Raw genomic sequence first — 102,235 nt, forward strand, 5'->3', positions numbered from 1 at the left:
TACATACACACATAGCTCTGCTACATACACACATAGCTCTGCTACATACATACACACATAGCTCTGCTATATACATGCACACATAGCTCTGCTATATACATACACACATAGCTCTGCTATAAACATGCACACATAGCTCTGCTATATACATACACACATAGCTCTGCTATATACATACACACATAGCTCTGCTATATACATGCACACATAGCTCTGCTATATACATACACACATAGCTCTGCTATATACATACACACATAGCTCTGCTATATACATACACACATAGCTCTGCTATATACATACACACCTAGCTCTGCTATATACATACACACCTAGCTCTGCTATATACATACACACATAGCTCTGCTATATACATACACACATAGCTCTGCTACATACATACACACATAGCTCTGCTATATACATACACACATAGCTCTGCTATATACATACACACATAGCTCTGCTACATACATACACACCTAGCTCTGCTATATACATACACACATAGCTCTGCTACATACATACACACATAGCTCTGCTATATACATACACACATAGCTCTGCTATATACATACACACATAGCTCTGCTATATACATACACACATAGCTCTGCTATATACATGCACACATAGCTCTGCTATATACATACACACATAGCTCTGCTATATACATGCACACATAGCTCTGCTATATACATACACACATAGCTCTGCTATATACATACACACATAGCTCTGCTATGTACATACACACATAGCTCTGCTATATACATACACACATAGCTCTGCTATATACATACACACATAGCTCTGCTATATACATACACACATAGCTCTGCTATATACATACACACCTAGCTCTGCTATATACATACACACCTAGCTCTGCTATATACATACACACATAGCTCTGCTATATACATACACACATAGCTCTGCTATATACATACACACATAGCTCTGCTATATACATACACACCTAGCTCTGCTATATACATGCACACCTAGCTCTGCTATATACATACACACATAGCTCTGCTATATACATACACACATAGCTCTGCTATATACATACACACCTAGCTCTGCTACATACAGACAGAGACAGACACGCGCGGCTCCGGGGGGGGCATAAATCGGGGTTGGGGAGGGCACATACCGCTCAGGTCACGGTGGAGAGGGGGCCCACACAGCGCCGGAGGGACACGCTGTGCTGGGGGTCGCTGGCTGGCACTGCAACTCTCATCTGTGGGACTGAGCAGGATGCCGGTCTGTAGCTCCGCCCACAGATGAAGTTCAAACCAGGAAGTCTGCGCGCCTTAAAGAGACGGCGCCGCAGATTCCTGCCGAGGACTGCGGTCCCCGGAACTCGGCCCGGGGACCGCAGAACTAAGGAGAGTGGGCCCCGGCCAAGGTGCACCAGAGCTGACGAGGCCGAGTGGGCCCCCCGGCTCTCCAGGGCCCCGGCATTTGCCCGGGTATGCCGGGTGCTGACGCCGGCCCTGCCTAGCAGGCACACATCTCAGCTGTGAAAATTAGCTGAGATGTGCGCCGATCGAAGCATGCTGCCGCCGGCAGACCGCGGGCAGTAACGTTATGACCGCTAGGACGTAATTTTACGGCCCGCGGTCGTTAAGGGGTTAAGTGGTTACACAAATGTGAAGCCACAGACAAAAGACCGCACCATGGGCTAGCCTAATATAGGGTAGAAGTGCGATTGGGGTGTGATTGTACTATACATGTGTTATAGTGGTGTCGTGTTCCTGACTCTGAAGACACCAATCGCATTGTTTATAATATGTTAAGTGAACTATGATCATAGTATCATAGTTTCATAGTTTTTAAGGTTGAAGGGAGACTCTAAGTCCATCTAGTTCAACCCGTAGCCTAACATGTTGATCCAGAGGAAGGCAAAAAACCCCAATGTGGCAAACAAGTTCCAATGGGGAAAAAATGTCCTTCCTGACTCCACATTCGGCAATCAGACTAGTTCCCTGGATCAATACCCTGTCATAAAATCTAATATACATAACTGGTAATATTAAATTATGATAATGAGTGATGATAATGTGTGGATTATAATGTGTTCTTGTGTAATGTATAGTGAAACCTGTGATATATAGCATTGATGATAATGTGTAATGTGAAGTATGTCTATTACTTGTGTAGGAAATTACCAGACTATAGGGTAAGCAACAGTTAAGTGTTGGGACTAGCCCACAGTGGGAAGGGTTAGTTGTCAGGGTAAGAGACTGTTCATTTGAGAAGAGTTAGTTGAGTTTAAGAAGTGAACATCTAGTGAGCGACAGTTACAGATGGATAGTCTGTAGGTCATGAGTAGCTTGTGACAGCAAGGGTAAGAAAGGAGACTGGAAATGAGAGAGCGCAAACCTGGAGAGTTGACTGAGACACAGAGTGAGAACAGCGTTGAAACTAGAGACCGATCCATGAACAAAACGGTCTCAGACAGTAGGAGTCGGAAAAGAAGACTCATTAGATCATCATTATCAAAAGAAGGCCCATTAGCCATCAAGTTAATGGGTTTATTCTAACTGGCATGTAATTGCGTCGGCTTATCAAAGCAGATTCTCCTCTAGCATCTGAGAGTCCAAGGCTCTACTCTGGCCATGGTGATGAGACCACTGATTCTCACTCTTGTAACTTGTAAGAAGACTACACGTGGAGCCGCTGCAAGGGAAAGTGACTGTCATGAGTTGTACTGAAACGCTGAGCTCGGTTGTGCTGGAACTAAGAGGACCACTAAGATCTGAAGCAACCCAGTAGGAACTAGGGCTGTGTCAGAATATGCCTTGTAGAACTATAATGCGCTAGAAGATATGTGCTTGCTATCTGAAGTGTAAAGTTGTTGCAGAGAACGAACCATTGAGTAGACTTGTTGTTTGAAACAACCTGTTTGTCTCCTTGTTAGTACAAGTTGTCATTGGGTCCTGGCCAGCCGATGTCGGCAGTAGTATGCAGCCTCCACAGGTTCACAGCCCACACGACACAAGTCCACACACCCAGCAAGAAACGTGCATTCCATGTAGTCTGCCGTGGCATCTGGATTCCATGCTTCGTCCATGACTACTGCCCCATGACACCTTACACATGCCCAGTTATGTACCTATATAGTGTATGATGGCCAGTGTTCTGGAGCTAAGCTGCACATAACTATGAATGCAGTTTGTGAACCCTTTGGGTGGAATTGAGTTGTAATGGCAACGCCCCAGGCTTCAGTTGTAATGGCAACCCCCCAGGCCTGCCATCTTAATAATGCAGTATTCTCGCCTGTCAATGTCAGGCCAACGTATAGAGGTATTTCAATACAATATTTCATATTACTTATTCAATATTGACTATTAATTTTGAGCACAATCATATATCCATTGTGAATTTTGGAGGTGGCATAGAAATTGTAGGTTCGTCTAATATTTCCTCTAAGTTGCCTATCATTCATCTGCTTGCTTCTTGTGTCACTCGGGTGTGGTATCAAGTAAGAACACACAGGAAGTATATGAGCTAAAGCGTGAAAAGAAAAAAACGTTCTCAGAGCAGACAGAGACAAGCAAGAGGAAGCCTACCCTTCACACTCGCAGTAAGTGACTTCCATCATCTTCTGCATCTGCTGTAGGCTCTCTTATTACCTCCATCTTTCATTGGTTTTATTGTCCTTTCCTTGACCAGCTTCTTCTCACTTTGGTGCTTAGCAATAGCTCTTCATGTCTTCAGATGATCGTACGTGAGGATGCTAATATTGCACTTTACAGCAGTTGCCAATAAGCTAAAATAACATGTGCTCCGATAATATACGACGGCACACTGAGGGTCTTCATACGATTGTCAAGACCATAGACTCCATATAACATAACTTTCATGTTTCCTCAACTGAAGAGTGCAATATTTCTGGGACCATCAAGGGGCTACAGTGCTTGCCTCCCGACAGAGTCCAGTCATTACTGGATCAAGAGGCTCACAGTAACTTTTTGGCTTTACCGCCATGTGTACCACCATCACTTCATGTAACTTTTCCGATATATTTGATGTATTGAGGCATCAGTTAGTCAAACTCTTGTAAAGTTATTTATAGGTCGATGTAAGGCATTAAAACTGTTTCACTTCACATTCAGAAAAGCGGTTTTCTGCCAGATATGGCAGGGTGCAGGCTTTTTTGTATAGCACCAATTCCTGGCAAGATAAAAATCAGAAGGGGCTACTTTGCCAGCACGGTGACTTTTTTATGCAGAGTGTTACAGGAGAACTAAATTTCAGACCACCGACAATCATTTAGATGGCTTATTACTGGTAATCCTGCATACAAACCTGCGTAGTGAGTCATTATCTATACAGGTCGTCAGGCCGTTAATGATATCCACTGCCCAGTACCAAGAGACAAGAGCAGCAACCAAAAGATGCTTCTGCACCCCCCAAGTGGCAGGGAGCATTTAGTTGTGACTTTGGGGTTGGGGTGTGCATCTTAAGACCTTGTGCGCACAGTGCAGTTTTTAATGTGTTTTGGTGCAGTTATGGGTGCAGTTTATTGACCTAAACTGCATGGATTTCCTCCCCCAGCAAAGTCTATGAGCGTTCAGAAAGGCTGTGCGCCACGTTGCTTCTTTTTTCTTTTGTTGCAGAAAAAAGAAGCAGCATGTCAATTCTTTGGGCGTTTTTGACCTGTGTTTGCCATTGAAAACTGTAAAAAAAGAAGGCCTAGGCAGCAATGCATCCAAATACGCACTGAAACGCGTCAAAAATGCATCAAAACGAGTAAAAACGCATGCGTTTTTAATGTGTTATTTCTCTTTAGGTGCGTGCGCACATAGCATTAATAGCTGTCTTTTCTATTACTTTACGTGATGGGATATAATTATAGGAACAGGAACAGTTTACAGAAAATCCAAGCACAGAATATCTGTAAATCTGCACTACATATGAAATCATGAAAATACGCAGCCTACAGCCCCAATTCATCAGTGCCGTTTCTCCAGTTTTCTGGATTAATTAGCTCCTTTTTATTGGCTTTAGTATTTGACAACCATACACCATTAGTCCACAGAAATGGCGCTTAAAATCTAATTTATTGAATAAAAACATATTGTGACATAGCAACAGCATAGAAATGAGGTGCAGACCCTACGCATTTCAAGCTGCTTTCCCGCTCTTAATCATGGCATGCAATGTTCAGCTCAAAAACAACCTCAAATCTCCACAAATATATATACATGTCCACTGAAGAGGAGATAAATTGAAAATTAACATACCTGAGTTCTCATTTGAGATTTAACCCTTTACATGGTGTGGGACATATTGCATCCTGTCTAGAATGAGAAAAAAAATAAAATAAATAAAATTAAAAAATAGGGGCATTATCAATAATGAAACATCTTGATTCATACCTTTAAGAGTTTGGGTTTCCAAATTAAAAGTCCAGAATGCTTCTCTTCTCAGTAATAGGCATTGCCAGTCACCTTCTTGAGGAGGTCAATTCATTATTTTAATAGCGAAATCATGAAAACCGTTTGTGCGTGCTTCATGTTACGCAAAAGCATTGATGTTACTTCACCACAATATATTTTTATTCAATATTCAATAAGAAGATTTTATGCTCTATATCTGTGGCTGGACCAAAGATGTATTTTTGGATTTTCGTTGGAATGCTACACAAGAGCATGGTCAGCACCCATAAATAAAGCTCCAAAATCCTATCCCAATATGTAGTAGGTGTAATAATATTAGATAATACATCCAATTAGAAATGTAGTAAAGTTCTCCAGATTAGTTATGTCTCTTACCTCATGTGCAGGGCATTGCAGTAGCTTTGGTATCCATGTTTATGACCACGAGCAACTAACTGTCACCATATGAGTGGATATAACTAAGCTGCAATGCCCTGCACATGAGGTAGGAGACATTGCTATTCAGGAAACCTATACTATATTTCCAATTGAAGATAATTTCTAATATTATTATTATTATTATTACACCTACGACATTTTGCAACAAGATCTTTGAGATGGGAATACCCCTTTAAGCCGATCTATACTTGGTGAGATGGTTAGATTTTTTTTCTGTTTTTTAAACTTTAGTATTTGCACTTTATCCTCTGTAGATTTTGCACCACTTTTCAAATTGTCTTTCTTTTTTAACTATTTTTTTACTTTTCCTCATCATCTTTGCTCATCCAGATGTTTTAGACAGATTCACAGAATGACGCTTTTACCAAATGTTCAATTTTTGGGGCGCATCTCACTCTATAGTAAGGTTTCTAGAGGAGTTTTCAGTTTGTCTAATATTTTCAACTTTTTAATAGATTTGCCAATTTTGGTGCTGAAAAGTAAGAATAAACGGATAAATACAGAAAAAAAGAGTATTTTTATTATTTTGCACAAAATTTCTGATCACATGTGCCATTTTGAAGAATCCGGTGTAAAAAAACACATCAGTAAATATCATGAGTCAAAAAAGGAAAAGTGACTTTAATAAATCGAAAATAGTGAATCAGGCCCCATTGTACACTGGAGATCAATGTTGCGGTCATTGTGTCGTCCTATGTGATTATATCCTAACATGAGTAAACTTGCAGTATTTTAAGCTTATTTCATAAATTGAATTTATTGTAAAGCACATACTAAAAAGGTAAATGAGATAGATGAAAAAGAACCCTGATCAAAATTAGAGAACACTTTCAGATATCTGCAAGCTATTGCTGTTAATCCGGCACCTGCTGCTAATTTCCTTAATTATCTGACAAATCCTACGGTATGTAAATGGCAGCCCAACCTTCCATTTTGCAAAAATGGTGTGCCGTTCTATAGTGACTGAAATCCTCCGGCAACAGGTTGTCTAGATAAAGACCGTATCAGCCATAGCAAGAGAAGTTGGTCGTTCCAAGTTGTATCTTTACAACATCACAAACTCTTTCAAGTTCCCCGAGAAGGTTGGTCACCCTCAAAAGACAAATGCAAGAGAGGACAGCATAATGCAGAGAATCTCCATGGGTAATTGTTTCAACACTGCAGCTGGAATTGCTCGCCAGTTCAGCACTGAACAGGGTAAGGATCTGTATGGTCATACAGTGTCACGACGTTTAAGAGCATTTGGACTGAAAGCCCACTCTGCCGTGACCAAACCTCTCATTAGTAGAAAATATCAAAAGCCTAGACTCACCTTTGGTGAGGAGCATGTTGTGTGGAGAGAGGAGAAGTGGTCCACAGTTCATTTTAGTGATGAAAACAAGTTTAATTGATTTGGGTTTGATGGGAAACATTATGTTCGACAACAAACTGGGAGAAACTGAGCCCAGAGTGTGTTAAGAAGTGAAAGATAGTGAAGGAAGTGTCTTGGTTTGGGGATTGTTTTCTGCAGCAGTAGTTTTACCTCTCATACAGCTACATGGCAGAGTGAATCTAAGTATGTATCAGAATCTTCTTCAACAAGATGTGGTTTCTTACTTGTGTTCATCACTCAATAAGCCAGCAATTTTTCATGCAGATTAATGCCATGCAGGATAATGCCCCCTGTCATGCAGCAAAACGGTTAAAGCAGTTCCTTGAAACAGAAAGCATTGAAACAATGAAATGACTGGCCCAGAGTCCTGATCTAAACCCAGTAGAAAACCTCTGGAAAATCCTTGGTGACAAAGTTATGGCCAAGAAACCCACAACAGTCAAAGAACTGTGGAAGAGACTGGAAGAACAGGGGACCAAAATCTCACCAGAGCAGTGTGAGAGACTAGTGTTGTCCTGTGGCTGCAGATGTACTGAAGTCATTCACAGCAAAGGCCTGTACACTTCCTACTGATTGGTGGCTGTTACCTTCAGTAATGTAGTTATAATCTTTCTCTTTGCTACAGTCATTGTTGTTCTCTAATTATGATCATCACATTTTGGGCGAAATAAAGGTTTCATGTTGATAAACTTTGATCTTTTGTAAAACCCTGTTTTAGTGGCATGGTGTACCCGTTACAGAAAACCTTCAAATGCTGATCAATGTAGATTACATTATTTCTGAAAAGAGCAAGTGATTATACATTGCTCTATAAATTTGATCTCCAGTGTGTGTGTGTGTCCCCGCTAAAGGAATCTGCACCGTCGCATTTACAATCACAAAATTTTGCACAGCCACCTCATTTGACTCAGGGAATGTCATAGACTATGTTTTGAGGGGAAATTTTAACCCTGTGCTTTACAGTTATTCACCAAAAAACCCTACTTACTTACTGTTTGGATGTGTGAGGTAATATATTGGCTGTTTTGATAGTTAGCCTGGATATTTATCAGGTGACATATAGCAACCAATTACTGATTCATTTCTATTTTGCTACAGGTTATTAATAGGAGCTCTGATGGGTTGCTATAGGCAACAAACAACATTCTTAGTATAAGACAGCTTATGTGTCAGTTAATATGATTTCGGTGGTGAAAGGGGGAAGGAGAGAGAGGGAGTGAGAGAAGAAGGGAGGGAGAGAGGAAGAGTGGGAGAAATGGAGAGAGGGGGAGTGGGAGAGAGGGAGAGTGGGCGAAAGAGAGGAAGAATGGGAGAGAGAGTGGGAGAGTTGGAGAGAGGTAGGGTGAGAGAGTGGGATAGAGAGTGGGCTAGAGGGAGAAAGGGGAGAGTAGGAGTGAGGAAGAGTGGGATAGAGGGAGAGTGGGATAGGCCGGCTTCTCACTTGCAAGTTTCTCGCAGTAGTGCAATGCGAGAAATTCTCGCATTGCACTCGGACACATGTTATTGAATGATTCAGATCTCATCTGTGATTTTTTTCTCAGTCCAAATCGGACTGAGAAAAAAAATCGCAGTATGCGGCGTTTTGGCGAGTTTCTCCTGCGAGTCTCTCCAATGCAAGTCTATGGGAGCGTGTAAATAATCGGATGTCACTGGACAAGCACTCACACCATCCTAGTGACATCCGATTTTCTAAATACATTTCTCGCATGTTTCCTAAAACACTGGAAACGAGTGAGGTCTCACAATGTCTGTCAATCACTATTCTCTGTCAGTCAGTCTCTCCCTCTTGGTCTCTATTCTCTCTCTGTCGATCGGTCTGTCTGTCGGTCGGTCACTATCTTTGTCCCTCTCTCTCTGTCCATGTCGGTCTATCCCTCTCCCCCCCTCTCTCAGACTCACCGATCCCTGATCACCAGCGCGGCGCTGCACGGCGTTCACACTGATCCGGCGGCTTCTCCTCTTTTGAAAAAGCCGACCGCTCATTATTCAATCTTGTATTCCCTGCTTTCCCCGCCCACCGGCGCCTATGATTGGTTGCAGTTACACACGCCCCCACGCTGAGTGACAGCTGTCTCACTGCAACTAATCACAGCAGCTGGTGGGCGTGTCTATGCTGTGCAGTAAAATAAATAAATAATTTAAAAAAACGGCGTGCGGTCCCCCCCCCGATTTTAATACCAGCCAGATAAAGCCATACGGCTGAAGGCTGGTATTCTCAGGATGGGGAGCTGCACATTATGGGGAGCCCCCCGGCCTAACAATATCAGCCAGCAGCCGCCCAGAATGGCCGCATCTATTAGATGCGACTGTTCTGGGACTGTACCTGGCTCTTCCCAAGTTGCCCTGGTGCGTTGGCAATCGGGGTAATAAGGAGTTAATGGCAGCCCATAGCTGCCACTAAATCCTAGATTAATCATAGCAGGCGTCTATGAGACACCCCCAATGATTAACCTGTAATTAAAGTTAATAAACATACAGAGTGAAGAAATCCTTTATTTGAAATAATAAACAATAACAAATACCCTCATTCACCACTTTATTAAACCCCAAATACCCATCCATGTCCGACGTAATCCACGGAGGTCCCGCGTCGCTTCCAGCTCAGCTACATGAAGGTGAGAGGAGCTGCAGAAGACACCGCCGCTCCCTGAGGTGAGCCGCGCGATTACTCGCGGCCACCGCTGGATCCTCCAACTATGACAGCAAGTCGCCCGAGTGACAGCGATGAAGTCACAGGTGAGTTGCGGTCTCGGGGGGAGGATTCAGCTGGCCGCAGGTAACCTGAGTGACAGCAACACTAATCGCGCTGCTCAATTCAGTCACTCAGATTAGCGGTCACCGGTGAGTCCTTCACGGGTGACCGCTAATCAGTACGCGACACAGACAGAGCCGCGGTATGACAATGAAGTCGGTGAAGTTCACCCAAGTTCATGCTGATCGTGCGGCTCTGTCTGTGTCTGCTGTCATCTGCCATTCAGCTCTGCTACATGGCTGTTTGTGTCTGCTGTCAGCGGCCATGTAGCAGAGCTGAATGGCAGATGACATAGTAAAAACGGATCCCATATGCATCAAACACGCATTACACACGCTCTGCTATCCTTGAAATAATTAAAAAAAAGGAACGCACTTGCATTGCACACTAACCTAACGTGAACTAAAATCAGCCGAGTTTTTTTCAGCCAACTCGGTCCGATTTTACTCGCATAGATGTGTTTCCAGCCATAGAGGGAGAGTGGGATAGAGGGAGAGTGGGAACAAGTGAGAGTGAGAGGGGGAGAGAGCGAAAATGAGACTGGGAGAGAGGGAGAGACTTAGCTGCTATCCCGGGCAATGCTGGGTACTACCGCTAGTACTATATACTTGCAAAAGCTGTGGACTGTTTAGTTATTCTATACAACATCATGAACCAACCATATTACAAAAAGCAAGATGGTAACCTGCGTTTATTGGCAAAATGAGGGTCGAATAAGTGCAAGAATGGAAAAATATTTCAAATGTATGGTAAATAGAGGATTACAGCTTTGTAACTTATTTTATAATGGAGATGAATGCTCTGTTTCCCTGGAATTGCTTACATGCACTAACAGTGGCTACAGTTGATCTTGGTGCTGTCTATGTGCACAATGGACCACACATGCCCCAGACATACTGTAGCCACTACCTCCCCACCGAACAGCATTGCCCCATTTGTTACTTATTGTCAGAGGATGTGGTTTCCAAATTAATCGTCAAGAAGGAAATGTATGTCAGCTTTGCATCTTGAAAAGAAAGGTACACAGAAATATTATCCATACACATGGTTCACTAAAGCCACGTGCACACGTTGAGTATTTGATGAGTGTTTTACCTCAGTATTTTATAAGCCAAAACCAGGAGTGGGTGAGAAATACAGAAGAGGTGCTTGTGTCTCTATTATACTTTCCTCTGATTGTTCCTCTCTTGGCTTTGGCTTCTAAATGCTGAGGTAAAAACCTGACCAAATACTCAACATGTGCATGCGGCCTTACAAATCCGGAGGTAAAAAAACCTCACCAAATACTCAATGTGTGCACATGGCCTAATAGACTTCAGTGAGTAACCCCAGATTAGGGACTTTCGCTTTTTTCGCAGTGTACACATTATGGTTCTGAGTTTTGCCACACAAATAAGAAGGGCCTGGGGTTTATTTCCCTCTCTGTCCTCTCAGTTGCACATGTCCTCGTTCTGCTGGACAGGGGGATTCGCACCCGTATGGCCTGCATCCATGGTACATACACCCTTGGAATCAGTTTAAAGGGTTAAAGTTACTTCAGATTGGGAGTCTTCAAACCTTGCTAAATTAAAAAGACAGTGCCAATATTTGTAAGATTTAGTTGAGAATATCACAAGAGCTGCCAGATTCTTTTCTAAAATTATAATTATTATTTTTTATACACCCCCATCCCTTTTATGGCTCCCCATTGGATAAAAATGGGATTGTTGGTAGGTATAATTTCAACCTAGTAACTGGTCGGGGTCTAATCTCTCCCTCAAGCCAACATTTTTGATACTTCTTATGCTTATTGGGAGATAATATATAGTTTTTCCAAGACTTAGGGGTTCTTTACACGCTGCGACATCGCTAGCAATTGCTAGCGATGTCGAGCGTGATAGCTCCCGCCCCCGTCGCTCATGCGACATTTGGTGCTCGCTGCCGTAGCGAACATTATCGCTATGGCAGCGTGACACACACATACCTGGTTAGCGTCGTCGCTGTGACCGCCAAACAATCCCTCCCTCAAGGGGGAGGTGCGTTCGACGTCATAGCGACGTCACTGCGGCATCACTAAGCGGACGGCCAATAGAAGCGGAGGGGCGGAGATGAGTGGAACGTAACATCCCGCCCACCTGCTTTCTTCCGCATTGCCGGTGGACACAGGTAAGGAGATGTTAGTCTCTCCCGCGGTGTCACAGATAGCGATGTGTACTGCCGCAGGAACGACGAACTACATCATACCGGTGGGAGCAGCGATATTAAGGAAATGAACGACGTGTCAATGATCACCGTTTTGGAACGATTTTGCGATCGTTGATCGTCGCTCATTAGTGTTACACGCTGCGATGTCGCTACCGGATGTGCGTCACTAAAGACGTGACCCCGACGATATATCGGTAGCAATGTCGCAGCGTGTAAAGTACCCCTTAATCTTGAACTAGAATGGACTGAGTGTTGGTGTAGCACCCCTGAACCTACCAGGGCACTACAAGGTACTGTATCCTGTCAAAGATGCATGGCTTACCCTCAGGGACCTGGAAGACCAGTGCCGGTAACAGCAAAACACATTAAAATCCCAGTTTTCCCCCATTCACAGACTGGTGACAGACTAGAGTTGGACCGAATGGATAGCCATCCAGGGGTTGAGCCGATCGAGTCCACTAGACGACGACCAGGTGGGAGGGGACGGACAGTTAGACAGTTAGTAAGTGGAAGTGAGAGACAACGGACGTAACTGCACTGACACAGGAGTGTGACGGTGACCTGAGGGCCCAGGCATGTGTTGGCCGGTGGAGTACGGTGGAGTGCTCCCGGAACCATAGCACCGATGGGGTACAGAGCACTAGGTCAGGCAAACACTCCAGGCAGACCTTTTAAAATCTAAACAGTGAGGGGACCATCCAGGACCTCACTGACCTTAGAAGTCCAGGGGCACCAGCAGTAGCGGGAGAACCAGGGACCGGAACGGAATACTGACCCTAAAGGGTTCACACTTGCTCCCTGTATGGACCAGAGACTGAGAGACTAACAGGAGGGGACCCCAGACACTCCAAGCCACGGGGACCCACCAACTTGAGAAAGGTGCAGGGGAAAGAAGCCACCACGTCACCAACCCGGCACTGGGACTAGGGGAACCAGAGGTGAACACCAGCCTTCCTCCGGGTACCGGTTACCAACCCCTGTGAGTAAAGAGAACCAGTTACACAGCAACCCCTTGTGTGGCCTACCTTCTTTCCGCGCCTAACTCCATCACCTACTCCCCTGGGGCCCCGGCCCTACTTGCGGAGGGCCCAACATCCAGGCTGCAGTCAACATCAGCCCCAGCGGAGAGACTCTCTCTTTAACCACAACCCGCAAGTGGCGTCACAACATAAACTTTATTAAACATTCATCTGTACATAACCCCTTTCAAGCGACCCCCAGGGTCACGGAACCGGGCAACGGCCACCCAATGACACATCCCATTAGTACACTGCCCGGGACAGAGTACCCCATAGCCCTGGGGCGAGTCATTGGATATACTGTATACTGTCTGTATTCATACTCTCCAGATAGACAAGGGCTCCACTTATCAGAATTTTATGGCCTGTCTTTGCTGGGGACCACTCTAAATAATACCTAGTGGTGGTTAGTGTGGGGGCGCAAGGCTCGGATCAATATATGAATAACGTGATTATTAGTACATGTATAATGTATTGCATATATCTCAGCCTCACAGGCCACCTTGCGGATACTTGATAGACAAACAGGTCTACATTGTAAGCTGCATTCGCCTTCCTGTTTTTGTGGTGTATATCAGTGTTTTCCACCCACAAACCTCAAAGCCTTCACCTCATGTATTTCACGTTTGAAGGAAATGTGCAGCAGTTCTGAGATCTCAATCTGTAATATTTGCAAGACTCCATTTAAAATGTATACAACTTACTGAAAATGTAATCTCCAGGTCTTACGCAGCTATAGGGTTTAATAATATTTTACCAGGTCTTCGGGTTTGGTTGATAATATAAAAGATACATCCTTTAATAGTGTCCCCCTGACCAGATGATTTTTAGTGAATTTCTTCCAGTGCCTGTGAACACCTGTATGATTTTACATTTTAGTTTTTACCATTAGTGTAATAAGGACGAGCAATAATATGGGACATGGCCCATGGACAAATAAAAAGTTCCCTTCTGACCGCTTTAAAGTTACATAGGTACTTGTGCACTAATGTGAAAGTAGCGCTACTCAGAATCAAATAATTAAATCCCATCAGCCAGGTACATGGAGCAAAGAAAGGTGTTATCACTGTCATTTGTGTGTTTGGTTTGCTACACATTACAATAATGCCAGTTTTATATTTTTAGGATAAGACGAATCACAGAAGGTGAACTGGCAATGGAAAACAGAATCAGAGCTTTGGTAAGAATCCTCCTCCAGTAGCCGAGATGGACATAGAAAATTATAGGACCCCATTGCACCGATATTTAGTACACTTTTATAATTACCGTACTAGATTTTTGTTATACAGTGTGTACCTAATGTCTGGATACATATTTTCAAGAAATGAAGTTTATTAGCAATATTGTATTCAATTGGAATATTAAATAATGTCTTCAATATGATTTCCATAATTTGCACTGCAAAGGTTGATGCGCTTTGCAAAATTCACTCGATGTAACAAATCCACATTGCTGTCAATTTAGCACATTCACTCTTTATGCGGTCAATCAAGTGTGTTACAGCTGGGATTTCCATTGAGCTCAGCCTATCCTTTAGCATACCCCAGAAAAAGAAGTCAAGGGGGCTAAGGACTGGTGAACGAGGAGACCACTCCACATGACTATGTTTTCAAGTCCAGTTATGGAAATTGCCACTCAGCCAATCTCTTCCCGCTGTGGTGAAATGGGGCAGGGCGCCATCCTGATGGAACTATTCAGGAACACCACCTAAACTTTCAAGTTGGGGCATTAACTGATCTCTCAGCATGGCGAGAAATCTCACCACTTGCGTTGTGCAGCATCCGTTGCAATCCACCGCCTTGAGGAATTACGGTAATACATGTTCATTGAACAAGAATGGTTCCAATACATGAGCTTTCCACAAACCACACCACACCATCATGTTTTGGAGCTTCTTGCTGTTTTGCATAATCAACAAAATGTGGATTGCTTTGTTATCAGTATCAAACATTCTGTGTGTTAGAGCGCTCTCACGTATCCGGGTTTTCGCCTGTTTGCCGGTTCCGGCGCACACCAGTACAGTGTATACAGTACCGTGGCAGCGCGCCAAGCTCCAGTCACATGCTGTCATGTGACCGGAGCATGTGACCCGGAAGTTACAGCGCTGCCACTGTACTGTATACACTGTACTAGCATGCGCCGGAACCGGCAAACCGGCGAAAAGCCGGATGTGTGAGAGCGCCCTAACCCTGACCATTCACATAAAACAAAGCTTCAATACTACACAGCACAGAGTCTTCGGTGAAACAAAGGTTTTCATCCAATTTATTGAAAAAAACATTCACACATCTCAAGTTGTCTATCAAATTATTGTTAATGAGATTTCCTATGTGTCCAAACTTAGGGACACCCTGTATAAATTAAATAATTCTGAATGCACGGAGCTACCTCTAGGCCGAAGACCCCCAACTTTTCTAACTTTGGAGAACCACAATCAGCTTCGAAAGTTAGTCACTAGCCACATTCTATGCAGAGTCCCCCGTCTGCCTCTTTGAATATTATAATTTCTCAAGTACCCTCTTATAAAATAATAATGCTGTCAATGCCCCATACTAATTAATAATAATGACACAAGTACCCACTTGTAAATTAGTAATGACACAAGCTCCCCTTATAAAGTCCATATGCTATCACTGCCTCATTATAAAATAATACTTCGAGTGTCCCCTTATAAAGTAATAATCACCCAAGTGATCCGTTATAAAATACCAATACCCCAAGTAGCCCCTTAAAGGTAATAACTGCGCAACCCAAAATAACTTTTCGTCTGCTACTGCGCAAAAACCTTTCATCCTATACTAAATCGAGTGTGTATATTCCAAATCCAAAGTGAAAATTGTAAAACGTCAGGAAATTTTGTTATGCTTAACCCCTTCAACCCCGGGCAAATTTCCGTTTTTGTTTTTTGCTCCCCTTCTTTCGAGAGCTATAACTTTTTTATTATACCATCAATCTTGCCATATCAGGGCTTACTTTTTACGGGATGAGGTATACTTTTAAATGAAACCATGAGTTTTACCATATAGTGTACTGAAAAACGGCAAGAAATTCCAAGTACTGAAATATTACAAAAATAAAAATAAAAAAAAAAAAAATAAATCGCACAATTGTTTTTGTGGTATTTTATTCACCGTGTTCAGCATATGGTAAAACTGATGTGTGTGATGCCTCAGGTCGGTACGAGTTCATAGACACCAAACATGTATAGGTTTACTGTTATTAATTCGGTTTCTAGGAACCTTCCACGACAGCATACGAGGTTGTCTCTCCACGCCCTAATAGGGACAGGAAGCACAAGAGAGGTTAAACGGACCCTCCCACCTCGCATTAGCCAGTGTCTTACAAAGAACCGATAGCACATGAGAAGTATAAAACACGTTCCAGGAATACGAGGAATAGGGAGGGAATTAAATGCTGTCGTGGAAAGTTCCTAGAAACTGAATTAACGGTAAGAATAATTCTTATTTCTCTAGTCCCTTCCACGACAGCATAGGAGGGATACCAACAAATTGATACCTGGGGGGGTGGACTACAGCCTGCAGGACTTTCCTGCCAAAAGCCAAATCCTTCGTGAAAGTATGCAGCGAAGTCCAGGTAGCTGCCTTGCAGATCTGCTCAGGAGAAACCCCTGCCCGCTCAGCCCAGGATACAGACGTAGACCTGGTGGAATGTGCAGTAAATCTAGTTGGCGGAGACAGATGTTGGTTGAGGTAGGCTTCTTTAATAACTCGCACGATCCAGTTGGCTATAGTGCTTTTAGCCACTTTCTTGCCTTTATTCTGATCGAAAAGTTGGATGAATAGATTGTGATCAATCAGCCAGGACGCCGTCAGGTCCAGGTAGTGTAATACTGTCCTGCGAACATCCAGAGAATGGAATACTTCCTCCCCCGGAGTCTGAGGATGGTGACAGAAGGCAGGAAGGACAATGGATTGGGAGCAATGGAAATCTGAGACCACCTTGGGAAGGAAGGAAGGGTCCAACCAAAAGACAATGCTATCATCCCTGATGGTCAAGTATGGTTCCCGGATGGATAATGCTTGAAGCTCCCCGACTTTCCGAGCAGAAGTAATTGCCACCAGGAATGCAGCCTTGTGAGAGAGAGAGAGCGCATGCTACAGGATGAGAGAGGTTCATAAGGTGACAGAGAATGTCCAGTTAAGACCACAATAAGGTCCCAGGATGGTGTGAGGACCCTCTGCTGTGGACAAATCCTACTAGCGGACACCATAAATCGGCAGATCCAGCAATGACCTGCCAGATCCGTATCAAAGACGGAACGGAGAGCCGAAACCTGCACCATCAGTGTACTGGGCTTGAGGCCCAAGTCCAAACCATTTTGGAGGAAGTCTAGTATGTCTATGTTAGGCCGGAGTGGATCTGGAGGATGGGAACCACACCACACTCATACTGATTTTGTTGTAAATACTATTAGTAACTGGTTTACGGTTTTCTTGCAGGGTAGCCACAACTTTGTCAGAATGGCCCTGGGCCTTTAACACCTGGGCTTCAGAAGCCAGGCAGCTAACGTGAGCCTTTGAGGATCTGGGTGAAATAGCGGACCTTGAGATAGTAGGCTGGGGTCCGGACTCAGAAGTATAGGGCCATCGAGTTTGAGAGCCATGGTCAGGCCGTACCAACTCCTCTTTGGCCACAGAGGAGCTATTAGTATAGTTGGGACTCCCTCCTCCCTGATCTTTCGCAGGGTCCTTGCCAGTAGAGGGATAGGCGGGAAGGCGTAGGTGAGATGGAAGGACCAAGGGTGGCAGAAGGTATCCACCCCAATCGCTTTGTCCCGTGGGTTCAGGGAGAAAAATGTTGCGACTTTTCGATTTCCTTCTGACGCAAAAAGGTCGATCTCCGGAGTATCCCACCTTGCTACCAGGGTGCAGAACACTTCTTGGTCCAGGCTCCATTCCCCTGGATGAAGACCCTGACGGCTGAGAAAGTCTGCTTGGAGGTTCAGGAACCCCTTTAAGTGGACCGCAGAGAGGGACAGCAGGAACTTTTCTGCCCAGAGGAAAATCCGAGAGGACACAGACCACAGGGCGCCGGACCTCGTACTGCCCTGATGGCGAAGATGCGCCACTGTGGTGATATTGTCAGAATAAACGAGAACGTGAGAGTTCTTGACAATATCCTGGGCTGCCAGAAGGGCCTCCTTGACCGTTCTCAGTTCCCGGTAGTTGGAGGACTTGGAGCTGACCTAATGACTCCAGCCACCTTGAAATGGGGTATTGGCAACCATGGCCCCCCACCCCCTTCTGGCTGGCATCTGTAGTCAGGGTAACCAGAGGCGTCAGGGTCCATGCAACCCCTACTAGGAGGTTGTTGTGATTCAACCACCACAGAAGAGACAAAGAGACACTCCTTGACAGGCGAAATCTTTTGTTCAGAGACGAAGGGAGTCTGTCCCAATGAGACAAGATATGATCCAGAAGATGACACAAGTGGGCCTGGGCCCACATGACAGAGGGAATGCAGGACGTCATTTAACCCAGAGCCGACATAGCCGCTCGAAGGATGGGAGATGTTTGCCGATGAAGAGCCAATATTTTGGCTAGAAGGGTCAACCTGTGGTTTTCTGGGAGGAAGGACGCCTGACTGTCGGAGTCTAATAGTACCCCTAGAAACCATTGTGTTGAGGAGGGTTCCAGCTGAGACTTCATTAGATTGGGAATCCAGCCCAAGGATTGAAGAATGTCCAGAGACATCTTCACATGGCTGTTGAGGATCTGAGCGGAGGGAGCAATGAGAAGGAAGTCATCTAGATATGGCACCAGGCAGACGCCTTGAACCCTTAGGAAGGCAACTACTTCTGCCATTATTTTTGAGAAAATCCTTGGAGCAGAGGAGATCCCGAAGAGAAGTACATTGAACTGAAAACGAAGAACTTCCCCCTTGTGTAGAATTGCAAATTTGAGGTACTTCCTGCACCGAGCATGAATGGCACTTGGAAGTAGGCGTCCTTCAGGTCGATTGTGGCCATCTGATGGTGCAGCCTTATCAATGGAATCGCTGATTTCACCGACTCTATTTTGATCTGCCGGTACCGAACCTGTTGGTTGAGACACCTCAAACTGATTATCACCTGGACGTCTCCAGACGGCTTTCTGACCAGGAAGAGTCGGTAGTAGTGGCCTACCCCCACTTCCTGACTTGGAACCGGGGAAATGACCCTTGAATTAATTAACTCCTGTAACTTTGAGTACAGGAGATCCTGGGAACCTTGTAAGGACAGGGCAGTGACCCAGAGACCTGGTGAAGGACAGGGGAGAGGAATTCTATTAAGAGACCTTCTGAGAAAACCCTTAGAACCCACTGGCAGTTGGTGATGGTCCGCCACTGGGGAAGAAAGTCGGAGAGTCGCCCCCCCACCAGAACAGAGTCACTGTTTGTCATGCTGCTGATCTTGCTGTTGGGAAGGGATGAAAATATTTCTTCTTCTACCCTTTGGATAGCTCCACTGTCTTGATTTCCCTTTTCCTTGGGGTGGAAGGTCTGAGGCACCGAGGGACGAAAGGGCAGTTTGCTGGGGTTTTTTGTTCCGGAAGGCTCTTTCGATTAGTAGCCTTATCAAGAATTTCATCCAGAGCTGGCCCAAATACTAAGTCATGTCATTTTTCTCTAGAGGAATCCCATTCCTGAGAAATAATATTCAAGCTGTTGGCATGGACCGCAAATCCGACTTGTTTAGCCGATTTCAGGGCAGCAAACATTTAGTCCTGGACTGAAGGAAGGACTTGTTCCTCTGCCAAGACCATAGTACTTCGAACAGCCCCAATAAGGTCTCCCAAATCATCAGAGGAGAATAGAAAAGAATGCTCTGACTTCCCGGAGGACAAGGCCTCATCAGGTCCATCAGAAGCTGAGTCTAGTGCCTCCTCAATCTGATGGGGCTGATTTAGGCTTCCTTTTCTTAGGGAAGGAAGGACCAGCAGCAGGGAAGGAGGCTAGTGAGGCTTGTATTTCTTGCTTCACCATGGAAGGCAGCTCGTCCACTAGAGAAGGCTGTTCAGCCCTAATAATCTGAGCCGTACATTGCTGGCAGAGCTTTTTATCCCAAATTGTAAGAATTTTCCTAGCACAGACTGGGCATTTTTTTAATTTTCTCATTTTTTTCAGACTTTTTATGCTGAGGCTGCTGTTGGGAGGCAGGTTTGTCCTCCTAGGAGAGAACATAGCACAAGGAAGCCGTCAGTAACAGCCTGTATAACAGGCAGAAGGGACCCACCCCCCTACCTAGACTTACTGCGGCAGGGGGAGCACTGGGCTCTGCAGATGCAGGTGAAAACATGGCAGCACAGATTTCTTACCGTGATTCTGATGCCTTTAGGGCAGCCTTTTATGTGCTCCCCGCCTCCTGTACCAGGTCCAGGATAGGCCACTGTTAACGGTGCCGTGTACCGCACGCTGTCCTCGCCGACGGACACCCCCCCCGGGAAGCGTGTGACCCTGAAGTCCCGCCCTCGGCACTACTTCCGGGTTCGCGCAGGACAACGCTCGTACAGGAGGCGGCCAGGGAGCCCACAGCCCGCATTGCCCGAGAGGGGGTCCAGAGGGCTGAAGCGAGGGTCCCTCATCAGGGTGAGGGAAACAGCAGGAGGAGGAGCAGAGCCCGACCAACGCTGAGCGGCTGTAAGTTAGAAAGATGTATGCTGCAGCTTGCCAGCCACCACAGCATAGGAGAAAAAGAAAAACCTCTCCATGCTCCATGGGGACAGGAAAGACACTGGCTATTGGGAGGTTCCTTTTAACCTCTCTTGTGCTTCCTGTCCCTATTAAGGTGTGGAGAGACAACCTCCTATGCTGTCGTGGAAGGGACTAGAGAATAAGTGGCACACTTTTTGTGCCATTTTCCGAAAGCTGTAGAGTTCTTATTTTTCAGGATCTGGGCTCCGTGAGGCTTTTTTTTTTGCATCTCAAGCTGACATTTCTAATGGTACCATTTTTGCGCAGGTGCTACGTTTTAAATAAATAAACAAATCTTTATTTTTATATAGCGCTAATATATTCCGCAGCACTTTACATACATCAGGAACACTGTCCCCATTGGGGCTCACAATCTATATTCCCTATCTGTATGTCTTTGGAGTGTAGGAGGAAACTGGAGTACCTGGAGGAAACCCACACAAGCATGGGAAGAACAAACAAACTCCTTGCAGATGGTGGGATTCGAACCGAGGACCCCAGCGCTGCAAGACTGCAGTGCTAACCAGTGAGCCACCGTGCCGACACGTTTTGATCACCTGTTATTGCATTTTGCGCAAAATTTATGGCATTTGGAAATTTTTTTTGCCACTATGTCGTTTACCGATCAGATTAATTAATTTCTGAAAGCAGCGATAACAAATGTGTGTATATTTTTTATTTTTTTTAACCCTTTAATTTTCAATGTGGCAAATGGGGGGTGATTTGAACTTTTAGGTTTTATTTTTTGCAACTATCGGCTCCATGTGATTATATCACTTCCGATAGTGCCGGGTAAGTGAATGCTTACCGTGGCTGGGATGTACACCGTGCTGTGACACTTTGACAGCGCAGTGTAAGGGGTTAACAGGCACGAGTGGAATGCAGATCCACTCCTGCCTGATAGATGCACGTCTGCTGTTCAAATCAGCTGACATGTGCGTGACTCACCAACATAAGGCAGGACGTATCCAGTACGTTCAATGTCGGTAAGAGGTTAAGTTTGCACAAATGTATGAAGTAAGTTGAAAGCATTGAATATATTCGTACAGAACGAGTTACAATAACCTGATCTACATCAAAGTTTTCGTAGTAAATAGTTTATGAAAATGTCATGGAATAACAAAATTACAAGAAGTTACGTAATCCTGTCTTAGGCTACTTTCACACTAGCGTTGAACGGTATCCGTTGCATTGCGTTGTGTGATGGATGCAATGGCTGCGTTGCATATAGTGGCACAACGGATGCAACGGATCGTACAAAATAACGCAGTCCGTCATAGTTTTTTTTTTTCATGACTTTACACATCTGGGCATGCGCAGTTGTGTAAAGACGGTTGCATTAACGGAATCCGTCAAATGACGGATTCTAACGGAATCCGCCACCATAGGCGTCCATTATAAAAACAACGGATGCCGACTGAATCCTGCAGGTTGCGTTTTTTTGACACTCTACCAAGCGCAGAAAAACGCTGCATGCAGCGTTCCATCCGCCAGGCGTCGGCTGACGGATGCAACGCAAGGCCATCCGTTGCTATCCCAAAAAGGATGAGTCAAGACAACACATACACACCGGAGTACTTTTTCATAAAAAACGGTATGTAGATGGAGTTTTTTCGGAAATTTATCCTAACATAATGGAATTATAAGGATCCTGATGATTGCATTATGTTTTTTCAATTGTCTTCCCTTTGGTCTTTGATCGTTTTTGTATCATCCGTTGCTATCCGTAGCTAATAGAAGTCTATGAGGAATAAAACGGTTTCCTGCAGCGGTTACCGTAATTCCTCAAGGCGGCGGATAGCAACGGATGCCGTTCAACGCAAGTGTGAAAGCAGCCTTAAAATCTTACTTGAGCAAGGCCCACAGTACTGTCAGAAGTGCTTCAGGCATCTGCTTTTGCGATTGTGAGCGGTGCTATTACTCCGCTGCAAAAACCAGCAGTAGTCCCCCGTTAGCCCAGTGTAACACAGTGCAACAAATATGAGGTTCCCAGCTTTTATCTTGATCTCCAATTTGACAGTCAAAGTAATACTTGTAGGCAAGACACACTCGCTTTGTGAGATTCTTGCGCTGTTCATGAGTAGAGTATTTGCCACATATGTAGCAGACATTGTTTGGATCATTAACACATTTGCGTCTATCCATAAGATTATAAACTGCTATAACTATAACAGATCCGATCTCTCTAACAAACTCTGTTCAACGAAAGCAAAGATTGTTTGTGGCGAGAAGGGGTTAATGCATTCCATGATTTCATTTGTCTTGATAGCAGCTGCCCGACACTGGTCACTAAACTTGAATTTGCTGTCCACCCATACACCAAAGTCTTTTTCATTGACAGTTCGAACCATATTTTTACTGGTTACTTTATAGTTGTACATTTTGCTTAATTGAACCAAGTGCATAACCTTATATTTAACTACATTAAACTTTGCCAGTTTTCAGCACAAGCCTCCAGCTTACATAAATTCCTTTTTAGTATTAAAATATCCTTCTCTGTGTTATCACAGGGCCTTTTATGCTCTGCAAATACTGAAATTCTACTTTATATGTCCTCTACAAGATTTTAAATACATTAATAAAAAGAGGACCCAATACTGACCCCTGTGGTACCTCACTGTTTAGTTGTGACCCAATCAGTGTGTTCCATTAACTCCTTAATGCTCCATTATGTACAATTACAATATGGAGCATGCCATGGACTTTGGAACAGGGTCATAAACAGAGCACACTATAGAGAAAACAGATGCAGGCTATATTATATAGCTAATCTCTAAGGCTATGTGCCCACGGGACTCTGTATCCGCAGATTTTTCTGCAGCTAAATCCGCAGCATTCCAACGGAAACCGCACCTTTGCATAGGTGCGGATTTGGTGCGGATTTTGCTTTTTTTTTTTTACATTCACTTGCATGGGCAAAATCCGCAGGAATAATTGACATGCTGCTGATTTTTCCGCAGGGAAATCCGCATTATTTCCGCTGCAGAAAAAAATGCAACGTGGGCACAGCAGTTCCCAAATGACATAGAAATGGCTGGGGAGTAACTGTGCTGCAGATTGTTGAAAAATCCGCGAAATTTCCGCAACAAATTCTGCGCATTTTCCGCAGTGTGGGCACATAGCCTTAGGCCCAGTGCCCACACTATGTAGCTTTGATGTGTATATTCAGATATCTGCAGAAAAATCTATGAGAATTCAGAAGTGCTGTGCCCACGTTGCTTATTTTTCCCTTGCGTATTTGGTGCAGATTTGGTGCAGAAAAAAAAGAAATCTGCACCAAACACGCAAGGGAAAAATCCTCAACGTGGACACAGCACTTCTGAATTCTCATAGTCTTTGCTGACTTCACAATGGACATGCAGATTTTGCTGCAGATTTCTGAAAATCTGTGTCAAAATCCGCAGCGTGGGCACAGGGCCTAATAGCAGCGATCGTCGCACCTACTGCTGTCTACTGTTAACCTCTTAAATGCTGTTGTCAATCACTGACAGGGGCATTTAATCACCTATATCCTTCCTGGACATCAGTTTGGTTGTTCATTGGCCTACTTGCAGCACCAATGTAGGGTATTTGAGATGTTGCAAAGCTTGGTGCGGCTGAACACCCCCATGCCTGTCATGCGATGGGTTCTGTGACATCCAGCTTATGGCTAGGTATCATAGAAGAATGATTTTTACTATATACAGCAATACTGCGGTATCGCTGTTTAGGGTGCAGGCACTTAGACAATCCAGGTTCAAGCCCCCTACAGTTATAATAAAAAAAAAAAATTGAAAATTGAAGATCGTATTTTTCGCTTTATAAGACGCACTTTTTTCCCCCCAAAATTGTGGGGGAAATAGGGGTGCGTCTTACAAAGAGAATGTAACTTACCGAGCAGTAATGCGGCGGTGGAGTGAGTCACAGGAGGCTGGTGCAGCCGCCATGGATCCCCCGGCAATCGGCTGCGGAGGTGGCCGCCATGGATCCCGCGGCAATCGTTTGCGGTGGCGGCCGCCATGGATCCCCCGGCAATCGGCTGCGGTGGCGGCCGCCATGGATCCCCCGGCAATCGGCTGCGGTGGTGGCCGCCATGGATCCCCCGGCAATCGGCTGCGATGGCGGTCACCATAGCCGAAATCTTTATCTGCGCCTGCGCTGCCTCCAACGCGACTTCCGGAATATGGCTGCGGAGGTGACGCAGGCGCAGATGGAGATCTCGGAGAAGCGAGATCTCCATCTGCGCATGCGCTGCCTTCCGTAGCCGTTTTCCTGAAGTCCATCACGCAGATAGAGATCGCGGCTCTCGAAGATCGCGATCTGCGCACGCGTGGGCTCCATGTTAGATCTCCGCAGCAGACGGAGACTATCATAAGAAAGAGGAGAGATAGAAGAACGATTCTCCCTCTCCTCGCTAGGGCTGGATGCTGATTGGTGGAGACAACTTCTGCAGAGCTGCCTCCACCAATCAGTGATCTGAGCCTGATAAATGTTATCAGTTGAACGAAGGGTCCTAATAGGTGAGCAAAAAACACTGAAGGGGAACACAACCCTCATCATCAGCCTTCAGAATATACTGTATGAATCGGTGTATTCTGAAGGATGATGGGGGCTGTAGTCCTTTAGTGTAAACACTCCAGGGAGGGACTAATGTAGTGGCCAAAGTGTAAATGTGACTACCACCCCCCTCATCTTTCAGAATACAGCCATTTATGGTATACAGTACATGGGTGTATTCCTAAGGATGAGGGGGGTGGTAGTCCCAGATCCCCATAAAAGTGCATCATGCAGGTCCCCCATAGCCGTGTCATCCACGGATCCCACATAACAGTGCATCATCCACAGGTCCCCATAATAGTGCGTCATCCACAGGTCCCCCATAATAGTGCGTCATCCACAGGTCCCCATAATAGTGCGTCATCCACAGGTCCCCCATAGCAATGCGTCATCCACATTTCCCCCATAATAGTGCGTCATCTACAGGTCCCCCATAGCAATGCGTTATCCACATTTCCCCCATAATAGTGCGTTATCCACAGGTCCCCCATAGCAGTGCGTCATCCACAGGTCCCCCATAGCAGTGCGTTATTCACAGATCCCCCACAGCAGTGTCATCCACAGGTCCCCAATAATAGTGCGCCATCCACAGGTCCCCCATAGCAGTGTCATCCACAGGTCCCCCATAGCAGTGTCATCCACAGGTCCCCCATAGCAGTGCGTTATCCACAGGTCCCCCACAGCAGTGCATCATCCACAGATCCCCCCATAACAGACCCTCCTGTTAAGTCTAAATTGTTAAAATAATGTTTTTTTTTATTTTATTAAAATGTTTTAGCACACTATTTGGCTCAATTTTTTTTTTTAATTTTCCTCCTCTAAAACCTAGGTGCGTCTTATAATCAGGTGCGTCTTATAAAGCGAAAAATACGGTAAATAGTGTTTTGTTTTGTTTTTTTTTAAACAAAATTCAGAATTTTATTTAAGCCAATAAAATAAAAAAAGGTAAACTATACTAAAATAGAGAATCATGTTTCCTGTTCATTTAACTGTACAATGAATGTAATAAAAATAAAACCCAAAAACCAATGTCAGAATTCTATATTTTTCACCATTTCATCGCACTTGGATATTTGTTTTGCCATTTTCCCTTACTCTATATGATAAAATGAATGGTGATGAATGGTGTAACTAAAAACTACATATTTCCCCACATCAAAATAAGCCCTCGTAGGGCTCTACAAAAATAAAGAAGCTATTGCTATTTAAAAAGTAGAGGACAAAAATGAAAATACAAAACAAAAATTGGCTGTGGGAAGATGTTAACCACCCTCTGTTTCTGATCCCCAGCTGTTAAATTACTGTACACATCTCTACTAATAGCTCTTATGCTGTGTAGCAAGCTATACATTTATTTTTTTACCTTTATAGCGCTATTATATTGCACAGCGCTTTACAATTACATCCTTTAGGCAATGTGCACACAGGGCATTTTTCGGGTGCGTTTTTGGCCTCAAAACTGCATGACTTTGCTTCCCGGGCAAAGTCTATGAGTTTTCATTTTTGCTGTCCGCACACAACTTTTTTTTTAAGCTGCGTTTTTGAGCTTAAAAAAAAAAATGGACATGTCAATTCTTTCCTGCGTTGTTCTGCGTTTTCCACCCATGCAATGCATTGGAAAAACGCAGAAAAACGCAGAGATCAAAAACACAGCAAAACGCAGCCAAAAACGCACCAAATCGCGGTAAAAGCGCATGCGTTTTTTGTCGTGGGTGTGTTAGCGGCCAAAAGGCACAAAAATGCAGCGTCAAAAACAAACAAACCGCAGAGTGTGCACATAGCCTTAAAGTCACCCTGTGCAGCCAATCAGCCGACAGGTCATGGGGTTAAATGGTTGTGATTAGTAAATTATAGTCTGTCGAAGTGCGTTAAATACATTTCCATTATTTTTCTCTTCCAGGCCACTCTATTAGTAGGATCATGGCTCAGTTTGCTGCCAGTTACACAAGCGTCGCCGTCTGATGATTCCAGTGGCAGCACGATGACTGTTGTCTTACTGATAATACTGCTCATCGTCCTCTGTGTTGCCCTCGTCCTGGCATGGAAAAAGCTGATTCATACTGAAGGGGGTGAAGACTACCATCCACAAGAGCTGTGGGGAAGAGCACAGGAGTTTATGCAAAATACTAAGACTAGATGGACGCAAGGAGAGCAAGAAGAAGAGGACAGCACAGTAGAAGACAACCAGGATGAAGATGTAGAACTAAAGGATGAAGAGCCAGATATCACAGCTTTATAATACCTCTACTTGTTATACAGTGTAAATGTGAGGGTTCAATTATCAGATTGGTCAAAAAAAATTTTGTAATGGTTCCCAAAAATACACGTTCTGAATGTACCCTACCGATTTATACTCCTCAACATCAAACAGGAAAAGTCATGGAATTACAGGATGAAAAAATGGAAACAAAAAGTTTCCAAACATTTTGATGTATTCAGCATCGAGTATGAGTACACACACAAACACTTACACACTTTGGCTAATATCAATGCGATTGTTAATGATTGTCTGAGCAATGTTCTTCAATGCTGAATGCACTTGGGTAACTAGTCATCAAGATCTGCTGCTTACAGCTGCCTTTGCAATTGTCTAGTCATGTGTGCAATCACTGACAAGTCCAGAGATGCGGTAGCAAGATTCGACCACACCGACTGCTCACCATACAAACATCATGTGGCCTGGCTCGCTGTATTGCGAAACGGATCCCGGGACACTCTGGAGAAATTCCAGGACTTCTCCTTGGTGTTGCAATTTAAACATGAGGGATGTATGTAGTATATTGTAATTATTTTTTTTACCATATTGGGCCAAGTAAAGGAGTTTTCCCCTTTTAGAAAATCTTGGTCCTATTGGGTATGGAAAAAAATACAACAACCGTGCTTTACTCACCCTCCTCTGGTTTGGTGCTGACTAACACTGCTCCCGATGTCTGCTATTGGCTGTGGCACTGAGATTACGTCAGCGAGTCCAGAGACGCTGAGGGGTGTGCTCCATCTACAGAGCCACTGAGCTCACCGTTTGGTTGCCATCTTATCAACAGGACATCAGCACCACAGCCAATACCAGACACCAGGACTCTGGAAATGGAGAGGGAATAAAGCCCTTAACTGTACCTGGCAGCAACATTTTCTGAAAGAGGACAACTCCATTTACTGTTGGGGAGCTATAACAATTACTCTCACCATGCAATTATTGGTTATAGGGGACTAGGTAATGTTTAACCCCCAAGCCTGATGTCCTGGAGGAATCCAAACCCTTCTTTCAGGAAGGTCCTCTTGCTGTAGTTTTTGGGGCATATGTTACGGTTTCCTATGCAACATACAGTGCTTATAGTAATACACACCCTATGAGACATTCCAAGGGCAAAAATCTCTCAGATTTAGTTAATGAGAGCATCCAAAAATCAGACAGGAACCTGTGGAGCCCTTACTGGTCTTGCACTGATCACTAATGAGAATACTCCAAACACCCAATGCCCATTACTCCCATAGTCTATTGGGGTGGTGTACTTATTTTTTTTTTTCCCAATTAACAATACTGGACTGACACATCCTTTTCTCTTTTGCTCTATTAATGTAGTGCTTGTTGTATAATGTGTATAAATGCTGCAAGTAGGCCCAATATTTACAGTTACAGGCTTGTATTATATGTACTAGAAATAAAAATCATCATTGAGAAATTTGGAATCTGTGTCTTCTTCAGAAACTGTTAAATAGTAAAGACGTTACGAAAATGTACATAGAAACGATCGATTTGTAGTACAACTGCAGAGCAAATGGGGGCGGCTTTTCTATTGTGCCCTCTTTTCCTCCAAAGCATGAAAGGTAGGATGTGCCATCAGTCTTTTTCTTAGATTACAGGGTTATACTCCTGCTCTTCAGCCCCATTTTGCATACAATACGTCTGATCAGCATATCCAGGTATATAAACTGTGTTCTCTAGCGGTTAAGTGCAATTGTTCACAAAAAGGTCCCAAGGCGACCATATCCGTTGATATTTTTCCAGCTGGTTGTTAATACATGCGGTGAGGTACTCAAATCGCTTTGTCTCTTGAATTCTCAGCTCCAGGTCTTGAATAGTAGGGGGGAAAAGTCTTCTTCCAGAATGAGAATATGAGACATTTCGCCGAAGTCCAAATATGTAGGAGCAGTCTGGCCGAGTCCCTTGAGATACCCCTAGGTGGAACATTGAGAAGATAGTTGAATGGATCTAAAGCGACCTCATACCCCAGAACTCTATGAATCAAATTCCCCACCTCTCTCCAAAACGTAGCAAGGACTTCACAGTCCCAAAAAAATGTAGGCAAGAGACCTCTTGTCCCTCGCACACCTCCAGCATTGGTCCGGTGTGTTGGGGAAGAGCCTATTCAGGAATTCTGGGGTGTGGTACCAATGCATCAGTATTTTGTATTGGTTCTCCTTTTGTGTAGTGCATATGGAGGTTTTTGCTGCCCGTTCCCAGATGGTCTGCCACATTTGTCTCGGAATCACTTTTCCTAAATACGTCTCCCATTTCGTCATGTACAAGTGCTGTACTTCTACATGTGAAGAGAGCATGTCATAGAGTCGTGAGATTAATCCCTTAGTTGATGAGCCCTGCCTGCAGAGGCCCTCAAATGGAGTAAGTTTGGGGAATGTAGTAGATTTGATCATTGATATGGCTAAGTGACGTATCTGAGCATAGGTGTAGAAAGCTTCTTTAGGAAGTCTAAATTTTTCTCGTAGGACCGCAAAAGGGGAGTATTGTGTTAGCGCAGGGATCAATTATATCCACAAAGCGAAAGAGCCGTGCCTGAACCCATGGGGTCGTCACATGACTATCTGCACTATTCTGCAAGGCTGGTGTGTATACAAATGGTGTCAGTGGAGATTCAATTGGTGCTAGTGAAAAGACCTTCCTGGCCATTCGCCAAATTCGTCTCGTGAGTGCCATGGGCCCCAAAAGACTCGCATCTGTGGCATCTGAAAAGTCTTCGTGCAGTAAGGCATCTGGGTGGACAGGGACTAGCCAGTCTTGTTCCACCTCTCTCCATCTATCCACTGAGGTCAAATTGGTCCAGGCGGGGATGCGTCTCAGGTGTGTAGCAGTGTAGTGTTTCCATATATCAGGGAAAGCTAGGCCACCCAGTTTTCTGGGAGACATCAACACCTTCTGAGCAAGTCGGTGGCGTTTGTGAGCCCAGACAATTATTTAACAATTTCTGGATTCGTCGGATCACCAGTCTCGGGATCGGTACGGGTAGTGTCTCTAGCAAATATAGTAATCTTGTAAGTATCGTCATTTTAACGGAGGCCATTCTCCCGAAAAACGATAGGTGGAGCTTATCCCATTTGGCTAGAGTTTTTTTTAAGATCTTCCAAAAAAGAGGGGAAATTATGTGAGTAAAGCGCTTTGTATGTGTCTGTTAAGTGAATCCCTAAGTATTTTAAATGGTCTTTTTTCCAGGTGTATGCAAATGCCGATTGTAGTGTTGCGATGGTCAATGGTTTCAGGTTAAGTGGTAGAGCCTCCGTTTTTGTATCATTAATTTTGTATCCCGACAGGTTACCATATTCAGTTAGAATTGAATGTAGGTTGGGCAGGGAGATCAGGGGATTTCGTACTGTTAAAAGGACGTCGTCTGCAAAGAGCGACAATTTATACTCGCGTCTTCCCACCTGAATTCCTTGAATGTCTGGACTCTCCCTAATCTGCGTAGCTAGGGGTTCTATACATAGTACGAATAATAAGGGGGATAAGGGACACCCCTGTCTGGAGCTGTTATAAATGGGGAAAGCAGGTGACAACGCGTGGGGAAGCTTCACCGAGGCATCGGGGTTCGCATATAAGCCCCGGACAGCCTGCAGAAAAGGTCCCTCGATGCCAAATCTTTTAAGCGTGGCAAATAGGAAAGGCCAACCTAGCTTATTGAAGGCCTTTTCCGCATCGAGACTGAGAAGCAGGCCCTCTCCCTTTTGGCGGTTTAATGCATCTATGAGGTCGATCGTTCGTCTGGTGTTATCTCCCGCTTGCCTATTCAAGACAAATCCCACTTGATCTCCATGAATCAGCCGCGGGAGGAACACATAGTCTGGTGGCAAGGATTTTTGCAAATATTTTTAAGTCTGTGTTCAGCAATGATATTGGGCGGTAGCTCGCACAGTTCGAGGGATCTTTTCCAGGCTTTGGGATCACGGTTATGTGGGATTTCAGCATCGAGGGAGGGATTGGGTTACCGCTGAGGAATGAGTTGAATAGAGTCTGCATATGGGGGATAAGTGTATCTTGGAATACTTTATAGTATAGATATGAGAAACAGTCTGGTCCCGGGGCTCTTCCATTTGGGAGTTCTTTGATTGTGGAAGTCAATTCCTCAGTGGTAATTGGGGTATTAAGTGTGTTAAGGGCATCTGCATCTAATGATGGGAGTGATCGGGCGGCAAGATATTCGTTAAGTAAATGGGTTCTCGTTTCTATGTGACGGAAGAGTTGAGGGAAGTGAGTATAACTTGGCGTAATAGTGCCTGAAGGCATTCGCATGTCCCTGGGGGTCATATGTCAAATGTCCTCGTGTATCCCTGATAACCAAGGGTGTGGATTGCGCTTTTCGATCCCCGAGTTGTGCTGCAAGAAGGGAGTGGGCTTTATTACATTTCTTGTAGTATCGCTGTTTAGTAAATGCCAACATTTTCTCCACCTTCCTGATCGCCAAATCCTTCAGCCTACCCCTCACGGTTACAATAGATTTTAGTTTAGCAATAGAGTGTTTAGTAATTATGTCCCGCTCTAGTTTTGCAAGCTGACTGGTGAGCTCCCGGTGTTATCCCTCTGTGTCTCTTTTCATATGGGATGCCAATGAGATGCAACTACCCCTCATGACAGATTTATGCACCTCCCACAGGATAGACTGGGAGGAGACAGATCCCTTATTTAGTTGAAAGTAGTCCTCCAATTGACCATGTAGTTTAGATTAGTACATGGGAACCTTTAGAAGATTGTCATTGAGTCTCCAATGGCATACCTTCCTGGCTGGGGTAGAGTCACAGATGTCCAACAGTACAGGAGCATGGTCGGACCAGGTAATCTGGCCAATCTCAGAATTTCCAGCGAGGCGCAATGCCAGAAGATTCCCCCCAGGAAGGTGTCAATGTGCATGTTTGTGGAATGTGGATGCGAATACAATGTGTATTGTCGGGAGGTGGGGTTTGTCACTCGCCATAAGTCAAAAAGTGCATACTTGTGGATCAGGGCACGAAAAGCTTTTGATTGCCTGGGTATGTAGACTCCCGGCTGTCGGCCACTCAACAAGTGTCTATCTCTAACTTCTGAAAACGGGATATTAAAATCGCCTCCCATAAACAACATGGAAGGGAGCTCCCGAGTAATCTTATTTTGGACCCGTTCAAGGAAGGGTATTTTGCCTACGTTTGGAGCATATATATTGCATAAGACAATTGGGGCTCCTTTCATTCGTCCAGTCAGAATGATGTATCGACCCCTGGGATCTTTAATAGTCTTAATGATTTGAATTGGGCAACCATTGGCTATGAGGATGGCTACTCCTGCTCTCTTTTTATCACATGGAGCTGTGTATGCTGTAGGAAATTTACCCCGTGCAAAGTGAAATAAGCCTGTATCGTCGTGATGGGTTTCTTGTATAAACGCCACATCTGCCTTTGAGGTCTTTAACTCCTGCAGGGCCAATCGCCGCTTAACATTGGAGTTAAGCCCTTTAACATTTATGGTTATTATACGAATCATGGTTGCGTTTGTAGATGTTTAGTTGGGAATGGTCTTTAATCTTACCCCGCTTCAGCAGACGTACTTTTCTTATCTCCGCATAGTAGGTCTCCACCAGACTGCTCCTTTGCATCGCAGACATCTCAGTATGTTTCATGTAAGTCAAGTACAGATAATAGACATTAGGAAAACACATTAGGAAAGGAGGGGAACGACAAATAACATTTAGAATCATCACAAATGAATATGTCAACATTGGCAATAACTTTTCGGAATTAGTCTTTCCGGTCTTCAAAAATTTAAGAAGAACTGTGGTCGAGTGTCTATAATGAACGTATACGTAACAATAGAGTTAGCTCCCACTAGAGCTGTAGTTGCTCTAGGAGTCGGATTCACTCATAGGGGTCTGCGGATTCGGCTTCTAAACTAAGAACTCTGAAACAAAGATTTTTTTTTTTTAAAAAAAAAAAAAAAAAAGGAAAAGAATATACAACTGGCTTTATGCGTGTCTGCTCCCCGCAGTCGTCTTTAGCAGGTAATGAACAGTGCGGCCAAAGAAGGGAATTTTGTTTTACTTACCGTAAATTCCTTTTCTTCTAGCTCCAATTGGAAGACCCAGACAATTGGGTGTATAGCTTCTGCCTCCGGAGGCCACACAAGGTATTACACTTAATTAAAAGTGTAAAGCCCCTCCCCTTCTGCCTATACACCCCCCCCGTGCATCACGGGCTCCTCAGTTTTGGTGCAAAAGCAGGAAGGAGGAACTTATAAATTGGTCTAAAGTAAATTCAATCCGAAGGAAGTTCGGAGAACTGAACACCATTCAACATGAACAACATGTGTACACAAAGAACAACAGCCCGAAGGGAACAGGGGCGGGTGCTGGGTCTCCCAATTGGAGCTAGAAGAAAAGGAATTTACGGTAAGTAAAACAAAATTCCCTTCTTCTTTGTCGCTCCATTGGGAGACCCAGACAATTGGGACGTCCAAAAGCAGTCCCTGGGTGGGTAAAATAATACCTCGTAATAGAGCCGTAAAAAACGGCCCCTTCCTACAGGTGGGCAACCGCCGCCTGAAGGACTCGCCTACCTAGGCTGGCATCTGCCGAAGCATAGGTATGCACCTGATAGTGTTTCGTGAAAGTGTGCAGGCTCGACCAGGTAGCCGCCTGACACACCTGCTGAGCCGTAGCCTGGTGCCGCAAAGCCCAGGACGCACCCACGGCTCTGGTAGAATGGGCCTTCAGCCCTGAGGGAACCGGAAGCCCAGAAGAACGGTAGGCTTCGAGAATTGGTTCCTTGATCCACCGAGCCAGGGTTGACTTGGAAGCCTGTGACCCTTTACGCTGGCCAGCGACAAGGACAAAGAGTGCATCCGAGCGGCGCAGGGGCGCTGTACGAGAAATGTAGAGTCTGAGTGCTCTCACCAGATCTAACAAGTGCAAATCCTTTTCACATTGGTGAACTGGATGAGGACAAAAAGAAGGTAAAGAGATATCCTGATTGAGATGAAAGGGGAATACCACCTTAGGGAGAAATTCCGGAACCAGCCGCAGAACCACCTTGTCCTGGTGAAACACCAGGAAAGGGGCTTTGCATGACAGCGCTGCTAGCTCAGACACTCTCCGAAGTGATGTGACTGCTACTAGGAAGACCACTTTCTGCGAAAGGCGTGAAAGAGAAATATCCTTCATTGGCTCGAACGGTGGTTTCTGAAGAGCCATCAGCCCCCTGTTCAGATCCCAGGGTTCTAACGGACGGTTGTAAGGAGGGACTATGTGACAAACCCCCTGCAGGAACGTGCGTACCTGTGGAAGTCTGGCTAGGCGCTTCTGAAAAAACACAGAGAGCAATGAGACTTGTCCCTTAAGGGAGCCGAGCGACAAACCCTTTTCCAATCCGGATTGAAGGAAGGACAGAAAAGTGGGCAAGGCAAATGGCCAGGGAGTAAAACCCTGATCAGAGCACCAGGATAAGAATATCCTCCACGTCCTGTGGTAGATCTTGGCGGACGTTGGTTTCCTGGCCTGTCTCATAGTGGCAATGACCTCTTGAGATAACCCTGAAGACGCTAGGATCCAGGACTCAATGGCCACACAGTCAGGTTGAGGGCCGCAGAATTCAGATGGAAAAACGGCCCTTGAGACAGCAAGTCTGGTCGGTCTGGTAGTGCCCACGGTTGGCCCACCGTGAGATGCCACAGATCCGGGTACCACGACCTCCTCGGCCAGTCTGGAGCGACGAGGATGGCGCGGCGGCAGTCGGACCTGATCTTGCGTAACACTCTGGGCAGCAGTGCCAGAGGAGGAAACACATAAGGCAGTTGAAACTGCGACCAATCCTGAACTAATGCGTCCGCCGCCAGAGCTCTGTGATCTTGAGACCGTGCCATGAATGCCGGGACCTTGTTGTTGTGCCGTGACGCCATTAGGTCGACGTCCGGCATCCCCCAGCGGCAACAGATCTCTTGAAACACGTCCGGGTGAAGGGACCATTCCCCTGCGTCCATCCCCTGGCGACTGAGAAAGTCTGCTTCCCAGTTTTCTACGCCCGGGATGTGAACTGCGGATATGGTGGAGGCTGTGGCTTCCACCCACAGCAGAATCCGCCGGACTTCCTGGAAGGCTTGCCGACTGCGTGTTCCGCCTTGGTGGTTGATGTATGCCACCGCTGTGGAGTTGTCCGACTGAATTCGGATCTGCTTGCCTTCCAGCCACGGCTGGAACGCCTTTAGGGCAAGATACACTGCCCTTATCTCCAGAACATTGATCTGAAAGGAGCACTCTGGCTGAGTCCAGGTACCCTGGGCTCTGTGGTGGAGAAAGACCGCTCCCCACCCTGACAGACTCGCGTCCGTCGTGACCACCGCCCAGGATGGGGGTAGGAAGGATTTCCCCTTCGACAATGAAGTGGGAAGAAGCCACCACCGAAGGGAGGCTTTGGCTGCCTGAGAAAGGGAGACGTTCCTGTCGAGGGACGTCGACTTCCTGTCCCATTTGCGGAGAATGTCCCATTGAAGTGGACGCAGATGAAACTGCGCAAAAGGAACTGCCTCCATTGCTGCCACCATCTTCCCTAGGAAGTGCATGAGGCGCCTCAAGGGGTGTGACTGGCCTTGAAGGAGAGATTGCACCCCTGTCTGTAGTGAACGCTGTTTGTCCAGCGGAAGCTTCACTATCGCTGAGAGAGTATGAAACTCCATGCCAAGATATGTCAGTGATTGGGCCGGTGTCAGATTTGACTTTGGGAAATTGATGATCCACCCGAATCTCTGGAGAGTCTCCAGAGTAATGTCCAGGCTGTGTTGGCATGCCACTCGAGAGGGTGCCTTGACAAGCAGATCGTCTAAGTAAGGGATCACCGAGTGACCCTGAGAGTGTAGGACTGCTACCACTGTTGCCATGACCTTGGTGAAAACCCTTGGGGCTGTCGCCAGGCCGAAAGGCAGTGCCACGAACTGAAAGTGTTCGTCCCCTATGGCGAAACGCAGGAAGCGCTGATGCTCTGGTGCAATCGGTACGTGGAGATAAGCATCTTTGATGTCGATTGATGCTAGGAAATCTCCTTGGGACATTTAGGCGATGACGGAGCGGAGCGATTCCATCCGGAACCGCCTGGTTTTTACGTGTTTGTTGAGCAGTTTTAGGTCCAGAACAGGACGGAAAGATCCGTCCTTTTTTGGCACCACAAACAAGTTGGAGTAAAAACCGTGACCCTGTTGCTGAAGAGGAACAGGGATCACCACTCCTTCTGCCTTCAGAGTGCTCACCGCCTGAAGAAGAGCATCGGTTCGTTCGGGGGGCGGAGATGTTCTGAAGAAACGAGTTGGAGGACGAGAGTTGAACTCTATCCTGTAACCGTGAGACAGAATGTCTCTCACCCAACGGTCTTGTACCTGTGGCAGCCAGGCGTCGCAAAAGCGGGAGAGCCTGCCACCGACCGAGGATGCGGTTTGAAGAGGCCGAAAGTCATGAGGAGGCCGCTTTGGGAGCGGTTCCTCCGGCGGTCTTTTTAGGACGTGACTTAGACCGCCATGAATCGGAGTTCCTCTGATCCTTCTGTGGCCTGTTGGACGAGGAGAATTGAGACCTGCCCGCGGGCCGAAAGGACCGAAACCTCGATTTCCGTTGTTGAGGTCTGTTTGGTTTGGACTGGGGTAAGGATGAGTCCTTTCCCTTGGATTGTTTAATGATTTCATCCAATCGCTCACCAAACAGGCGGTCGCCAGAAAGTGGCAAACCGGTTAAGAACTTTTTGGAAGCAGAGTCTGCCTTCCATTCACGGAGCCACAAGGCCCTGCGGACTGCCACCGAATTGGCGGATGCTACCGCCGTACGGCTCGCAGAGTCCAGGACAGCATTAATGGCGTAGGACGCAAACGCCGACGCCTGAGTGGTTAAGGACACCACCTGCTGAGCAGAGACACGTGTGACCGCATTAATCTGCGAGTGACAAGCTGAGATAGCTTGGAGCGCCCATACGGCTGCGAATGCCGGAGCAAAGGACGCGCCGATAGCTTCATAGATGGATTTCAACCAGAGCTCCATCTGTCTGTCAGTGGCATCTTTGAGTGAAGCCCCATCATCCACTGCAACTATGGATCTGGCCGCCAGTCTGGAGACTGGAGGATCCACCTTGGGACACTGAGCCCAACCCTTGACAACGTCAGGGGGGGGAAGGGATAACGTGTGTCCTTAAGGCGCTTAGAAAAGCGCTTATCTGGACAAGCTAGGTGTTTCTGTACTGCCTCTCTGAAGTCGGAGTGATTCAGAAACGTACTCATTGTACGTTTGGGAAACCTAAAATGGAATTTCTCCTGCTGAGAAGCTGACTCCTCAATTGGAGGAGCTGGGGGAGAAAGATCCAACACCTGATTGATGGACGCTATAAGGTCATTCACTATGGCGTCTCCTTCAGGTGTATCTAGGTTGAGAGCGACCTCAGGATCAGAATCCGGATCTGCCACCTCCGCTTCATCTAGAGAGTCCTCCTCCTGAGACCCTGAGCAGTGTGATGAGGTCGAGGGAAGCTCCCAGCGAGCCCGCTTAGGCGGTCTGGGACTGCGGTCCGTGTCGGAGACCTCACCTTGGGACCTATGAGTCACCCCAGGAGCACTTTGCTGCTCCAACCGAGGTGGGCCTGGGGTCAATGACTCCACAGTGGCCGGGGCCTGTGTTACCAGTCTGGACTGCAAAGCTTCTAGTATTTTAGCAGACCATTTATCCATAGACTCAGAAAGTTTGTCAGCGAATACTGCAAACTCCGTCCCTGTCACCTGGACAGTGGTAGCAGGTGGTTCCACCTGGGCCACCAGTGGCAGAGGCTCTGGCTGAGTAAGTGCCGCAGGGGCCGAGCATTGCACACAACGAGGGTAGGTGGAACCTGCCGGTAGCATAGCCGCACATGAGGTACAGGTTGCAAAGTAAGCCTGTGCTTTGGCACCCTTGCTTTTTGCGGACGACATGCTGTTGTCTCCTCAGAGTACAATCCGGGAGGGTATATAGCCAACAACCAACAGTGCGACCGTACAGAGTATATGTATAGCAAATGAGCATATATATATATATATATATATATATATATACACACTTCGGCACCCAGGGGGGCCAGCACCTAGTAACAGGTGCGGCTTACCGACCGCCCAAAGCGGTTGTGTGACCACCAGATTCCCTGCCTGGGCCTCCCAGAGCCGTGTTGTCTCTCCTCTCCAGCTTCAGAAGTGCTGACAGGAATGGCTGCCGGCGTTCTGTGAGGAGGAGGGGGCTGTGGGCGTGCCCTAGAAAGTGCAGGAATCTGGTGCCCCACTGTGCTCAGTGAGGGGGGAGGAGGATACAAAGTATGCTCCAGCCCTCAGCGCTGACGTCCAGTGCAGCGTCCCTCCCTTCCCCTGACTGGCAGGCCGGGGGGCGGGAGTATGCGGCACTAGGCCGCAGAAGCCGGGGACTAAAGTTATAAGCGCGGCCGGCAAACAAGCACGGTCAGCGCGGTAGTCCCGGCGTACTAACACACCCAGCAGTGCTGCAGCGTGTATAACACAAGCGCTCCATGCGCCGTCCCCAAGGGGACACAGAGTACCTCACAGTAGCAGGGCCTTGTCCCCGACGATACCCGGCTCCTGTCCAGCAGATTCCCCAGGGGCTGCGGAGGGAGCACGGTCCCAGTGTCTGGAGACCGATTAGGATCCCACTTCACCCAGAGCCCTTAAGGGATGGGGAAGGAAAACAGCATGTGGCTCCTGCCTATGTAGCCGCAATGGGTACCTCAACCTTAACAACACCGCCGACCAGAGTGGGGTGAGAAGGGAGCATGCTGGGGGCCCTGTTATGGGCCCTCTTTTCTTCCATCCGATAAAGTCAGCAGCTGCTGCTGACTAATTTGTGGAGCTATGCGTGTATGTGTGCCTCCTTCGCACAAAGCATAAAAACTGAGGAGCCCGTGATGCACGGGGGGGTGTATAGGCAGAAGGGGAGGGGCTTTACACTTTTAAGTGTAATACTTTGTGTGGCCTCCGGAGGCAGAAGCTATACACCCAATTGTCTGGGTCTCCCAATGGAGCGACAAAGAAAAGGATTGCTCCATATTTTCAGTGTGGCTGTGTCTTGCTTCTCATTTCTTATAGGCTGGTCCACCTCCCTTTGCTCTGCTGGAATTCGGGGATGTAGGTGAGCGCTGCCTTTTAGAAGTGACCTGATGCCAGACTGCTGGAGGGGGTGGTGGTGGGGGAGTCAGTTCCCAATTGGATAGCTTCGGTACAGGAATCTCCATAATTTCGCAAAACCGAGGAAGGTCAGATGCTTCTTTAACCGTGGCTGTTCGACCATTTTTCCTGGCTGAGAGACTGAAGGGAAATCACCATCTATAGAGAATCTGATTTTCCCTTAGAATGTCTAGGAGAGGCTTGAGCATCCTCCTCTTTTGTAGGGTCATCCAGGAGAGGTCTGGCAGAAGTTGAAGAAGGTGACCTTCGTGATCTATGTTACGTAGTTTCCGTGCTTGCTGCATGATCTCTTCCTTAAGCTTATTGTCAGTGACACAGCAGATGATGTCTCTAGGTGTTTGGGATGAATTTTTCGGCCGGAGGGCTCTGTGAGCTCTATCGAGGTTTATTTTGTGGGATAGTGGAGCTTTCAAAATTTTGTTAAATATGGTTTGTAAGATATGAATAGGTTTTCCTCTCCGCTATGTTCAGGAAGGCCTCTGACTCTTATATTAGGACGCCGTCCCCTGTTGTCTAAATCCTCTAGGTGGCGTTGGTATTCACAGAGGGTGCCATGCTGTGCTGTTACAGTAGATTGCAGGTTAGCTACATAATTCCTTGTCTCATCATGGTCGTTCTCCAGAGCTTCCACTCTGTGGGCCACATGTTGGATATCCTGCCTGACAGCCGAGATTTCCGTTCTGCAGACATCTTTAATTTCCTGTATCATGGATTGTAGGTCCTCTTTTGTGGACAATTGTGCCATATACAGCCTCCAGTCCCTCATAGATATACTTTGTGAGTACTCATCTGGCAGAAGAGGGGTATCTGGGGTGCTGGGTGAAAAAGTGGCTGGCTGTGCATATCTGGACATAGAGGGGGTAGCAGATAGATGGAAATCTTCTGCAGGTCCCTGTGCTTGTAAGGGGTCATAATGTCTTCTCTTGGCTTTAGCATTTTGGGGTGTTAGGGAGTGTACTTTCTGCTGCTGCTCTGGCTGCTGTAAAGCCTGCGTCCTTGCTGAGACTTTTAGGCCTTCTCCCTCCATGTGTCCGGCCCCCTCCCTCTGTTCCACTGTGTGACGCTGGGAGCTGCATCTTCCCATGTCCTCTTCCTCCCCCTCCCTGCTCAGCGTTTTCTGCCCATTATGTGGTGAGATGGGGCTTTGATGGACCTGATTGCCCTCCTGCTGCAGCGGTGCAGCGTCCCCTCCCTGTGTTTCCCGCCGCGCCGCCGCCACGTTACCTGCGCGCGTCTTCCCTGTGGAGGAATGGAGGAATGCGTCCAGGGGTCCCAGCGGTGGGGTGTGCATTGAGGAAGGTACCGATCGTTGTGGCGGTTTCTGCTGGGGCTTCCTGACCATATCTGAGATGCCACTGGTGAGTATGTAAGTTATTATTGCCGTTATTGTAGCTGTGGCTGCGGGAGTTCTCTGCCAGGCTTCCTACTCCATCGGCTTCCGGTCCCGCGCCCCTCATAAATATTACATTTAATCAAACCTATAGTGGACCCTTCATGAAATGGAGGGTTTAGTAAAAAAACAAAAAGCAACAGACTGAGTCAAAAAAATTAAAACAAACCACACAAAAAAATGTACTTAACTGTAATGCATTTTATTTCCTCTCAGAATGCAGAACACATCATCACGCCAGCTTCAAGGCCAGGATAACACTGTTAGTAGTCATTGTTTGCTACTTTCCCACATCATGCTGCTACGAGAGTATAGCCTTGCAGATCAAACTGAGGTTAAAGTAAACCATTAAAAGTATAATTCAGGATTAGGTAAAAGGGTCGGCTTTTCTTAACAGTCAGGAGATGGTGGAGACAAGGAAAATACAGTGCCCCTCTTGTCCAGAGGCTGTGGCTGGTATTGCAGCTTATTCTTATGTCAGGGATTAGATCTGGACAATAGCAGGCATAGTCCATGAGCAAGAGCGGCCCCAACTCGGGGGGGGGGGGGGGGTAAATAATAAAATATATATAGCTGTATCCAATTCTGTACATTCACTTCAAAAGGAATAGCGTTTTGATCAGTAGATACCCATCAGTATCCAGCTTATATGAAGCATTATAAATACTCTGTAATAGTAAAACATACTGTACAATGATATAATAAATAAATCTAGGTCTTCAGAATTCAGCAGCTTGGCCACTAGAATACTGGCATTTCCATACCTGCTTACCATGCGCAAGTATAGCTTTATATAGCTGTAGAGAGATAAAACTCAACGTCAACATTCAGAACATGGAACGTAGAAGGAATGGATCTAGATACCACAGTGTGCACCGGACTCGCTGCTCCATACATGCCACATCTGCTCTTCAGACAATGGATGCCTAATGTCTGTGTGCTATACCATGGCAGAACATAGTGCTCCTCAAGGATAGCTGCATTGTTAGACTGGTGTACTGTGATGCAAGGCTGCAATTACACTTGCCAAATTCACACGTTCCAGGCTAGGAGACCTTTATCTCCACCTACTGGTCTATGGTGGAAGTTAAGTGACCCCCCCAATACTGCAGATAAGCACTATAGCACAAAGGAAATCAAGGGCCGCTGCAAGGAAGGCAGGGCGGGCCACCAGTGCGCGTCACAGCTTCACCTGTGCAACCCATCTTCCTTTCTTGTATAGCCATTATGGTATCTGCTTTTAACACTAGAAGTCCCAGAGAGGGCTCATTTGACATTTCTACCATTGGAACCCTATGGAGCTCAAAATTCCTGGGACTTCTAGTGTTAACACAATTTCGGTAGTTAATGATAGCATACCATACTGTTGGATAGTGGTACAGCCCTGTGTTCCAGTATATTGCCTCCAAGCGAACCCATCATCATGCCCCAAGAAACTCTGGAATATATGGCAGACATATGGTAATGTGTGAAGTATCAAGGATCTCCACAGAATAATACAGGTCAGATCAACCTCCTAATAACATATAAAAGGTTATAGCGCATTTCCAGCAAGGATTACATTGGATAAGTACATACTTGCGTTTTCCATAAAATAATGCTGGAGTCTACTTTTCTCCCTTTCTTTACCTCTGCATTGTTTGCTGTTCTTCCACCATTACCCTGGAAATGTATGAATTTTGGCACTTTGTCCCTCACCTTATCAATGTGCCATATCTGACATAACCGGTCAGTGCCCACAGCAGGGTGTGTAGGGAAAGGCCCTGCTGAATTCATTCATATACGTCTATGAGGAATAACACATGAACAACGCTTCAGGATTGTAACTTCATCAGAAATGCAAGTAATTGCTAAGATAGACATGTCCGAGGATGTGACAAGTCCTAATTAGTTATATATATTCTTTTATTTAAAAGGTGGTTATTTCCCTGAGTGCTCACACAGAGCTCGGAGGCATCGATAGCTACAACTGTGCAGTCCTCAGGAGGAGTTATGTAGAAGCCGCTGGCTTATCTCAGTGTTGTCTTTTGGAGGTCACGCTGGCTCATACACCTTTCCGGCCTTTAGTTTTCCGTCCCCTTGATGAAATTGGAAGTGGTTGTGAGGATTCTTGGGCCTTCACTTCAAATTGAGGAGCAGGAGGCATACTTCCAGGGCTGGAATAGTTAAAATAAATAAATAAATTGGAGAACGCATTATTAATCATGATGGATTGCCCCTTTTTACCCTTCGGGACAAAACATGCTGGTTTTTTTAAATCATCAGTACACAAATTGTTTAGGGATCTGTTCACATTGGAGCCACGGCTTTCAGGACTGACAGATGGATAGGCCATCAATGTAAAATCCCATAGAATGTGATCGCACATACACGCACGAAACCAGAAGTTTACATACACTCCCTAGAAAGACACATCTGCAGGTTTTTCTCACTATCTGACATGAAATCAGAATAAACCTTTCCCCTTTTAGGGCATTTAGGAACCAAAATTATTTATATTTGCCAAATCCCAGAATAATGACAGAGAATGTTTTAAGGCATTTTTATTACTTTCTGCAAAGTCAAAAGAAGGGAATTTTGTTTACTTACCGTAAATTCCTTTTCTTCTAGCTCCAATTGGGAGACCCAGACAATTGGGTGTATAGCTACTGCCTCCGGAGGCCACACAAAGTATTACACTCAAAAGTGTAAGGCCCCTCCCCTTCTGGCTATACACCCCCAGTGGGATCACTGGCTCACCAGTTTAGTGCAAAAGCAAGAAGGAGGAAAGCCAATAACTGGTTTAAAGACCAATTCAATCCGAAGAAACATCGGAGAACTGCAACCATTCACATGAACAACATGTGTACCGAAAAAAACCCTAAGAAAACAGGGCGGGTGCTGGGTCTCCCAATTGGAGCTAGAAGAAAAGGAATTTACGGTAAGTAAACAAAATTCCCTTCTTCTTTGTCGCTCCATTGGGAGACCCAGACAATTGGGACGTCCAAAAGCAGTCCCTGGGTGGGTAAAAGAATACCTCGTGGTAGGGCCGTCAAACAGCCCTTTCGTACAGGTGGGTAACCGCCGCCTGAAGGACTTATCTACCTAGGCTGGCGTCTGCCGAAGCGTAGGTATGCACCTGATAATGCTTGGTAAAAGTGTGCAGACTCGACCAGGTAGGTGCCTGGCACACCTGCTGAGCCGTAGCCTGGTGCCGTAATGCCCAGGACGCACCCACGGCTCTGGTAGAATGGGCATTCAGCCCTGAGGGAACCGGGAGCCTAGCAAAACGGTAGGTTTCAAGAATTGGTTCCTTGATCCACCGAGTCAGGGTGGATTTGGAAGCTTGCGACCCTTTACGCTGACCAGCGACAAGGACAAAGCGTGCATCCGGGCGGCACAGGAGCGCCGTGCGGGAATGTAGATCCTGAGTGCTCTCACCAGATCCAACAGATGCAAATCCTTTTCAAATTGATGGACTGGATGAGGACACAAAGAAGGTAAGGTGATATCTTGATTGAGATGAAAGTGGGATACCACCTTAGGGAGAAAGTCCGGAATCGGACGCCGAACCCCCTTGTCCTGGTGAAGACCAGGAATGGAGATTTGCATGACAGCGCTGCTAGCTCGGACATTCTCTGAAGAGACGTGACCGCTACTAGAAAGGCCACTTTCTGTGAAAGACGGAAAAGGGAAACAACTTTCAAAGGCTCGAAAGGCGGCTTCAAGAGAGTCATTAGAACCTTGTTCAGACTCCAGAGCTCTAACGGCCGCTTGTACGGAGTGATGAGAAGACAAACTCCCTGCAGGAACGTGCGTACCTGCGGAAGTCGGCTAGGCGTTTCTGAAAAAATACAGATAGCGCTGAGACTTGTCCTTTAAGGGAGCTGAGCGACCAACCATTTTCCAACCAAGATTGTAGGAAGGAAGGAAAAATAGGCGATGCAAATGGCCAGGGAGAAACTCCTTGAGCAGAGCACCAAGATAAGAATATCTTCCACTATCTGTGGTAGATCTTGGCGGACGTTGGCTTCTTGGCCTGCGTCATGGTGACAACCACTCCTGAGATAATCCTGAAGACGCTAGGATCCAGGACTCAATGGCTACACCGTCATGTTCAGGGCCGCAGAGTTCAGATGGAAAAAAGGGCCCCTGAAACAACAAGTCTGGTCGGTCTGGTAGTGCCCACGGTTGGCCTACCGTGAGGCACCACAGATCCGGGAACCCCGACCTCCTCGGCCAATCTGGAGCGACGAGGATGGCGCGGCGACAGTCGGACTTGATCTTGCGCAGCACTCTGGGCAACAATGCCAGAGGTGGGACACATAAGGTAGCCGGGACTGCGACCAATGTTGAACTGAGGCGTCCGCCGCCAGAGCTCGATGATCGTGAGACTGTGCTATGAAGCCGGGACAATGTTGTTGTGCCGTGACGCCAGTATGTCGACGTCCGGCATCCCGCAGCGGCGACAGATCTCCTGAAACCCGTCCGGGTGAAGAAACCATTCCCCTGCGTCCATACCCTGGCGACTGAGGAAGTCTGCTTCCTAATTTACCACGCCTGGGATGTGAACTGCGGATATGGTGGATGCCGTGTCTTCCACCCACGTCAGAATCCGCCGGCTTCCTGGAAGGCTTGCCGGCTGCATGTTCTTCCGTGGTGGTTGATGTATGCCACCGCTGTGGAGATATCCGACTGAATTCGGATGTGCTTGCTTTTCAGCCACTGCTGGAAGGCTTGTAGAACAAGATACACTGCTCTGATTTCCAGAACATTGATCTGAAGGGTGGACTCTTGCTGAATCCACGTACCTTGAGCCCTGTGGTAGAGAAAAACTGCTCCCCACTCTGATAGACTCGTGCCTGTCGCAACTACCGCCCAGGATGGGGGTAGAAAGGACCTTTTTTCTGACCATGAGGTGGGAAGAAGCCACCACCGTAGAGATTCTTTGGCCGCCTGAGAACGGGAGACGTCTCTGTCGATGGGCGTCGACCTCCCGTCTCATTGGCGGAGAATGTCCCATTGTAGTGGACGCAGATGAAACTGCGCGAAAGGGACTGCCGCCATTGCTACCATCTTACGTGAGAAGTGCATGAGGCGTCTTAATGTGTGCGACTGATCCTAAGGAGAGATTGCAGCCTTGTCTGTAGTGAACGCTGTTTGTCTAGCGGAAGCTTCACTATCGCTGAGAGAGTATGAAACTCCATGCCTAGATATGTTAGTGATTGGCCCGGGGTCGGATCGGACTTTGAAAAGTTGATGATCTACCCGAAACTCTGGAGAGTCTCCAGCGCAACGTTCGGCTGTGTTGGCATGTTCCTTAAGAGGGTGCCTTGACAAATAGATCTCCCAAATACGGGATCACAGAGTGACCTTGAGATTGCAGGACTGGTACTACTGCTGCCATGACCTTTGCGAAGACCCGTGGGGCTATCGCCAGCCGGAAGGCAGAGTTACGAACTGAAGGTGTTCGCGTCTTATAACAAAGCGTAGAAACGCTGGAGCTCTGGATCAATCGGCACGTGGGGATAAGCATCCTTGACGTCTATCGATGTTAGGAAATTTCCTTGAAACATTGAGGCGATGACGGAGCGGGGGGATTACATCCGGAACCGCCTGGTGTTCACGAGCTGGTTGAGCCGTGTTAGATCCAGAACGGGACGGAAATACTCGTCCTTTCTTGGCACCGCAAATAATTCGGAGTAAAAACCGTGACCTTGTTCCTGAAGAGGAATGGGGGTCACCACTCGTTGTGCCTTTAGAGTGCCCACCGCCTGCAGAAGAGCATCGGCTCGGTCGGGAGGTGGAGAAGTTCTGAAGAATTGAGTTGGAGGACGAGAACTAAACTCTATCCTGTACCCGTGAGACAGAATGTCTCTCACCCAACGGTCTTTGACCTGTGACAGCTAAAGATCGCCAAGGCGGGAGAGCCTGCTACCGACCGAGGATGCGGAGAGAGGAGGCCGCAAGTCATGAGGAAGCCTCTTGGAAGCGGGTTATCAGGCTGTCTTTTTTGGGCGTGACTGAGCCCGCCAAGAAACTGAGCTCCTCTGATCCTTTTGAGTCCTCTTTGGACGAGGAGAATGGGACCTGCCCGAGCCTTGAAAAGACCGAAAACCCCGACTGTCCCTTGGTATGTTGGGGTTTGTTTTGTCTGGGCTGAGGTAAGGAAGAATCCTTACTCTTGAACTGTTTAATGATTACATCTCACGCACACTAAACAGTCGGTCAGCAGAACAAGGCAAACTGGTTAAGCCCTTTTTTGGAAGCAGAATCTGCCTTCCATTCAGTTAACACCCAGGCCCTGCGTAAAACCACGGAGTTAGCGGACGCCACTGCCGTACGGGTCGTAGAGTCTAGGACAGCATTAATCGCATAAGACGCAATGCAGACATTTGAGCGGTTAAGGATGACACTTGCGGAACAGATGTACGTGTGACCGTGTCCATCTGTGTAAGACAAGCTGAAGTAGCTTGGAGTGCCTCTACGGCTGCGAATGCTGGAGCTAACAGCGCGCCGATAGCCTCATAGATGGATTTCGACCAGAGATCCCTCTGTCTGTCAGTGGCATCTTTAAGTGCAGCCCCATCTTCCACTGCAACTATGGATCTAGCTGCAAGCTGGAGATTGGAGGATGCCCCTTGGGGCTCTGGGTCCAGCCATTGCCCACGTCAGGGGGTAGGGATAACGTGTATCCTCAGCCGTTTGGAGAAGTGCTTAACTGGATAAGCGTGGTGTTCCTGGACTGCCTGTGTAAAGTCAGGGTGGTCAAGGAAAGTATTTAATTTACGGTTGGGATACGTGAATGGAATTTCTCCTGCTATGAAGCTGACTCTTCCACTGGAGGAGCTGAGGGAGAAATAACTAACATTCTATTGATGGACGCTATGAGATTATTGACTATGGCGTCACCATCAGGTGTATCCAGATTGAGAGCGGTCTCAGGATTGGATCTTGAGCAGCTACCTCCGCCACATCACACAGAGAGTCCGCTTGCTGGGACCCTGACTAGTGTGATGAAGTCGAGGGCCGCTCATAGTGAGCCTCTCAGGCTGTCTGGGACTGTCGTCCGTGTCAGAGCCGTCACTCTGGGAAGTACATGACACCCTCGGAGCTCAAAGTTGTTCCCACTGCGGGGGACCATGGATAATGAATGAACAGTGGCCATGGATTTGAGAGACTTGTCTGGACTGCAAGGCTTCTAGTATCATAGCCATAGTCTCAGAAAATCTGTCAGTAAATACTGCAGGCTCCGTCCCCATGTCCTGGACGATTAGCAGAGACTCCGTAGTATACAATGGGGGTCTATGTACACTGCCGGCCATATAGCCGTAGATGCTGTACCGGCTGCATAGAAAACATGTGCTTCTGCACCTCTGTTTTACACAGACAATATGCTGTTATGTCCTCCGCACAATCAAGGAGGGTATATACAAAAATGCAGCTAAACAGTGCAATGCATAGTGAATAAGCATATATGTATATGTGCACTTCGGCACTAGTGGAGTCAGCCCCACAGGTGGTGCTTAACGCCTGGTCACAGCGGTTGTGTGACTATCCGAATCCCTGCCAGGGATTCCTAAACTTGTCTCTTCTGTCGCTACAGAAAACACTGACAAGAATGGCTGCCGGCGTCCTGTGTAGAGGAGGAAGCCGTGGGCGTGCCTGAGAAAGTGCGGGAATCCGGCTTCACAGTGTACACAGTGAGAGGGGTGGAGTATGCAAAGCATACTCCAGCTCTCAGCGCTGCCGGTTTCACAGTGCACACAGTGAGAGGGGTGGAGTATGCAAAGCATACTCCAGCTCTCAGCGCTGCCGTGCTGTGCAGCGTCACGCCCCTACCCTGACTGGCAGGTCTGTGGGCGGAAACGAAGTGAGACCAGGCCGCGCAAGCCGGGGACTCAGTGATAAGCGCGGCCGGCATATAAGCCTTGGTCGGCGCGGAAGTCCCCGGCGCACCACAAGTCCCAGCCGCGCCCGAAATAAAAATGGCAACGGCGGTTAGCGCGGTAGTCCCCTAATACACTAACACACCCAGCAAGCTGTAGTGTGCGATGGCACTAGTGCGGGCAGCGCCGCCGTCCCTGGCGCACTAACACACCCAGCAATGCTGCCGTGTGTCCGTGCGCGGTCCCCAGAGAGACAGAGTACCTCAACGTAGCAGGGCCATGTCCCTGAGGATACTCCGCTCCATGTCCAGCAGATTCCCAGGAGCTGTGGATGGAGCACGGCCTCAGTGCCTGGAGACCGATAGGATCCCACTTCACCAGAGCCCTCAGGGGGATGGGGAAGGAAAACAGCATGTGGGCTCCAGCCTCCGTACCCGCAATGGGTACCTCAACCTTAACAAACACCTCCGACAAAAGTGGGGTGAGAAGGGAGCATGCTGGGGGCCCTAGTATGGGCCCTCTTTTCTTCCATCCGACATAGTCAGCAGCTGCTGCTGACTAAACAGTGGAGCTATGCGTGGATGTCTGACCTCCTTCGCACAAAGCACAAAACTGGTGAGCCAGTGATCCCACTGGGGGTGTATAGCCAGAAGGGGAGGGGCCTTACACTTTTGAGTGTAATACTTTGTGTGGCCTCCGGAGGCAGTAGCTATACACCCAATTGTCTGGGTCTCCCAATGGAGCGACAAAGAAATTTCCATCCAATTCATTAGTATTTGGTACCATTGGCCTTACAGTGTATGACTTGGGTCAAATATTTTGGATCTCCTTCCACAAGCTTCTCGCAATAGTTGGTAGGAATTCGGGCCCATTCCTCCTGACAGAACTGGTGTAACTGAGCCATGTTTGTAGGTCACTTTGCTCGCACCGGTCTTTTCTGCTTTAACCATACATTTTCAATAGGATTGAGATCAGGGGCTTTGTGATGGCCACTCCAAAACATTGACTTTGTTATCCTTAAGCCACTTTGTAACCGGTCTGCAGTATGCTTCGGGTCATTGCCCATTTGGAAGACTTATTTCCACCCAAGCTTTAAAGTTCCTGGCTGATGTTTTGAGATGTTGCTTCAGTATTGCCACATAATGCCATCTATTTTGTGCAGTGCACCAGTCCCTACTGTAGCAAAACAACCCCACAACATGATGCTGCCGCCCCTGTGATTAACAGTTAGGATAGTGTTCTTAGGCTTCAAAGCTTCTCCCTTTTTCCTCTAAACATAATGATGGTCATTATTGCCAAAGCGTTCAATTTTAGTTTAGTCAAACCACAGGACGTCTCCAAAAATTAAATCGATCCTGTGTGCATTTGCAAACCTTAATCTGTTTCTTTTGTAGTAATGGCTTCTTCATGGCAGAGTGGCCTCTCAGCCCATGTTAATAAAGTATTTCTTTCCTTGTGGAAAATAACACCATTTTACCAGCTTCCGCCAGCATCTTCACAAGGTGTTTTGCTTTTCCTCTTGGGTTGAAATGCACATGTCTGACCAAAGGACGTACATCTCTGGTACAAAGAACCAGTCTCCTTCCTGAGCAGTATGATGGATGGACATTCCCATCTTGTTTGTACTTGCATAGAATTGTTTGTACAGATGAACGAGGCACCTTCAGGTATCTGGAAATTGCACCCAAGGATGAACCAGACATGTGCAAGTCTACAATTCCCTTCCTGAGATCTTGGCTGATTTCTTTTGACTTTCCCTTGATGCTACACAAAGAAACAGTGTATTTCAGGTGTGCATTAAAACACATCCACAGATGTCTCTCTAATTAACTCAGATGTTGCCATTAAACCTATCAGAAGCTTCCAAAGACATGACATCATCATATTGGTTGTCCTATATTGTTTAAAGGCATAGTACTGTTCGTGTATGTAAACGTTTGACTTTGCAGAAAGTAATAAAAATGCGTTAAAACATGCTCTCATTATTCCGGCATATGGAAAATATAACTAACTAGCTGTAGTACCTGGCGATTAATTTATTAATTATTATTCATATTTTGCCACAATAAAACAATTTGGAATATATATTTTTTTTTTTACAACCAAATAACCAAAGTCCTATAGTGCCACCCCAAGGTAAAATTTACGGCGCAAGGTCGAAGGGGTTATCCGGGCTTTTAACTGATAGTCTGCAGACTTGAATCCTCACATCACAGTGAGGCTTCTCTAGCGTAGAGTTGCTGGGTTATACCAGACCCAGATCAGCACTGCCAGTGATACCAGGTCCAAAAAGAGGCCATTTTCCCCTGTAACTGGGGTTGTTTGTGTAACATTTAGAGTGGGAATAAATGAACAATAAAATGTTCCACAGATATCTTGTATCATATCTTGGTTGATATACATGTTTTAATTTGCATAATATAATACATCTGCAAAAATAAAAAAAAATAGAACTGTTTTTGCTTTTTAACACAAATACATTTTATTACATACATATAACAGAAAACCTGTGCGTGTTATAATTATGATCTCATTTCAGTCTGAACTTTTCTCAGGCCTGTTTAACCCCTTAGTGGCCTGGCCTGTATAAGCCTTGTTAGGAGTCAATTTTTTTTTCTGTTTATCCATCTCTTTATTTTTTCCTTTCACAGGGCTGTATGTTTTATGCAGGATGAATTGTAATTTTTAGCCCTGCTTTATGGTTACAGCATAATTTTCCTTTTCAACACACACACATACATATTATAAAAATATATATTATATACACACACACTAATATATTATATATATCTCTTTATCTATATATACACACACACGTATATACATATATACTGTATGTATAACAATCTTTCCTTTAGTATTTTCGTTGTTGATACCTACTGCTCATGACTCACACCAAACTTGCTGAATGAATTGTCCGTGTTATAGTGGTCATGTAAATGTCTGATGTGTGTTGGTCTTCTGTAGTTTTATACATTTATTATTAAATCACGCATAGTTAAACACATGTCAAATAAAGAATAAAAAAGTTGTAATATTGAAAGAGAAACAATGAAAACCACATCAGACAATCTAACGGGCAGCACAATAAGCAGTAAAGAGCGCAGGAAACAGGGTCCCACAACCCGTACCGCAGAGACTGCTGAAGACAGCGAAAGCTTTTACACGGGGAGAGAAGTGGAAACTTACTCATTATAAGACAAATAATAAGACCCGATATACCCTGCTCACAGACACGAGACCAAAACGAAAGAAGTAATGGCATTACACGAACCTAGAAGCGGTTTAAGAACTCTAAAAATGTGATTCACTTCCATCACACCGCTCATATTAGAATACGACTGATCAACTCACAAAGATAAAAAGAGAAAGAAGTACTTGCCTCTGAGGCTGAGGACGGGGTGACTGGTGCCACGACTGGAAGCTGAAGACCTCTCGAAGACTGTCCAAAACAGATGGGGCTATGTAGGTGAAACCCTAAAGAAACAGAAAAGTAACAGAAACCCCCCCAGTAAGAATAGATTTACAGAAGAAACACTTCTCCGCTTCCAAGCAAGTCACCACTTACCAAGAAGGCCTGGTTTGCGCTCTCACTGATGATTGCATCAGGACTATCTACAGGTGTTTGTCTGGTGAAGTGAGAACCGAAGTGGCTTGCATCATCCTCAGAGAGCTACAAGACAAGAGCAGGAAGACCATTACCTATCACATGCTCACAAATACCCACATCCCATGGCACTGCATGCTATCTTTCTACCCTGGAAAGCATGTTCAGGACCGTTGACATACTGTTGGATTTTCCTGGAAATCCCAAAGACACAGTAACAGAGATACCGTGTGTGTTTTGCTATGATGTCCCCAGTGCTACTACCTGTGATTGCTCGTCTATTAACAGAATCAAGAACACAATTTGCAGTAAATGTATCAGGAGCTTAGCCTGCAATCCCAAATCCTGGGAGACATGTGTCACTTAATTAAATGGGAATGGGAATCTCTTATATTAATCATCGAGGTTAAGTGGGATTTGCAGACCACCATTAGCATCCCTCCACTCCTTTCATGCAGAAAGGTTAAAGATTAATGTAATTGGGGGAGGTTGGGGGCTCGTTTATCCTACTTGTATGAAAATGCAAGCTAACCCCCTTAAAGAGAATCTGTCACCAGGTTTTTGCCACCTTATCTGAGAGCAGCATGATGAAGGAAAAGAGACCCTGATTCCATCGATGTGTCACTTGGGCTGTGTAGTGTAGCTTTTATAAAATCACTAATTAGCATGAGATTACCATTAGAGGACTACTTGGCATGCTGTCAGGTAGTCCAGCAGATACATGAGCTCTGTATAACCCTACATTCAAATAAAGCTAGATCTGCAGCAGAGAAAACAGTGATTTTATCAAAATGACAGCAAACAGCTCATTAAGTGACACACTGCCAGAATCAGGATCACCGTTTCTATATTATGCTGCTCTGGGGTGGGGGGGGGGGACCCTGGTGACAGAGTCCCTTTAAAACATTACCAAATTGTCATGTGTGTTTTAATGCTAGATGGGATTCAGACATGAGTTATGAGCTGTGGCGAGTAGACCACAGGCTTGCGACAATGTATATTGTCAGTGGAAGTACACATGCTGTGTGGCAGTTTCTTATGGACACCTATGAAGAATGGCAGGGAAAAAAAACAGCGAGTCTCTATGCAGAGTTCCATTGAACCCCACTGGCTTTCAGTGGACAGTCTGGCTCAGCTGCAGGGACTATGGATGGCACAATTATTCAAGGCCTCCAACTCATTAGCTTGAGTGACTTATGCAGTAGAATTAATCGGAGTGAAAGTTATACCTAATGAGTGGCATCTATGAGCAGGTACCACCCTACCTCTAGACCTAGCCGCTTCACTCTTGCTCCGTCACTTACCAGGTTTGGCTTGTATGGTGGTTCTATTTTACATTGTAGAAGATCATCCCAGTGAATTTGTCTGAAGAACTGGTGTTTCTATATATTAAAAAGGAAAAACAGAAAGAAAAGAAAAGAAAAAGTCTAATATATCTAACAAAAAAACCCAACTTAAAAAATTGAAGAGTTACATAATGGCACCTGTATCTCAGCCACATCAGCTTGCCCAGATCCAAGTCTTTGAGCTGGACTTTTCTTAAGCAGCTGAAAAAAGCCAAGAACATACGGAATGAACAGATGAATTAAACTAATTAGGAATAAACGGACAATGGAAGAATAAACCAATCAAAAATAGAGAAATGGAAACATTACCTTCTTCAAGAGATCACAAGCATCAGGTGTAAGGTATGGGGGGAAAGATGGCTTTCCTTTTAGGATCTTGTCAATGATCTTCTTCCGGTTGTTTCCAGTAAAGGGGGGCTGGAATTACACATGGGAAAAGAAGAGATGAGACAAAAAAAAAAAATTAAGATTTATTATGCTTGCTTATAGAACACCATCATATTCTGTAGCACTTTACAGATATTTGTATCACTGTCCCCATTGGGGCTCACAACCTAGATTCCCTATCAGTAGGTCTTTGTAGTGTGGGAGGAAATCAACGAACATACAACAAACTCCTTCCAGATGTTGTCCTTTGTGTCCCATCAGACCACCCACCCATCAGCAAGTTAGACCCTATACTAAGGAAGATCAACCCCTTTAATCAAAGTGCCCCATCAAAAAGGACGACAATTTAATTTTATTTTTTTTTTAATCAAAATGTCAGTATCATATCTTTTTCCTAAATGTTGCCTTTGCTCTAGCAATTACACAATTATTGATTCGTTCTCATTTCCTAGTGCCACCCTGTGAATTTTGGCATCAAAATGCCATTTAATAGAAAACGTGACCTAAAAAGTGGGGGAAAAAAAATGACGTGAGACAAAAGTGAGCACTCACTGAGCCAGTCAGCATGTCGTACAAGAGAATCCCAAGGCTCCACCAGTCCACTACCCGGTTGTGTCCTTTGCGAGCCAAGATTTCTGGAGCCCTGGAAGAAGATGGAGGAGAAGGTAAGAAATTGATAAAATGACAATGATAAGCCATGTTGATTAACTACAATATTCTCAGCCACTCTGCAATATGCTGCTCTGTACAATGCTGTCCGATATTATATCACACAGTGATAAAAAAAGCAATCCTCACTTATTAAATCACTCTCATTAGTCCCCGTCAGTTTACTTTGCTGTAGCAATTATATGCTGCACACCCATGTAACCTCTGCAGCCAATCACTGCCCTCAGCAGTCTTGTAGTGTACATGTGGGTATAACCACTTGGACACAGATTGGCTGCAGTGGTTACTTGGAAGTACAGCATGTAATTACCTTAACCCCTTCACGACCATGGGCGGATATATCCGTCATGGAGCGTGTCCCGTTAAGCCCCGCCCCCTGCCTGCAGGCGGCGGCGGTCGGCACACATATCAGCTGTTTTCAACAGCTGACATGTGTGCCTGCTAGCCGCGGGTGGAATAGCTTTCACCCGCGGCCATTAACCCCTTAAATCTTGCTGCCAAAGTCTGGCAGCAAGATCTAAATGCGCGCGGCCATGTTTACTTACCGCCGCCCCCACCGGAAGCCTGAAGTCACGTGCGTGATCACGTGACTATCGTTGGTTGCCATCGTAGCACAGGGTCATGTGATGAAGCCTGCAGCTATGATGTTTCACTTTCGTTTTCCCTCGGCACGGAACAGAGGGAAAAAGAAAGTGACTGTATCTGCTGATTACAGCTGTATAGCTGTGATCAGCAGATAGATAATAGCGATCGGATTGCTGATCGCTATAGCCCCCTAGGGGGACTAGTAAAATAAAAAAAATAAAAAAAAAAAAAAAAGTTTAAAAAAAACAAAACAAAAAAAAACAAAAACCTAAAAGTTCAAATCACCCACCTTTCCCCCCATTGAAAATTAAAGGGTTAAAAAAAAAATAAATATACACATATTTGGTATCGCCGCGTTCAGAAATCCCTGATCAAAATATAAAATCAATTAAATCTGATTGGTAAACAGCATAGTGGCAAAAAAATTCCAAACGCCAAAATTACGTTTTTTGGTCGCCGCAAGTTTTACGCAAAATGCAATAACAGGCGATCAAAACGTAGCATCTGCGCAAAAATGGTACCATTAGAAACATCAGCTCGAGACGCAAAAAATAAGCCATCACAGCCATAGATCCCAAAAAATGAGAACGCTACGTGTTTCGGAATATGGCGCAAAACGTGCGCCACTTTTATTGGACAAACTTGTGAATTTTTTTTAACCCCTTAGATCAGACCTGGGCAAGGTGCGGCCCGCATCCGGCCCGCCTACTGTCTGTGACCGGCCCGCCCGTCTTAGCTCAGAGTTGGGGGCGTGGCCTGATCTACACTGCTGAGAGCAGACGCAGATACCGTCCAGAAATACCTTTGTCAGATAGGCTATTACAGAGACCTACATCGCGTCATAAGTTGTCCTGCGGGCGGGCTGGCCTAAGGCTGGAGACTCAGCAGGTGTTTCGGGCTGCCCAACTGACTCTTGATTTTGACCGCGCACTGTTGATTTAAACTTGCAAAATAAGAATTATTCTTACCGTTAATTCGGTTTCTAGGACCTTCCACGACAGCATAGGAGGTTGTCTCTCCACGCCCTAATTGGGACAGGAAGCACAAGAGGTTTAAAAGGACCCTCCCACCTCCCATAGCCAGTGTCTTACAAAGAACCCATAGCATATGAGAAGTACAAAACACATCCAGGAATATCGAGGATAAGGGAGGGAATTACCTGCTGTCGTGGAAGGTCCTAGAAACCGAATTAACGGTAAGAATAATTCTTATTTCTCTAGTCCCTTCCACGACAGCATAGGAGGAATACCAACGAATTGATACCTAGGGGGGGGACCACAGCCTGCAGGACCTTCCTGCCAAAAGCCAAATCCCTGTTGGAATCCAGATCCAAATGATAATGCTTCGTGAAAGTATGGAGGGAAGACCACGTAGCCGCCTTGCAGATCTGCTCAGGAGAAGCCCCTGCCCGTTCAGCCCAGGAGGCAGAGGTAGCCCTGGTGGAGTGCGCCGTGAATCCGGTAGGCGGAGAGGTAGGCGGAGAGAGATGCTGAGCGAGGTAGGCGTCTCTAATGGCCCGCACAATCCAGTTGGCGACGGTACTCTTAGCCACCTTCCTGCCCTTATTTCGACCAAAGGGCTGGATGAATAGGTTATGATCAAGACGCCAAGGTGCAGTAACATCCAGGTAGTGCAACACTGTCCGACGAACGTCCAAAGAATGAAACACTTCCTCACCCGGAGTCCTAGGATGCTGACAGAAGGAAGGCAGGATGATGGACTGAGAACGGTGAAAATCCGAAACCACCTTGGGAAGGAAGGAAGGGTCCAGCTGAAAGACAATGCTGTCATCTCTCACGGTCAGGTAAGGCTCCCGAATAGACAATGCTTGAAGTTCCCCGACTCTACGAGCAGACGTAATAGCCACAAGAAAGGCAGTCTTGTGACCAAGAGAACGGATGTTACAGGAGGACAGAGGCTCAAAGGGAGACTGAGACAGTCCGGTAAGGACCACATTAAGATCCCAGCGAGGCGTCAGGACCCTCTGACGCGGACAGAGTCTACTAGCGGACACAAAGAAACGGCGGATCCAGCGATGATCCGCCAGAGACGTGTCAAAGACTGCACTGAGTGCCGAGACCTGAACCTTCAGGGTGCTAGGCCGAAGGCCCAGGTCTAATCCACTCTGGAGGAAGTCTAGAATCTGCGCAACGTTAGGCCGGAGCGGGTCAGGAGGCCGAGAACCACACCAGGAGGAAAATTTCATCTAGATTTTATTGTAAATACTATTAGTCACTGGTTTACAGTTCTTCTGTAGAGTAGCCACAACCCTGTCAGAAAGTCCCTGGGCCCTCAGTGCCCGGGCCTCAGAAGCCAGGCAGCCAATTTGAGTTTCTGGGGATCCGGATGGAAAATCGGACCCTGGGATAGTAAACTGGGGTCGGAACCCAGGAGGACCGGGCCGTCTATCCCGAGCGTCAGGATCAGGCTGTACCAACTCCTCCGAGGCCACAGAGGGGCTACCAGGATAGTTGTGGCTCCGTCGTCTCTGATCTTCCTCAGGGTCCGTGCGAGAAGAGGAAGTGGGGGGAAAGGGTAGGCGAGGCAAAAGGACCAAACGTGGCAGAAGGCGTCCACCCCCAATGCCTTGTCCCGAGGGTTCAGGGAGAAATATGTTGCGACCTTGCGATTTCCTGCCGAAGCAAAGAGGTCCACCTCTGGAGTACCCCACCTTGCCACCAGAGAGCAGAACACCGCTTGATCCAGACTCCATTCCCCCGGATGAACATCCCGACGACTCAGGAAATCTGCCTGAAGGTTTAGGGAGCCCTTTAGATGGACTGCAGAAAGGGATAGCAGGGACTGTTCTGCCCAGTGGAAGATCCGGGAGGACACAGACTTCAGGGCGCCCGATCGTGTACTGCCCTGATGGCGGAGATGTGCCACTGTGGTGACATTGTCCGAGTAGACCAGGACGTGAGAGTCCCGGACGAGATCCTGAGCCGCAAGGAGGGCTTCCCTGACTGCCCTGAGCTCCCGGTAATTGGAGGATTGGGAGCTGACATAAGGACTCCAGACCCCCTGAAATGGGGAGTTTGCTACCATAGCACCCCATCCCCGCAGGCTGGCATCGGTTGTCACTGTAACCAGGGGCGTCTGAGTCCAGGCAACCCCCACCTGAAGGTTGTTGAGCCGCAGCCACCAGAGAAGGGATGAGGAGACGGTCCCAGAGAGGCGAAACCGTCTGTTCAGGGAGGACGGGAGTCGGTCCCAATGCGCCAGGATATGATCCTGGAGACACCGAGAATGGGCCTGAGCCCACCTGACTGAGGGAATGCAGGACGTCATAGAACCCAGAGCCGACATAGCCGCTCGAAGGGTCGGGCGTGCCTGATGGCGAAGCTTTGAGATTTTTGGCTAGCAGGGCCACCCTGTGGCCCTCCGGGAGAAAGGATGCCTGCCTGTCGGAGTCCAGCAGCACTCCGAGAAACTGCCGAGTGGAGGAGGGGTGCAACTGTGATTTTTTGAGATTGGGGATCCATCCCAAGGACCGAAGGATTCCTAAAGACTTCTCCACATGGCTCCGGAGGGTCTGAGCGGAGGGAGCCACTAGAAGAAAGTCGTCCAAATATGGAACCAGACAGATACCCTGCAATCGTATGAAGGCGACCACCTCTGCCATGATCTTTGAAAAGATCCTTGGAGCCGAGGAGATCCCGAAGGGAAGTACATTGAATTGCAAATGAAGCACTTCCTCCCCGTGTAGAACCGCAAACTTGAGGTATTGCCTGTGACACGGATGGATGGGCACATGGAAGTAGGCGTCCTTCAGATCTATGGAGGCCATCTGGTGGTGCAGACCTATCAGGGGAATAGTCGATTTCACGGACTCCATCTTGAACCGCCGGTACCTGACCTGCCGGTTGAGACGCCGTAAATTGATGATAATCCGGACGTCGCCAGACGGCTTTCTGACAAGGAAGAGACGGGAGTAGTGGCCTATCCCTTCTTCCTGACTCGGGACTGGGGAAACGACCCCCGAGTGCAGTAGCTCCTGAATCTTTGCGTACAGTAGAGCCTGGGGGGGGAGATGAATTCTATTAAGAGACCCTCTGAGACGATCTTCAGAACCCATTGGCAGGAGGTGATGGACCGCCACTGGGGAAGAAACGCCGAGAGTCGTCCCCCCACCCGAGCCGAGTCACTGTTTGTCCTGCTGAGGACGTTGTTGATGGGGAGGGATGAGGATGTTTCTCCCTCTACCCTTAGGATAGCTCCACCGGCCCGCCTTCCCTTTCCCTCTGGGCTGGGAGGCCTGAGGCATCGAGGGACGAAAGGACCGCTTCCTGGGGGGTCTAGGATCAGGCAAGGCCTTACGATCATTCGCCTTGTCCAGAATATCATCCAGGGAAGGCCCAAACACCAAATCCCCTTTAAACGGAAGGGAGCAAAGTCTCATTTTGGAGGTGGAGTCTCCACTCCAGGCCTTAAGCCAGAGGGCACGTCTGGCAGAGTTAGATAGAACAGAGGTCCTGGCCGCCAGGCGGACTGATTCCACCGAGGTATCTGCCAAAAAACTGGTAGCCTTCCTAAGTAAGGGAAGGGATTCCAGCAGCTCATCCCGAGGGGTACCCTGGGAAATATGAGCCTCCAACTGGTCTAACCACCTAAGTAGGGACCGGGATACACAAGTGGAGGCAATGTTGGCCTGAATGGTAGAAGACGATGCCTCCCAGGATCGCTTCATGAGGCCCTCTACCTTCCTATCCATCTGATCTCTAAGTTGGGAAGTATCTTCAAAAGGAAGCGCCGTTTGTTTAGCTACCCTAGCCACCTGTACATCTACTTTGGGGACCTCCCAATGTAACTCAGAAGTTTCCAGAGGAAACCGGCGTCTGGGGTCACTCCGAAAACGCCTCTCAGGAAATTCCCATTCCTGAGAGACAATATCCAGAATATTGGCATGAACCGGAAACCCTAATTGTTTGACGGTTTTCAGGCCAGCAAACATTTCATTCTGGATAGAGGGAAGAGACTGCACTTCCTCTAACCCCATAGTACTCCGAACCGCCCCAATAAGATCCCCCAAATCTTCTGAGGGAAAAAGGAAGGACTGGTCAGACCTCCCGGAGGAAGAACCTTCATCGGGACCCTCCGAGGCGGAATCAGCATCCTCATGATCAGACGGGGCTGACTGGAGTTTCCTTTTCTTTGGGGAAGAGGGGCCAGGAGCAGGGAGAGAGGCTAGTGAGGCCTGAATCTCCTGCTTCATCATGGACCGTAGTTCGTCTACCAGGGACGGTTGTTCAGCCCTAATAATCTGGTCCGTACACTGTTGGCAAAGCTTGTTATCCCAGACTGTAGGTAGCTTTTTTACACAGACTGGACACTTTTTAATCTTTTCAGTCTGTTCATAGCGGTCAGGTTTATCCGGTTTATCGGACCTCTCAGACCTCTCTGACTTCTCTGACTTTTCATTTTTGTCAAATTTCTTAGTGGCCTTGTCCTCATGGAAAACCCAGACCAGAAAGAGCCATAAATATCCGTCTGAGACCTATGCATGAGGGACCACCCCCCCTCCGTACTTACTGTGGCAGGGGGAACACTGGGCTCTGCAGATGCAGCTGCAGGGGAAGACATGTCAGGGAGCACAGCAGCAATCCTTACCGTGAATCTGAAGTCTTCAAGGCAGCCCTTATGCACAAGGGCCTGCCCCCCCCAGTGACCGGGAACGTTCCCCGCCTCCTGCATCCGGTCCCTGACAGGTCGTGTCAGCGTCGGCGTGTCCTCCACGCTGCCTCCGCGACCGGAAGTGCCCAACCGGAAGTTCGCTAGACCGGAAGTCCCGCCCGCGGTAGCACTTCCGGATCGCCCAGCAGCGTGCATGCAGGAAGCGGCCGGCGGCTCAGGGAGGACGCCGGCCGGGGAGCTACACAGCCTGCATCACCCCAGAGGAGTTCCGGAAGGCTGGAGCAGCGGTCCCCCACAGCGTGAGGGAACAGTAGGGGAGGAGCGGCGAAGGCCCGACCGATACTGCCCGGCTTAAGGTAGGAACAAACAAAAAAAAATATATACTGTAGTTCGCCGGCCACCACAGCATAGGAGAAAAAGAAAACCTCTCCATGCCCCATGGGGACAGGAAAGACACTGGCTATGGGAGGTGGGAGGGTCCTTTTAAACCTCTTGTGCTTCCTGTCCCAATTAGGGCGTGGAGAGACAACCTCCTATGCTGTCGTGGAAGGGACTAGAGAAAGTGCTGGCCGGCTGCATCCGAGTACAGCAGACACGCCCACACTGTACTTGGTGGTCGGCAGAGTCTGCTGTTCTCATCTCACCCAGCGTGCCTGCGGCAGGAGAGGAGTCTGTGTGCAGGAGGTGGTCAGCACAGGGTCAGGCAGGCAGGAGGGTCTCTGATGTTCCACAGTGACGAGGTGACACGACCCGGCTCTCCCGGTATGTTTACAGCACCTGTCTGCAGTGCACTCGCTCTATTCAGGTGAACTTTGACACAGATCTCGTCGGCTGTCAGTGTGAGCCCTCGGCTCCAGCCTCACAATAATGGCTCCAGCAATAACACAGTGAGAGTATAGAGACTTGCAGGCAGGAGCACATAACATCCTGCACGGTCTGATCCTCAGCCTGGCTCCAGGACATCATACAGTATAAAGTATATGGACCCAGATATTACAGCATGTGAGGTTCTGGTGCATGTATTGAATCAGCCACTGTACAAATCATTGTATATCTGTGCCCAGTATAAGGCTATGTGCACACGTTGCGTAATTACATGCAGTTACGCTGCGCTTTGTAGCGCAGAGTAACTGCATGCGTCCTGCGTCTCCTGCATAATCTATGGAGATTGTGCAGGAAACATGCGTACGTGGCGTCTTAGCGCACAGCACTTCTGCTGCTGCCCGAATCGCTGCGTTCTAAGAAGTGACATGTCACTTCTTCCGTGCGCTTTGCCGGCAGCTCCTGCTCTGTCTATGGGAGAGGCAGCATGCAGAGCACACGTTCTCTGCCGGCACCATGTGCTTCAGAACGGAGCTTTTCAGCTGCGCTCTGAAGCGCACCTTTTAAGGTGCAGTGCAGAGCGCACACAGCCCTATACATCCAGTGTACACATTGTTATATACATTCTGATGTCTGCAGCCATGTATAGTATATGCTAATCTGAATACTGGCTGTGCTGTCCTGTACACCCTTCACCATCTGATGTGTGTGCATAAATATGGTCCAAAATTTGATGCAGGGCCCCCACCAGCATGTTAGTCAAATGTATAGGCCCTATCCTATAATAAGGTCCCCCATCTGTAACAATGTCCCCTTCCTGTAATATGTCCCTTTACTGTATTCTCCATATGTAATAATGTCTGTCCTGTAATAACGTCCTTAAATAATGATGTAACTAGATCCTCCATATTATCATTGAACCTTTGTATTGTTTAACTTACTGTTTGTTTATGAAGGGATAGTATATATACACTATACACAGTATTGGGTAAAATTGAGTTAATTATATTAGTCCGGCCCTCTATAACAATCCCAATTTCTCAAGCGGCCCCTTGGGAAAATTAATTGCCCACCCCTGCCTTAGATACAAGTAAACCTATACATATTTGGTGTCTACAAACTCGCACCGACCTCAGGCATCATACCCACACATCAGTTTTACCATATAGTGAACACCGTGAATAAAACATCCCAAAAACTATTGTGCCATCACACTTTTTTTTTGCAATTTTTCCGCATTTGGAATTTTTTTGCTGTTTTCCAGTACACCATATGGTAAAACTTATGGTTTCATTTAAAAGTACAACTTGTCCCGCAAAAAACAAGCCCTCATATGGCAAGATTGACGGAAAAATAAAAAAAAAAAAAAAAAAGTTACGGCTCTCGAAAGAAGGGGTGCAAAAAACAAAAACGCAAAAACGGAAAGTGCCCCGGGGCTGAAGGGGGTAAAATGGAGAGCTGGAGCGTATATTTATTTTATTTTATTAATTTCACACACTCTTTGCTAGTAATAAATATTACATAAAAAAAACAACAAAAGACAAAACCCAAAAACTGATAATCTCTTTAATGGAGTTGGAAGCTGGTGCTCCATGCAGGTGAAATGTAAATAATTAAAGTTTAATTTAATGGCAGAAGCAAAGCATTTTAGTATTATGGTTGTCCGATCTAGAATGATAAGTCTGCAGTCACTCCATGTGTCACTATGTGACTGCAGACTTATGAATCCTCCCAGCGCACACACTGTGCACTGCGAGGAGTCACCGGTTTCTGAGGCGGGAACAGTGGTCATGTGACTGCAATTGTGCAATATGCATACTCCTGGCCAGAACCAGACTAGTGCGCGGTCTCACTCAATACAAGTGTATTGAGCAAGGCCGTGCCAATTACTACTAGTCAGTCGCACCAATTCCATACAAGTGTATTGAACAAGGCCCTGCACAGTAGACGGCCATGGCTACTAGTCAGACAAGCCAATTCCATACAAGTGTATTGAACAAGGCCCTGCACAGTAGACGGCCATGCCTACTAGTCAGACAAGCCAATTCCATACAAGTGTATTGAGCAAGGCTGTGCCCACTAGATAGCTGCATCCATTCCATATTCTTGTATTGAGTGGGGCCACGCCCACTAGTCAATCCTGGCCACGAAGATGCATATCGCACAATTGCGGTCACGTGACGGCCGTTCCCAGCTCAGAAACCAGTGAATCCTCACAGCGCACAGTGTGTGCGCTGTGAGAAGTCATGTGTCTGCAGGCACAGAGTGACAGACAGAGTGACTGCAGACTTATCACTTTAGACCAGACAATACCTTTTAGGCTGGACTCACACGAGTGTATGGCATCCGATGCGAGAGCAGCAGATGCAATATGCTAATGACCCCAGGGTCAGTCTCTGCTGCGAGCGTGAGCAGAGTGTCACGCGATTGTGACCCAATCCTGCAATTAGGTCACAGCTGTGAAGCTGAGGGCAGGCGTTGCGGAGGAGAGGAAGGGGTTAATCTCCCATGTCCTCCATTGTCAGCCTGTGCGTATATCATACTGCACTGGGATAACATCCGAGTGCTGTCAGATGTTTCTCTCGCACCCATAGACTTGAATGAGTGCGAGTGATGTGGCTCTCACAGAAAATCGCAGCATGCTGCTACTTTTCTCGCATCCAGAATCTGTATGCGAGAAAAGCTGACCAACTGCTCTCCCTCATTGACTAACATTCGTCAGAGTGCAATGCGAGATTTTCTCGCATTGCACTCGTCTGTTTTTCACGCTCGTGTGAGCGTGCCCTAAGGAGGGGAGTGTGGCAGTTAGACTGATCCTCCTGAGGCCACATACACAAATTGAGCATTTGCTCAGTATTTTACCTCAGCATCCGTAAGCCAAAAGCAGGAGTGCAACAATCAGTGGAAAAGTATAATGGACACACGGGTACCACCTCAGTATTTGTAGCCCAAACCAGAAGTGGGTGAAAATCGCAGAAGTGGTGCCCGTGTTTCTTATACTTTGCCACTCCCGGTTTTGGCTACAAATCCTGAGGTAAAATAATCAAATACTTAACATGTGCATGTGGCCTTACAAGTACTGAGGTAAAAACTCACCAATACTGAATATGTGCACGAGGCCTTACACATACTGAGGTAAAAAAACTCACCAAATACTGAACATGTGCATGAGGCCTTACATGTACTGAGGTAAAAAACTCACCAATATTGAATATGTGCATGTGGCCTTACAAATACGGAGGTAAAAACTCACCAAATACTCAGTGTGCATGTGGCCTAAAGATCAGATACTTCTGTCACAAAAATAAGCAAAGCTCTTAAAAGGCACCTACAATGACGTCAGGAGCCTCCGATTGTCTCACTGGGAAATAAAGCATGCGGAGAGCACAGCTATGCTTGGTATATAGACCACTGCTAATAATAATATAATGTCTCCCAAAATGCAATTATATGCCCTTACATATACAGTTTTGTTTTTTTGTAGAGGCGGCTGTGTGCCCGTTTACAGACCCCACATATCCCCTTGAAAAGGTGCAGAAATAAATAAGCAAAAACAAATGGGGACCTGTGCACTTAGGCATTATATGGATGATGTAGATTGGGAAGAGCACACACATTTTTGGGATTTTCATACACAAGAGAGTTCAGGAAAAGGAGATTTCTGTTTTTAGTCATAATAGAACCATATTAAAAGCAAATCATTGGTAAAAGAGCAACTAAAATAATTATCACTTTATTTGCTTCAGAGCAAGAGCACACAGTCCTTTACCCTTACAAATTCAGAACATACATATACTCCACCGTTCCACAGAAGGTGTGCGTCACGCTGTCTCCGTGAATCGACTCCTTGCACATCCCAAAATCAGTGAGTTTGATGTGACCTAAAAAGGATAAAAAAAAATAAGGCAGCTCAGCACAATTGTGCTGTGGGACATCCAAAGGATGACTAAGGACAACTGCATCCTTCACAAAAACCACACAGATGTGTAACTGTCACTAACTCACCCTGGGCGCTAAGCATGACATTTTCTGGTTTCAGATCCCTGTATATGATCCCCAGAGAATGCAGGTGTCCAAGAGCGAGGGTAATCTCCGCCAAGTAGAAACTATGAGAAAAGAAGAAGTGCTAGATCACAGGTGGAAATAAAGCCATGAAACTAGCGCACATCTTCCCTGCAGAATGACATACCAGGCCGTATCCTCCATAAAGATGCCCTCCCGTTCCAAGTGCAGAAACAGCTCGCCACCTGCATGGAAGGACAATGCATGGACATTATGGCTGAAGCTTTGGTCAAATATGACCTACTAGGAAACTGGAATGATCGGATTCATGATCAGTACAGCGATACCCAAATGTTCCTGAGGGCTCTGCTGCGGTGCCTGAAGGAGCCAAGTGTGAGGTCCTCATCACTCCTCAGGTTACTGCCAGAATTGGGGAATGCTTTAGTACTACTCATGAATCTCCTTGCATTAGTTCTCTGGTACAAATTGTTCTGTATGACAGACTGAATGCTACAAAGCCCCTCTGGGCTAACCCACAAGGATACATACACAGTGCCTTTTAGATGTCGATGTACCCATTGAGTTTTTGAAGAAGACAATTCAGGAAAACGCCGGCTGAGTTTTTCCTGAAGTGTCTAAACGGCAGTTATTGTGATGGCTACGTCTGAAGGCTTTAACAACAACAAAAAAAAAATTAAACTGTATATCTAAAAATAGTGAGCGGCTTCCAAAGGAAACCATCTGACAAACGGTAAGGTCACTTCACAGCTTTAAATGCCTGCAGTGGTTTTATGTATATATTAAAAGCTTAAAGAAGGGAACATATGCACAGAAAGTTGTTTTAAACGAAACCATAAGTTTTACCATATGGTGTACTGGAAAACAGCAAAAAAATTCTAAGTGTGAAAAAACTGCAAAAAAAAGTGTGATGGCACAATAGTTTTTGGGATGTTTTATTCACGGTGTTCACTATATGGTAAAACTGATGTGTGAGTGTGATGCCTGAGGTCGGTGCGAGTTTGTAGACACCAAACATTATAGGTTTAGTTGTATCTAAGGAGTTAAAAAAAATTCACAAGCTTATCCAATAAAAGTGGCGCACGTTTTGCGCCATTTTCCAAAACCCGTAGCGTTCTCATTTTTTGGGGATCTATGGCTCAGTGACTGCTTATTTTTTGCGTCTCGAACTGACGTTTCTAATGGTACCATTTTGGCGCAGATGCTACATTTTGATCGCCTGTTCTTGCATTTTGCGTAAAACTTGCGGCGACCAAAAAACGTAATTTTGGCGTTTGGAAATTTTTTGCCACTACACCGTTTACCAATCAGATTAATTGATTTTAATAGATCGGGCATTTCTGAACGCAGCGATACCAAATGTGTATATTTTTATTTATTTTTTTAACCTTTAATTTTCAATGGGGGGGAAAGGGGGGCGATTTGAACTTTTAGGGGTTTTTTTTTTAAACGTTTTTTAAATTTTACTAGCCCCCCTAGGCTATAGCGATCAGCAATCCGATCACTTATCTATCTGCTGAGCACACCTATACAGCTGTAAACAGCAGATTCAGTCACTTCCTGTTTCCCTCTGCTCACGCACGTGATTTCCAGTGGGGGCGGCAGTAAGTAAAAATCATGGCCGCGTGCATATAGATCTCGCTGCCAGACTTTGGCAGCGAGATTTAAGGGGTTAAATGTTGCGAGGGGAAGAGATTCCACTCGCAACATGCAGGCACACATGTCAGCTGTTGAAAACAGCTGATGTGTGCCGACCGCCGCCGCCTGCCCGCAGCAGGGGGCGGGGCTTAACGGGACACGTTCCATGACGGATATATCCGTCCATCGTCGTGAAGGGGTTAATAAGCACTTTTGTTAGGAGGAATCCAACAATCAAATGTAGTGCCTAACAGGACATGAAGACTGGCTGCATGGTTCACATGACTTAACATCTCACAACATAACGTCTCCAGACCTAAACGCTATTGAGCATCTGTGGGACATCCTCTAGTCTAACAGAAGGTGAAAGAGCGCAAGGTCTCTAACATCCACCAGCTCCGTGATGTCGTCATGGAGGATGGAAGAGGATCCAGCGGCTCCTGTGAAGTTGTAGTGAACTCCATGCCCAAGAGAGTTAAGCCAGTGCTTGAAAATGGTGGCCACACAAAATATTGACACTTTGGGTACAATTTGGCCATTTTCCCTTAGGGGTGTACTTACTTTTGTTGCCAGTGGTTTAGACATTAATAGCTGTGTTTAGTTATTTAGGGGACACCAAATTTATACGGTTACACAAGCTGTACACTGACTACTTTATATTGTATCATAATGTCCTATCTTCAGTGTTGCCCCATGAAAACAAAATATTTTAAAAAATGTGAGGGGTGTACTCACTTGTGTGATATACTGTACATTTAATGATTACGGAACAACGCCTTTCATAGCCCGTCACTTAGAAAGTGGTTCTGGGTTCTCTCTTTAGTGTGATCTAACATCATAAATGTAGACATTTTAAGAGATTTCTCGTTTTAGTGAACTCACCGCTCAGACACTCCAGGATCAGGTAGAGTTTCCCATGGGTCTGAAAAGCATACACCAAGTCCACAATGAAGGGATGTCGGACAGCTTCCAGGACACTGCGCTCTGCTGTTGCGTGCTCGGTGTCTTTAGCATGACAAATTAGCCGGGCCTAAAGGAAGAACAAGTTACATAACAATGCAGAAGTGTCTGGCTAAACTCACAATACAAGATGAATAACTCAGTCCAACAAGCTTTAAAGAGGAACCATCCCCAGACAAAACGTTTTTGTTCTTATTTTATACACAACGTTCTCAAGAGTATGCTTTTTATAAATCCGCAAGATAAAGCAGTGGTGAACAGCCCAGGCCAAAAAACTAATGCACTACTAAGACGCAACCAGACCCCCCAATAGATGGAGGCATCACAGGTGCAGGAGGAGCAAATCACTCACACAACTCCAGAATATGGAGGGGGTGATCGCTGGATGGTAAAATTGCACACTAGTGGCTTGCATAGGGCTCAGTTCACACTTATACGTGCCATAGTAACCCAGTCAGCAGCCTATTACATGCCATACTATTCGATCAGGCAGGCTGCCTGGTACTAGTGTGCACTATATACGGATGGGGCCTCCATTATGGAAGTACCAAACATAAAAGGGGTCTAAGCTGCACCCTGTATAAAATGTTATGTACAAAATAATATATACAAAATATCTGAGGTATTAGTCGATATTATGGCCAAAATAACGGTAGCCTACCTATGGTACTTGCATAATGGAGGGGAGGTCTCCATCTATTGGGGGTCTGGTTGCATCCTGGTAGTGCATTCGTTTTTTGGCCTGAGCAGTTCACCGCTGCTTTACCCTGCTGTGAGTATCTTAAATTGTGGAGGATATTTAGTCCTCTTTTTGTTGTTTTTCTATTTTTATAAATCCAACATATGGTTTTAGAATAAGAGCCTTTTTAATGAATGCTGCTTTAGAGGGTCTTTACCAAAGGGACATTGCTCACAGTTTGGTAAATTAAAGCAGCTGGAACTAAACAACAACAAAATCTGTTCACTTTAGACCACAGGTCATCTTTAAAAAGGAAAAAAAAAAAAAAAATATGAGCCAGAGCACAATGGCTTTCCACAAAAAGCAGCTGTGGAACTGGAATCTATCCAGGAGGCAATGTCCTCTCCACCAGTCCGTCATTACAAACTCAGCCGTATCTGCATCCTCAGGATGCAGGGACTGGTGAAAAGAATGGTGCAGCCAGGAGCCATCAGCCCCATGCTGTACCACTCAGTCTGTGCATTTGAAATTCAGCACAATGACATCACTGGATGTGGAGCCTCAGACTCCAGCTGTACAGACACAGCCTGCACCTAGGGAAGTGGGACCAGGGGATTACTATTTATTTTAACTGTCAGTATTTGAGGGAGCTATAATACTGTGAGGGGAGCTGCGAGGGCCATCACAATGTAAGGGGGAACTATCGGGACATGTTGCTGTGGGAGCTATTATCTATTGAGGTGGTTGTGGGAGGAATTTACTGCCTCGAGGATCATGGTGTCAGAGTTACTATGACAGCATCATAATGTCTGTGAGCTACTGTGGAAGCATTATACATTGCTGGAGGTACTGTGGTTTCATCATACTGTGCATGTGGAGTGGGCCTGTGGGGTCGAATTCTCTATGATGATATAATGTGGTGTATGGTGGAGCATATTTGGGGGCACCTTATCTATAAGGACCATGAGGTTCATATAAAAACAAACATAATTAACAGTTATAGAAAATACAACAAAGCAAAAATAAAGACAACCCTTCTCGTAAGAGCTTACAATCTACAATGGAATGAGGTGGGGGTGACACAAGGTTCAAGTGTTTATTTACAACAATGGTCCAGCCATCTCCAATAAAAGGGGGGATAGATAAGGGCTGCATGACCCAGTCCTCAATCAATCTGCGTAATGCTTTGGGTATAGTGGAGTTTGAGAGAGAATTAATCTTTTGAGAAATAGTGGAGGTGATATATATGAATTGACTTTGGATTGATTAGGGAAAGAGATAGGCCACCCTGAAAAGATGTGTTTTTAAAGGGAATGTGTCGTTAAAAAAAAAAAAAAATTCAATAACTGAAAAAAATGTTAAGTATTAATGTTTTGTTTAAATATTTGTTTTTAATTGAGCAAAATATAAAAAATTTTTTTTAAAAAGTTTGATATTTTCCACTGTTAAACACTAGGGGGAGCAGCTGTTGAAATCCTACAGAAATCCTACTGTAGAAAAAGCCTGGATTACAGCTGCAGTAAAGTGGGCGGAGTCTGCTCTCCTGTGTGTGATATCACCTCCCCCTCCCAACCTGAGTGTTTACAAAGGATAAGGGAAGATGAAATGTAGGGACACACTGCAGAGCCATTTTGTTGGTGACCAGAAATGTCTAAAGTGTCACTAAGGACAGCAGGAGTATCACACAGGATAGGGTTAGATACACGGCTCTGCAGACAGTATCACACAATAGGATTAGATACACGGCTCAGCAGACAGTATCACACAGGATAGGATTAGATACACGGCTCAGCAGACAGTATCACACAGGATAGGATTAGATACACAGATCTGCATACAGTATCACCAGTTCACGCAGAGGCCGACAGGGGGAGGTGTTTTTGGAGACGGTAGCAGCAGCAGTACTCACATGCAGAAGCACACAAACACACACACACACACACGGCAGCGGTGGTGGGGGGCAGAGCGGGGGGAGTGTCATTGGAGACGGTAACGGTGGGGGAGTGGCGGCGGCAGCAGCAGCAGTAGCGGGGGTTGCATAGAGCGGAGGGAGGGGGTGTCATTGGAGATGGTAACGGGGGGGGGGGGGGGGGGTGGGGAGGGTAGGCGGCCCCTACTCACACATCCCGGCAGTTGACAGGGGTAAAGTGGAGCAAACAGCATGGCTGTGAGCTCCACAATGATGGCGCCCATCTCCTCCCTCTGCTGTGATCTGGACAGCCCAGGGGGCGCGTCCAGGTCACAGCATACGCCTACTGTAACGTTACTGAATGGGGTTGGATCCCGACCACTGTTCTCTATGCACAGGGGCTGCCATAAAGGAGTTCGTTACTGTTAAACACACAGCAAACCCAACATGGCAGCCCCCAGTGCCTTCAGTAAAATTAGAATTAAATAAAAACTAAATAAGCTGTGATTTTAATTTTGTATTAAAAATACTTGATTTCATAATCACTATTTTTAATACAAAAATAAAAAACCACGACACCTTCCCTTTAAGGAGTATCTGAATCTGTGCAAGTTGTGGATGGTTTTAGTTTCTTTAGGTAGAGCATATCAGAGGATTGGTGCAGCCCAGGAAAAAAATCTTGGGAGGCGGGAGTGGAAGGTTCGGATTAGTGTGGATGTTAGTTGAAAGTGGTTTGCAGAATGTAGAGAACGGGTAGGGTGATAGAGGTGAGAGTGGAGATGTAGGGGGGAGACGCAATGTGGAGAGCTTTGTGGGTGAGAACAAGCAATTTAAATTGCATCCTATAATGTATGTATGTATGTATGTATAGTACAGTGTGAGAAAACTAGTCTCTTCACTATTGACATAATTACTCTGCAAGCAACACACTACATGAACCTCTCCCTGTTTTAACAGTTTGGAAATATGACGCTGCCTATTCCACCAAATAGTGAGTTATCTGTCCAACTGACTGATAATCCAAAGTCTTGCAAAAATCTGTTTTTACAAAACAATAATTACAAATCTTCTAGAAGTAAGTAGCCTTTATATAAAAAAAAACCAAAAAAAAAACCCATACATTTAGTAGGTTCTCATACAATAGTCGTTTAACTACATCTGGAACTGGTGCAGAACTAAGGTTACTTGACTTTTAGGGGGCTGAAAAGTTGAAAACTACCCATCGTCCCTTTTCTAGGGAACTTCCAAGGCCTTGGCTCAAAGAGCAAACTGAGAATGATATAAGTAAATCTTCACTTTAGCTATATAAACAGGGAAGTTCCAATGAATTTCTTCACTACTTACTAGGTATTGTGTGGTGGTACTCTTTGGACTATTATTTAAATGGGTTCTCTAAGAATGTAATAAAGAGAATTTTGTTACTTACCGTAAATTCTTTTTCTTATAGTTCCGTCATGGGAGACCCAGACCATGGGTGTATAGCTACTGCCTCCGGAGGACACACAAAGTTACTACACTCAAACGTGTAGCTCCTCCCTCCTAGCATATACACCCCCTGCTAGCCAGTCCTAGCCAGTTTAGTGCAAAAGCTGAAGGAGGACATCCACCCACAAGAAGAGACAGAGTAAAATCCGGAAGAACCGGAACGTCTGTCTACAACAATAACAGCCGGTGAAGACATACGGAACAAGAAACCTGCCAACAGGCAATAGGGAGGGTGCTGGGTCTCCCATGACGGAACTATAAGAAAAAGAATTTACGGTAAGTAACAAAATTCTCTTTTTCTTCATCGTTCCTATGGGAGACCCAGACCATGGGACGTCCTAAAGCAGTCCATGGGTGGGAATAAACAGACAACTGAGAAGCAGGCAAACCCAACTTCACAAATGGGCGACAGACGCCTGAAAGATGCGTCTGCCCAAGCCCGCATCTGCCAAAGCAAGAGCATGCCTTGGATAGAGCTTCGAAAAAGTATGCAGACTAATTCGAGCTGCAGTCTGACAGACCTACTGAGCCGTAGCCTGGCGCCTGAAAGCCCAAAAGGCACCGACAGGTCTGATCAAATGTGCTCTGATCCCCGGCGGGGAAGGCACTTGAGTACACTGGCAGGCCTCGGAAATGGCCGACCTAAGCCAACGAACCAGGGTCGGCTTAGATGCCGAGAGACCGCTACGTTGACTAGCAGTCAGTATCAGAGAGAGGTGCACCGCCTAATAACGGCGGTGCGAGACACATAGATCCGGGGCGCCCGCACCAGATCCAGGATATGCAACGCTTCCACAAAGCGATGACCAGGAGCCGGACAAAAGGAAGGCAGGAAAATTGCCCCGGATAAGGTGGAAGCAGTAACCACCTTAAGGAAAAAAGTCCGGAGTCGGACGGAGACCACCTTGTCTTGATGCAAAAGACCAAAAAAGGGGGTGACTCAGAGAGAGTGCAGCCAGAACTCCCTGGCGGGAAATTCTAGCCACCAGAAAGACTACTTTCTGTGAAAGATGAAACAAGGAAACCTGCCTAAGAGGCGCAAAGGGGGGTTTCCGGGAACCGGGAGGACCGGATTAAGGTCCCAGGGCTCCATAGGCCGCCGGAAAGGCGGAATGATGTGAGATGCGCCCTTAAAGGAGCGCACCGGAGCCAGCTGGACGATACGCCGCTGGCACATACTGACAGAGCCGAGACCTGTCCCTTAATGAGGGATAGTCCTAGCTGTAGACCGGACTGTGGAAGGGACAGGAGGGTCGGCAAGGCTAAAAAGGTCCAAGGACACTTTGGGGCTCGAGTCATAGCTGAGATGACTTCAGGAAGGATACCAGAAGTCGCCAAGATCCAGGACTCAATAGCTACGCCGTCAATCTGAGAATCCAGAATTCTGACGGAAAAAACGGACCTTTTGAGAAAAGGTCTGGAAGGTCCGGAAGATGCCATGGCAACCCAACGGATAGAAGGAGCAGGTCAGGGTACCAAGCCTGCCTGGGTCAGTCTGGAGTAAGAGAATGACCCGACGGCCCCCTTTACTGATCTTGCGCAGAAGGCAAGAGGTAGAGACGAAGCTGGGATCAAACATGAACCAGTGTGTCTACCGCAAAACCTGAGGATTGTGGACCACGGTTGGACAGCTGAAATAGTCTGCCTCGCAGTTTTGACATCTAGGATGTGGGCTGCGGATACGGTGGACTAGGAGTCCCTTGTCCACTGAAGAATGTTGAGGCGCTAAGATTGCCAGGCGGCTGAGTGTCCCGCCCTGGAAGTTGATGTAGGAAAACGCTGTCACGTTGTCCGACTGGACTCGAATGTGCCTAGCCGCCAACAGATGGTGAAGGCTTAGAGAGCTAGAAATACAGCTCTGATTTCCAGCCCATTGATGGAGATATACTGCTCCCAAGGCGGAAAGACCAGCACCCTGGTGAGGGTCACCCGGGACGGGGCCAGGAAGTCCCTGAGACAGAGTGGCCGAAACCACCACTGAAAACAAGCCCCTGGTCAGTGGCAAAGCCACCACCCCGTGGAAGGAGGGAGTTCGCGTGTGCAGCGGAAAACATCCAGTCTCAGAGGACGCAGGAGAAATTGGGCAAGGAATCACTTCCATTGACGCCACCGTTTGACCAGCACCTGTATTTGGTGTCTGATAGAACGACGTCGACCGCCAGCGGAGGGACTACTGATCGACTAAGAGCAGCTTTACAAGAGCCGACAGAGTCTCGAATTGCGTCCCTGAGAACCTCTGGTTCGAAGTCAGAGTGGACTTGAACAGAATGACAAGCCACCCGAATAGGTTAGAGTGGCGAGAGTAAGCGAAGTACTCTGCTAAGAGTCTGCACTGGATGAAGCCCCGAGAAGAAGGCCGTCCAGGGCAAACGATCACTGCCAATCCCTAGGGGTGCAGGACCCTAATCACAGCAGCCCCAATGAGAATACTCGAGGGGCCGTGGCTAACCCCAAGGGAAGAGCCACGAATTGGACCACTCCGATGGCAAAACGTAGTCAACGCTGGTGTGAAACTGCGATTGACCCCTGCAGAAAGGCATCTCTGATGCCGATGGCTGCTAGGGAATCTCCTTGGGTTCTTGATTGATCCGGTGAAAAAACACACGGCACAAGACCGAGACTCCATGTGAACACGCCACACCTGACCATGCTTGAAAAGCTAAAGAATCAGGTCGGGAGGCACCGCCCTCTTCGGGTACTAGAAATAGATTTAAACAAAAATCTCAGAACCGTTCCCAGTCGGGAACCGGTACAATTCCTCCATTGGCCTGCAAGAAATGCCACGGCCTGTGAGAAGGCGGCGGCCTTGGGGCCGGGAGGGGGTGACAGAAAAAATCTGTTTGGCGGGTGGACAGAATTCCATCCTGTAGCCATGGGAGATATATCCCGCCCCCACTGAACGGAGACGTGTTAGAACCATACGTCGCCAAGTGGAGGGAGCCTGCCACCGACCAGGAGGAGGTTGGCGTGGCTAGATAGCTCGGAGGAAGCTGACTAAGTGGCAGCATCTCCTGCGGTCTTCTGAAGACGCAGCTTCAAGCCAATTGGGTCTATGAACCTAGGCCGAGCTAGAGGACGATCAGATGGAGGAACGGAAACCACCGAAACCTCAACTGATTCCTGCCCTGGACAGGATCCCTGGTTTAGGTTTGTGGCAAGGAAGAACTCTCCTCGCTAAGAGCTTCCTAAATTTCATCCAGTTGGTTCCGAAGAGACTGGTCCCACCAAAGGGGAGCCCAGCAAGGAACCTCTATAGAGGCATCTGCCTTCCATTTCCGAAGCCACAGGAGCCTGCGGATAGTGAGGAAGTAGCCAAGACCACCGCCGTGCGGTGTCCAGCATGGCAGACCTGGCAGAGGATGAGAAGACTGAAGTTTGGAAGTTCAGGCAACCGTCTTGGGCATAGCGTCCCTGTGAGGGAAAGCATCTCCTCAGAGGAGCCATCAGCCACTGACGTAACGGTCCGGGCTGAGCCACCTGAGGTGAATGAGCCCACCTTTTGACCACCATTGGTGGACAGGGGAAACACAGTCCTCAGAATCACGCTTCATGGGAAGCGACTGTCAGAGCGGACCCTGGGCTGGTCACAGGGCCTGAAAACTGGAGTGGTTAAGGAACACACATAGTGTTCCCCTAGATAAGGTAACTCCGGCGGATTGAGGTCTAGTACAAAATTAATGTACCGTGGGATCCTTATAGAGGTGCCGTCAGCCACTGATACAACTATCCGGGCTGAAAGTCTAGACACCGGAGTGGCCACCCCTGGCGAATGAGTACACTCCTTGACCACCTCTGATGGGAGGGGGAGACAGGCAGCAGAACCCCGCTGTGGGATCTGCAGGACAGGCTGTGGGCTCGGACGCAGCGGGCTGAAAACTGGAGTGGTTAAGGAACACGCTCCTCGTCCTGTTAAAGGTATACTGATGCCTTTCTGCCAGCGGGGAATACTCCCCTGATACAGGCGGATGGAGGTCCAGTACAAGTATAATGGACGCAATCCAATCATTCGCATCCGCGTCACCTACGGACGGATCAAAGTACCTAAAGTAGCGTCCGAGCCCCTGGTAGAGACATCCTCCTCGCCCAGTGAGTCAGCTCGTAATCGGAGCTGCGGGACGGGGAGTACAGGGGACCCTACGTCTCCCTGTGAGGAGGACGGGGTCTGTGAGCTTTGCTGAGCGAGCAGAAAACGCCCTGAGAAGGGGGCTGCATGCTCAGCAGATGCCGGGACAGCCGACCCCTGGAAAAAAGATTCCCCCAGGGGTCAGCCACCGAAACCGGAGGAGCTGGAGGGACCATAAATGAGCCTCCAAGCTGAGGGGCCACAGTGGTTATGAGCTCGGTAGAGCCGTACGAGACTACCAAGCCTGCAGCCTCGCTCTGTGAGACATGCTGCAGAGGTGGGGGGCTCTGTCTAGAATGTTTAGAACAGGGTGGATAAAAATCTTGATTTTTTTAAAAAAATCAAAAAAAATCAGATTTTTTTGATTTAAATCAGATTTTTTTGATTTAAATCATTTGATTTAAATCAGATTTTTTAATCAAGTTGTACACAAGCAAAACTTTGTCTTTTTGCAAATCTAATTGTTTTACACAAATAAAAATATTAAAACAGTTGATTATGAAACCTAATAATTTTTATTTGCACTATTAAACACTCAGAATTGAACTACAGAGAGTAAGTACTTTTTAACAATAGCCTATCTCTAACGTTTGAAGTAAGCAAACATCTTCAGTGAATACATCAGTAATTTAAGCCTACTGTTTATTTAGGACTTTTAATAGGAAAACCAGTTGTCCTGCTTTAGCAGTTCCTAAGCGGTTAATTGCCAGACTTACCACTAGTACTAGGCTCCTGGTGCATAAGAAGCTGTGGGGGTTCATTGACATTAGTTGTATCACTATCAACATCTTCATTTCCCTTCTGGTTGCAGTTTTCATAATGTGATTTCAAACGGCAAACAAGTCCTTGGATATCCTTTTGACAGTATTTGCACTTTGCTCTTGCACCTTTCTTTCCAAGATCTGCTGCTGGCATCTCAACAAAATGAACCCAAATAGGGTCTCTCTTACGACCTGCTGCCATGGCTCACACAGATCACTTCTGAAGTTTGATTGTTACTACAGCCTGAGCCAAGCACTGCTGATGTTACTACAGCCTGAGCAAAGTACTGCTGACTATCCAACAAGTTTGGGCATGTCAACTGAATGCAGGGAAAAAGAAACTAAACCAAAACTGAAACCAAGCTAGAAGTGTGGAATTAAAGGGGCAGTATGAACAAAATGTGGAGGCTATTAATAGTTTATACAATTAAGACATGCTGCTTTTAAACACCTACCTATTGCCATATAGTAAAACAAAAAAGATTTTTACTTACTTTGGGGTCCCCCCCTCACCCTGGCGTTAGATCGTTGCCCCTAGTTTCGTCCGTGTAACTATGGGCGCACATGCACACTGCTCTCACTTCTCATTTTAATCGTGATTTATATTAAAAAAAACCTTTTGATTTAAATCAGTGATTTAAATCATGATTAAAATCATGATTTAAATCGATCCGATTTAAATAGAAAAAAATCTTGTGATTTAAATCATGATTTAAATCGGCGTGATTTAAATCAATCCACCCTGGTTTAGAATACCCAAGACAGGGGTTCAGCCCGGGGAGACTCCAGGCTGAGGTACCACAACATAAGAACCATTACAGTGTGGGTCTGTGCTAGTTCAGACAATATGCCTACATGCAGAACATGTAGTGTACAGCCTTGGAGCTTTGCTCCTAGTGTGAGACATGCTGCTGAGGAGGAGGTTCTATAATAAAGAATTAACTCCTTCAGAATGCCCTGCTAGTGTATAAAAGTGCACAACCAGAGGTTGTGACTTATCAGGCCGCTATTATGAGTGCCCCCCGGGTTCCAAGCCTGGACCCCCAGCCAGATATCCACTCCCTCTGCACTGCAGAGCAGCCAGCGCCGACCAACGTACTAAGAACGCTGAGAAAATGGCGCCCGAGTGAGGGGGGGGGGCGGGGGTTAACCCAGGAGCGGGAATCGGAGGGCTAAGGAGATGTACAGGGGAGGGAATCATCTCCTCAAAAAGGAGTGTCCTCCCCTATGCAGAGCGGCCGGTGGGCGGCGCTGCAGTGTCCCCCTGCATGACTGACATGCAGGGGAACGAAACGAAACTAGGCCGCGGCTGAAGCCGGGGCCTAGAGTTATACATGCGGCCGAAAATCAGGCATCATCGGCGCGGTACACAGTAAAAACCGTGGAACCGGCCGGAACACAGTGAAAAGCAGCATTATCAAAGTAAATCACTGTCCCCCCAATAAAGTGCCCCACATTGCAGAAGGACCCTCTGAATAACGTCTCTATACTTAGCTTTGAGACGCAGGGCCCAGTCCCTGGGTGGGGTGGGGGTCCAGTGCTCCGTCCAGCAGGGTCCTGCCAAAGGGCTGCGGATGGAGGCCGGTCTCCTGCAAGGCAGTGAGAACCGTGTGGGCTCTAACTTCAAGCCAGAGCCCCTAAGGGATGGTGAAGGAGCGCGGCATGAAGGGCTCTTTCCCTGAATCAACCTTAACAGCACCGCCGCCAGGGGGGTGTGAAGGGACATGCCGGGGGTCCAGTGGACCCGCTTTTCTTCCAAATCTTTAGAAAAAATGAAAAATCAAAAAAGGATGCATGTGTGTGTGTGATCCTCCTGACACAAAGCATGAAACTGGCTAGGACTGGCTAGCAGGGGGTGTATATGCTAGGAGGGAGGAGCTACACGTTTGAGTGTAGTAACTTTGTGTGTCCTCCGGAGGCAGTAGCTATACACCCATGGTCTGGGTCTCCCATAGGAACGATGAAGAAAAAATGGCTGTCATGTATTTGACACAATTGTATGTCTTCGTCACGTGTCAGTTTGGGTTTGAGCCTGAAGAAATACAGCTCTCAAGACCTGTGTCTCAACTGACAGAGGACAAATATATAATATATATATATATATATATATTTAGCTATAGTACCTGGGCAACGCCCAGCATAGTAACATTTTCCCAATGTCTGTCTCTTTCCGTCTGTCTGTGTCTCTCTATCCGTCTCCCCACCAACATCTTACCTCACACATAAGCTTCTTATACTAAATTTATTTTGTTCCTATATCAACCAATTACAGCTCCTATTAACCTAATAGCTCACAGCTCCATTGACTTTAATGGAGGAAGGATTTTTGGAGAGTAACTAAAGCGTGGGGTTAAATTTTCCAGTCAAAACAGTCTATGACGTTCCCTGAGTCACATGGGGCGCCTGTGCAAAATTTTATGATTGTAAATGCGACTTATTAGGTAAATGAGTATTTTGATCACATGATACTTTTTATACATGTTGTCCTACTCCAAGCTGTATAGGCTTGAGAGCCAACTACCAATTAAGTAAATCAGGTGATGTGCATCTCTGTAATGAGGAGGGGTGTGGTGTAATGACATCAACACCCTATATAAGGTGTGCTTAATTATTAGGCAACTTCCTTTCCTTTGGCAAAATGGGTCAGAAGAGAGATTTGACGGCTCTGAAAAGTCCAAAATTGTGAAATGTCTTGCAGAGGGATGCAGCAGTCTTTAAATTGCCAAACTTTTGAAGCGTGATCACCGAATAATCAAATGTTTCATGGCAAATAGCCAACAGGGTCGCAAGAAGCGTGTTTGGGCAAAAAAGGAGCAAAATAACTGCCCATGAATTGAGGAAAATCAAGCGTGAAGCTGCCAAGATGCCATTTTCCACCAGTTTGGCCATAATTCAGAGCTGCAACATTACTGGAGTATCAAAAAGCACAAGGTGTGCCATACTCAGGGACATGGCCAAGGTACGGAAGGCTTAAAAACGACCACCTTTGAACAAGAAACATAAGATAAAATGTCAAGACTGGGCCAAGAAATATCTTAAGACTGATTTTTCAAAGATTTTATGCACTGATGAAATGAGAGTGACTCTTGATGGGCCAGATGGATGGGCCAGAGGCTGGATCAGTAAAGGGCAGAGAGGTCCACTCCGGCTCAGACGCCAGCAAGGTGGAGGTGGGGTACTGGTATGGGCTGGTCTCATCAAAGATGAACTTGTGGGACCTTTTCGGGTTGAGGATGAAGTGAAGCTCAACTCCCAGACCTACTGCCAGTTTGTGGAAGACAACTTCTTCAGGCAGTGGTACAGGAAGTAGTCAGTATTGTCCAAGAAAAACATGATTTTCATGCAGGACAATGCTCCACCACATGCATCCAACTACTCCACAGCGTGGCTGGCCAGTAAAGGTTTAAAAGATAAAAAAAATAATGACATGGCCCCCTTGTTCACCTGATCTGAACCCCATGGAGAACCCTTGGTCCCTCACAAAATTTAAGCTCTACAGTGGAAAACAGTACACCTCTCGGAATAGTGTCTGGAGGCTGTGGTGGCTGCTGCACGCAATGTTGATCGTAAACAGATCAAGCAACTGACAGAATCTATGGATGGTAGGCTGTTGAGTGTCATCAGAAAGAAAGGTGGCTATATTGGTCATTAATTTTTTGGGGTTTTGTTTTTGCATGTCAGAAATGTTTATTTCTAAATTTTGTGCAGTTATATTGGTTTACCTGGTGAAAATAAATAAAAGTGAGATGGGAATATATTCGTTTTTTATTAAGTTGCCTAATAATTCTGCACAGTAATAGTTACCTGCACAAACAGATATCCTCCTAAGATAGCCAAATCTAAAAAATCCCCACTCAGAGTTCCAAAAATATTAAGCTTTGATATTTGAGTCTTTTGGGTTGATTGAGAACATAGTTGTTGATCAATAATAAAATTAAAAAAAAAAAAAAAAAAAAAAAAAAAATAGATTACACCGCCTTTGAAAAATAAGATTTTCATCAATTTCTCACTGAGCACAAGAAGAAATTCAAAAATGTTGACAGCACTGTGTTTTGTACAATTTTTTAAGCCATACCATGAAAGTAAAATTAATAATATAACTTCTATTACAAATCTTTTTACTCAAATTAGTTGATGCAAAAAAAGAACACGCCACATAAAAATGATGGCAATCATACCAATATTTGATGTAGTTTTTGATGTGGCGTGTATTCATTTTTGCATTCAGAAATTTGGATTAATAATGAAGATTTTTTTAATGAAAATTATATTATTAAGCTTACTTTCATATTATGGCTTTACAAAAAAATGAAACTCAACCTGTGTCAAAATTTTGGAAAATTGTTCTGAAGTTCAGTGAGATATTGATTAAAACCTTAACTTTTAAAAAGGGGGTGTACTCATTTATACTGATCCCTGTATATACTAAAGTGGTAAAGGAAGTGGTTGATGACCAATTTAACTGTTGTCACAGTCCCTTTTTTGATAATACCAGTCACGCCAGTGGAAATTATTCAGAGTGCCCCCATGTATACAGTAAATGTGAGCACCCTCTTTAATTACCTTGACATTTTTGTGATGATTGTATACACGGAAACCACTATCAAATAAAGAAATCATTCCTCCAATGAAAGACCTATGGGAGAGTTCTTAGGTCCCCTTTTTGGGCCAGTCCAAACCTTGTCAACACCATTTTAGAGAATATTTTTTATCTTCCACCCATAAAGCTCACCTTTTGCAAAACCTTCATTGCAAAAATTCTTCCTGAATTTGAGCCAGTCACCTTCTTCACCTGAAAAACCTGGAGAAAATGAGAGTTAGTTATGAAAAAGGTCAGAAAAAGGATCTGCCCCTAACTGGCAGCGGACATCCGCAGTGATGTGTACTGCTGCAGATATAATCCATATATAGTGTATATATATTACTGAAGTCACTGCCATCTTTGTACTCCCAGACTAGCTGAATTCTTCTAGGTTCTACATAGAAACACTACCGTATTTTTCAGACTATAAGATGCACCGGACCATAAGACGCACCCTGGTTTTAGAGGAGGAAAATAAAATTGTAAGCAAAAAATGTGATCATGACACTGTTATGGGGCGAGGATCTTCTGCTGACACTGTTATGGGGGTAATGTCCCCAAATTCTCTGCTAAGGTACCACATCCTGGTAATGATACTCCTGCCTTGTATATGTACCCCATCCTGGTATATGCCCTTATCCTGCCATCCTGCTATATACTGCCATCCTGCTATATACTGCCATCCTGCTATATACTGCCATCCTGCTATATACCGCCATCCATCCATCCTGCTATATGGCCCCATCCATCCTGCTATATGGCACGTATTCTGTATCACAAAAAAAACAAAACAAAAACCCTTTATACTCACCTTTCCTCACTATGCAGCATTGCTTCTCCCCCTGTCTGTGGCGGCAACAGCGCCGCTGGAGTGTGGAGCACTCACCGGCCACTTCCCTGAAGCATCGCGATGTCCTCCAGTTTGCTGGTCAGCTGACCTGCGTGACTAGCAGCGCGCACAGCGAAGACGTCATCGCTTTGCTCACCGCTCTCTACACAGATCAGCTGACCGGCACAAACAGGAGGACATCGCGAAGCTGTAGGGAAACGGTGAGTACTGTACACTGATTCACTGCTCCCCGCACTGATGATTATGCACGGGGGGCAGTGAATACAGCCACACATGTTCACACCAGGCTGCAGTTGCCAGGGGTGATCACGGCCGGCTGTATAATATGCGCGCACCCCGTTGCCGATTATCCCACCCACCTGTCAGCGCCGGCTTCAGCGCTGAGAGATGATGGGCGGGATGATGGGTGTGCATATGTAATGAACGGGCCCACGTGACATGCACTTTTGAAGGACACTACTCATTCAGTTACATATTGTACTGGAAAACAAAAAAATCCAAATGTGGAATTGCAAAAAAAAAAAAAAAAAAAATAAAAAATATAAGGGGGCAATTCCACAATTTTTTTTTTTTTTTTATGTACCATGTTAATCATATGGTAAAACTGACCTAGCAATATGATTCCCCAGGTCAGTATGTTTAATTTTTTTAAAGGGGTGAAAAAAAAAAAATTCAAATATTAGTGAAAAAAAATAAATAAAAATTTTGCTTTCATTGTCATTTTCTGAGCCCTGTAACATTTTTCATTTTCGGGATCTGGGGCTGTGTGAGGTCCTTTTTTTTACTCCCCACTTTATTAATTTAATATTTTGATAGACCAGACAATTCTGAAAGCGGAGACACCAAATGTGTATATTTTTTTTTATTTTCAATGGGGCAAAAGGTTTTTTTTTAACATATATTATATATAATATTAAATGCAGTAAAAAAATAAAAAACAAAATAGTTAAAAAAGGTAATTAAATATAAATTATATATATATTTATTTATATATATTTTTTTAACTATTTTTGTTTTATTTTTTACTGCATTATATTCCCTTTAAAGGACTTGATGCTGTCATTGTCTATGAATGCCTACTCCTACTATGAAGTCTATGAAGGCGAGCACAACAAGCCATTGGCACTTCGCAATCGCTTGACGAGGGTACAAATGGGTGGGATTAGTAACATGCTTCCAGTCAGCGCGTGTAAAATCCCACTGTCAGACTGACAGCGGCATTTAACTGGTGATCAGCTGCCAGGGGGAGGGGGATCTCCAATCCATCAGCAGCTGTTTGACGATTGATTAAATCTGCTGGACATTCCTGCAGTCTGCATGCAACCAGACAGGTCACCCATTGAGCATGTTTGGGATGCTCTAGTTCGGCGTATACGACAGCGTGTTCAATTCCTGCCAATATCCAGCAATTTCACACAGCCATTGTAGGGGGGGGGGGGCTGGGAGTGGGGAAAAAAAAAAAAAAAATCAACAAGCCACTATAAACAACATGATTAACTCTATGTGAAGCAGATGTGTATCACTGCAGGAGGTAAATGGTGGTCACACAAGATACAGACTGGTTTTCTGCCCCCCCCAATATGCATCCAGAGCCACAAGCAGTTCTGGGTGCATATTGCTAATCCTTCCCTAACCGTCCCTGTATACACTAGCATAGATAAAGAGAGCTTTAGAAAAAGGATTTATAAAGATCCTTTATGATATGCTAATGAGCGCAGGGACTAGTCGCAAGGGCGTTAATTCCTTTGGCTAGTCGGCCCCCTTAGCACGTTAGTACTCCCCTGTGGGTGAGCCTACATGCTAATGAATGTGCAGTGTCAGAGGATGATATCACTCACCTCTCCGCTGCCATAGCGTCTGAGTCCTGTATTTCGGCTAAGTGCGCATGATCCTTGGACTTCCGGTCATGTGCACTACATGGGTTTCGAGTCAGGACTCGTATACCCGGCTTCATAGTGCGCATGACCAAAAGTCCAGGATCGTGTGCACTGAGCCAAAATCCAGGATTTGGACGCGATGGCAGCAGAAAGGTGAGCGCGACCATCCTCTGACGATGCACATTCATTAGATAGGAACATCAAGGGAAAAACTTTTTTTTTCGCCGCACTTGTCATCACTCCAGAGACGGAAATTAATACAGCCAAGTCTTTATTGAGAATGCTATATACAGGTCAACACGTTTCTGGGGTCACAGCCCCCTTCAGGACAAAAATAGCACTGACAAGGATAGTAGGGTAATACAAGAACCAAGCTGGTTATATACACAGGTGAATGCGTCCTAGATCCTCCTTCCACTTTTTTTTTTTTTTTTTTTTTCAATAAGTGGCGGGATGTTCAAAAAGCGTATTACCGAAAAAAAAGAGGAAAGTTTATCCTTTCGAAGCAAAATCCTTTTTTCATCCCTACAAATAGAAAAGTATGATTTGGGCAGATCAGTTAGTGATCTGCCCTCCACTGTGGTAAACACGAGTTCTAGTATCACTATAAACATTTTTTTTGCAGTAAGATATGTGTATTTATATATTTTATCTTTATTTTCATTTTATTTCAGCGCCCTCTATGAGTTTATGGGAATATTATATTAATAGTGCCACATATGGGTAATTTGAACCCTAATCAACTTTCCTTTCCTTTTCGGTAATACACTTTTTGAACGTCCCGACACTTTTTGAAAAAAGAAAAAAAAAAGTGGAAGGAGGATCTATGACGCATTCACCTGTGTATATAACCAGCTTGGTACTTTTATTACCCTACTATCCTTGTCAGTGCTATTTTTGTCCTGAAGAAGGGGGCTGTGACCCCAGAAACGTGTTGACCTGTATATAGCATTCTCAATAAAGTGGATGCATTCATTTCCGTCTCTGGAATGGTGACAAGCGCGGCGAGAAAAAAACGGTTTTCCCTTTATGTACCTATCTGCCGGATTCTCCGATGCTGCAGCTATCTCCACCATTAGATGTTCTTCCAGATGTTGTGACCTTTCACAATCCCTACAGGCGAGTACATTCCTTCACCTCCTCTCCTCTTATATACCGGGTAAGACCCTATTGTGACTCTCCGTCCACAGGTTTTTTTTTTTTTTTTTATTTGCTGTGCATTCATTAGCATGTTAGCACGCCCTCAGGGGAGCACTAACATCCTAAGGGGGCCGACTAGCCAAGGGAAGTAACGCCCTTGCAACTAGTCCCTGGCCTCATTAGCATATGATAAAAGATCTTTAGAAACACTTTCTAAAGATCCCATTATCTATGCTAGTGTATACAGGGACGGTTAGGCAGGGATTAGCAATATGCACCCAGAACTGCCCATGGTTCTCTATACATATTGCACCTGACAGGTTCCCTTTAACCAAAAAATGTAGAGACCTTCCATAGAATGTGTAGAATTTTCTGAGTCAGAAAAAGAGGTGCTGTATTACCAGCTGGGGAATTCCACCACATCCATGCTATTTTTACACTTTGATATTGGGTCCTGTTCCAGGAGCAGGATTCAGGTTGGCATAGATCTAGGTTTCAACTACTGCTGGAGAGTCTTATGGAGTAACGACCCCTACAGGTTATTTATAAAGGTGTCGATGTGATCAAGAGCAGCCCATCAGGAGAAGTGGAGTTACCTTTCCATAACTGCCTCGCCCCAGGACGCGGAGGATGTGGAAGCACTGAGGGGAGAGGGTCTCCTGCCCCGGGCACATTCTGCTGTCTGCGAGATCATACTCCGTGGTACAAGAGAGGTCAGACCTGAGACACAACCCTACAGTTAGGACCAGCATGTCAGAAGCATTACAATAGCACAAAGTGACTGAGATTAATAGGAAAACTCACGTTTCACAAGATCCCGCAATCTCAGAATCATCATCCTGGAAGGAAGAAAAACAAGCCATTAAATACACAAGACAAGGCCTTTGGCACCAGCTCTCCACCCGGCCAAAGATCTACCACACAGTCCCCAGCCTTCTGTCTGGTGCCACTGGCCGGCCATCAGGGCCAGATAAAACTGATCACTAGGGGGAAATGGCTGCACTGCAGATCTTGTGGCTGGCAGTCAGTTAGCCCCGGGTACATAGATTTCACAGGGCAGTTTATAGCACTAAGTATAGGGAGCAACTCCCCAAGGGCACAAGCTGACACTGGCATATCGCTCTGTGATCAGAGGGCACTACTGCTTACCAGCTTGGGGAGCGTAATGATATGCCCAACACCTAGGCGGAGACATCAGTAACCGATAAGCCTGGATCTTCATATACCCCATTACTTAGTACAGATAATACTGACATTACTAGGTCTCTGCAATTATAGAAAAAGCCCCCCTAACCCTCCAAGAGAGACTCATTGTTCTAGCCTGTAGAGTAGGAACCCCTCCACCAAGTACAGCCACTAGGGCCAACATTAGCGACGTGGCAGCACACGAGTATGCAACATGGAACTGAAATCAGGGGGCGAACGCCGGCACCACCTCTACTGTATACAGGGAATGTGGTCACTCCAGCCAATTATACAGAGGGGGCCCTCAACAGGGGGTACACTAAAAGGTATTATACAGAGGAGGCGCTAAACAGGGGGTACACAAAAAGGTATTATACAGAGGAGGCCCTCCACAGGGGGTACACTAAAAGGTATTATACAGAGGAGGCGCTAAACAGGGGGTACACAAAAAGGTATTATACAGAGGAGGCCCTCCACAGGGGGTACACTAAAAGGTATTATACAGAGGAGGCGCTAAACAGGGGGTACACAAAAAGGTATTATACGGAGGAGGCCCTCAACAGGGGGTACACTAAAAGGTATTATGCGGAGGAGGCGCTCAACAGGGGGTACACTAAAAGGTATTATGTGGAGGAGGCGCTCAACAGAGGGTACACTAAAAGGTATTATACAGAGGAGGCGCTCAACAGGGGGTACACTAAAAGGTATTATACAGAGGAGGCGCTCAACAGGGTGTACACTAAAAGGTATTATACAGAGGAGGCGCTCAACAAGGGGTACACTAAAAGGTATTATACAGAGGAGGCGCTCAACAGGGGGTACACTAAAAGGTATTATACAGAGGAGGCGCTCAACAAGGGGTACACTAAAAGGTATTATACAGAGGAGGCGCTCAACAGGGGGTACACTAAAAGGTATTATACAGAGGAGGCGCTCAACAGGGGGTACACTAAAAGGTATTATACAGAGGAGGCGCTCAACAGGGGGTACACTAAAAGGTATTATACAGAGGAGGCGCTCAACAGAGGGTACACTAAAAGGTATTATACAGAGGAGGCCCTCCACAGGGGGTACACTAAAAGGTATTATACAGAGGAGGCCCTCCACAGGGGGTACACTAAAAGGTATTATACAGAGGAGGCCCTCCACAGGGGGTACACTAAAAGGTATTATACAGAGGAGGCGCTCAACAAGGGGTACACTAAAAGGTATTATACAGAGGAGGCGCTCAACAGGGGGTACACTAAAAGGTATTATGCGGAGGAGGCGCTCAACAGGGGGTACACTAAAAGGTATTATACAGAGGAGGCGCTCAACAGGGGGTACACTAAAAGGTATTATGTGGCGGAGGCGCTCAACAGAGGGTACACTAAAAGGTATTATACAGAGGAGGCGCTCAACAGAGGGTACACTAAAAGGTATTATACAGAGGAGGCGCTCAACAGGGGTACACTAAAAGGTATTATACAGAGGAGGCGCTCAACAGGGGGTACACTAAAAGGTATTATACAGAGGAGGCGCTCAACAGGGGTACACTAAAAGGTATTATACAGAGGAGGCCCTCCACAGGGGGTACACTAAAAGGTATTATACGGAGGAGGCCCTCAACAGGGGGTACACTAAAAGGTATTATACAGAGGAGGCGCTCAACAGGGGGTACACTAAAAGGTATTATACAGAGGAGGCGCTCAACAAGGGGTACACTAAAAGGTATTATACAGAGGAGGCGCTCAACAGGGGGTACACTAAAAGGTATTATACAGAGGAGGCGCTCAACAGGGGGTACACTAAAAGGTATTATACAGAGGAGGCGCTCAACAGGGGGTACACTAAAAGGTATTATACAGAGGAGGCGCTCAACAGAGGGTACACTAAAAGGTATTATACAGAGGAGGCCCTCCACAGGGGGTACACTAAAAGGTATTATACAGAGGAGGCCCTCCACAGGGGGTACACTAAAAGGTATTATACAGAGGAGGCCCTCCACAGGGGGTACACTAAAAGGTATTATACAGAGGAGGCGCTCAACAAGGGGTACACTAAAAGGTATTATACAGAGGAGGCGCTCAACAGGGGGTACACTAAAAGGTATTATGCGGAGGAGGCGCTCAACAGGGGGTACACTAAAAGGTATTATACAGAGGAGGCGCTCAACAGGGGGTACACTAAAAGGTATTATGTGGCGGAGGCGCTCAACAGAGGGTACACTAAAAGGTATTATACAGAGGAGGCGCTCAACAGAGGGTACACTAAAAGGTATTATACAGAGGAGGCGCTCAACAGGGGTACACTAAAAGGTATTATACAGAGGAGGCGCTCAACAGGGGGTACACTAAAAGGTATTATACAGAGGAGGCGCTCAACAGGGGTACACTAAAAGGTATTATACAGAGGAGGCCCTCCACAGGGGGTACACTAAAAGGTATTATACGGAGGAGGCCCTCAACAGGGGGTACACTAAAAGGTATTATACAGAGGAGGCGCTCAACAGGGGGTACACTAAAAGGTATTATGCGGAGGAGGCGCTCAACAGGGGGTACACTAAAAGGTATTATACAGAGGAGGCGCTCAACAGGGGGTACACTAAAAGGTATTATGTGGAGGAGGCGCTCAACAGAGGGTACACTAAAAGGTATTATACAGAGGAGGCGCTCAACAGGGGGTACACTAAAAGGTATTATGTGGAGGAGGCGCTCAACAGAGGGTACACTAAAAGGTATTATACAGAGGAGGCGCTCAACAGGGGGTACACTAAAAGGTATTATGTGGAGGAGGCGCTCAACAGGGGGTACACTAAAAGGTATTATACAGAGGCGGCGCTCAACAGGGGGTACACTAAAAGGTATTATACAGAGGAGGCCCTCCACAGGGGGTACACTAAAAGGTATTATACAGAGGAGGCGCTCAACAGGGGGGTACACTAAAAGGTATTATGTGGAGGAGGCGCTCAACAGGGGGTACACTAAAAGGTATTATGTGGAGGAGGCGCTCAACAGGGGGTACACTAAAAGGTATTATACAGAGGAGGCGCTCAACAGGGGTACACTAAAAGGTATTATACAGAGGAGGCGCTCAACAGGGGGTACACTAAAAGGTATGATACAGAGGAGGCGCTCAACAGAGGGTACACTAAAAGGTATTATACAGAGGAGGCGCTCAACAGGGGGTACACTAAAAGGTATTATACAGAGGAGGCGCTCAACAGGGGTACACTAAAAGGTATTATACAGAGGAGGCCCTCCACAGGGGGTACACTAAAAGGTATTATGTGGAGGAGGCGCTCAACAGAGGGTACACTAAAAGGTATTATACAGAGGAGGCGCTCAACAGGGGGTACACTAAAAGGTATTATGTGGAGGAGGCGCTCAACAGGGGGTACACTAAAAGGTATTATACAGAGGAGGCGCTCAACAGGGGGTACACTAAAAGGTATTATACAGAGGAGGCCCTCCACAGGGGGTACACTAAAAGGTATTATACAGAGGAGGCGCTCAACAGGGGGGTACACTAAAAGGTATTATGTGGAGGAGGCGCTCAACAGGGGGTACACTAAAAGGTATTATGTGGAGGAGGCGCTCAACAGGGGGTACACTAAAAGGTATTATACAGAGGAGGCGCTCAACAGGGGTACACTAAAAGGTATTATACAGAGGAGGCGCTCAACAGGGGGTACACTAAAAGGTATTATACAGAGGAGGCGCTCAACAGGGGGTACACTAAAAGGTATTATACAGAGGAGGCGCTCAACAGGGGTACACTAAAAGGTATACAGAGGAGGCGCTCAACAGGGGGTACACTAAAAGGTATTATACAGAGGAGGCGCTCAACAAGGGGTACACTAAAGCGTTTTGTACGGAGGAGGCTCTGACAACGGGGGGGGACACCAACGTATTTTATACGTATTACATACCGTAGAGGGGTACACTACAACTTATACGCAGGGGGGTTACTACACCTTACACCAATACAGAGGAGGCATCGAATCAGTGACACTCTACCGGAGGGCCCCCCCCTCACAGCGGTGACACTCTACCGGAGGGCCCCCCCCCTCACAGCGGTGACACTCTACCGGAGGGCCCCCCCCCTCACAGCGGTGACACTCTACAGGAGGCGCCCCCTCACATCGGTCGCACTCTACAGGAGGTACATTCACTACAGCCTTTGGGTGCGGTGTCCCGATCGTATGCACCCAGCACGTCCAGAATTCCAATAGCACACACTGGACACTGCAGTCACGTGACTGGCCCGGGATGAACAGCGCACCGTTTTGTTATGATCAGTCTTTTTAACCCTTTCGCACAACGTCGATGTAAACAAACAACAGTGTGAGGTCTGCACAGCCCGTGCCCACCAATAACCGCTGCACACTCAGCTCCTCCCCCAGAAGCCCCCGACCACCGTCTTACTTACCGCCTCGTTCTCCTCACTGTTCTCCTCCGATTCCAAGTCCAAGTCGAAAACAGCTGCCATTGCAGCGGCACCCGGACCAAAAAGAGAGAGCAACTTCCGGGAACCTGTAAATAGAGGAATGCAGCTGAGCGGCTAAGTTTCCTTCCTGTCCCCGTGTAGTACCGCAGTACGTCCTCTGGGCTACAGTAAAATGGCGGCCGTCCACTGCAAACACCCAGGCTAGTTGTTTTTCTGTACTTTGGTGAGGACATCACTATGGTCTGCCACATCCTCACGGGGGAGCTCTACAGGAACCTGTCCCACATATGCCACGTACAGGCACAGCGGTCTTATCACGCCCCAGAGGGGAGCATTACTGTGGGGGATGGTCTGTGCGATTTTCTGACACACTTTGTAATAAAGTTTATTCCCATACATGGGTCCTATACATGTTCTTATGTGTACGGTGACGTCTCCAGTGAGACCTCACCTCCGGCCTACAGTGTGGCAATGACAACCGTCCAGTCAGCCAGATCCCTACGGGGCAGGAGTGTATAATGGAACGTGTGGCGGAATGATGGCGGCTGGTCGCTGCTTAATACTAGGCTGTGTGGGCTCAACCCCTAATCACTGTAGTAAATTACCCACCACATAGTATTATGATGCCCCCTGTTCACGCACCTTCCTACATCAGTATGCACAGCTCTGCTACATCAATATTCACAGCTCTGCTACATCAATATTCACAGCTCTGCTACATCAGTATGCACAGCTCTTACATCAATATGCACAGCTCTGCTACATCAGTATGCACAGCTCTTACATCAATATGCACAGCTCTTCTACATCAGTATGCACAGCTCTGTTACATCAGTATGCACAGCTCTTACATCAATATGCACAGCTCTGCTACATCAGTATGCACAGCTCTTACATCAATATGCACAGCTCTGCTACATCAGTATGCACAGCTCTGTTACATCAGTATGCACAGCTTTGCTACATCAGTACGCACAGTTCTGTTACATCAGTATGCACAGCTCTTTCATCAATATGCACAGCTCTGCTACATCAGTATGCACAGCTCTTACATCAATATGCACAGCTCTTCTACATCAGTATGCACAGCTCTTACATCAATATGCACAGCTCTTCTACATCAGTATGCACAGCTCTGTTACATCAGTATGCACAGCTCTTACATCAGTATGCACAGCTCTTCTACATCAGTATGCACAGCTCTGTTACATCAGTATGCACAGCTCTTACATCAATATGCACAGCTCTGCTACATCAGTATGCACAGCTCTTACATCAATATGCACAGCTCTGCTACATCAGTATGCACAGCTCTGTTACATCAGTATGCACAGCTCTTACATCAATATGCACAGCTCTGCTACATCAGTATGCACAGCTCTTACATCAATATGCACAGCTCTGCTACATCAGTATGCACAGCTCTGCTACATCAGTATGCACAGCTATTACATCAATATGCACAGCTCTGCTACATCAGTATGCACAGCTCTTACATCAATATGCACAGCTCTGCTACATCAGTATGCACAGCTCTGCTACATCAGTATGCACAGCTCTTACATCAATATGCACAGCTCTGCTACATCAGTATGCACAGCTCTGTTACATCAGTATGCACAGCTCTGTTACCAGTATGCACAGCTCTGTTACATCAATATGCACAGCTCTGTTATATCAATATGCACAGCTCTGCTACATCAGTATGCACAGCTCTGTTACATCAGTATGCACAGCTCTGCTACATCAGTATGCACAGCTCTGTAACATCAGTATGCACAGCTCTGCTACATCAATATTCACAGCTCTGCTACATCAGTATGCACAACTCTGTTACATCAGTATGCACAGTTCTTTACATCAATATGCACAGCTCTGTTACATCAGTATACACAGCTCTGTTACATCAATATGCACAGCTGATACATCAGTATGCACAGCTCTGCTACATCAGTATGCACAGCTCTTACATCAATATGCACAGCTCTGCTACATCAAGATTCACAGCTCTGTTACATCAGTATGCACAGCTCTGGTACATCAGTATGCACAGCTCTGCTACATCAGTATGCACAGCTGTTACATCAATCTGCACAGCTCTGCTAAAGTAATATGCACAGCTCTGCTACATCAGTGTGCACAGCTGTTACATCAATATGTACAGCACTGCTACATCAGTATGCACAGCTCTGCTACATCAGTATGCACAGCTCTTAGATCAATATTCACAGCTCTGTTACATCAATATGCACAGCTCTGCTACATTAATATGCACCGCTCTGCTACATCAGTATGCACAGCTCTGTTACATCAATCTGCACACCTCTGCTACATCAGTATGCACAGCTCTGTTACATCAGTATGCACAGCTCTTACATCAATATGCACAGCTCTGCTACATCAGTATGCACAGCTCTTACATCAATATGCACAGCTCTGCTACATCAGTATGCACAGCTCTGCTACATCAGTATGCACAGCTATTACATCAATATGCACCGCTCTGCTACATCAGTATGCACAGCTCTGTTACATCAATCTGCACAGCTCTTCTACATCAGTATGCACAGCTCTTACATCAATATGCACAGCTCTGCTACACTAATATGCACAGCTCTGCTATATCAGTGTGCACAGCTGTTACATCAGTATGCACAGCTGTGCTACATCAGTATGCACAGCTCTGTTGCATCAATCTGCACAGCTCTGCTACATCAGTATGCACAGCTCATACATCAATATGCACAGCTCTGCTACATTAATATGCACAGCTCTGCTACATCAGTGTGCACAGATGTTACATCAATATGTACAGACTGCTACATCAGTATAAACAGCTCTGCTTCATCAATACACAGATACAACTCTGCTATATTGATAAACACGGCTGTGCTACAAGAGTACACACAAAGCTCTGCCACATCAACACACACAGTTCTAATACATCAATCCAAACACACCTCTGCTACATCAATACACAATCAAAAACACAATTCTGCTACATCAGTACACATACATATAACTCTGCTACATCACTACACACAGACACAGCTCTGCTATATTAATACACATGGCTGTGCTACATCAATACACACACATAAACACAAAGGTCTGCTATATCAATACACACAGATCTACTACATCAATATACACAGACACAGCTCTGATATATTAATACACACGGCTGTGCTACATCAATACACACACATACACACAAAGGTCTGCTATATCAATACACACAGATCTATTACATCAATACACAGCTATGCTACATCAATACACCCAGACAGCTCTGCTATATTAATATATACTGCTGTGCTGCATCAATACACACAGCTATGCAACATCAATACACAGACACAGCTCTGCTAAATTAATATACACTGTTGTGCTGCATCAATACACACAGCTATGCTACATCAATACACAGACACAGCTCTGCTATATTAATATACATCGCTGTGCTACATCAATACACAGCTCTACTACATCAATACACACAGACAGCTCTACTATATTAATATACACTATTGTGCTGCATCAATACACACAGCTATGCTACATGAATACACAGACACAGCTCTGCTATATTAATATACATGGCTGTGCTACATCAATACACACACATACACACAAAGGTCTGCTATATCAATACACACAGATCTACTACATCAATACACAGCTATGCTACATCAATACACCCAGACAGCCCTGCTATATTAATATACACTGCTGTGCTGCATCAATACACAGAGCTATGCTACATCAATACACAGACACAGCTCTGCTATATTAATATATATGGCTGTGCTACATCAATACACAGCTCTACTACATCAATACACACAGACAGCTCTACTATATTAATATACACTACTGTGCTGCATCAATACACACAGCTATGCTACATCAATACACAGACACAGCTCTGCTATATTAATATACATGGCTGTGCTACATCAATACACAGCTCTACTACATCAATACACACAACTCTGGTACATCAATACACACACATACATACAGCTCTACTACATCAATTCACACAGCTCTGGTACATCAATACACACACATACATACAGCTCTGCTACATCAATACAGACACTGCTCTGCTATATTAATACACACATCAATATCTGCTATATTAATACACACATCAATACACTCAAAGCTCTACTACATTAATACACACAGCTCTGCAACATCAATGCACAGCTCTGCTACATCAATGCACACAACTCTGCTATGTCAATACATACAGCTCTGCTACATCAATACACATAGTTCTGCTACATCAATAAACACAGTTCTGCTACATCAATACACACAGTGCTGCTACATCAATACACACAGCTCTGCTACATCAATACACACACATACATACAGCTCTGCTACATCAATGCACAGAACTCTGCTATGTCAATACACACCGCTCTGCTACATCAATACACACAGTTCTGCTACATCAATACACACAGCTCTGCTACATCAATACACACACATACATACAGCTCTGCTACATCAATGCACACAACTCTGCTATGTCAATACACACCGCTCTGCTATGTCAATACACACAGTTCTAATACATCAATACACACAGCTCTGCTACATCAATACACACAAGAGGATAAAAACTGTAAAGACAAAAGTCGTAATATGGGGTCTTATCCTTGTGGGATGGATGGAACAGTGTATCAGAAATTGCTCACCTGGGAAGGTTGTGAGATCGTCACAACCACCATAATGGCTTGAATTTTACAGCTGTAGCAGCCTCCATGGAGAGTAGATTGTAGATGAAAAGATTAAAACCGCGCTGCTGTAACAATGGAATAGACGGGATAAGATAAAAGGTGATATTTATTTTCTACGCATTTCGGAGACTATGTGTCCTTCAGGAAAAATCACAAATGTGCATCATCCTCAGCGGTGAGAATCTACAGTATATATAGGAAACGGTCATTTGAATTTCAAAAAAAGGCGCACAGATACCGGAGCGGTCACCTGGCAGGGCTCCAAGAAGTAAAAACACCGATATACAGTAGAGACCAAAAGTTTGGACACACCTTCTCATTCAAAGAGTATTCTTTATTTTCATGACTCTAAAAATTGTAGATTCACATTGAAGGCATCAAAACTATGAATTAAAACATGTGGAATGAAATACTTAAAGTGTGAAACAATTGAAAATATGTCTTATATTCTAGGCTTTTCAAAGTAGCCACCTTTTGCTTTCATTACTGCTTTGCACACTCTTGGCATTCTCTTGATGAGCTTGAAGAGATAGTCACCGGAAATGGTTTTCCAACTGTCTTGAAGGAGTTCCCAGAGATGCTTAGCACTTGTTGGCCCTTTTGCCTTCACTCTGCGGTCCAGCTCACCCCCAAACCATCTCGATTGGGTTCAGGTCTGGTGACTGTGGAGGCCAGGTCATCTGGCGTAGCACCCCATCACTTTACTTCTTAGTGAAATATCCCTAAGGCTATGTGCGCACTAGGCCGTTTTACCAGTGGATTTACCAGCGGATTTGCTGCGGAAATTTCTTGAGAAAGGTTTGAAATCTTTCTGCAGACATTTCCCAGCACCCAGGTACCTGCAGAATACCCCCGGTATTTCACTCCATTCACTGTAATGTAATCGCGAAATTCCTGGGGTATACCGCAGGTAGCAAATAATGTGCGGTATACCCCCGGTATAGCCGCGATTTACCTGCGGTAATGCTCATCGCTGCCTGCGGTTTTGCAGAAAGTGATGTCATTATGCCAGGAAGAGGAGGCGGAGCAGAGAAAACACAGATGTCACACTCCCTGGACGCCGCACAGAAGCGCTTCCGTGTGACGTCTGGGCCCGTGCAGTCTGTGTCCCGCTGCAGCCCCGCCGCTGCCTGCCCTGCAGTGTGTCAGTGTCTGCCTGCCCTGCAGTGTGTCAGTGTGTGCCCGCAGTGTCAGCAGCTTGTCACCCTGCAGCACAGGCAGACACTGACACACAGCAGAGTGTGCAGCCGCGGGGATGACGGGCGCTCCTGTCAGGAGGTGAGATGAGATCATTACCTGCAGTGACAATCTCCTGCCTCCTGACATCACCGCTGTCACTGCCATCTATGCCCGCGGCCCGAGACTGTCACTAGCGTGGAATTGATTGTTCTTATCAATAAATTGGTGAAAGAGGCTATGTGGGGAGTGTTTTTGTTGAAATAAAACTTTTTTTGTTGTCGATTTTATATTTCTTACTGACTGGGTTTGTGATGTCAGGTATCTGATAGACGCGTGACATCACTAACCCCAGGGCTTGATGCCAGGTGACATTACACATCTGGCATCAACCCCATATATTACCTCGTTTGCCACCGCACCAGGGCAATGGGATGAGTTGGGGCGAAGCGCCAGGATTGGCACGTCTAATGGATGAGCCACTTCTGGGGCGGCTGCAGCCTGCTATTTTTAGGCTGGGGAGTGTCCAATAACAGTGGACCTCCCTAGTCTGAGAATATCAGACCCCAGCTGTCCGCCTTGGCTGGTGATCCAATTTGGGGGGGACCCCACGGTTTTTGTTTTAAATTATTTATTTAGCACTAGAACTACTGGACTCGTGACACCTATATAGAAATACATGGTGCAAAGTAGTCAAAATGACTACCTCAGTAGTTCTAGTGTTAGGCTTTGTAGCGCAGCGTAACTGCATGCGTCCTGCGTTCCCTGCACAATTTATGGAGATTGTGCAGGGGCCGTGCGCACGTGGCGTATTAGAGCGCAGCGCTTCGGCTGCTGCCCGAATCGCTGCGTTCTAAGAAGTGACATGTCACTTCTTCCGTGCGCTTTGCCGGCAGCTCCTGCTCTGTCTATGGCAGGAGCTGCAGGCAGAGCGCACGTTCTCGCCGGCACCATGCGCTTCAGAACGCAGCTTTTCAGCTGCACTCTGAAGCGCACCTTTTCGGTGCGGTGCAGAGCGCACACGTGCGCACATAGCCTTAATGGAAAATAACAGCGTGGTGTGCCCTCTGTTTTGGATTACCAGCCAAGGTGAAGCTGCCAGCTGTGGTCTGAAGCTGCAGCCGTCTGCTTTACCCTAGCTGGCTACAAAAATAGGGGGAACCCCACGTCATCTTTTTTTAATTATTTATTTTTTGGCTAAACACAAGGCTAGGCACCCTTTAGTGCCACATGAAAGTCACTAAAGGGTGCCAACTTAGAATATGCAGGGGGGTGGGACATTATATAGGTCTTTCTCATCTATCTATCTATCTATCTATCTATCTATCTATCTATCTATCTATCTATCCATCTTTCCCTCTATCCATTATCTGTCTATCTATCGATTATCTATCTATTATCTATATTATTTATTTCAGCATAAAAAAACCGCAGGGACCAACCTGCGGAACAACCGCGGCAAAATCGCAGCAAAAACGCATGCGTTTTTCCCGCAGATTTGGTGCGGTTTTTTACCGCAGGTGCGGTAATCTTCAACTCCCAGAAGTTTCTCAAGAAATTTTCTTGAGAAAAATCACTTTTCTAGTGCACACATAGCCTTACACAGCCTGGAGGTGTGTTTGGGGTCATTGTCCTGTTGAAAAATAAATGATGGTCCAACTAAACGCAAACCGGATGGAATAGCACGCCGCTGCAACATGCTGTGGTAGGCATGCTGGTTCTGTATGCCTTCAATTTTGAATAAATCCCCAACTGTGTCACCAGCAAAGCACCCCCACACCATCACACCTCCTCCACCATGCTTCATGGTGGGAACCAGGCATGTGGAGTCCATCCGTTCACCTTTTCTACAGACACGGTGGTTGGATCCAAAGATCTCAAATTTGGACTCATCAGACCAAAGCACAGATTTCCACTGGTCTAATGTCCATTCCTTGTGTTCTTTAGCCCAAACAAGTCTCTTCTGCTTGTTGCCTGTCCTTAGCTGTGGTTTCCTAGCAGCTATTTTACCATGAAGGCCTGCTGCACAAAGTCTCCTCTTAACAGATGTTCTAGAGATGAGAAGGTGTGTCCAAACTTTTGGTCTGTACTGTATATAAATAATAATCAACTTAACAAATGAAAATGATGTTTAACAGGTACAAGTTAAAATATAATATACATTTGATAAAATTATGATGTACAATTAAAATCATATCGTGATATAAAGGGTTTGAACTCAGAATTTTCAAACGTTTCCTTGTGCAAATGCGAGAACAATGTTGTGATGAACACTTACTTAAATAGATAACCGAATAGCGTGATATAGCAAATAACATCAAATAATAAATAACGGGATATAAATAAGATAAAAAGTATAGTGTTGTAAATTGGTGCATTATCAGGTGACTGAACCAAAAAAAGGAAAAGGGCACAAGTGATTGAAAGCGACGTCACCATGAGTAACCCACCCACATCCCGAGCGAGGATCTGACATAGCCGCATGACCACCAGACGGGAGCGAGCCAGCCGCACCAGAATAGATGCAGCTGAATATTATATTTTAACATGTACCTGTTAAACATAATTTTCATATATTAAGTTATTATTCATATATATGTATATATCGTATATACTCAAGAATAAGCCGACCTGCGTATAAGCTGAGAAAGACTGGGAAACCTTATTGACTCGAGTATAAGCCTAGGGTGGGAAATGCAGCAGCTACTGGTAAATTTAAAAAATAAAAATATATACCAATAAAATGTAATGTGCCCATCCTTGTGCCCCATAGTAATGTGCCCTGCAGTAATGTGCCCATCCTTGTGCCCCATAGTAATGTGCCCTGAAGTAATGTGCCCATCCTTGTGCCCCGAAGTAATGTGCCCATCCTTTGTTAATGTCCTCATTCCGGTCTCCTTCTTATCCCCCTATTATACTGTGGTTCTCTCACACACACACAATTACTTATTTTCACCTGTCCTCCGCTGCTGCAATGTCCTTACCATATTTTTGCAGGCACACTGACCCCTCCGTGATCTTGTCCGGTGCACAGGCCCGCTGATGCAGGCTGAGTTCATGGCTTTACTACAGTTGAATGCTTTGTGGCGTCGTAAAGCATTCAATTACAGTAAAACCATGATGGCAGCGGCGGCAGCTCCAGGCACCGGACACAATCACCAAGGGGTGTTTCTTGCAGTCCGCAGCCACATAGACCCCTCAGTAATCTCGTCCGGTGCACAAAGGCCGCCGCTGCAGGCTGCCGTCATGGCTTTACTGCTGTTGAATGCTTTGCGGCGCGTAAGGCGCCATAAAGCATTCAACTGCAATAAAGCGCTGACAGTGGTGGAGGGCCTTTGCACCAGCTGAGATCATCGAGGGGTGCTTCTTGCACAGGCACATAGACCCCTCGGTTATCTCGTCCGATGCACAGAGCCGCAGCTGCTGTCAGCACTTTACTGCAGTTGAATGCTTTACGGCGCAAAGCGTTCAACTGCAGTAAAGCCATGATGGCAGCAGTGGCTATGTGCACTGGACGACATCACCAAGGGGTCTATGTGCCTGCAGACTGCAAGAAGCAGGTAAGGACACCACAGGAACAGAGGTCAGGTGAGAACAATTTTTATATGGGAGCCTGTCAGGGCCAGGTGGACGGGCAGACCCAGGAGGTGGATCCACTGGGCCGAACTCCTAGATGGTGGTAAGGGGTCCGGTAGCTGGAGCACTATAGGCAGCAGAACAGTCCGTGCACAGGAGTATAACGGAGAAGTCCCTGGGACTACGAAGTCACTGGTGGTAGTCCGGGTGACGCAGCTCAGGTTCGGAAGCCGAGAAGATGTCAGGCGGGGTCCGGAACCTTTGGAGCGAGATGACAGGTCACCGCAGGGATCCGAGATGGTACGGACTGTCAGGATGGCAGATGGACTGCGTTCGGGATTCGGGATTCGGTCTGGACCGGATGGCGAGGCAGGCACGGCTCTACAAGAGAGATAGGTGAGTATATACACATATACACCAGGAGACCTGACTCCTAGCTTAGGAAACACGAAGATCAGGCCCCGCCCCCTTGGACATAAACCCCCTTTATACCCTGTACCTGTTTTGCATCATTTCCTGTTAATGGACGCTGGCCCTTTAAGAAAGGGTCAATGACCGCGCGCGCGCCCTAATGCGCATGCGCATGGCCTGAGTGCCAGAAGCCAGAGCAGGAAGCTGCGAGGAGGAAGCAGCAGGGCCAGGATGGGGCCGTGAAGCCGACGGACGCCGGGTGCGGGGACCAGGACGCTGGGGACGCGCTGGCAAGGGGTGCTGGAGAGCGGGGAGCGGCGGTGACCGGACCAAGGAACCGGGAAGCGAGACGGGGGACCCGGGGAGCGTGACAGGTGAGCCGGAGGGCAGCACAGGGGACCCGGGGAGCGTGACAGAGCCTCACTCGAGTATAAGCTGAGGGGGCATTTTCAGCACAAAAAATGGGCTGCAAAACTTGGCTTATACTCGAGTAAATATGGTATCAATGTTTTTAATTCTGGAAGCCCTG

The 102,235-nt window shown here is 46.3% G+C and overlaps 2 protein-coding genes across 2 annotated transcripts; one reads left to right on the top strand and one right to left on the bottom strand.

The window, feature by feature from the left end:
- The first annotated feature begins 3,503 nt into the window (after positions 1–3,503).
- On the top strand, positions 3,504–29,081 carry PTPRCAP (protein tyrosine phosphatase receptor type C associated protein). Its single transcript, XM_075347395.1, has 3 exons — positions 3,504–3,598; positions 14,308–14,362; positions 27,311–29,081. The coding sequence occupies exons 2-3, from the start codon at positions 14,339–14,341 to the stop codon at positions 27,647–27,649; spliced, it is 363 nt and encodes a 120-aa protein (XP_075203510.1). The 5' UTR covers positions 3,504–3,598; positions 14,308–14,338; the 3' UTR covers positions 27,650–29,081.
- Positions 29,082–41,418: 12,337 nt separating this feature from the next.
- On the bottom strand, positions 41,419–91,929 carry RPS6KB2 (ribosomal protein S6 kinase B2). The gene is made up of 15 exons (XM_075349365.1): positions 91,772–91,929; positions 86,981–87,015; positions 86,773–86,896; positions 82,460–82,528; positions 68,693–68,840; positions 66,342–66,399; positions 66,158–66,258; positions 65,943–66,033; positions 54,998–55,088; positions 54,368–54,475; positions 54,197–54,259; positions 54,017–54,094; positions 52,674–52,778; positions 52,488–52,582; positions 41,419–43,393 (listed from the first exon to the last, which is right to left on the bottom strand). The coding sequence occupies exons 1-15, from the start codon at positions 91,829–91,831 to the stop codon at positions 43,282–43,284; spliced, it is 1,338 nt and encodes a 445-aa protein (XP_075205480.1). The 5' UTR covers positions 91,832–91,929; the 3' UTR covers positions 41,419–43,281.
- Between the last annotated feature and the right edge of the window lie 10,306 nt (positions 91,930–102,235).

The sequence above is a fragment of the Anomaloglossus baeobatrachus genome, chromosome 5 (genome assembly GCF_048569485.1).
Source record: "Anomaloglossus baeobatrachus isolate aAnoBae1 chromosome 5, aAnoBae1.hap1, whole genome shotgun sequence".
Lineage (NCBI taxonomy): Eukaryota > Metazoa > Chordata > Amphibia > Anura > Aromobatidae > Anomaloglossus > Anomaloglossus baeobatrachus.

What these genes read in the sequence shown, in the direction of transcription:
- RPS6KB2 (XM_075349365.1), bottom strand. Translation starts at nt 91,831, where the DNA reads ATGGCAGCTGTTTTCGACTTGGACTTGGAATCGGAGGAGAACAGTGAG. An exon ending in TTTATGGAGGATACGGCCTG is followed by an intron (nt 66,259 to 66,341) that starts GTATGTCATTCT and finishes CTTTTCTCATAG; the next exon opens with TTTCTACTTGGCGGAGATTA. An exon ending in TGTCATGCTTAGCGCCCAGG is followed by an intron (nt 66,034 to 66,157) that starts GTGAGTTAGTGA and finishes TATCCTTTTTAG; the next exon opens with GTCACATCAAACTCACTGAT.
- PTPRCAP (XM_075347395.1), top strand. Translation starts at nt 14,339, where the DNA reads ATGGAAAACAGAATCAGAGCTTTG. An exon ending in AAAACAGAATCAGAGCTTTG is followed by an intron (nt 14,363 to 27,310) that starts GTAAGAATCCTC and finishes TTTCTCTTCCAG; the next exon opens with GCCACTCTATTAGTAGGATC.